At 42.7% G+C, this 111886-nt stretch overlaps 2 protein-coding genes across 4 annotated transcripts; both read right to left on the reverse strand.

The window, feature by feature from the left end:
* Nucleotides 1–25461: 25461 nt before the first annotated feature.
* BNIP3L (BCL2 interacting protein 3 like) lies at nt 25462–39783 on the reverse strand. Its single transcript, XM_065659199.1, has 6 exons — nt 39591–39783; nt 34105–34291; nt 32342–32414; nt 30494–30597; nt 29564–29713; nt 25462–28249 (listed from the first exon to the last, which is right to left on the reverse strand). The coding sequence occupies exons 1-6, from the start codon at nt 39673–39675 to the stop codon at nt 28201–28203; spliced, it is 648 nt and encodes a 215-aa protein (XP_065515271.1). The 5' UTR covers nt 39676–39783; the 3' UTR covers nt 25462–28200.
* Nucleotides 39784–44100: 4317 nt separating this feature from the next.
* PPP2R2A (protein phosphatase 2 regulatory subunit Balpha) lies at nt 44101–88468 on the reverse strand. Of its 3 annotated transcripts, XM_065659426.1 has the most exons (11): nt 88442–88468; nt 85167–85230; nt 81383–81457; nt 54894–54991; nt 51490–51655; nt 50810–50922; nt 50367–50544; nt 49514–49678; nt 48860–49029; nt 47946–48037; nt 44101–47068 (listed from the first exon to the last, which is right to left on the reverse strand). In XM_065659426.1, exons 1-11 carry the CDS (start codon nt 88454–88456, stop codon nt 46789–46791), a joined length of 1416 nt encoding a protein of 471 aa, XP_065515498.1. In that variant the 5' UTR covers nt 88457–88468; the 3' UTR covers nt 44101–46788. The 3 variants fall into 3 exon arrangements, with proteins under 3 accessions (XP_065515498.1, XP_065515500.1, XP_065515499.1); XM_065659428.1 differs by lacking the exons at nt 85167–85230; nt 88442–88468 and adding an exon at nt 83838–84015; XM_065659427.1 differs by lacking the exons at nt 85167–85230; nt 88442–88468 and adding an exon at nt 82068–82119.
* Nucleotides 88469–111886: the final 23418 nt, after the last annotated feature.

Consider the following 111886-nt stretch of genomic DNA (forward strand, 5'->3'; position numbering starts at 1 on the left):
CTCCTCGTGGCTGCGAGAGCTCCTTGTGTCTGGGATCCTTTTTGACTTATTGTTTTGGGTTTGTACCCCAGTGAACTGCTCCAGCAGCGGGTGATGTGGAGCAAGGGTTTCCGAGCCTTCGTGGTTTCTGAACCTTAGTGGTGTCCGAGTCAAAGGGCTTGGTTCAATAGAAGACCCCACGTGGCTCTGCAAGTCCAGCTGAGCCCATGTACGGGGATGGAGAGCCATTTTCATCCCAACGGTGCTGCACACAATAGGTTTGGCTGGGCTGTCTCCACCTGATCCATGTTATTAACACTGCTGATGTGGGTCCTAACGGCTAATCCATATGCAATATTGCTCTGAACTGAACCCAATCACCAAGCTGTTCGTTCCTATGCATTATTCATCAGGGCGCATCTTTGCACACGCATACATTAAATGTTAATTTGGAGGCATCTGTGTCCAAATGGTTACCGAGCACCTTTGCACAATTCAAGAAAACCGCTAGAAGCAAAAATTAAATTAAAAAGGAAAAAAAAAAATATCTCAGCCCTCTCTCCCTGCAAACCACACCCAGATCAATGCATCTGTACCAAAGGGTGGAAAAAACCCCAAACCAAGGTCACAAGCCCTGTAATAAATGCATAGCACAGCAATAAAAGGCTCCAGACTAAAAGGAAAGAAATAAACCCACAGCTTGGCCCTGAAGGATGAAGATGATGTGCTCTGGTAACTAATGAAGGAGGGAGAAATCCAACAACAGAGGCCCTCCAGGGGAAAAGCTCCAGCTCCTTCCCCTTCTGGGACCACAGCAGGGGATCAGCCAGGGTTGTAGGCACACTGATCTCAGGTGCTTTGTTGGGGATTGGAGGCCAACATATGGTCTCTCAGGTACACCAAAGCCCTGTATTATTCAAGGTTTATAAATATTAATAGTCCTAGCACTGCTGATCAGGCAGTTCACAGAAGCTGCAGAGTGCTGACAGGGGCTCCAGCAAGCTGAAAGCCTCCAAGTGATTGTGTTGACACGTCCTGCAGTTTGCTGAAATGTAGGCAGTGGCTTTCAGGGCCAGCCTTAAATAAAGCTCATTCATCGCTTGGCACATCCCTGGGAGATGCTCAGATGGCCACAGCCACAAGCCTCTGCAGAGGGGTGGAAAGAGAATGAGCCAGCCTAGAGGTGGCGAAGTGACCGAAACCAGAGTGAAATCCTGCAAACACTGCAACTTCCAACCATTTCAGACCTGAGAAAGGTCACTCCCAAAAGCTGAAGTTTCTACCACACAGATCTGACTCTTTTCCAATAAACCCTCAAAACACAGACAGCAATCACATGTTGCACAGCCACCTACGAGTATTTCCACTTTCCACAGGCACTTGAGGTCCCAAAATCAGAGTGATGTATTGCCTGCACGAGTCCCATTGAGCCTCTATAATGTCTGACACACAGGTATTGTTTAACATCCCAGAATTCCCAGCCAGATACAGCAGATTCCTCACCAGCTTTAGAAGAAAAGGAGTACAGACTGATGCAACTTAAGATTCCAGTTTGAGTTAGCACAGCACAGCTCCTGAATGGTAGAATATGAAACCAACAACTAGATACACCCATGCCCTAAGCATGGAAATAACCAGATTTTGCTGAAAAATCCCTGGGAGCTGCTGATTTGTTTGCTGATAATCCCATAAGGGTGTCTGTTCTCACTGAGAACCACATAACTTACTTTGAAAACAACACTGACCCTTATCTGAATTCCATCAACCAATCAATAAGAGAAATTCCTCAGATAACAGCTCATACTTAGCCCTATTGACAAACAAGAGTGGAGAAACACTGAAGGTACTTAAACACAACCTAAGCAATGAATCAGGCCACTGAGTTACACTGGCAGCCTTCAGTCACCATGCAGCTGATTTCATATTCTGATCCTGTAATGACTATTAACTGGTTCTTGCAATATCACAGGGATACAGATAGAGTAGAATAACCTGAACACTTGTTTGCAGATAAAACAGTTAACAATACATGACCAATTAGTTCATCAGTTAATGCTACCTACACACCATCTAATAAAAGGGAAACCGAGTGGAATCACACCACCAGGTTTTCTTGACATCTTTTAACATCTTTCCTTAACACTCTGGGCAAGCGACTTCTAGTAGTAATATCTCAACACCACAAAATAGGAGAGTAATGAATAGAGAGCTTGCACAGCCTGCCTGAACCTGCAGAGGAAAGTGGTGGCAGAACTTCATTTAGGATTCTTTTATGCTAGTGCACAAAGTCCTAAACTAGTGAGGACTTAATGTCACTTAAGCACTGCAGTAGCACATGACAAAAGACAATCCCTGCCTGGGGATTTGCCCTGGCAGAGACAAGAAAAAGGGCTGCATGGAGAGCACAAGGATCCTTTAGCAAAAGGAAAAAGACTGACATTGATACAGAGGGGAAAATGGGAGAACAAAACTAAGAAGGAGGCAAGCTCCTTGTCAAGCAAGTGGAAAATTAGGTCTCTACTTACATACTAATACTCTCTCTGTGCTACACTGCTCTAGTATCTGTGGCCTGCCTAGAAAAGCCAAACAACATAGGACTCCTTCACTAACATGTGTTGCATGAATGGCTCTAGTGATTCCTGATCGCCTGTTCCATCTGGCCAAGACATGCCAACTTCTCATGCATAAAGTGATAATAGTGCTTTACTACATTTCATTGCCATAGTTACTTCCATGTGCAGGGTAAGGCTGAACAACCAAAACTGATCTGAAATAGAATCAATGCAATATAAGCTTCATGTTGCTTTACTTGCCTACCATCCTTAGGTGAGGCAATCTAGAATTGTCTTCATTACTTAAAGATTAAAAACCCACCTAGAAATTACAGCAGTATATTCCATCATTAAATTGCCATTATTAAAACACATGACAGCAACTACTTCCAAATCTGGGGCTCTTCCTATTACAAATAATTAATTAGTAACACTTCCAATGGGTGCAAGATTTATAAAGCAAGGCAGGACCCCACTGAAATGGGGATATTTGCAAAAGCAGAACTCTGCAAAACCTACATTCTCCAGTGAAAATGAGCAAAGAGGGAAACTAGTATGAGCCCCGACACATCTTAAGGCATGGCTCACAGAACCTGGACCCCGCTGCTGCAGCAGGACAGGGTCCCTGAGATCTAGGCAGGGCCAGGGATTTTATGACAACTAGATGTTTGTACAGATACCTGGCAGATAATCACAAACATAGTGGAGGCATTCTGCCCAGGGAGATTTACCAGTCAAAAGGTCAAAACCTCATGAAGAAAGCTGCAGTTACCCATACAAATGAAGTAGGTGTCTGTGCCAAAACACAGGCTTAGGCTAGCTGAAGCACAGCTGACACTCAGAAGTGAATTCAAGTGAAACACCAGCCATTGTTAAGTCAACGACAATCCTCCAGTTAAGTTTCACTGGGTCACAACTTCAGAATGCAGTTTTGTCCTCAGACTTAAGTTGATGCTTTGCTTTCAGCTGGGTCCACTGAGAAGAGACTTCAAGGTGAAGTTAACTGCTTTTACTGAATGTAGAGGATAATCTTCATGATGCCTGGGAGCACGAGGCTAAAAGCAGAGATCCAGTGACCACTCATATACATTAGCAAAGGATTTTCAAAGAGAAGCTGAACAAAGCTTGAATATAAATCCACAACCAGATCTCAAGGATGCTCAGAGCAAGGGCTTGGGACTGCCTGTGCTGACCTCTGCAACCATCACTGCTTACAAAATTATCCAGCCCTTAAAAATACCACGTTGTTGCATGTACCACTGTAATAAACAGGTCCCTGGCTGACCACAAGCTGGGAAAGGCATCTTTCCTCTCTGGTCGTTGCCTTACCTATTGCTGATCCCTGTATCTGACCCTGTATTCTCCGTTTTCTAAGGTGCAGGTCCAGTATCAAGAGGTGGCAGGGAATAACTCCATTTCCAGAATATTCGTTGAATATTAAAAATCAAACCAAATCCTAAAATGCTTCACTGGGTTGGAATTCAGCACAAAAACTGAAAGACCAAGTTGTCTACAGAGAAATCATTAACCAACATCCCTTTGGGATATGATAATTGCTGGAGTGGTTGACAGCTTTTCTTGGCATTAGTGCTCGAAGACGAGACACATTATTTCAGAAACATTAAAGACCAGAAGAAGGTCTTTTGATAAATGCATAAAGTCCATTCAAGTGCTGAAACAAAGCTCATTTATTTCCATGGTCCTTTTTACTTCTGCTTATCCTGGACCTCTCTTTTTCCTTTATCATTTTGTCCTCAGCAACCTCAACTAATGTAAACCAGCCCCGGTGAGCTTCTGCCAATCAAGGTTTGTTGCCAGTGGATTTTAGTCCATGGAAACAGATGGTTTGAAAGCCACATTGTGCCACCGTGCCCACAGCCAGTAGTACAAATATTTAGTCAATTAGAAGCGGATTTTCCAAAGGCACAAATAGAAATTAGGCACACAACTCCCACTGACTTCCAGAAGGAGTGGAGAGCCTCACTGCCTTCAACATCTCTCCTTACTAATTCAGTCTCTATAAAATACATGCATGTGAAAGGTACCAGCCTGCTCTGAAATCAGCTGTTTCTCAGCTATTCCCAGGATGATCATCATGGACAGAAGCAAGAGGAATCTCTCTGAAGCATTCAGTATTTAAGACAAAGGTTCCGGTAAAACTGCTAACTTCATTGAGGCCTGTAACTGTCCTGTACACTGTGAACAGGCTGTGTGGATTGATGGGATGCTCAGTGAGGACTGAGCTGTGCTTCTTCCAGACAGTGTCATTAAGAGAACTCACTCACCTAACCACAAAAAGGCATCATTAAATATTAACATTTCCTCTCAACACCTCTCCAAGAATATGACAGCTACTGGCTCCCCAGCACTCCAATCTGTATGGAACTGGGACTCAACAGGAAATAGCTATTGACTTGTGTGTGCACTGGAAATGACTGTAAACTTTGCCAGCATTTCCCCAAAAGGACCCAAAATGGACAACGACAAACTTTATTATTGCAACGTGGCGTAAAATAGAGACCTTCCAGTCACAGAGCTCCAGCCAAAAAGCAAAGGAGGAGAATGGGTGACTGTTACTGTTTATGTCCTGTCACTGGGATCTTGACTGCTCTCGATCTCCCCAGCTAAGACCTCTCCATTGCAAGCATGCCAGAGCTGTGATCCACGTGGCTTCGCACACCTTCTAAGCACTATGTTAATAAATAACGATGACAACAATAATAGTAAGGGTCATAAAGCACATCATGCTCTATGAATGATTCACTCATTTGACTTGGAGTCAATGAGCTCTCTTGTTTCTTTTAAGACACGAAACAATAGCACTAAAAAATACAAGTCAGCAGTAAACTCAGCAGAAGCATCCCAGACTCTGGATAAATGTTCTTGGCTTTACATGCTGCAGCTGTATCACAGATCAAGTCCAGCTTCACCTTCCCTTTCAACTGTTCTAGAATTGCTGTCTCCCATCCCTGGTATTTCATGGCAATTCCTGTAGCACTTCCTATTAAGTGGAAATACTTAACTCTACAGAATATCCTGGGACATCATCTGCTGTTACATTCATAATATAGGATGGTGGACTCAGAAAATACTTCTTGGGCACTGAATCCAGTTTTCTACACTCACAGGTAGTAATGTAATCAACAGTTGGATCAGAACCGTGCTTACAATATTCATCACATGTGTGCACACACTGCACAAGCACAGAATTGTTTCCCTTATCAGAGACTTAAGATCTTTCACTAGAGAGATCCAACCTAAGAAGTTAACAGAAAGGAAAGGGAGAGCTCATCCACGTAAAGAAGGGATGCTGGATGAAAACAACCCACAAAATGTTATTTATGCTGCTGGTTCTGTTCATCAACTTCACTGGATGAAAGCTCTGCCAGCTCACAGCACAAAAGCATTTTTACCCTTAAGCTGTATTAAGCAGCTTCACCTCATGGGCTCTGTGTTTGGTGATGGCTTTAGAGCCTATTTTAAACACACTGCACTAGACTACACAGGCAGGCAGTTAGAAAACAGCTCTGAATGCACTGTTAATCACATTTACACATGTGCAGTGACTGACTTGAACTCAAGGAGAGAGAAAGGGAAAGTATCTCGAGTCCATTCATGAAGGCGAACAGACCGTTATGCTTTACTCTGCAATAAACATGTCAGGGACAAAAATACAGAAGAGAGAATCATTACACTGGAAAGCTAATGAACAGTAGGGCTAAACCAGGCCATCATGCCAGGCTGATACCAACTGCAAAACAAGGGAATAATCCTACTATGGCAAACGTATTTCCAAGTACAGCAACAGTTTCAGGTGAAACAAAGAGAACTAAAGCTTCCCAATACACTCCATATTACTATTGCAGCATGGAATATGCAATACCCCTGCCCATGACAGGGGGATGGAACTGGATGATCTTTAAGGTCTCTTCCAACCCAAACCATTCTATGTCATGCACTACATAATAAACATACACAAAAGAAACCATCTTTCCCAAAGGTCTCAAGCAAAGGTTTTCTTGATGAGCACTGTTTCAAGGGACATGCTGAACTGGGATTTGGTTCAATGGCAGAAAGAACGTGAAGGACAAATAGTCAAACACAAATTTCATACTGAGAATTTTAAAGCAGAAATCAAAGCAAACCCCACAATTTGGAAAGCAATAAAATAAAGAAAGCCTCCGATTTTTTTTCTTGTTTTCTCAAAGTTTTCTCTTCTCTCCAAGTGTGATGTCTGGGAGAAGCAACCCTGCTTGGTAACACACTGGTGTTGCTGAATTTAAATGGTAAGCTAACAAGAAAAAGCTTCAAGCAGAAACGCTCACTGGGCTGTCTCTGTACTGCTCACAGCTTGAGAACCTCAGCAGGCCCCATGACCCAGCAGGAGAGAGCTCAGTCCCTTCTGAAGACGCCTTCAGCTGAGCGCTCATACACGGCACCAAAAATCATTTGTCATTTTTGAACATCTCATCTCATTACATTTTGAATAGACAGGACAGACAAAGGCAGCATTATCGGCCTCACTGTACACATGGGAAATGAGGCATGGAAATTCAAATGGCGCACCTCAAATCGGGGAAGCAGCCTGGGATGTGGAGCAGTAGCAAGACCCTGGTCTAGGCTCTTGTTTGTCTGCAGTCAGCCCTATTTGGGGATCCTCCGAGCCACCACCACTGCTCTGTTCACTCTGCCCTCAGTTTTCAGCCCTTCTTTCTAGGCAAGGGGCAGAATCCAGGAGTAACACTGGTAGTAACAAAGAAGACTAAACCCAGTAACATTAATGCAAAAAAACAGGCCTCTTTGTGCTGCTCTGTAGAATCCATTAAGTCTGGGGACGCTGCAGTTGCTGCTAATGTGAACCAATGTCCTCATGCTGCACTTATTAAATAAATCTAATCTTATTAAGCTGCATTACAAGCTTTTATTTCAGAAATCTGTGTGCTTCTCAGATCACCCAGAAAATTAACTCCTGAATAGACTATGCCTTGCAGAAGGCCATCCTGACACAGCCATCATCCCTGCCGAATGCATGGCTCCCAAGGAGCAGAGCAGGCTCAGAGTACCCTTCCAAAGCCCTAGATGCAGCTTGGTGCTTTGCAACTGCAGCTTTCAGAATGGGCAACCCCAGCAAGGAGTAACGGGTTCCCTTGACTTAGGGAGGGAGGTGACAGCATGGAGGGTGCTCTCATGAGGGGATGGGACAGGCCCTTTGCATCTTGCTGCCCTCTGTAGTGTACTACTCAGAGAGCTGCCAGCTGCTGCTTCTGAAACAACAGTAGTGTGGCACCAGCACATGGAGACCCCTCATCCTCCTCTCCCAGGGTACCCCTGCACAGCCAGAGACATACGCAAGTGTCACACTCCAATTTCCCTGCGCAGAATGAGAAGCAACACACAGGGTGATTGTTTTCCCCACCAGACTCTCAAACAATAAGGGAGAATGGGAGCATCTAAGATGCTCCTTTAACATCCACATCAATTTGGTATTGGCGTTTCAAAACAAGTTGCATACCCTCGAGTATGGGCTGTGTATGTGGAAATCATCCAAAGAGCCTGTTGTAATCCAGTGAAAACACAGGGTATTACCAGCTCTTCCAGAAGAGCAGCACCCAGAGGTCAGGCTCTGTGTCATTCTGTGCAGAACAGCCTTTCCTCTCCCTTGGTTTTTGTAGTTTAATGATCTGAGATCAACATGCAACAATCTGTTAAACTTCAGTGAATCAACATGTAAAATCTCAGACTGACCTGCCATCTGACATGAAACATCTCATCGAGGGACTAAACAAGGTTTTGTTAAGTTTGAGTTGTACATTTCATAGGATCAAAGGAAATGTTTGCATAGAAAGACATTCTGACTTCAATATGCAGAACTGCAGTTTTTCAAAAGCCTGCATCAGTATTTGAACCCTTTAAAGAGAAATTCTCTCTCAAACCTTCTGGCTCAATAGGTATGTTTGATATTCACACATTTGGATAAAGGATATTCATACAGGTATCACACTGTAACCACTACACATCTCCAGCATGTACAATGCCCACACCCACAGCAGTTCAGCTGAGCTGGCATCTGGAAGACACAGTCAGGGAATGCCCCTGGGATCCCAGCATTGCTAACATTGCCCCACTGCAAGTATAAGCAAGCATGGTTTCAGTATCTGACAACAACACTCTGAGGAAGAAACATGCTACTCTTCAGCAGCTTCAATACTGATACACATGGGAAAGTGATCACACCTACATCTCCTGACTGATCTGTGCCTCTCCTTGCAAGAACCCAGTCCAGATTCCAGAAACATGTGATGGCCTCAGCAGTACTGGTAGAGCAATTTGTCCACTGAGATTTCATCTTTTATTCAGGTATTTCGCAGGATTCAATGCCCCTCACTTTGAAGTCCAAACCCCAGAATATGGCAGAATTCTCCCCAGGTCCAATAGTGCCCAATTAGTTTTTAATCTGGATCAGTTTTTCCAATCTTAGAGAATAAAACCAATCAATCTCCCCTGAATTACTCATGAGGTTTCTTCCCCAAACAGAAGCCAAACAAATTAGCATTACAGTGGGAAATATGCACTGGCTGCTGTTTGCTTTGCTAATGTGTGCAAATGCAAGAGTTAGGCAGAGGACTGTAATGTGCAAGGGGTTTTTGGCTAGGTACCACAGCGAAATAAATGCACATACTTGAGTGAGTCTTCACAAGCAAACCAGCCTGCTTTAGCATGCTTACTTCTCTGCTCTGCATACCAAAGCCTGTCAAGAGAAGCAGCATTCCTTCTCTGCTGTACAAGAGGGGGAATGAAAACTCAGGCTCTCTGCTTGGCTCTGCAACTGCATTACTTTATGACCCATGGAATGTCACTTCATTCACCTGTGCCTGTTCATGGCAATACTACTGATTATCTGCACAGATTCATTAATTCTTTAGTGAGTAGAAGTCATTTCAGACGTTGGGATGAAAGAACCACAGTAACAAAATTCAATGACTTATGAGGTCCACTGCATTATACACTGATTAACATCTCCAAAGGCAGGGTTGAGAAATGTTAGTGGTAAAGTAAGTATTTTCTAATAAGAACATATTCATGTATTTAGCACAAACAATATATCCATCATCTGAAACCCACGTCCAGTCAGCTGGGAGGAGCAGGATTTGAAAGCACACCATTTTTCAAAGGACCTTTCTCTCAGCTCAAGATAGGGCCAAAAATATATTTCAAACCTAAAATATATTCATGCCCTACAATGAATATATTCAAGTTAAGGCAAATCCTGAAGAATGTTTCAACGGTACCCTGAGTAGGCCAGGGGGATGTTTTCAGTCATGCAGAAAAGATGCTCTGAGGATAAACTGCAAGGTACTGGAGGAAATGGTTACCACTATCTCTAGGATTAGTAAGCTGGAAAGCTGGGTTTGATTCCTGTATGAGAACACAAGGAACTCTGTCTCTAGAAACCTGATTCCTTATTTAGACAGTGATTTAGTCTCTCTGCTCCATTATCATTTTGGGAGCTACCTGAACATGTACAGGCTCTAGTGACAGGTTCATTCACAAGGTCATGTCATTTTGATACTGTTCTAAACACAAATTGTCAATGTGCAGCAACACCAAACTCTGGAGGCTCCTTCCCAAACTCCGAAGTTCATTCTTTTGACTTGAGCAAGTCACTTCCCTTCTGTGGGATCTATCTATGCTTTTATTAACTGGCAGTGCTAATACTGACCTGCCGCTCACAACTGGTTAAAGAATAGATTCACCCGTGCTTTCTGCTGTTTTCCATGGTAGCAGCAGGTCCCAGAGGGACAACATGCTGGCAGAGGTAAAAGAGCTGCTTTGTGTCTGGAGAGGGGATGCCTGGATCCTGATAAAGGAACACAAAGTCAGCCTTCAGAGCCTAGCACTGGTAGCTGCTGAACCGCGCTGGCTCTTGTCCATCTTGCAAAACCACCACTATAAACTGCCACCTCCCCAAAACTCCTCCTCCAAAGAGCCAGGCCTTTGCCTCTGTAAAGCTGCCTGCTCCAAATTTCTCCTCTTTGTGCACAATGGACATATGGTGCGTTGTTGAATACACAGAGACAAAAGGAAGAAAGAACAGGCTGACAAAGAACCCCCAGCTAAAAAGCACCATCCATTCATGGGTTAAAAAAGAGAGCAAGCCTTGAGGATGTTTGAAACAGCAGGGAATCAGCTGGAGCCTGCATGGAGGCTTTTCCCATTGCCATTCATAACAAAATCAGGAGGCAGAAAGTTACTATAGCAATGGCAAGAGAATGCAGAATGGGTGCTCTTCAGAGGGCAGGAAGAGCTCTTCAAGAAATGCAGGGGTCTGTTTGTCTTCATCCTCTGGGCTGCCAAACACAGATCGGCTCCAGTTCACCAATACATCATCCCCCCTCTACATAATTCTTATTGTAGATCACTCAGTTTTAGCTTCAACAGCTTAAACAACACTGAAATGAAGCCCAGCTGAAAACAAAGGCAACCATCCACCTACTTACTTACTTACCAGGTGCTGAAGCAGCCAAAAAGTAACCCATGGCTGCACAATAAAAAGGCTGGGCTCACTTTCGATGACAAAAAGCACTGGGCAGTAACAGCAGACCCCTCTGCTAATGCCTTTATTCAGACAGTTTATCCTGCATTTAGCTTTGGAACACATCTGTCCACTTCCAACACTTTGAGGTTTTGCTGGTGGATGAATGTGATCACACTGGCCAGCAGTGTGACAAGTGCATTGCAAGGGATTCTGCAGCACAGATGTTGTGGATCAGATCCAAACCTTGCCATAAGGCTTCCTGCCAAGCTGGACTAAGGGACTGACTTAACACCTGCAACAAGATTTGACACAGCTAAGGCTACAGCAGCACATGGAGTCCTGGATGTGTCTGAAATGAATGCAGTATTATTGGTTCAGCTCTAAAGATCAAAGTTGCAGTATGTGCTGAGGCAAAACTAAGCTCATCTCTTAATGGATCCAATTGTCTAGACACAAACGCAGGAAAGTCCTGGGGAATACTGGACCAGAAGGACTGACAGGGACAGAGACCAGCTCCCTGAAACTGCAAGCAATCCCACAACAGAGGTCTGGTTCCGATGTGTCCGTACACCGCAGATCACTTTCTGGAAGACTAAAATACCAACTTAAATTTTGACCAGGAGAGATGCAGAGCACATGGAAGGGCTATTAAGTAAGAAGAAAGAGACTAACAGCCAAAGAACATTACATTATGAATGTAAATTAAAGCAGCCATAATACCTGTTAACCCCTGGGTGTTTTAACAGATGACAGGAGCACAAAAGTGGCTTAAAATGGTCACTTGTGTCTCACTCCCCTTTATCCCTATGTCAAATTGGGCAATTAAAATCAGCCCTGTAGGAATTTTTCCATTCAGTGGAGGCTTTGGGCTACATTTGCACCCTATTACAACAGTTGCAGTCATGAGCTCTGCCACAGATCTGCAGTGTAAAAAAAGAGCACACTGCAGCCACTTGTACACAGAAATGTCTCCTTGCAATCCGTATTTTCATTTCTTGCTTACCAGCATCAGCCTCCTTAAATATTCGCAAGGCAGTGATCAAACCAGCAGTGACCATTCGCCCCCACATGGTACCTGATTTAATTTAGTCAGAGATGGCAGGCACTTCTTGACTGCTGGACAGCTTTGTCTGCCTCATAGATTTTACTTTGTCTTCTCTAAGTTTTAAATGCTGACCAGTTCTCCACACAAAATGGGGGTCTGCAGCAAGCACCTATTTCAAAAGAGGCCTTGTTGCCTTGGTTACCATTCATCAAGCCTAGGCCTTTGCAAGCTCTATCGAAATCTACCTTCACCTTGGTTTTGTCTTGGTTTTTATACTACTGAGAGGTTTCTGCTCTTAGCACAGCAGAAAGATGGAAGTAAAGGAACTGAACACAGAAAACCTGAGGTAAATGCCCTTGGATGTGCATCATTGACAAGGGCCTGTATAAAGCACAAGGTCAGTGAGAAAGAACAAAAGCAGAAGACACACTGATGCATTAGTTTAGCCACAAAGACTACACCAGGAGGTTTCACAGCAAAATATGCTCAGCCCGCATCCCGAGGAGCTGGCACTCGCTCTGCTGTCAATGAGCAGCAGCAGCAAGACAGAACTGAAACTGGGGCATCACTGGTGCTGCGTGTGCCTGAAGTACCCCGCAGTCCCTGCTGCACAAAGCCCACATCTTCGTGGTGCAATGAAGACAAGCAAGGAACAAAATCCTGTTATACCCATTCTACAGAGAAAGAATGGAAGCTCAGAGGCAGGATTTCTGAAGGGTGCAGCAGATGGGGATGCAAAGTTTGCAAAGTGAAGAAGAAAGGCTGCAGCCACCAGATATTGATCCTCAGCAGGTCACTTCACACAGCCTGTACCCCTCACTTGGTCTCTCAAGAGGAGCTGACTTTAGGCCTATGCATTTCAACCTTTAGGCCAACATTGACATAACCTACTCAAAAAAAGCATATAAATCACATGTGAAGGCTACACAGAGGTCCCGGGCAAGGGCTGGGGATGTGGTTTGGCACATATACTCAAACCAGTGCTTCACTCATCAGTGAAGAACAGACCAAGAAGTACACAGAGAGATTAAGCAGTGGCTGCCTTCAATAAACAGATACACTAAGAAAAACTTTCATGTGTCAGTGCATAAACATGTCAGTGGATAAGCCTAAAGAAGAATATGAAGCCAAATCCAATAGAAACAATGGTTACTGCTTCTATTAACTATTCTGTTCCTAGAACCCAGCTATTTTCTGTATCCATTATTTCACCGTTAAGAATAACATCTGATTTTGTTTTTTAGTACTGGCTGGGAGAACTGATCCAGAGCCCACTAAACTGTTAATACATACTGAGCAAGGTCTCTGCATTCTTTTGTGTAGAGAGCAATTTAGATTTGGTTAATCCCACTTTGGGGAAGTACTGGCAACATTCTCAGCACTGTAAATCAATGTGACTCCATTAATCATACAATCTATGTATATGGTATTTCAAATTGTCACATCAAGTGCAAATTCTATAAGAACATGAAATAAGATATCAAGCAGCTCTCATGCCCCACCTATATTGAACTGAAAAGGCCACCTCTAACTCTTTCCCGTCTCTTTGTGCTGCAAGCTTCATTAGGTCTTCTGGACAGAAACAATCCACTCCACACACAGGAGTGCCAGAAAGGAGAAAGAAAAAAGACTAGGAATTTTAATTGCACTGTAATCCTTCCAGCTAGGTTTCTTGCAAACATGACATTTCAGGAGCCTAACAGACTAGAACTCAAAGGGAAATTCCCTATGAACCTTTAAAAAGAAAATACATTAAAATAAATGTGATCTGCAAGATCCATAGGCTGTATTGTATTGATCCCCAGGCAGTTGGCCATGCTGTAGTTTAATGTAAGGAAGTAATATAAATTAAACTATTTGTCATTCCTAACTGAATGGAAAAAAGGAAACAGCCAATTTGTCAACTGACTTTGCCTTAACTGCAACTGCTGAATCCATCTTTCCTGCTTCTCTGTCCCTCACCACCACAGGCTATAGTCCAAGCAGTCAGCAGTTCTCACACAATTCTTTAGACTGCCACCAAGAAAATACTTCATTCTATAGTTCATATATCTCAATGAGAGGCCTATAAATAGACACTATTTTCCACCCTTGTTACTGTACTGTATCCAACACCATAACAGCAAAATTACTTTTGAGCACTAATGTCTTTGAGGCCAGGGTAAGTGATCCACTGAGCCACACTGCATGCTAAAATCAACTACATTTTCTTCATGAGTTCCATTATGGTAAGAGAAGTGGTCCCAGCCTCCACGAAATATTCAAGGTTGACAAGAGACTGCCAACCCAGTTACTGACAATACAGCCCAAGATTTACCAAGAGGATTTAAGATCCAGCTCCCATTTCAGTGTGCAGGTGCATCAGGCAATGAACTCTTCTCACAGCTCTGCTCACATACACAGCTGCCTTCCTTTCGCTACATTCTAAAGCAAAATGTCCAAGCAGCTTTTAGTTTTGACCGTAACAAAAGTCCCAATAACTTCCAAAGGCACAGTACTAGGTGGAGCAGTTCAGCTGTGCTGCTCCTCCAGGTTGCAGGCTGACTTGGGACTTCAAAGGGGTTTTGTGTGTATGTGAGGGTGTTTTGCAGTCCTTGTGAAATCAAATTGCATGTCCTCATTGTGCCTGTCCCTCATTGCCCCAGTTAATGAGTTTTCAGTGCACTGACCCCTACTTAATACATCGCTTAATAAAATGAGAATAATTAATCAATTATCCAAAAGGGCCCAGTTTATGATCATTCTCACACACTTATCCCACAAGCCAGAGTTCTTCCCATCCCCCCAACCCCCGTCCCCCATCACAAATCACCCCTTTTGGATGACTACTGGACCACAGACACAAGGAGGGACTTCTGATCTCCAGAATAGCTGGAGGCTAGTGGTGTAACACGGCTGCTGGCCACACTTTGTTCCCACTGTGTGGATTGTGTGGACAAACACTTGACCACGCTGCTCCCCTGCCACACTGCAATCATGCAGGCACTACAGAAGTCCCAGCCAGGACCATGCTGGAGAAATCAACCATATGACTACACTCCATGACCAAGTTTAGATCTTCTTTACCAAAGCTGAACCCTGTGGAACTGTGTTACTACCAGTTTGGTATTAACATTTTCACTGCAGTTGTTCATATTCTAGTTGTGCAGTACAAACCTATTGCACTGGGTGACCCTTAATGTCAGACTAAGCCTGCTCCAAACTCAGCACCTAGAACTGTCATTTGCTTCATTTTGACCACTGCTGACAGAGCTCCAGGTGTTTCACTGTTTCTACTTGGCTTTTTCTTCAATCTCCTCCTGCTATGCTGACCTTGATGGATGTCAAGTCTCCCCTACTTTAGCCTTCTAAAGCCTTCAACCTTCTTGCACATTCCCTTTTTAACTCAAGCCGCCCCTTCTCTGTCCTACAGCATCACATCAGTAAAACACTTGGAAATCATCATGAAAAAGCAACTACTGTAAATGGCCACATTTTGCCATCTACTCCCCAGAGCTGAGAAAAACCAGTATCTTCCTTTATCACAGAACTAACAAACCAAACTAGTGCTCCTGCAGGAGCCTCTACCTGTGAGGGAGAATGAAAGGATTTCTTCAACCTTAGCAACAAATGTTTGACTTCTAGAGGAAGTGGTGGGGAAGAAGCCCCAAGCAAACCTTTGAAGTCAACTCAGGCCTTAACACTCCTTACAAGGTATTTCCAAAATACTCTGGAGGTCGCTGTTCTTTCCTAACTCCACAGCTTGGGGTAGACCTGGTTTGCCTGGAACAAGACAGCTCCTGCAAGGCCATCTAACCTTAAAACTTAGGGACAGGAAGGGAGCAAGCCTTGCACAGAGAAACAAACAGAAGGGAGCTTGAAATACCAGACTTGCACTAAAAATCCCCACTCTAATTTAGACAAAGATCATCACAGAACTTCAGACCATTACATTTCATTCAGCTATACCTGGATACAGCTGAATACATCAGGGTCAGGTCCTGCCAGAACACTTCATCCAGTCCATGAATCATTTTGTCGTGCCCTCCTTCCCTTTGCTCGCTCAGGCACAGACACAGGAGAGGCTCCCAGCTGGACAAGTCCTGTCAGCTCATCCCTGCCACAAGAGATGGGAAGGCATTGAAACCTGCAGGTCTCAGTAATCCCAGGGGTTCTGTGTAGAGCTGCACAAAAGAATTCCTTCACCCCTGAATTAACACATAAGTGCAAATAAACTCAACAAGAGCACAGCACCAGACACAAGTCTGCTCAAAGGACCGCAGAGCAGAACAAGCCAATGCAAACACCCACATACCAGAATGGGTGGATCTAGTGCAACACTTGAGGAACCCTAGGTCTGACAGCCAGGCTGCAGCGCTGGAGGGCAGCAACTTCCTGCCATGGTGCTTGTTTTTCTTATGGCTTCTGAATCAGGGAAGTCAGGCAGCTGATCCCAGAAATAACAGCTGGGAGCAGCCCAGCACTCAACACCATTGTCATGAACAGCTCTCGTGAAGAGCCTGATGTTAGAGGGAGGGTGCACAAGAGAAACCCACTGACCAGACGCCCATCCTGGCAGGAAAAACCTTCAAGTGTTTACAGCAAGGATTTCAAAAGTGCTTAGCAATTAAGATTCCCAACTTGAGACGTCTTACAAAAGCCTAGACTATTAGTGTGCCTGCCTCTAGCAAACTTGGCACATGGGATGACAAGGAGAGGAGAATCAGGGAAGGACAAAGGTATTGCTTTTTCATTTCTATTTATTTCCCCATCTCCTTCCTTTGTCAGACAGAGACCCTAGAAGAGGAAGGAGACGGGCATTAAACAGGGGCCTCAGCTGCACAGGGAGCTTTAAAGCCCTAGGGACAACCTGAACTGGTGGTGAGAGTCTGTATCGCTTTGCTAATACAGAAAGAAGAGGGAAGCTGTGTGCTGGCAATGCACTGGCAATGCAATCCTAGTTGTGGAACAGCCACCTTAAAGAATTTAGCTTCTTCAGTGAACCCAAGCTGCCTCAAAGTCATTACCCAGGGCATGGCAGGTTCTAACCTATAGGAATCTATGTATATTTCTTCCTGTAAAGTTCTATAAAATTGTCTTTCTGAATCAGGGATATTTTAGTAGTTAACCAGTGACAGAACAGCCAGATCAGCGCATTAACTGACATGGAATAGTTATGAGATGCTGTTCAGGCTGGATACAAGCATCTGTGAAAGCACATAAATGAAGAGCTGCTTATTGCTTAAACCTGGGCAAGTGTGCATCCCTCTTAGAAGGGACAGAACAATGCAGGTGCTTGGAGCAATGGGGCTGAAAGGATAAATACAACTGCAAGTCAGGAAACACAAGCTATTTCTTTTGCAATACAAACACATTGCTTGATTGGTACCTGGCCAAGCAAAAATAAAGGGAGGGCAGTGGCAATACATGTCACTGTATTTAAATGGGTACCAAGAAACTGCCTGAAGAAAACAAAGGCTTTGCAGTGGACAGACAAGCAGGACAGAAACTCCAGTGCATTTGTGCTGTGGTTACCAGCCATTCCCTACAGCAGACTAGGCGGCTCCTAGCTGCTAGCCCTCCCTCTGCAGACTGCTTTGTGAACCTGCTTGGATCCAATTCATCTGACAAACCAGACTGTTTCTAAAGCAAGCCCACCTCTTTTGAAGCCTGCGGTCAGGCTGCCCACTGCTTTCCCTGCAGATAAACTCAAAACCATGCATCTGTCAGTTCTCTGAGAGAGAATATGGCTGTTCCAAGCTTTAGATTCAACTTGTGTATAAATGGCCTTATAAAAATTTGTTATCCCACTCTAATACATTTAGAGAGGAAAAATATACAAACAGAAGAAATACAACCTAACAAGTAAAACATAAGGCTGTGTAGACTTGCTTTACAGAAGCAAATCCTATTCCTATTTCCCTGCAGGATCCTAATTCAATAAATGTGTATCACACCTTCTTTGCTTGTATGACCAATCAGGTACAGATTTTACTCATTTTGTTCCCCTTCATCTTAGGCCAAATCTCCTTGTACTTATCCTTCCAAGTGAAACACGATGTAAGCTAGGCATTCAGATAAGTTTATCTCAAAGAAGCATCCACCTACACTCAAGAGGAAAAAAAGAAGACTGCAGACTTCCTTTTAAACATTCAAAATAGTAACACTGAATTATCTGTAGAGTTGTGAGAAAATACGCTGTCAGTTTTACCTGCCTTACTTTAATATCTTTGTGGCTCTAGCCACAAGCCAGATGTTGGGTTTTCTTCACGTATTACACAGGATCAACACACACAAGGGTCATATGATGAAGAATTGGTGTCCACTGATTTAATTATTTAATGTTTTAAAACTCAAGCTGGAAGGAGAGTGTGGGTTTCTAGGGAAGCTGGTGCTGTTTGCGGAAGGGTAGGCTGCAGGAGTTCATGGTTAATCAAGCTTTGAAAGGTTAATTATCTGTCAGAACACACATGGGGTGGGGAAGAAATCCTTGGGAGTTGCTAGGGAGTAGGGATTTCAGGAACAAAAGGCAAACGGGTGCTTGGGGCAAGGAATCTCCATCCCTCCCTCTGCAAAGCATCACGTGCATCTGCAGCACGGTATTAGGGATGGCTAATAATAAACCCTGGTGCTGGGCACCTGCTGGACTAATTGCAGCACAGCATGTTTGAGTGCTGCGTGGGGAGCATCTGCAGATAGAACTGAACTCAGTGTAGCAGAAGAGTCACCAGAAAAGCACAGTAGCTCCTGCGCATCAGACACAGCACCACTAAACCTCTGCTTTGGGCTGCGGAATGCGGATCACTAACAAGATTACAAAAGGAATAGCTGTCAGGGCAGGCTCCTGGGTTTTGTCCCTCACACTGAAGCCTGCAGCAGCCAGTGGAAAGACTCAGCCTGGCCTTGAATCGGGCTGCGTGGCCATAGCAACCTGAAATTGCCTGGGAGGTCCCAATGCTCAAGAAGGGCTCTGCACTTCCTTCACAAGCAATCCAAGCAATGTTCACTTCTGAGCAGAGATCTGGCACAAGGCCTGACATCCCACAAAAGAAGGCCTGTACATGGGGAACTTGACCCATGTCTCTTATCAGTACAGCTGATGAATTAGAGCTGCTTGCATTTCATACAGTCATCCTTCAGAAAATACGCCTTTGCTTTATCCTGCTGAAATCTGCAACTCCCAGTGAAGGATGAGGCACAGCACAAACTTGGGTTACTGTAACTCTAAGCCTGCCTAGAAGCCCCGGCCTCTCTTCCCAGTACTTTAGACCAGTCCTCTTCTGACAGAGGCAAGGACACTGGGTAGCATCCACTGCTTCTCCAGAACCCTCGCATGAATTCTTTGCCACAGCTTCTCCAGTAGCTCAGGTGTGTCCCAGCTCTAGTACATTACATGTCCTACAGAGCCCTCTGACAGCACAAGTGTCACAGATTCCAGAGAGCAGGTCTTACAGCCAACATGGGACAGTTCATCCTGTGTAGCTGTTGTTCCAGGCTGCTAGCAAATCCAGGCAGAAATGATAAAATCAAATATATTTAGCCAGCTTTTAGAAGCTTGACATAGAAACTTACTTTGAAAAAGGAGCTGATGGCTGAATATAATTACAGTTCTAAGGAAGAAACCAGTGGTGTCAGCATAGTACATTTGAATATTAACCAAGCCCCATTCCTCTTAAAGTCAAAAGAGGATATTTAGTGGTGCACTGGAGAAAAGCCTTCAGAAGGTCTAAATTATTCTGTCCAACCAATCTCCTAATCACTCTCCCTAACCTCTGGAGATAGATCAGCATTAGGTTTCTGGCTCACTGCCCCAGTGCATGTACTAAAAGCATTTCGGGCTTACCAAGGAGGTTTTCATCGCTCTCCACAGGAGGTCTGGGAAGGCCACTGGATTCTGCCTCAGGAACAATGCAGATTTCCTTGCCGACAAAAAATGGTAGGGAATAAGTTATTTAGCAGGCTCTGTGCATGCACTGGAAGAGAAAGGATCTCAACATGACATCCCACTTTGTGTCAGCTACATTCTAATGCACAAGTATGACTGTAGGCTCCAGCCATGCTGCACACAGCATCGGCCACAACCCCCCAGTTTGGGTCACACAAAGAAGTTGATGCCCACAGCCACTGAACAGAGACCCACCGCTCTCTAGTGAGGTTCCATATGTATTCATTCTTTGCAGAAACAAGGCAAGAAATTACCAGATCTTGACCCTCACAAAGCTCATACAGGGATTACATTGCTTGAGCACACTGAACAAATAGTGTTGGACTGTACATCAATGTGAAATATTCACACTACACTATCAAAAGCAGAGATTAAATGCACACTCACTGACTTGGCATGCTAACATGTGAGTCTAGTTCAGTAATTTAAGATTAAAGACCATCATCTCATTACTTCTCTAAGATACAGCTCACTAAAACAGCTCACCACAAATAATTGAGTTCCACACAAATTTGAGTCTCTCAGGAGTATTCTTCTATAGGAATATAACTTCAGTAATTGCTTCACGGGTCATCAAATCTGGCCTTATAAGCAAAGACAGACACACCATGTAATTCAAAAGCTAATCAAGGCAAGACAGGTCAGAGAGCACACATCAGCATACCATTTCCTGGCACTAAAATCATCTGCACTGGCTGAGAATCTGGAAAATGTATCATTGGTTGTTGCGGTTGTTGTTAGAGATCTACACAAAAAGATGACAGAAATTCTTTCCTTCTTTCCTTCTAAATGGTGTCATTAACACCTTTCTATGGTAGGTTAGTATTTCCATTTTACACAGGGGACCTAGTCACAAAAGAGCCAATATTAAGTCAGTGGCACAAAGAAGGTTGCTCCTTTAACTACTTATCCTGGAAAACAAAACACTTCCTATTTCTAGCTCAATTAAAAATAAAAATACTTAATGCTTGGAGAACAAATTCAAAGTAAGCTGCACGTAAAATAAACCCAGTCAAATTGACCAGTGGTAAAGAATAAAATAAACTGGAAAGAAGATGTCAATGGGTAAGTTGCACAGCTTGTGCTGGTTTGGATTGCAGTGGGGCTATCAATTATGCATGCAAATGTGCATGCTCAACTAGGTGTGTACATCAGGAACAACATACAAGCACTTTGGGGCAAAAAAGACATTTCCCATGTTTGTAGAGTTCAGCATCACAAAACAAGTGTCAGACACAGAGACATGGGCTAGGAGAAAATCTTCCATTGTGCCCCTCCCTTGTTCTTATACTCATCCGATTTCCTATTCATAAGTGCTCACAACTAACATAATGCTTTCAGTGCCACTGCATCCATCCTCCACACATTCATCAGTGCATTTCCAGCAGCTCTTTGCCTGCTCGTTGGAAACCCATAACTCCTGAGCAGAAGCACTGATATCCAATTCCCACACACACTAATTTCACATTCACTTTACTCTGACTGCACTCTTAAGAAGAGCAGCAATGATTTACAAGCAACTCTCACTTCTGCAGAAGGAAATGGACCAGAGCATTTTTCAGCACTGTTCTCTCTCTCATATACACATATCTGCTAGGAAATAAAAGCCTCAGCCTGAAAAGTGCCAGAACACAATCTGGTGACATCACTTATCGTACCACCGCAGTACCAGCCAATTGGGGAGGTTTCTTACCCAGCCGTGCTTCCTCACCTAGCAGGGAAGCCTATAGGAAAATGTTACAGCACTGGGAAAGGACTCACGCCTTCATTGTGGATGCTTCTCTTGCCACACCTCCTCTCTCCCCTTCCCCACTCCAGCCTGCATGCACACACACACATGCACATACACAGAGAACACAGCGGAGGCAACATAACCATGCACAGCAAAAATCTGTTTCCGAGTATTAGGCTTTTGGCAGTGATTCACAGAAGAATCCCTGCTGGTCCTGGAGATTCATATTTTTGTTCAGCAGTTTCAGTGGGAGGAAGAAGCTTCCTCTCCTAAGTCACTGATCATTTTAACTCATTGTTATGACTGCGCAGCTAAGTCTTTGTGTTTCTATCCCAAATATGTTAAAAGCAATACATCTCTAGCCAGCCAGCCCAAGCATGCCTGTAAACCTATGAAAAGATAGCAGAGTTTAAGGCCTGGACATGTTCTGCCATTCCCCAGATAGCTGTTAATTTAACTAGACAAGATCCAATTCTTAGCACACAGAGCCAAAGCCCAACATCAGATCCGGGTAAGCTGCAATGCTGCAAACTAAGGCTAGAAAGTACACTAGAGATACTTCACTGCAGCTGCCATCTAAGAGAAGAAATCGGAAATGGGCGCGTAATATTGCTTCCGAGATGAAGCTAGCTATTAAAATAATTGCTAAGAACCCCAGAGATCTCTTCTACCTGTCAGGCTGTGCTCTAAGAAAGGCAGCTGTAATTGTCATTGCTTCTCACTGGGAAATAAAATGACAGTTGGCACATCCAGTAAGCAAGTCTGTATAGTCTTCTGGTAGTGGTTCAGCCTACTCATGCAAGAGGGAAAAACCAAGCCCTCTCTGCGAGAACTGGAGATGTCATCTGTACTCCAGGCACACAGCTTTAAACCCAACTAACTCAGCAGCACCTAAAAAGCTTACAAGGACAAATAGATTTTTATGTCACACTCACTGCAAAACTATTTGAAGGCTGCTCCACCTCCAGACAGCACAGTCCCACAGGCTACAAGGCAAAAACTAAAAATCCAACTGCAGTACCCATCCTGCTTTGACTCCACTCAGAACATTTGTTCCTACCTTATCAGTATTTACAAAAATAGCTGTATTTCTTAAAAGCTGCTTTCTGCAACCAGAGCCAACCAGATAACCCCAGGAAGAAGGAACATTGTTCTTTCCCAGTGGCAGCACAGCCACACCAAACCCTGCCACTGTCCCAGGCCAGTTTCCACAGCTCACTCAGACCTTGGCTGTTCCACTACGCTGCTAGGCACAGGCAGGGATTGCTGCAGACCTCTGCCCACCTGAACCAGCCTGCAGAGCACCAGGGACGTCTGTCAGTGCCTGCCTGACTCACTACCCTCTCACCAACACCTAACCAGTCTTCCTGAAGTTCAAATATTGGCAGCTGCAGGTTCCGCTTTATGTCACCTCCAGCAACAAGCAAAACCACTAGAAGAAATAACATCTGCCTGTGAGCTCCCTTCTGTATCCAATTCAGAGCTGTAAGCAATCATGTTTTATGCAGCAGCACTGGAAATGAACACTCATTACAAAGAATCCTCCAGGTCTTCAGGAGGACTTCTCACACAGAAAAGGGTAGAAAACAATTCAGTTCGGAGCTGATTCCCAATGTAGCTGACTTACCAAGCCTGCATCACACTCTTACCTAGAAACAAGACAAAACACTTCCTTTATAACCTGCTTCCTTTGAGGTGAAAGCAAAAGAGTCTCTTGAACACACAGCCTCTGGGGCTTTACCAGCTACAATTACACAGATCAACTACACACCAACACTGTGAGATCTGAACCCATATAAGTCACCACATACCCTACCTGAAGAAATTGCAGACCTCAAGAAACCAGGAAATACACACCAAAACAAGGCAATATTTTGTCTCAATAACAAACAGTCTTATTTATAAAGTGTTACAAAAGAGTTTAAAACAGAAAATGCCAGTTTCCATACTCTCCATTTTTCTGGCAGCAGCTCAAAGTTCAGTCGTGTTTACTTTCCCTAATGGAAAGCCACCACTCGCCCTCCCCTAATGTCAAGGCTGATCATACTCCAGGTCCTGAAACCAGAAGTTTGGCTGAGTCAGCTGTGCTTAGCCAAGCTGACAAATAGGACAGGACATGAAGTGATTTAATGAAAGAGAAATTAATGGACTTTTTCCTTTTTTCATGGAGATGCTGTTTGCAGCAGAGGATTTTTCCAGGAGTATCTAAAGGTTTCAGCTCAAGAGCCCTAGCATTTTATTTGGATTTCAAGACCCAAAACACAGTCTTCATATATAACTAAGTACAAGGCAAAGATCCTACAAATACTTGCACAGAATCAGGATTTTAAATATATGTACACACACAAATGTATAAATAAATTTTTATATAGAACTTCTTCATAAAACACAGAATTCAAAGTAAACCCTAATCTTTTCATATATATACACGTAAGTTTGAAAACAGCATAAGAAGGACTCACCATCTCCCGTCAGTCTCATGTGAATAGCTAACTTAGCTAAATCTCTAAGTGCACTGTAGTTAAGTAAAGGTAGGAGGTAACTTTCCCAGAATGTAACATGAAACACATTTCTTGGTGCTGATTACAGAGGAAAGCAAGGCACCACGAAGTTCACCTGTCCAGTTCCATTGCATTAAGCTGAAAAGACAAGCAATGTCACTGAGCTGCTCTAAAGTATGAAAACAAATCCCTTAACACTCCTGTACAAGAATGAAAAGAAACTTGAAGACAGTCCTCAAAATGTGATTTATACCAGAATAATCTTAGTGCAAAAATAATGCTGTTTTACATATTATCTTGTATTTATTCTTTTATAAAACATCCCATTAAAACTAGAAGAGTTTTGAAGCACACAATGATTTCTCCCCCCATAACACTTACTAAATAAATGCGTTGAGAAACAAAGGGCTGCAGAGAAACAAAGTGCTCAAATCCCAACAACCATGCTCTCCAAAACAGTTTCAAAATAGTAATAATGCAAAGCTTCAAGCCCAGGTTTCACAGTAACTCCCAGACATCTACACTCTCCAAAAGTAGGATTTCTAATTTTATCTTATGTCTCTGAATAAACAAACAATTTTTCACAAAGTTCTGGAATTTTACATTAAAAATATGGAAAAGAATCACCAGGTAACTAAAATGGGCAGTAACAATATCAGAGTGATGACATTTTACACTTAGAACAAATAACTCTCCACATGGTACTCCCAGAAATGACCAGTGCTCTTGAAGCAAGACTACAGAGACAGATTAACAATCAGGGTTGATCTCCCTTATTCTTTAGTCTGCAACAGAATTAGTAAACAGAAGAGAAATACAAGGTGTACAACAGAGCTGACTAATTACACACACAATCTCATAAATTCTACTTTACATTTCATATGCCACTATATTACTTTGCTTTAGAAGTTCTCCTGGACAACGTGCTGGAGGACTCGGCACAGATGGACAATGCTGACAATGGAAATGTTTGTATGAAGCGCTTCAGGAAAAGAAGCGCATAAGCCCAAGTCACTAAAAACCAACCCCAAGCAATCTTGCAAAAGAAATGAGTACAGCCTATACACAGCAGCTTCAATGTTCATTTAACCCAGAACACAACAGTTCCATAAAGCACTACACAGAACAGTCCTGTAAAACCAAGAAAACAGAAGAAAGAGAGGCGCAGTATGAAGTAATTTCAGACAACCAGTTTTGTGAGAGCTTTAATGGCACAAAATGTTTATAAGCTACAACTTATACATGTACTGTAAACTGTATATAATGTTACAAAGTGCTAACTAATTTATGAAGAATGCATAATCACTTTGGCTCAGTTAACTCCAATAGTTCAACAAACGTCAATTAAAAAAGTCGAATTTCTAACAATCTTCAGCTTGCACTTTTGAAACCAGTAAGTAAAGATGCATTTGCTGCAGTTATGTTTGCCTGCTGCGGTTTTCATGTGCGAGTTTATGCATTTGTTTTTCTTGATACTATTTACAAATATTCTAGGCCAGTTTTCACTGAATGTAAGAAAAATGAAGCTTACGTCTGTGTTTCCAAAACTGTAAACAGGTATAAAGCTTTTTAAACAACACTTGTCTTAACAAAACTTCAACTAGCAATAGTTGAAACCCCTTTTCAAATTATACAGCAATCTGTTTCTGTTCATTGTAAAACTAGAAGTTGTAGACTTTTAGCCGAAGCTTATAGTAGGGTATCAATAAATACTGCATTGTATCATAGCAAGTGTTACAGTGATCATGTATCCATTCCTCACCTGTAGTTTTCACAAATTTGACTTCATGGCTCCTTCAAATAGCATAAGTTGTGTTGATACTCTAGCCACAAGCTTGCAATAGTATTTACTAAATATTCTGAAGAATTACCTTTTAATTTAGAAAGGGGTAAATTTTTCTCTTATTAAAAAGTAGTCCCTACTTGGTAAAAATCTATTTTTCTGTTACTCCAATTTCCATACAAAACAAGGTGCTATAATTAGAACTAAAAGTGTTTCAGCCTTTCTCCCATCCCCTCGGGTTTTAGGTCTGTAAAATTATGTACTCAATGCTAAAACACCCTTCACCACTTCCCCCTTCCCTCCCCCACCTTTGGGTGAAATCCAATATCCACACTTGAAACCAATATGCCACTGTAGGCAACTCAAGTGCCACTTAGAAGAAGAAAAGCAGATGTCTTCAAGAGGATTTGTTGATAGGCTGCCCCTTTCACCCTGAAAGCATTCTGTAACAGCATTCAGAAGAAGAGAATAAAAATAAATATAGAGCTTAGCAGTGGATTTATACTTCACTTTTTTTGCTTTCTGGGAGCTAACTAAAACCCAGATCTCAATGGGGATTTAACTTCTACGCATCAACTGTTTCAAGCTATCACTGCTAGTTCAAATCATCAACTTTTTATAGTCTGATGCAAGCAAATAATTCTATGTAGCTGTTCTCTCCGAACTGGCTGACTATGTTTTCTTATCTTCTACAAGTCAGCCTATTAAAGTTTTTACTTAAATGAGATTTTTGCTAGTCTTAAAATTAGCATTGGTTCCCTAAATACTTAGTATTAAAGTCTATATCATATTTTTTATATATTCATATATATATAAAAAAAAAGAGTATTCTATCCTTCAGAGTCATGCTACATGTTCTGAAATCCAATAAAATCTATTTAAGGACATGACTGTCCCAATGCTTTGTAACAATTTGGTACTAAAGCTTCACATTTTGAAAAGAAGTGTCACTGAAGGAGGACAAGGCTTAATGTTCCCTAAGATAAAAGTTCAACAACATTAGTGAGAAGAGTCTATCTAACATGAGACACCACGAGTGACTTTCAGATTCCATGTATCCCCAAAGGAGATTGTACAGTAAACAATGAGAGAGGAATATTGAAAACTCCTTTGCAGAAGACATTTCAGAGTTTGACAGCTTCTGAATCTTTACACTCTTGCAAGATTGTCCCCCTTAAAGATCAGTCAAATGCTTTGCTTTCTGAAACTGCCCTATCATCCTAATTGTAAATGGTTCCACAACAAACAGAATCATATCCTTTTACACAGTCTAACTACACCTACAGCTCTTGGGTTTTTCCTTAATTTAAAACTACTTTTAAAAGGAAAATTTTCACATTTCAGATTTTCCCTTAAGAAAACAGGTAAGGAAAAGAAAAGCTTCTTCACATGCAAACAATGCAATTTCTCTAATATTTTCTAGGCATCAGATAGGTTCTCCTACAAGGAACAAGGAGCTGACTTCATAGAAAAGACAAGATTACAACAATTACCTAATATTAAAATATGCTGATGGATTTAGGCATCCTACTTTAAAATTTATGCAGTCTTTGCCTCCTGCAAATCAAATGGTGTTAGCCAATACGAAGGGCCAAGTAAATTCCCCCAAAAGCTGATTTAAACTGTTTTTTATTGCCAGTGATTTCTTAGTTTATTTCACAACCATCTTGGGTTCCTCTTCCCAAAGAAAAATTCATTCTTACTCCAATCAATAATTTTCTTTCAAAGAGCCTGTTAATTTTATCACCATTATACAGTCAACATTTATACCATGCACAACTGCAATTTAAGTCAGGTTGCACTAAGGAGGCAACAGCATCACTGATAAAATTAAACTTGCTGGTGGCATTTTGCATTGAGAGAAGCCCTTGCAACATATAGACAGTTGTAAACTCCGTTCAGCAACTCTGACGTGTCTTGCAGGCCAAGAGGCAGGGGAATGGGAGGAGAGAGGGAAAGAATGTAGATAGCGAAACACCTCAACAGAGTTCCAACACAATACTGAATTCCAGAGTTAGCAAAAACCTGGATATGTAAGGAAAGGGTGAAGTCAAGGTCATGCTTAAAATGGTCTCAAGTCAAATGTACTAAATGAGACAGTAACACCTTCACAGGTCACGTGGATTTCCAGGTTTTGCACTCCATCTTTCAATAAGTGCTGGCTGAAGGTGTGGTCAGTCGTTTTCCAATGTAGATGCTGAAATAAAAAGTATAAGGCATATCGTATTTCACAGAGATATTCCCTGTTTTCCAAACAGTTTGCACGCACTCAGCTAGTCTGTCTTTCACTAAGTCTGATGAGATTCTTCCAAGGACGACACTTCATTTCTGTAAAATTACCTAAGGAGTGAGATTTTCAGGTGAGCCTAGAAGCACTGATGCTATCAACATTCAGTAAAAGCAAGTTTCTTCCAGTCCCAAGCTCATTTGAAAACCCCAGTCCAAAAGCTTGTGTTGTGTCTGTGGAGTACCTGACACAGGTACTCCTGAGGAGCCAAGCAACACTCCTGGATTATTACAATAAAACAAATAAAGTACTGCCTATAAAGGGAGGAGGTGAGCTTTACAACACTGAGCACTGAAGATCTACACAATAAACTACTGCTTACAAAGGGAGGGTGTGAGCATTAAAGCACTGAGGAGCTACGCAAACACTGACCTCTAATAAATTCAGGCACAAATTAATTCACTGTGGAAATACACAATGTTGCTGTAGTACAAATATCTTACAATATATTCTCATATATTCTACCCTCCTAACTTATTCAAAGGTTTATAGGAATTTAAAGAGACACTGGAGTTACACTCTGAAAAACAAATATGAAGCTATACAAAACCATATTTTGAGAACATGTCTTTGCCCCATGATAGAAGGGCATAAAATGAACAAACATAACACAAGGATTAAGCAAGCGGAGAGATTATTTTGGATTATGCAGGCAACGAAAGCAGTGCTGAGCAGTCGTAGCTGATCTTGCAGGACACATGCAGTATTTCATGCACCTTTCTTTTAAGTATCCAAACTCTGACTTTCAGTAATATCACACAATTGCAGCATTAGACACTGAAAATAACAGAGTATGTGCCATACACAGAGAACTTCAACATCAGTATTTGTACAATATGGTTTTGCAATGGTTAGTAGAAGTTACAGCAGTTTTCCATTTACTTTTATTCTTACTCTCTCTACATTATGACCTGAAGCATGTAACACATGGATAATCAAACGGCACATGTTATAACTGCAAAGGGTATTTGCAAATTCATGATAATCCATGCATTGTCGACACAAGAAATTTGATCTACTGTGGAAATAAAATGCTTTAATGGCTGAAATGTTTTAATTGCTGCAATGTTTTCCTGCATTTCAAAAAATGTACTACATCTATCTTGAGCAAGGTGCAACAACATAAATATTCTAGCTAAAGCCCTTTTCAGCAGGTACCTGGCGTACAAGTGGCAAAGCAAAGCCAGATGCAAAAGTTAAAGTGGGAATTAGGTTAATACTTACCCTAGTCCCAAAGCCAAAACATGAGATATGAACAGAGATGGAATGAAAACCTTAAGAAATTCTGCAGAGAAAATGCCACCTTTTTTCATTGCTCCACTTTTTCTCATACTTAAAGACACTGAACGTTTGGGATGTCTGAAATGAAATTCCCTGAAAGAAGAGGGAAAAGGGGGGGGGGGGGGGGGGGAGAAATTCAGTAAGACTTCTGTTTCTTTCCTTTTTTTTTTTTTTTTGCACACAAATGCACAGATCTCTGTAGGAACATTTTTTTTTTTAAGTACAACAAGCTAAAGATCCCTTACATGAAGTAAGGGACCAAAGAGAATAGTAGGAGGGATTGTGGAGAGACCACTTACACAGACAGTACAGAGACAAGGGGAGCAGTAGCTGAAGAGAGAGAGGTAGGTCCGAGAATTTCAGGATGTGATTTGTTAGCAAGAGCCTCATTTTTTGTTCCAAACAGACAGAAGTCTGCCAGATTTAGACAGCATCCTCTATTTTAATAAAAATGCTTTGCATTCAAGGATCTCAACGTTTCCCCTTCCGTAGATGAACATTACATATTTTACATAGAAAGAAAAAAAGGTACAAGAATTTAGGAGACTTGCTCAAAACTATTCCATTCAATAAGCCAAACTAAATGCCATGAATACCAACTCCAAGTCCCCAGCTCTTCCAGTAATTATAATTTTGTCAAGAAACCCTAACAAAAGGTTTACTCAGCTTGCTGTGGATTGATACTACTTTTAATAAAAATATAATTCTGTTGCTATTAAGATTTCCACACTTCATTGTTTTGACTTTGTAGCCTCCCAAAAGAGAAATCTTTTTCCAGTATGATCTTATTTGGAGAGCCAGAGTAATTCCATGCAACTTACGATTCTTCTCTCTTTCATGTAAAAACATTCATTAAAATAGTGCTTAACTTACTTGGGAGGAATGTTTTCAGGCCTACTTGACCAGTCTGACACCCAGTCAGCACTCTTCTTCAAAACTTCCAATTCTTTCTCTCCTTCTACTGCTTCTTCTTCAGACTGAAAATACACATGGGACAAGCCTTGTAACATTCAATTAGCTCCTCTTTATGGTGTTAAACCGAGAGCAACAACAACAGTGCTAAAATGATAAGCACCAAATGGTGGCACCTGATAAACAAGAAAGTGTTGTTGGGCTACTGATTATTTAGAAGAGATTTTATTATGCTAACAGGAGAATGTGCACAAGTCAGTATAACACAAACATTATTTCTACATGCAGGACTTCCAAATCATTGCAAGTTACTTGGGTTTTAACAAAAATAAAAATATTCTTTAAATCTTAAATGCAATAAACCAGCATTATGTAAAAAGTATTTATGTTTTCACAAATGGCAAAAACTTGCAGTTGATGGCATTTGATTTAAAGCATACGGAGTGTGGCTAAAGCACAGAAAGACAGCCAAATAAAAGGATTTAGAAACAGTATTTTTACTTTAAATGTGTTACTAGCTGTTTAAAATTTATATTACTTGCAACTAGCAGCTTCTACCAGTTGCATCCCAGGTGGAGCAGGGAAAGGCAAGCACTCACGACACAGCTACTAGTTGTCTTGATCCAAAGATTTAATGTTACATTATTAGATTCAAGTGTTACCACAGGAAAAAATAAAATAGACGAGAAAATGCCACTGACTTTCGTGCAAACTCCTCCTTTGCATTAAAGCAATTTCCTGATCTACCCTTAGTAAAATAGACCACCTAACATTAAAGCAAAAGCCATACCAAACCCAGAAGTCATCAAATATGACAGTCACAAAAGACCACCAACTTCACTCAAATCCTTGTGGCTCTACAGGGCAGAGCTAAAATAGTCCTACTGTTCAGCCAGGTCTTTGACAAAATTAAATGCAAGGTTTCATTCTTCCAGGAATGCTTTTTATTTATACTGCTGAGGACAGCAAATTCTATTAAATGATAAAACTAAGAGCTCAGCATTAGTCTCCTCTCAGTTTGTATTATGGCAATTACTCACTATCATGTGAGCTGAGTATCTGTAGAGCAATAAACTGAACCCTCTAAAATCCTGTGCAGAAATATAAACATTTCAAAGAAAACAGGTTTGATAGATGCACTGCAAACAGTGCTGGACAATAATATGATTGCTACTAAGCAGAGCAATTCTCAGCTTTAGAGACAGAGCCTCATTTTTCCCCTCACTTCAAAGCTATTAATCTCTACAAGTCAATACAAAATGTAAGCCTAAATAAAGTTTACTAACCCTGCCCCATGGCTAAAAATAATCATTCTGAAGTGTGTTTTAATTTCATTTAACTCCTTAAGATAATTTAAACTAACATAACCTTGGCTGCACAGAAATTATTTACTATTCACTAAAAATTACTTTTTACAAAAAGGTACTATATTTCTAATTTCTAATAAAAGGCTGACTTAAAACCTGCAAGAATAAAGTACAAGCCAAGTAAACAGCATAACAGCATTACTCAAATGACTAAGGTACATCTCCAAATTTTGATTAAATAAGGCTTATAAAATTCATTTGCTTGTCCTGCAGCTAACAGCCAAGGTTAGTGTCTCAGAATGAAAAACAAAATTTGCTATCAAACTGTGCAATGAATTTCTTGACACATAAGATAGATAACATTTTAAAACTTTAGACACAATAGAGCTTGCTCTACCCCTCAAGTATTCCCAATGCCGATTTATACAAACACATGATCTGTATACAATATCCACAACTTTTTTTTAAATTCATGTATTTTAAAGGTTAATAAAGAAAATACCTGAGAACTACTGTCTTTACTTGTGTGCATTTCCACATCAAAAGTTATCTGTCCATCTTCTTGAGGTGAAGGGCTAAAGAGAAATTGATTTTGTTATGTCATTTTGTCATAATACACTGTCACCTAAAGAATCGTTAATATAAACAGCATCTCATCTGAATCATTTCCACATGCACTTTTTGCACACGATTCCTGTGAGGTACAGACCACCCTTCAGATCAAACGTATCAGTATTAAAAAGTCTTCTAAACTCTCTCATCTCTTCATTTTCTCCCCCCGTTTATAATCCTACCTTTCTCAACCAGCTCGACCCACCTCCCACTAAAGCAAAGAAAGCATTGACCACAATCTGGCACACAAAATCTTCAGATCCCTTATTTCTTTTAGGTAACACTGCCAGCATTGTGAATTATACCTCTTTTTGTATCACTCCAAGCAGAAATATCACATATGAAAAAAACCTTTTAATGCTTGGCAAGAATATATATTCCTTGTTAGCCTCACTTTGAGTATTAAACATTCAGTACCCTACTTGAGAAATTAATCAACTATTGCACCTCAACTGACCAAACCCCAGAGAACTCAAGTAATGAACAGTACAAAATGCAGCATGATGCACCAGTACAGGTGCCTCATTAAAATGCTAAAGGCACCTTTTTAACCCGACTTAAGCTTTTATAAAAAAAGACGTATTTTAGAAATAAGAAAAAGAGAACCCAAACCACCACATTTCAGAGCAATTTACTCTGTGAACAGAATGCAAAGTGTTCCTTGAACGGTACTTCAACTGTTCAAAGGGGAAAAGAATTACCCAAAAGTTAACAAGTGGAAACGTAAGTTTAAAAGATAAAAAAGAAATCTGCCTTCATTCACTTAATATGTGGGTAATAACTGAAAATCCTCTGCTAGTAAAAGAAGCTATACAACCATCATCTAGCAAACGTTCCTGAACTGGAAAGCAGTCTACTGGTGACAGCTCTGACAGCTTGTTTCTTAGCAACATAGATGTAGCAAATTTTGTTTTCTATAAATGTAACCATTCTATTTTAAATACTCCTATGGATTATTTTCAAACAGTGTACTACATTCAGTCATTAAATCGGGCCTAACTGATTTTAAATAGCTTTTATATCTATCAACTACTTATGTAGGCTACTTAGTAGACATGACAGTTAAACTGCATTCGCCCAGCAAAACCAAGGCAGGCACAAGCAGAAGGACAGTTAAAATTGTATCTAAAAACTGCCCAAGGATTTCCAAACTGCCCCAAAATTTCCTAGAAAAAAGGTCTAATGAACATAGAAGAGTATCATAATGCTCACATATGCCTTGAAGAATTATATTGTTAGGTAAGAAATATTTTGCCTTCAAAGGATAAAAAGCAGAACACTGAAATCAAACAAGTACAAATTCTGAGGATCTCTTTTTCTGTTAAATCCAGTGATACATTTTAGTACGTTTGACTAAACATAAAGCCAATAAAATTAGGTATTTTTTACACCACGTGATTTATGACAACGTGAAATTTAACTGTTGTGTTGAGGTGACTTTCCAGCTCCTGGATTCCTCAGCTTTCTGTGTAGCAACGATCAACTTTCCAAATCAGATGTCTTATTTAATAACCAGTTATCACAAGCCAGCAAGTACTCCAAATCCTGGCGCATAACAAACTTAAGCCTGAGAAAGAGCTTTATGTCCCCGTTAACATCTACAGGATAAAATCCTGCTATAAACTGCAGGCAGGACAGCAAACATTTCTTTACCTGTCACAGTGGGAACTACCTCTCGAACTGCTCTGTCCTGATTCATGCTGGGCGTCCAGGAGAATTTTTTCCATGTCTCCATTGTGGATGGAGGATGATGAAGGGACATGTTCCAGACCTCCGTTTTTCCCATTGCCATTATCGTTGCTATTGCCATTGCCGTTCATCTGTAACTCCACCCAGGAACCTGTTGGGCCAGCCAGACACCACTTCATTAAAAACCCATCTCAAGTTTATCAATTACACACAGAAACAAACATGGTGAATTCTGATAACATACACTGCTAATGGGAGAAAACTAATAAACATGTACTGCAGGCAGCAGCAACATATTTCTTCTTCTTTCATCAGCAAAAACACCCCTAAAAAGTTATACTTTGTTGCTACCTACCTCCAAAGCTAGTCAAATATGCCCCCTCTCTCCTCAAATATTAATACTTCCATAGGCCATGTTTCTCTTTGCAGTTTGAAGCTTCAATTACCTATGTATCACTCCATTACACTAGTCACCCGCTTCCCTGCTCTACATTCCTTTTTGAAACAACATTTTCAAGTGCTAGTGCCCAACTATACAACTCCTCACCTGCCATTTCATAATTCTCCTTCTTCCCTCTACTTCCAAAGGCCTCAAATCAAGCCCTGATTTTCACACACATCAGGTGGGCTGCCATTCTCAACCCTCACTCAACTTTCTCAGCCCTGGCCCTCTAACAAACATCTCCCACCTCTCCTATCCCACCACAACTCAAACCATCAGATGCCTGAAGCAGGCATTATGTTTCCTGACAGAGCTGAAGTACCATGCTGATGTGCATTTCATTAGAGCTGGATTAAAAGATTTCATTGCTAAGAAGCCAAAATGAAGAACTGAGTAGTAGGAGAAATGCAGAGCTCTCACATGTAATAACAGTTAATAATTTCAATGCCATTATTTCAGCCTCTTCTCATCTCCCTTCTTTTAATTTCCTTAGGGACAGCTCTATAGCCTACAAGTTGAGATTTACTGGCATGTCGTTGTCGTCGTCCCCCCCTTTTTTTTCGTAGTTATGGCCATGGGATTTCCACATGTGCACTGTGATTTGACAAAAGAGGAAGAGTGTATCCTGAATGATAAAAGTGGCTGCCAAGAAGTTCACATACTCTGTGGTTAGGTTGAGGATTTTGACTTTTGGTTTTAAATGTCTTTGCTTACATTTTATGTGCATATTAACAAAATGCAAAACAGTATTTACCGGTATGTTCAGTAGTGACACGTTTCAATTGGAAACAAAGAGGTTTCGAAAACATTAATTTGTAAACATGTTATTTAATACCATGAGGTAAAGACAGAGCAGTAGAAGTCTATTCTATCTGTTCCAAATATTTAAATGCACTCCATATCCAACTGTAACTGCAGTCTTCTCATCAAGACATGTATCAAGAATCATTTGGCCATACAGCCACTCTACTAGCCATTATTATGGAAGGAAAGATCTCCAACTTCTCAAAAGCATACTGTTTTCAATGCAACATGATTTCCCACTGTCAGTCAGATGTACTGTCATCACAATTCCTGTGTAATTTAATTTACGCCCCATGAAGTTTTCAGTTTGTGTTGGGTTGGTTTATTTTCTGGTGTTCTGACATCCTCATCAGAGAGGTAAAAATATTCAACAAAAAAAAGAAAGCCTAAAGACACAAAAGCAAATGTTGAAACTACTTCATAAACATTATTTGCACAGATTCTAAATTGTAACACTGATTTCTTGACTTCCGACATGCACTTTAGAGTGCCTGCACTTTTTTTTTTTTTTTTTTTTATAGCAAAGTTTTGGCTCTGGGAACATAGAGACACAGGAAGGGATGTATGTCACAACAAGTTCACCTACTTCCAACTTGATTTTGTGAAGCTGAAACAGAAATAGAGTTAGTACCAACTATTAACTACACCATTATACTGATGACCAGGGAAGCATCATACTCTTTAAGAGTACAGGTGGTTTAAAAGTCTGGTTTCCCCAAGCTATATTCACAAACAAGGTATTTAGGGTGTGCACAATCACACGATGTACACAAACTCTGTACTATGTATCTTCTCAGATAATCAAGTGTTAACTGGGAGAAGGCAGCCTTTGCTCAGAACAGTCAGCACAAGTCACAGACTGTATTATTTCAGATTTATCATAAGTGCTGGTGTCTAATTTCTAAATAAAAAACTGCTGCAAGAACTACATCAGGAAGACAGATCTGCCTTGTGGTAACACCTTCACATCAAGAGGCCACACCTGCAGAAAATCATGTGGCAAGCGCAGTTAGAAGACAGACCAGAATGCTTCCACTTTGGAAAGTGTAAGCATCTCCTGGGAGAATTAAAATGCTCAGGATCTACAAAGACACCTATTACAAAAAAAAAAAAAAAAAATCAGCAGTGAGTGACAAACAATGTGAAAAGAACAGAGGGCAAAGTTGCAGGGGGATGTCCTCCTCTGACATCACAATGGAAACCCAGCAGAAGATTATCAAAACTGGTTGCTCTAGTATGCAGCTACTAAAGACACCTCCACAGCACCTAAGATTATGCACAAATAAAATCTTTATTAATGTTTATCTGGTCTGACAAAACTTAGCATTTATCTAAAACGTGTTGTGGCCATACTAGGAAGCACACTCAAACTGTGAGTAAAGAGTCCCAACAAGTTGAGCAGCAGTTTACATGGCAAGAGGCACGTTCTCCATCTGACCTCACTTTTAATGAGTCAAAATACATCCAATGAAACACAATCTGACATCAAGCTAAAACATGCTACATACTCCCACAGGCAGTCACAACCGGTTTGGAAGAAGGAGCCAGAGAGCCCATGCAGTTTCAAAGACTGATTAGAGGGACAGAAATCTCTGCTTCTTTGAAAAGACAACACAGGAATATAAAATGCACAGGAATGCATGTGAGAATAAACTACCCAAGTAATAGAGAGTGGTTTTTACCCGAAGGTTTTTCTACAACTAAGGAACTTACATTAACCACCCACATGAGAAATTTTGAGTATATTAAATATAATTATATTTCTACTTGACAGTAAAATGGGAAATATAGTAGAATTAAGAGTGGGAAAATTTAGATATGTGGAGGCATTTTCCTCGCTTCACGAATGACATCACACACACTTCGGCAGAACAAACAAACCAACCCCACAACTGTTTATATGAATGGTATTTTTCTCCAAAATTGTTTCAATTTTGGCCATCCTCCAAGGCTAATTATTTCACTATGAACTGATACACAATGATTCTAATTACATGTTTTTCCATAACTGATGGACTGTTTAAACAACAGTAGCTAAATGGGGGGGTGGGGGGGGTGTGTGGAGGCAGGGTGGAAGAAGAGCCGTCTCATTTTGTTTATTCATTCTGTGATTTCACTTGGGTGGTAGGGGTGAAGATATCAAGGACGATACATAAATTCTATATACACATTTTTAATATATATATAAAAATATTCAAACTAGTAGCTCACACGAAGTCTAAGCCATGGTCAACTTGAATAAACTAAGAAATATCATTTTGACAATGAAGTACACCATTAAAAAATAATGAAAGAACAGAAAGCTGTTTGGATTCCCATAATAGTAATTGTTAAACACATTTTCCATGACAGAGCTAGATGGGTTCCTGCCTAAGGTGGGATTTCTTCTTTTTGTCAATATATAACAGAGCTTTGTAATAATTAAATTACAGGAAGCATCTAGAATTCCCACAGCAAACATGCCTTTTTTTAAGGACCCAACCAAGCACAGGTTCAGTTACCAGTTTTATTCCCAGTCTCCTGACCTTTGATTCAAGCACTTTGAATCTTTGAATGAAAGGCCCTAAACACACACAAATGTCATACAGAACCAAGTCAGTAAGTGTCTAAGCTCATCAGCTTGAAAAAAGTTCACTGAAAAGTTTATGTAATGGCAGAAAATATACCTGTAAACACCAAAGCACTGTGGAGCAGCTAAGCATCTGAAAGCGGCACTAAGCCTATGTGGAGCTGATAGGTTGCATTTGTTTTGTTCTCAGAGCACAGACTATCGAGTATTTCCTCTCATACCTTGCACTCATCACCTTCAGTAATCACATCGATTTAGCTAAGCCTCTACGCGCTGATCCAGCAGTAAGACTTATGTGAGCAGATCCAGCACAGGCTTAGAGTAACGCTCATCTCTTGTTGCTCCTGTCTTACAGCAGACTAACACATCTCACTGAGTAAGTTAACAGAAAACAAAAAGGAAATACTAGAACATAGAAGCATCAAAGCTCACGATTTCTAAAGTACTGAGTTAGGCACTGGGCATGTCGCAACTTTAAGCATAATTGGTATTTCAGTATGCTAACAGCCCTGAATAATTTACTAAAATATCTATTTGACTCAGGCTAACATTGCTGTAAGCTGCTGTCCTTATCACAAGGTGTTGCATTACCATAACACAAAAGCAATGTTACGAAATCGGCACACTTTATTCTTCTTCAATACAATTCCCATTGAGTTACAGGAGATCAACCAGCCAATATATTTCGTGGTCAGTTAAACTGCATTGTAAACCACGAAGGTAACAGTTAATCATTAATGCAATTTATTCACCTCTCCAACTGCAGTATCCTTAATAATTACAAACAAATGAAAGGACACACTGAAGTAGCTGTTTAAATCGAGGGAAAAGCATCTGCCAAGTAAGTATGAGAGCCTACATAAAAACCAGCCCTACCAGTGTTATCCTAGGAACAAAAGGATGCAGCAGAGCAGCTGACATAGATGCCGGATATAGAGGAAAATAGCTCACGTCAGTGGTATTGACTCAGCCACTGAATAAACTCATTCCCACAGTCACGCTCCTCCCCCTACCCTGCTGTATCCCCATCTTAGCTGTTAACACCAGCCACCGAATAAACTCAGTTTAACCACGAAACAAACCTGCTCCTGCTCCCCTCGGCTCGCAGCGAGCCACAGCGCTAGCTCCTTCCTAAGGCTGCGCTGCCTTGGCCATTTCGCCTCAGCCATACCGGCTGCCGCCTCAGTCGCCAGCCCTCCTGCGAGGAGCGGCGCGGCCAAGGGGTCCGACAGCCACGGTCCTCGCCTCATCTGTGGCGCGCAGCCCCCTCCACCGAGCTCCCTCCACTTTCCAGGCCCGCACCCGGCGGTCCCGCTGCCTCCGCGCTCGGAGCTCCGCGGACACCCCGCTCCCAGCCCCGCTTCCCTCCGGGCCACCTCAGGCAGTGCCGCCCGCCCCGGGCTCCCTCAGGCCGCGCAGCCCGCCTTTTCCTCACAGCCCCCCGGGCGGGGGCAGCCGCACCAGTTACACCCGTCCCGCCGCCGCCGATTGGCCCCGGCGGCTCTCGAGGCCCCGTCCTCCGCCAATCGCGGCCCCGGAAAGGGGGCAAGTGGAAGAAGGGGTCTCGGCCCGCGAGCTGCCCCTCCCGGCCACGGCCCCCACCCCACCCCTGAGGCGAGCGGCGGCAGCACTCACTGTTGAGGCCCGGCTCGGTGTGCGTGCCCTCAGCCGGCGGGTTGTTGTTGTTGTTGTGCTGCGGTGGCTCCTGAGGGCTGGACATGGCGGCGCGGGAGCGGTGGCTGAGGTGACTGAGGAGCCGCTGGGGCTGGGACAACAACAACAACCCCGGACTCCGCTCCGGGCCCGGCCACCCCCCCTCCCTCCCCTCCCCGCCTCTCCCGCACTGCGCACGCGCGAAGCACCCCGCTCCCGCCTTCCGCCTTCTGCGCACGCGCCGCCCACCATGGCGCTCGCCGTACCTGCGCACGTCCCGCCGCCGCCGCCGCGCGTGCGCCGGCCGGCCATGAGGGGAGAGGCGGGAGCGCCGCAGGGGCCGTGAGGTGCCGTGAGGTGCCGTGAGGTGCCGTGAGGTGCCGTGAGGTGCCGTGAGGTGCCGTGAGGTGCCGTGAGGTGCCGTGAGGTGCCGTGAGGTGCCGTGAGGTGCCGTGAGGTGCCGTGAGGTGCCGTGAGGTGCCGGGTGTCCCCGCCTCACGCACCCGAGGTCCCCGGGGCACGGGCGCTGGAGGCGCCGGCCCTCCCCACAGTGCTCTGTAGAACTGTCAGCCAGCGCTGTCCTCTCAGGAGAGACGGCCGCTTCCCTCGCCTCCTCTATAAGCTGAGCCCCAGGGCTCCGGTCCTTTCCCAGAGGGGACGAGATCCGTTCGCACAGCTCCGCGCTGTCAAACCTCTGTTGCGGTACCCATCGAGCCTCCAGCTCAGACATGCTTCCACACGAAAGACCGCAGCGAATCCCCCTCCCTCAGCGCAGTGGGTGTGAGGTAACCTGTCAGACCTGCATGGCACAATGGTACGAGTCTCCAAACGCTTCTTACCTCTCCCATCAGTCTTGCTTGTGCTTCAGGAGAGTTTTAAGCCAACTAGTAGGTCCAGGAACTGCAGTTGTTTGCAGAAGAGAAGGCTCGGGGTGTCCTTACCAGTCTCTACAAGTGCCTGCCAGGAGGATGGAGCCAGGAGGGGCTGGGCTCTGCTCCCAAGGAACAAGGGATGGGACAAGAGGAACCGGCCTCAGCTGCACCAGGGCAGGTTTAGATGGAGCTGAGGAACAATTCCTGCCCCAGAGGGTGCTCAGGCATTGGAACAGGCTGCCCAGGGCAGGGCTGCAGGCACCGGCCCTGCAGGTGTCCACACACCGTGTAGAGGAGGCCTCAGTGCCACAGGTTAGTGGTGGCCTTGGCAGGCAGGTTGGACTTAATGACCTTAAAGGTCTTTTCCAACCTGGCTGATTCTATGGCATACATATGAAATACAGTTATGATGCTCTGAAAGAACTAATGGTCTTTAACACCCATCTGAAATGATAGGTTTAGCAGACAACCCACCCTTTTGCATGGCAGGTTTTTTAATTCTTGGCAGACATTTAAGAGAAGATGGCATCTGTAACAAAACGGGACTTGTTCCGGGATGCAAAAGTAGCTACAAAAGTGAAATTATTATTGTGTGCCACAGTTTCCTTTCAGCATGAAAATGAAGAGGTAACCTCGAGGTGTTTATGCACATGCTGCTGTTCTGAGGCTGGGAATAACACTGAATTTCCACGGAAGAGACTTTCAAATGCAGTGGGAGATGCAAACATCTCTCATCATGCACCTTACCGTGCTGAGGTTTCTTCAATCACAGCATGAGTAACTTCTGCACCAATTACGTATTCTAAGTCGCTTTCATGAAATGATCATATATAGAAAACAAGGTTCTTCTAAATTATTAATTTCAGTGAGTCAGTTCCTCAAGCAACTTCATGTAGATACTTGGTATGGCAGTTAGCACAACCTTTACTGGAATTCTCGTGTTTCCAACCTCCTTTTCCACACACATCCTCTAACAAAACGAACAACAAGACTAACTTTCTCACAGATGATTATTTAATTCACCTTCACAGCTTGAGAAATCATCTTTAGTAACCTCATTCCGTTTGACATCACTTAAACTTCAAGGTTCATTTTGCCTATAGTGGTTTTGGTAGTGTACCTTCAGTCCCATCTCACACACACATACGTAAGTGTTTTGCTTCCCAGCAGCAGTAAAGGAGCCTTTTATATCATAAACCCCTCCCATCAGCAGCCATGAAAATACAAATTGTAGGATTTTACTGCACCATGCTTACCAAATGGACTGTGTGACTGTACGGAATGTGTGACCTTGTGGAAAATCTGTGTGTCTCTGGGATACCACTGGTAGGGAATTGGCTGTGTGTAATAAAGCCAAAGCAGTAATTTAAATAATTTCATAAATCATGAAGGCCACAGATAACTTCCAGATTGGAATCAGAACAATAAGGTGCTTACAATTTTGAATAGAAAACCTGCCCAGGTAACCCTATCCTACTTTGCAACCCGGACAATCAGGCCAGCATCATGACTATTTGTCACCTCCAGCATTCAGGAAACATTTGCTGTAATACCTGTGGCATGAATATTTATCAGTAAAGTGGGACTATTAAAACTTCTGAGTCAGAAATAAATTGATCAAGATTATAGAGTGAGTCAATGCAGAGCCAGAAATAGCATTCAGAAGTCCTGACTTTCAGCCCTGTGCTCTAACCACTACACAGATTCCTGAAGGCAGTTGGGTGATGTAATTAATGTTTGTAAAGTAATTTGAATCCTTGGATGGAAAATGCTATGACAATAGCAAGGTTGGAGGAACAGAAAACCGCATGTTAATAGAAGAGAAACAATGGCCATAAATTCCTGGGAAAGGCCATGTGCACCGAAGCGCAGTCAGGTTTTTCTTCTGGAAAGTTAGAAAAAGCCTTTAAGTTGATAAAAATCAAACAAGTACCAAGCCACATCATTTATCTTGAAGAGCAGAGCCAACCTAATCCCACCCCTCTATTCTCACAGTTCCAAGGTGGTGTAAACATTTGAAGCAATATAAGTAAGGAACAATTTAAACATGCTGCAATTACTTTTATTTTCTTCATGTTGTACTTCTATGCCCCAAATCTGAAAAAAATACTAAGCTGTTGCTAAAATGGATGCCAGCATCCACCAGCCAGCAAACAGTCTTTTCCCTCCACACCTTGGTTGGTATCTTCATGCCAGAGGTAGTGATGATGCATCCTGGAAATGCCTTGCTTGTTTTTTATATCTAACAACAACTGATCAAACATATAGTCCTTGCAGATGACTGGCAATTCTGAAGACGGCTTCGAGGGACAGTCACAGCATCTAACCATGATCCCTTGCATTTCTGAAGCATCCACCTCTCTTTAGTAACATTTTGCCTCCTAGTGGAGAGCACCGACAGAATTGAAAGGGCTCTTGTGGAGGAGAAACAATAGATGGATTATTTGCAAAAGGTTGAGGTTATTAAAATACAAAAGTAGATTTGGTATAGAAATGGAACTCACAGTTTTTTAGTGTCTCAGTTGTATCAGTGTAGAAAGAAATGCTCACTCTTTCTATTCCAGCCACTATCGCTTTCTTCCACCACTCATTTTTACAAGCCCAAACCTTCCTGTATCAGGTTAAATAAATGTTTGCTAAACGCAAACACAAGTCACGTAACACACCACTAGTCATTAAACAGCAACCTTACTTCAGCACACCTCACACATCTCGATCCAGTACATCCATCCTTGGACTTAATGACATGGGAAAGGGCAAAAGGAAACAGCTTTTGTTCAATTTATGTCAGAAGGGTATCTTGTGAACTGGGAGGCTGTACACCTTCTCTGCAGCCTGAGGTGAAGAGCTGAAGACCAGTGCAAAGGAGATTATGTTATGCCTATGAACAACTAATTCCAGAGCCAACAATAAAATAATTACAAAAGTATTAGCATTCCATCATCCAGCGGCTCCTCCCTAAGAGAGGGAAGTACAGGTTTCTGCTTATCAGCACCATGGCTTTTCCAGTTTGGCTGAGAGTTAAAGAATATGTAGTTAAATAATAAATGCTGGAGTAGGAGTTAGTCCTGCCTCAACAGGAAGGGAAAGCAGGGTGTTGCTGCATATTCAACTGCATCAGGCACCTCTCAACAGGAAAATAGTGAAGACACAACAGCCACAGAACTCTGACCCCCCAGCATTGTACCAGTTGGATAACCAGCTTACAATGAACGTTAACTGTTGACAGCAGGATCGCTGAGGTTCAGAGTATGCCTGTAATTTTACAGATACTAACTGCTTAAGTAGCGGTTCTTGGCATTCTGCTTCCAGATGAGACAGCAGGGAACACAACTTGTCTGTATTTCATCTGGTATTAAAGGATAGAGAACTGAGATTCATACTATTTCATGGGGCACTGGAGGAGACCTCTAGAGCAGAGCAGCTGCTGTTGGGCACCCCAGCACCACCTGCCTGGGAAGTGCTCCAGTAGACACCCAGAAATCACAATGCAGGAGTAGTGTAATGGGGCACCAGGCAATGTGCTGGAGGGAAGAGATCTATAATTTCAAAACCACCTGCAAATAAGAGAAAAAGGAGAGGGCCAGGACAGAGGATAATAAGCAACCTGACAAGATGTATTCTATGCATACTTTTATTAATAAAATATAAGTTTTACAGCATATGTCAATGGACAGTGTGCTTAGAGAATTCTCTAGTTGGATAGTATGACACCGAAGTCAGTAGCTGGTTTTGGTGAGGATAAATTAAACCTCAGATGACATGCCAGGGATCGCTGCTACTGCCAAAAGCAAAACTCCTGCCCAAGACTAGCGTTAGAACCCCCGATTCCATCCCGACATGCACAGCTGAGGTCTGAGGTGGTTTCGCTTGACTGTAGTATTGCTTGGAGGCTGCACTTTGTCCTCTGGGAAATCTACCTGTTCCCTTCTGTGTCATCTTCACATCCTCACTTCCTTCTGTCTCTGTGCTAAGCAACTTCTCAGGTATTCAGTGCATCATTCGGGATAGATACAAGTGTGGCAGTCTTAATACCATGACCCTCCAACTTCCCAAAATAGCAGTCATTAAACCTACACCCTTCTTCACAAAACGGAGATGAATTTTACCAGCTCTGATGCAAAAGAAGCATCTATTTACCTCTTCACCCTTGTGATAAGAGAAAGAATAAACCTTGGCCCTGATCCTGTAAACACCTATACACATGATTAATGTTACTCAACAAGTTGTTTCCATAACTATTAGCAAGTATAGTCATGAGTAAAATTAGTCACATGCTATGCAAGCAGGAATAGGGCCTATTAGTTTATTCACCCATTGGAGAACAGTTGCTGTCTCTGGGGCAGTTCAATTCTTTACAAGGCTAACAGGTGAAAAAAAATTAAGGTAAACCCCTTACAAAGGCTCATGGTCAGGCATGCATGTTACAAGACAAATACTGTATTTAAGAGAACCAGATCTAATAAATATTAGAATTTTTACATTTTCAAACCACTGCACAAGGAGTTAGACTGCAATAGTAGTCTTGTTAGCCTCTAACCCAGCCATAATTTTACAGCAGAAACAGTATCTTAGTTGATCAAATAATAAAGGCATCATAATAACTACCTATAACTAAGCCACAGAAATAATTTAAATATAGGTAACTGAAAAGTGAAAATTCTCCCAGTCAGGGTAAGTTCACTACGACTTTCAAACTTCATTCTGAACATTTCTTTGAAGGAGGAAGAAACCTAAAAGCACAATTAGCAAAAATATCTGGAGGTAAAAACTCATGAGCCTTATAAAGCATCGATATCTAGTTCATCTTTGGATAAGCCTTATTTGCTGAAGAGTTTAAATCTCTCAAATAACTATGAACACTTATTTCATGCAGCTTCTGTACTCCACGTATTTTCTGATCGTTGCACCATTTAACATTTCTGTTAGTGCAGTAACTTTGCAAAGCCAAAAGCAACACTTGCATGGTAAAACTACATTTCCACTCAGTTACTGATAGCAATAAAATACAGAAAATAGAGCATCTCAGAATGCAGTGTAGTCATTATCTATGTAATCACGTGGTATTGTGCACTACAGAACATCATACTGCCAGACAAGAGTTCAGACAACAGTTTATAAAGCCACAGGGGACTTTGTACTCTAAACAAGGCATTAAAGGTATTGTATCCTAAAACAAGGCATTGAAGAAACCAGGACAAAACCAAACATTAAGACGTTAGTCCCGTAAAACAGATTTTAAAACCTGAAAATTCTATTCCTCTTCCAATTTAAGCAATAGGATTTTTAAAAAAGAGCCTTCAAGGATACTGGAACAGTATCTGACCTGTTCAGATTGTGGCAAAATCTGACAGCAGTTCATGGACTTGAAATGGAAGTGGTGTTCTGGTCATTCATGAACGAATGCAGCTACTTGTGAAATCCCTCCCTCTCTTCGTTCCCATGAAAAATAATTAATACTGGTTAAAATCATTACAAAAAACATCATTTTATTTTCATGCATCTAAGGTAAAACACAGAGTATTTGTATAAAGAGGTAGATTAAAAAAAAAAAAAACAAAAAAAAAAAAAACCCAGATTCTCCATTCTTTGTCACTTTTATTCAGTAGTTTGTTTTTTTCCTTATTTTCTTTTTTTTTTTTTTTTTTTTTTTGGTGCCAGACATGGCAAGGAGTGATTACAGTCAACTGTTTATTAAAACATTGGTTGCAACACAGACCCCCTTTACCACTGACCCCAAACGGACCCATTTCATGTGCTTTATTTTGTTGGGTTTTTTCTACACCACCACCAAGGCGAGGTGGAGGGGGGTGAAAAGGAAAGGGGGAGTCCAGGAGGCCAGAAGGAGGAGGAATGCTACAAGCCACAGCAAGAATGAGCTGTATTTAATAAAAAAAGGGGGCCACGAATGATACAGTAATGAGGTTACACAATTAAATCCCATAGCATGACTGAAGGCTTTCCCTGTGTTGGACGTCATCACAATGGAAGGCATAAAAAGTGGAGTAAACCGATGTTGATACAGTCCAATCTAGTCCATTAGGCAAGATGGTGCAAGTAGTCATTTAAATTAAAAAGTGCCCTATCCTCACCTAAATGGCTAGCAGACATGGAGAAGAATGCAGTAACACATCAACAGAGCTTTCTCCATGTAGCTATAAAAGTGTGTTGTCATATGGCACATTTTTAAACACTGGAAAGGGGGTGCCATAATGGACCTCTCATTCTCTTTCGTTTACAGGTACAAATGCTAGATTCAACTATTTCAACTATGCAGGAAGTGGACTCTTCAGGTAGGAATGCCAACCCTAATTCATTTTGTCTTGAAATATATACAAGTTGTTTGTAGTAGCTACGGCAATGATGTTTTCCTTAGGATGCCAGGCTGTGTGTAGAATCTTCTTGTTGAAGTCTAGGCTGTCAACACTGATTTCATCCTTCTTTCGCTTACCACTTGCACATACTTTACGGGGCTTCAACACGGTACGGGGCTTGTTGTTTTCCCGGGATGCCTCTAAGGTGATGTCTCGCTTTGTGTTCCTGTCAAACATTCTGAAGAAGTTGTTGTAAGATCCTGTCATGACAATGCTGCAGAGAGGGAAAAAGAAGAAAGGAACAGTTCAGTTGAAAATAACCTCTCCTTGCATGAAGCCTGAGGGTCCCAATGAAGATCATGCCTTATTGTATAATCAGAAAGTAGGCATCCTTGCCATTACCTTCTACACACTAAAGTGAAACTAAGGTATTGGAACGTTTTATAGATTAAAAAAAATAACATCTTTCTCCTTAAAGCAGGTACCTTAAAAGGTCCAGTTACCTAAGCACTTTAATTTGTCATCACTCAGTTTGCTTCTCACACACGTGAGGAAGCAAGCTAACAAAAGCAAAATACATCATATTTTTAGCCACGTAATTTTAGTTACATGAAAGTTGCATGAATTCAGGTACTAACAAACATACGGAGTTCGGTTTGATACCTTACAGGAGGTTCTTACAAGACAAATACACTTACAAGTTTCCCTGCCCTTCCTTTGCCTCAAAGAATACTTAAAGTTAAAAATACCCCAACAACCTCTATCTGACAATACTGGTAGGGCTACAATGAACTGATTTAGATCTAGCAATAAGCAGTTAATGACATGATTAACACAAAAGCAATAGTTGTCTTAAATGGTATTATTCGCTAGTCAGCCATGCCCAAGCAAGGCAAACTTAACAACTTGTTGTAACAAAGAGAATCCCTAGAAGGTTTTTCGTAAGTGTCCTACTTGCTGACAAGGCAGCTTAATCAGAACATGCTTTGCTACATCAAGGATTAAGAGCTAATATACATCCATGTAAATTTATTAAAGTACTAAAATATTATCCAAGCCAGTCCTTGAATAAAAACCAGACAGATAGGAGGCCATGCTTCAAGTTGCCCATTTTAATAACTTAAGTGCATAGAGAGAAGAATTAAACTTGCCTGTCTGATCCATTCCAACAGCATTCAAATTTGTCAAAAATGCAATCATTCTCATAGAGTGAGCAAAGTTTACTTCTGAGGTATTCATGCACCTGCAAAAAGAAAAAAACTGAGGTAGATAAACTGAAGGAATATTGAACCTGCACGCCTATAAAACAACCTGCACAGACTCTGTTCCAAACATAATGAAGTACGTGACTGCTCACACCCTCTCCACTGGAGCACACACAGCACCCTCCTCTGGATGGATGAGGAGCACAATGAACAGAGGCCTGAATTAACATGTTCTGCTCTACAAAGACTTCACATGAACTCAAATAGTAGCAAATCATTCAGGGAAGGAAAGAGCTGTCTCCCAGAACTGGGCAGCCCTTCAGAACGCTTTCCCTCTCCAAGCAGCAATCATACCCTCACTACCCTTTCAGATACCTGAAAGACTTTGCTTATTTCTAAAAATCATGCTTTGGCGACTGATGTCTTGATGACATGATTTTCCTATGTCAGATGAGAAGATCCCTTCCCAAATTTCCTTATACAGGAAACACCACAGCAATTTTCAGTGCTGGCTAAAAACATCTTCTGCAAAGGAAATGTTTTACCTCCTCCCACTTTTCCCAGGAAGGAACACAAGAATATAAAGTCATCTGAAGACTTATGCTATCTTACTGCTGAAGATAACCTTTATTGGGCAAGAGGGAGGCTTTTTCATACCCAAACATGGGTTTGGGTTCTGCAGTCAGCCTGCAACTAGCAAGATCCTTAAGCACACGTGTGAAACACACAAATCCCACCAATGCTTTCCCTGGATATAGTCATCTGTAGACAAAAGTCTAACTGCTACATCAAGACTATTAGTAAGACTCAGTATCCTTCACGGTTTATAATTTCTAGCCTACATCATCTTTACCAAATACCTGGTATGTTTCCACAGGTCTGTTTTCCATATTTAAATCCCAGATCTTCACTGACAGATAATCTCTAGTCATCATGTATCGACCACTATGGCTAAATTTGACATCAGATATGGAAGAGATTATTTCAGAGAAAAATGATCTGTTGCTAGGATCTTCTGGTTCTTCAAACACTGTAGGAAAATAAGACAGGCATTTCAAGAAGTAAGCTTGTGTCCATCCAATACAATACACCCACATTAGGTTAACAACCTCTCAATAACCTTGCCACAATCCACTTCTAAGTAAGTGAACTACTCACTAATACTTGGAGTCTTCATTCATACATGTAAGATTTCTAGCATCAAGTACACACCAAGCAACTAGTATTTGGCCTCCTGAAGCCTGCAGAAGGCCATTCCTAGCTCATTGTCTAGGCAGACTCCCCAGCTTAAGCTGCTAATAATTTTATTCATTACTTTGGCAAAACATGAACCTAACTTTAAGATTTATTTAGAATATAGGCTTTAGATCTATCTAGTCAATACACTTCAGAAATCCAACACAAATACACACAGGTCAATGCTTAATCTATTCCTAATCAGTGCCTTGTTTCATCTAGCAGCAAGATAATCATATTCCAGAAAATGACAACAAACAGTGCAAGACAGAACTTACATTTTGAATGTCGGTCACAGAGTGCTGATGCTCTCATATCACAGAGACGAATCGTTCCTTTACTGCTGCTGTACACAAATGTGTTACAGCTGTTTGGGTGGAACTCTGCCGCTGTTATCACCTCTGTAAGCTCCTCCATGTTGGCAGGCTTAATATCTACAATATCTACAGCATTTTGTTAAGAAATGGTCTCCAGTTTTCACAACCCATCTTTCAGCTTTAAAAGCATCCAGCAATGCTTTTTCAGGACTGTGGGACCCAGTCACAAACTGGATAAAAGTGAGAGTCAAGTCTCAGTTTGTCTAGAAAACAAAACTATAACAATGCATTCTATAGCAGTTTGAAGTTAATGCTTCTAACAGCAAAAGACTGCTTAGTATATGTCAAAGATTTTTCACACAGAACTTTATTTTGTTTCAGTTTTAAGTACTACATTATAAAGAAGGCATCTGCAAACATATTCCTGTCATCCTACTGCCTACAACATCTGCAGGTGCACATGAGAGGGGTTGATGGTTAGGCCAGAAGGCAAAAAGGCATAAGCACTGTTAAGAGAAGGATGTTACTTCTGACTTGCTTCTTACTGCAAGTCAAGAATATGTTCACAAGATAGTTTACTGTGATCCTGCCTTCCAGAACTGCTCATCTCACTTGAAACCTTCAGCTTTTTTTCCTCTTCTAAGATTGTTTTGCACCATGCAAATGACAACTACTCCTTATACAGCTCATGCTGAGCCACCTCTTCAGCAGGAACAGGGAGAAATACCCAGGATGTGGAGAGACACACTACACAAAAAGCTTTTCAGGAAAGGAAAGAAAATCCAACAGCTTTGTTGTAACCAAAAAAAGATACTAAAACTTCTGTCTGTAATTTCTAGGTGCCACAGGTTAATCCGCAAGTCATCTGCAGATAAGTACGTTTCATAATCGCTATTAATGGAGATGGAATTGATGTGATACGTGTGAGCATTGGCAAATATTCTTCGTGGACTAGCTTCAACCATGAGGTCCATGGGCCTGAATACTGGCACCTGCAAAATACAAAGCAACAGAAGTTTGAGATGCAAGTGTACTACAAACACAGTAGCACTCAAACACACTGCTCGCATACATCAAGTCAATTAAAATATCAGTATCACCTCAGAAGTAAATGTCTGCCAGCTAGCATGACAGAAAATGTAACCTTAATAATGTGATGGGACAGTTACTCACTAAGCCACAGGCTAATCTGTGGTGCCAGGGGAGGGAGTGGAGAAATCACTTGAGTGTAGCTAATCCACCAAGTGAACTACTCACCCGTAGTGTTGTAACTGTAGTAGGATCCCTATACCGTCCATCTTCCTCCTTTAAATTATAACCCTCTGGTCTTTTGTCCCTTTCACTGATTTTCCATAACTTTATGGTTTTATCTGAAATAAAGCAGCCACAGTTTAAAAAAAAAATAAAATCAAAGCTGTAGGAAAGATACTCATCTTCACAGTTGATGCACTTTAACACGAAGCCTTCAAGCAAGACCACCTACGTGTACCGAAAGAGACAAAAATACTGCTTGGAGAAAACAAGAAAAGATAAAAAGCATTTGAAAGACCTCCTCCGCGGTTTGTTCTTTATAAAGTTACAGCGAGTTTCAATTAGAATGGGGACTGTTATGAATGATTAATGTCAGCTCGCTCACAGTTAGTGATACACAGGTGAAGGTACTCAATGACACCTTCACCAAGCCCCACTGCTCTAAAACAACCATATCAGAAAAGGCTAATACACCACCCCATGCTATGGAACTCCTGCATCCAGGTGAGCCAGAAGAACAGGACAGTTCAAACAGTAACTCGTGCACAGCCACATCCCTAGAAACATGGACTAAAAACCAACTTGCTTCTGGCCTTTTGGAAGTGGAGAGAATCAGAGAAAAAGCCTAATAGCAAACGTATGCAATGAGGTTACCACGCAAAATGAACTGTGAAGTCATAACTTACCATTTGTAGACAATAAAAACTGAGCAGCATTTTTCTGGGGTAACCACCTAATTTTGTTGATCTTCTCTTCAATTTCTAAACTTTTCAAGTAGTCAAACTCTGGTTCATGGCTTTGAAAGGTACTGTAAACATTGTATTCTCCTCTACTGTGAGACTGGGTTTTGTTCTAAAAAGAGAATTAAATGATCAAGATATGTATGCAATGTGCAGAATGCTTTTCAAGGCTGCAGGCAGAAGCCAGAACTAGATATTTATGCAGCAAGATACACAGGCAGACTGCTAGTTAGCATAAAAAAATAGCATAAAAATAGGTTAAGACTACACTCTCTGGTTGCCTATGCCAGACCTGCCATGAGTACCCTTTGGTGTACAACTTGCCTTACTGCAATGAGCCTGTGGAACAGGCAAAAATGAGGATCGTCTCTTTTGCAAGGTTTTGATTACAGTTCCTATCATTCTGGCTAAGAAAACGTCAGAGACAGTTATGGCAGCAACTCTGGATTCCTAGACCTTCCAGAAACTCCCCTCAGCCACATGAATATCATCTCCAACAAGTTCTCATATTAATTCCAAGCAGATCGGCTTACAGACTAACATTTTACCTAAACATCGTAGGCATGGTAAGGTTTCTTTTCTTAAAAAACAAAAAACCCCTCAAAAATCTTCATCATTCTCTCATCTTTAATACTTCCACCTTTGTCTTTTAAGAAGAACGTTCCCCAAGAGAACTACACAGCCACACATATGTCAGATCTACTCTGTGGGCAAGTTCAGCTTGCTAGGCACACTATCGAAATCCCACATGTCACCTCTAAATTTATACAAGCAGCTCCACATTCCCCAAGACCTTCTAAACTGCTTAAGCAGCTTTTTCTTCCTCATTTGGAGATGGGGGTGGGAAGGAAAAAAACCCCACCTCTGCTGTAATACACCTCTGACATGAAAAGTCACACCTGCAGTCAGCCTGCGCAAGATGGAACTGTCTGGAAAACCGAAAAGCCTCCAAACCTGCACAATTCCTCTTCCTACAAGCTATGTTTTAGGCAGTGGCTTCTTAACAGCAATACTGCACTGGGTGAACTGAACCTTAAATTCCCATTTTGGAAGCACTGCTTACTTGGGGTACCTGAAATTAATTTAAGCTTAATTTTGCAATATATTCCTGTCCCACCTCCCTCATGAGATTGCCTTTCCTGGGATATGTTCTTGACTACGGACTTTGCTCCTTCCTTCCCTTGTGTGTCCCATGTCCATCTATTCATTTCATCCCTTAGTACCTCATGAGAACGTATTTCTTGATATGATCCTTGCAAGCCCACATGTATCACATTCCTCACATCATTTTCTCTTGCTTCCTACCCTTACATTAATAGCTGGCAGGAGTTCTTACACTTTACAATAAGCTGTGGGGGAGGGAAATGTGGACAAAATGCTTAGAAATACAATTTGGCACTAGGATGTTGTACCACACCTATCAATTGCACTGGCTTTCCCACCCTAGAGAATGGAAGAACCTTTGTTCCAAGTTTCAGTTAGACCTAGCAAGTTAAAGCAGGGTCACTGCCCAGAACAGGCAACTTCAAAAGGAAATCTATTGTGCTTTAGGAAATGCTGGTCATGCATGATTCAGGGAACTTTCCTTCAATTCCATACTTACCATAGCGACTGAGTCTTAAATATACTTCTTGTGGAGTCTAGCAAAGCTCTATTAGAGTAGTAGAGTAGTAAAGGACTAGAGTAATGTATGAAGAGATGAAATCCACCCTTGGGATAAAGGCAAAATTTAAACCATCAGACTATCGCATGGCACTCAAAAAAATCCACCCAAGAAGAGGTGTTGGCCCAAGTGCCTCATGTTAAATTCCAATTTAGGTAATTACAGGCTGCCTACGCAAATTCCTCCTTCAGTTTCAATTAGATACAGTATTCATTTCCTGCCTGCTCCTTGTGTAATGTCACTTGCTTCTCCTTGCAGAAGGGCCATCATGTTCCAGCCCAGAGGTAGCAGCCTTCTGGTAGTGGGTGAAGTTGCACAAGCTTGTATATTAAGCTTATTGTGCTTATGGGTTAGTGGTTTTCTTCCTGTACATACCGTCTGAAAAGCACTCAAATGCAGTGTGATAGGAAGTGGTACCTAAATCCAACTTGAATAGTTCATAGTTCATACTCCTAACACATAAAACTTGCTCTAGACAGTTGTGCCTGTAGCATAACTCACTACTAACGCACTAGGGAATCAAGTCCCCGTTGCTCATTCCCTAAACACTGAGAAGTCAAATTATGCCAAAAACAACACTGTGCAACTCAATCTGATAACCCAGGTGGTTCCCACTGTACCAAGCTTCATAGATCGTAAGGATATGAGCCATAGGTTACACATCAAAACCAAATGTAGGCATTTAAAGACAACTCATTTGCAAGGAAGCAAATAGCTATTTAAGCTTCATTAAAGGATCCTTAAAGGATGCAAGCAAAGCTCAGAGTGACAAAACACAAGGGTTTGTGCCCCCCAAAACTAAAGCCAGATTACAGGAGGGACTATGTCCACCCCAGACTCTGGCCAAAGCAACCCAGGCAGAGGCAGGCCAGCCGGGAACACCCCACTAGATGGCTCCCCCTGACCACGATGACTTGTCAAGAGAAGGCCCTGTCCTGGAGTTGCCTCGTACCAGCAGAAAGGAGCTTGCTCTCGGGAACTGTAGGATTTTTAAAGTTGAGGACTTTTAGAGTTGAAATTGAATGAAACACTAAGGAAAGAAGTACCAGCACGACCATTCTAGGCAGTGACAGAAGTGCCTTTCATCCTCTCCTTGAAATAAGTTCTAACCTAGTCAACTTCTAACTACAGCTTCAGTTAAAAAACCAAGCACTCCATCTCACTTCTCCTCTCAACACTAAGGTAGAGGCCCTTTCCTAGCATCAGAAGATTTGTCTGTAGAATTCTGCAAAGACCAAAAGAACAAGTATAAGATGAAGAGATAACCTTTGCTACTATTATTCTAGGATTTTACCTGTTTGATATCAGAATGGACAAGGACATCTTAGGTCAGTTGCAAACTCACTTAGGGACAACTTTGATTTCCCCCACTACAGTGAAATCTGAAATAATCATCACAGCCAAGCAGTCATTACAAACCAACCAGCTTCAGCTTCCCCAAGGTCTTTCTGTGTCCTAGCCCCCTGCTTTGTTTTCACCTTAAGCACTCTTTAGGCCACAATCAAAGTGTTTTAAGACATTAATTTCCAACAGCATCACTAAAGTTCTCAATAATTTCTTCACTCTTAAGTTTAATTATTTTAATCACTGATTACACATCATGCACTTTGTGTAACCTCCTCTTTAAAAAGAGAATGAATGAGAACAGAGCAGAGTATTAAATATACCTCACATAGTTAGCACTCACCTCCTGCTCCTGTTGAAAGATGACAACTCTACCTCCTTTGTCTCCTGTTGCTAACAACTCTCCAGAATGGTTAAATTCTACTGTAGAAATTATATCCGCTGCATGGGAACAGAAATAAACCCATTAAGTTCATAATTCTCCTAAATATGAAGTGTTCGAGAAAGCTACGATTATAAGTAAAAAAGAAAATGCACACTTTGATTCAGTTTAAGTACCTTTATGTTGAAGTAAAGTGCAAGTAGGGAGTTCTTAAAAAATACAGAAGTAATTTTTTCAAGCTATACATTTCACACTAGTACATACAGTTCACCATGCCAGAGTTCCAAGTTCAGCGTTGTGCACTGAGTTGGTTTTAAAGGTTTTACATCATCACCTCTTAGAGGTGTTTCTCTGTTGTGACTCCAGTATAGTATAGAAATGGATTTTATGTGTACTCTAAGAGCAGAGAGATTATGTATATACATACCCCTACCTGTATTTTCTCCATTCTTTCTGGTAAGAGATTTAGATACAATCATTACCCATACAATTTCAAAGCTTTTTTATTTTGTAAGGACTATGAACACATGTAATAACTCAAGGGCAAAACATCTTAGGGTGGAGATGGTCAGACATCAGTGTCTAAGGAATGCAAGGAAGTGGAACAAAAACAGCTACAGAAAATTAGGAAATCAATTCAACAGACTCTCTAAAAAACTTGAGTATCTCTTCTGGATGAGGACAGTTTCCATTGCCACGCACACTTTTATATGGAGTGCTAAAATTAAATGGGGAATATACATTGACAATGACCTAGTATCAAAGTGATCTGCTTGTAGAGCAAAACGGACGAATTATGAGTTAAGCTCACACACACTGATTCATGTTCTCGAATGCACACACGCCCCTCGTACTTTCAAACAGCAGAATCAGGAGCCAAATCATTCTTCAAACACTTCAAGCTGCAAAACAAACATATAAATCTAGTTTTCTGCAGAAGAAAATACCTGCAAGTTTTGACACATGCAAGTCTTCGGGCTAGTCTGCTCTCATGTCAGTCTAATGGAGATAAAACAGTGTATCCACATTTTTGATTGGATGGGTTCTACATGTTTTAGAGTTATGAAAGGGCTGGTGGTACCTGCTCTACAGACCAGAAGCTACTGCTGGATTTAAACCAGCACTATCATGCAGCATAGCACAGACGCTATCTTATCACGAACAGCAACAGGGGTATTTCATTGTGAAGCAGTGAAACACACAGGACTTTCCTCTTATTCATCTTAATACCAAAAAGAAACTTACATCATCCTTGGGTTGTCCCAAACACATGGGCGGTGGCCTCCGAGGACATGAGCAAGCTGTTCTTCCATAACTGCATTACACAGCAGCCAGGAGCATGCAGTCTGTATGTCTGAGCACAGCACAATGCAAAGACAGCCCAGACACACCAGCCAAAAGATGCAGAGTCAGATTCTTGGCATGAACAGGTCCATACAGCTCAGTTGTGTTTTCACATATCCAGCACAAACTGCCACCTAACTATGGCTAAACACAAGATTATTTCTATGGACCTCCCTCGCCACAATAACCTGACACTACTGAAACACAAACCGGCTGCTATTTCCCAAGAACACTGGTTAAGGACATAAATGTGATGTAAACCTGTGCGTAGTTAAACCAGGATCCAGATCACACATAGGAAAACCTTGATTTGAAAGCACATCGTTTTTTTTCCTGGAGGTTTATGGTTACTTTAGCCATTCATTCACGTGTTTGTGAACAAGATTAAGCGATTCCTCTCACATCTGTAAGACCTAAGACCACATACTATTCAGATGAAGATATGGCACATTCAGTATGTACCTATCACAGGTGAACGGGGCATAAAGATAACACACAATCAAATCCAGTCTGCAGAAAGAGCCAAGAGCAAACTGAGCAATCTAATTCCAACTACTCCTTACAATGCAAACCACATTGTTGTAATCCTCTGATAGGGTAAGACCTTAAGGAAGTTATCAATTCATTGAAGAAAACTAAGATAACTCACTTATTGATAGTGAGAACTATACAGAATAATTACTGTTCTGAAAACCATTGCAAGCTATGCCAGTCTTAGAGAAGACAATACACAAGTTAGCAGCAGATCTAAAAGTGCCCATGTATGTGGAAGGGGAACAGCAAAGAAAAAATTGCCTTAAAAATCTTAAATATCCATCTAAGCATAGATGGGTAATTTCATCCTAGTGCTTACTTGGTGAAGTCACTGAAAAGTTTTACAAGGTCAAAAGACTTAAGATTAGATCAGGCAACAACAACAGCTAGAAAAACCTTAAAGGGATAAACCCTCCATTTTCTGATATAATATATATTTAATTATGTAGATACCTAGAATTAATAATTCTACAAATCTCAAATATAGCAGAAAGCTAACCACTTGTCTGGAACCATTCTAGGCATTCTTTCTGCATTTACTTTAACTTTCACTATTATCCACGCCCAATGTCAGTGATCTCCAAGGTGATCCAAGTCCTGCTTTGTCTTGATACTCAAACGCATGAATGAATTTCCAGTACTAACATCCCCACACTGTCAAAAAGTCCAGCAGGCTCGGTCAGTGGTAACAAGGGTCTGAAAACTCCCTGGTGCAGACCAACCCTATGCAAAAGACCTTTTCAAGTACTTGGATCAATTTTACATTAGAAACAGGATACATTCTTCAGCAGCAATCACAACAACAAATTAAATAGTTTCTAAACTCAAGATACATCTCTAGAACCCAACATGCCTTTTACATTGTGATCCTGGACCGTTCCCTTTCCAAGGACAAAACAAATGGGCTAAAAAAAGTAGGCAGAAAACAGATTTCTTCTTAACCAGCCCCAAACTAGGGCTGAGATGCATAGTTCATACCAAACAATCAGTACTGGAGAGCAAAGCAACCAGTCACGCATTTTAAATCCAGTAACTCACCGTTAAGGATATTGTATTCCCATACCTTGGTCAAAGAAAGAGACAGACATCAAGGCACTGGTGTTGAACTGGGTGGATTTAATAGTGTTTGAGAATTGACAGGGGAAGCATTTCATCTTCCGCAGTGCACTGATTCACTTGGGTATTTTCATCTGTATTAACACCCTCGTTGCCAAAATAAAAAGCACCAACGTTATCCTTTCCTTTTCAAATGGTAACTACAATTCCCATGACAGTTACATGGAGGGTTATTTTAGTCCTTCAGCACCGCAACGGGCAAAAGAGCATCTTTAGAACGCGCTGCCTTCCCTCAGCCTCCTCCCTTTTGTGCATGCTATTTTTGCTACAGTCTCTAGGTGGGAGTCTTGCAAACACCGAGGGCTGCTCTCACTGCCCAGAAGCTTGTAAATGATCCCTTCTACGCAAAGAGCACCAGGGAGGAATATTTAAGGGAGAAGCATATGTAGAGCCCCCCTCAGTTGTCACCAGCACCACTGGCTTTTGGGAACTGCTGCATTCTGTTGTTTACTGCTAAATTCATTTCAATGCCCTCTTCTTCAAGTACCAGTATCAGAGACAAATAACCACCAGAACCTTATCTGATAACCATACCCCTCACAGGATACAGTTAGATAGCATTATCTGTTAACAGCTTCCACCAAGCTAGCTGTGACTTGGAGATCAGCCTTGTCTCTCTCCTCTGCCCAAACATCTTGAGGCATCTTTGACACCAAGATGAAACATTTAAATGCTGAAGACATTTCAAATGCTGAGATTGTTGTAAAACACTACAGGGCAACACCAGACACAGGTGGTGAATACATCATTCTGACAAAAGCAAAACCAGGACAGAAATTTAGATCTACATTCCTGCAGCTTACCTGCAATACCTGTACTAAGCTCCTCCCTCTTATATAACTTGGGATAGACAGCTTAGGGGTTACTAGAGTGTTTAGAAGTACTTACTTGCACAGATGTATTTAGTTCCACCTAAATATCCCTTCATTAACATTTCTGGCCAATACTAGAAACACTTCAGAGACTAAATACCTCCAAATAACAGGTTTCAGTGATCCGAAAGTAAGGGAGGATCAGAGGGAGGGCATCCCCTACACAGCCTAAGATCTCTTTACTCTTGTTGCACATGTACGTTGCCGAGGGATGCTATGAATTAAACAAAACTACAGTACTGTTTGTTGTAACCCTACTTCAAAGGACCAAAACACACTATAGCCAAACCAAGGCTCCCACTGAACTGATGGGTCCCTGACCCATCAGCACCTGCAAAGGGTGCAGAGCCTGTGCTCCCAGAAGTCCTCAAAGCCTCCTCACAGCTCTCCAAATACAACAGCTACACTTGACTTCCTGGCAACTGCGTCAACATTGCTTCTCCTTTGCAGTGACCTTTTACTTTCTCAACCTGCTCTAAGGTTTTTATGTATTGCTTCAATGATACACCTTCACTTTAAGTGCGCCCACCAGCAAGGTCTGGGCACTTACCTTCACTACCTTCAAATGAGACTTGCTTTTCTTATGGTAGAAGGAGACAGGAACCAGACAAACCCAAGGAATCAAAACAAGGTTTCTAGAACAAGGAAGGGGGAATGACTGGGCCACATTTATCTCAAGCACCTGATAATGCTTTAGGAAATGCTTGAGGCATTTGCAGTTCACCATGTGAAAAGGAAAGGTACCAGAAGCTCCCAAGCAATCTTAACCAGTGACAGCCACACACTTCTGATATATCATGTAGTAAGAGAACAGTGACTCACCACAAACCTGACCCGTTTCCCAGCAGGCTTCCAAAGAGAACAATCCCAATTTCAGAATTCACAGTCAATATTTATTACAACTGTTGCTGGTGCAGTTCACCTGCTCTGTCAGGCAGGATACAGCTGGCCTGAAAATCTGAGGCACTGGGCCAGTACACATATGGAAGATGACCAGTTCAAGTGAAAATACATTGTTCAAAGACAGAAGAATAAAGGAATCCAACACATCTCTCCAACAACAATGCTTTACTCCCCCTTTAAAGGAAAGCAGTGTTTGAAATAAGGAAAATTCCATGACAGAGGCTAAAAACCACTTTCATACTCTGGGGGCCTTCAGTGAATGCTGAACAAGAACCACACATGCACTATCACAAGCAGCTTTGCTGAAATGCGAAGAGAAAAAGTTGTGCTGAAGTTTGAGCACTGTTACAGGTCGATGGAATAAAAGAAAAAAACAGCTTTAGGCATCCAAACAAGCGGAAAAAAAAAAATAATGCAACCCAATTACTTAGTTCCAAGAGGCCCATTGTGAGCCTGAAAAGCAATTCTGTATTAAATTTGTTCCCAATAATAGAATAAAAGCTATTTTATTAGTACAGAAGAAGCTATCTATTTTAATGTACCATGAACTTTATATACACTCTGCTTATAAAACATGCTTGGTAGGCAAAACATGTCACCTACTCCACAGCAGCAAGTCAATCACAGCCGTGAACAAAGAGCGTCTTTATTTCACCAGACCCAAAAGGTTTCTGGGCAAGTTGTTGGACTCACGTTGATCTGCTGCCTAAGCAGAGAGCAAGTCAATCGGTCTGTTTGCACAAGTGGAGCAATCTCCTGATGTTCCCAAGGCCTAACAAAGAATTGCAGTATTTTAAAAACCATTTTGATCCTTAGTCCTTGTTTCTGCACCTTCCCGTGGCTCAAAATACTATTTCTGGAATTTTCCAAAGCAGCAACTGAAACCAATCTTGTCTGTTATGCAGAGCAGATTACTTCTAGCCCGGTGTTCTGTCCTAAGGAGTAAAAAGACAATTCACTGGCCAAACGTGGAGCCCACTACCTCAGTTTGCCAGCCTTAAGCATAGAAGAAACCCTTTTGATCAAACTAAGCATTAAGTGATCATTCCAAGGATACTTTGGAAACTTTGGAACAGAAATCCCAGAGAAACCAACTTTTAGGATTATTGTTAAAATCCCAGGAAGCTCAAAAAGCCTCAGACTGAAGTAGCAGCAGGACTGGATGAACCTCATGAGGAATAAAGACAGTGAAGTATTTGAGTTCAACACACAATTACTGTGCATACCAGCGCCATTCTTCCCACACTATCTCTGAAGATCAAGTCAACACTCTCAAAGCTGAGCAGAAGTATCTGTCCAGGAGAACTTGGGGACCATAAGTACGTGCAAATCACTTGAGAATGTGTTTGGTCCTTTCTGATCCAAGGTGAGGCAAAACCTTCCTCTTCAGAGTACTGAACAGATGCAACTTCCAAAAACTCAGACTCAAGTCGCAGCCAATCACAGCAATATAGGACTTGTTATTGACTTTCTTATTTCCAGTACCTTTATTCTGGTTTGTAGTCATGTACTTCATTGTGAGAGGGGAACAAAAGAAACAACCAAAAACACTACAGACAAAACAAAAGCTCTTCCAAGGCTTTGAGTATTTTTAAGCTACACAATGCACTCATTGTTTGAGCCATCCCAACATCACACCACACTTACCAAGAGTCCCAATATATTGTGTATTAAGGCTGTGAAGCTAAAGAAAGGAGTGTTAACCTCAACGTGATCAGAAAGGCTGCTTAAATACATGTCTGTTGCAGAAAGGAGAGCTCCCAACAGAGGATACCGCAACTCTAAGCACAAGAGAAAGAGTGAGGAAAATGACAGGAGCTATTTAGTACTGGTGGTATAAAAGAAAACACCCTTTGCATTCCAGCCTCATCCCTAATTTACGTATGTAGAGGGGGAGGAAGGGAACACAAGGATACTTTCAAGTTACCATGACCAGTTTTACTATTGACTTCATTTCCCTTCATTCACTTTCAAGAGTGATTCTTCGCATTCATTCCATTTCTCAGAAGTGACCAGGCAACAAAACCAAAGGCAGCTGGGATAAAGCATTCCTACTGTTCAATTTACTTCTCAAGAGTCATTCCAGGAGTCCTTTAAATACATCTCTACTAGGAGAGGCCATTAAAATATTTATTAATCCCTCAGAAGCATGGAGACAGGATGAAAACGGTGTAACAGCAGTAAAGAAAGGGGTTACCTTGTGGCAAAAATCCCCACTCCTGCGCCCTGCAGCACTGCAGGAGCCAGCTGGTTACTTGTTCTCTCCCAAGTACCAGGCCTGCAATCCTGCTGCACACAAAGAGCGCACAAAGCTCCCTGCTTACCAGGGAGGGGAGTGGAATTTGTATGAGGGCCAGCTAAGCTTCACACTGCCGCTGGCCCTGCCAGGGGGAGAGCACAAACACGCCGGAGCCCAAGCCGCGGTTCAAGCAGCAGACAGTAATTGAGCTGGTTTTGTTGGCTTGGGCAAGTCTGGGAAATCTGCACTCAGGGAGAAGGATTTCCAGAGAGTTCCCGAGCATCCATGTTCATTCCAAGCGCTGCAGCCTTGTGACGCTGGAAGAAGCATGCTATGGCCCTGAACTCAGCACCTTCCCCACCGGTTCTGGAAGCACTCTGGTCCTGTTTGGTAAAGGTGTATTTAACTGTTGGGACTCTCCCAGTCCTGTTTACATATGTATCTATGTGTAACATACACACACAAGATACCAGTCTCCAAACAGGGAATACATGTAGCACTTCACATCTTCAATTTCCTGCACAAGCTACTCACCCTAAGTAAATTAACCAAATCTACACCTTCTCAAGCAGTCCTAACCCCCCTATTTCCCACCTATTTCTTGGATGATCCTGTATTTCCATTTTCTCTTTTATTGCCTCTTTGTTCTCCCCTTCTCTCTCCAACTTTGCCAATCTTTGAAGAAAAAAGTCATGTTCTGAGCAGGCAAGCCCTAGACTCAACTGGAGTTCAACTTTGGGTTTGACAGCCTGAGTGATTTACTCATTGCTATTATTATTACACATCTCATTTTTAACTTTCTGTTCAGCTCCCTAAAATAAAGGTTGGACCCATCTCCTGACCGAGCTTTGTCATGTACCTTCCCAAGTCACATTAACATGACCAGTGCCTACCTTGCAGCTCTGCATCAGTTCACTGTGTGCTGAGAAGCAGGGCTCTGCTCTTCCATAGCAGAGTGTGGCTCAGACAGTATCCTTAAGTTTGCCACATCCTCCTGATACTACTCTTCATGCTGCCAAATCTACAAATGGGCAATGGCAGCAAGAACCCTTATCACCAAGCTTCAGAAGTAGGAGCTTGAATTAAGTCACTTTTTTTAATGGAAGCAGGAACAATACAAGCTAAGAGCAGGAAGCAGCACTGCAAGAAGCGTGTCACAGGATGTATGCATCTTAAGATGGCTTAGAATTTACAGATGCATTTATAACATGTTCTTAGATAGCCTAGAGATAATGCAACTTAAGTCATATGGTCAAAATAATGTGGTTCTGTGGTTTTGTGAATTTATACAAACGACCATTTTTGTTAAACCTCAGCACTTAGCCAAAAAAAACAACAGCAAACTTCCATTCCCTCCCACTGAAATGATACAGTGATACGTTAATCTTGTTGCCATTGGCTTTAGGTAAGGCTAGTAATTCTCCTAAAGAGCTTTACTAGGCTCAATGCTCAAAGAATACAACTCCAAATCCATCTGCCCTATGCAACAGAAGCTGCTCCTGGCTGCAGAGCAATAGTGAGAGGATGGCATTAGAACTGCAGAGAGCAGAACTGAAATAGAAGTGACTCTCAAAACCCTTTACAAGTTGGAATAGTAACAAATGCAGATGAAGTGTAACAGTAAAGCAGGGAACAGGCTCACCATCTACCACAATGCAGTACCTCTCGCCTGGAAAAGCAGCTCCTTACACAGAAGTCTTTAAGTGATCTTAACTGTGATATTAAAGCAACTTCCTCATTTAGACACAACTCACAGACTGTACTATTGAACACGGAGTGCACTTTTTAGGTTGTACAGGTAGCAGCATACTTAACAGTTTAATTCTTGTGTTTGGTAAACAATTACTGTGCCTCTCTGGGCAACTGCTGTTTGTTGTAAGCTCCAACATCCCCATTCAGGTCAAGTTTCCACCAGCAAATTCATATCCCCAGCTGCCCCCATGGTCCATTTTTGGACCAAGGCAGGAGGCCAACGAACAAGTGTGCTAAAACAACAGCCACTTTCAGAAGCAGCAGAAGTCACTACAGGGAACACTGTAATCACCTCCTTTGACCACCGCCTCAAACTCTAGTGAATGATCCCTAAAACACTTCACTTACATGGAGCAGTTTGTTTTTTCCTAAGCTGACAGAGTTCATTAAGACTGAACTGAGGGTATTATAAAAATAATCTGCTGGGGGGGACAATACAGGCAACATGCTGAGGAGCAACCCCATCTCCAGACAGCAGAGCTGTACTTGCAGAAGGCTACGGAGCCCACAACTGAAATGCCAGTTAACTGCATCTCTGTCTCTATGTGCAGTCTCCACAAGCTTACACTTACGGCAGCTCCCTAAACAAGGTCAGCATTTGGCACTGCTAGAACAGAAAGGAAACTGAATTAAACCTCAGACCACTGGCTTCCTGCCTCCATCTATAGTAGGAAATTCAAAGTCTTCAGCACACAGACTCAAAGACACCTGTGGTGGCACAGAGAAAAGCAGAGACAACAAAATAGGAGCAGGTCAAAGCGCTTTGAAAACAGATGTGACCTACACTAACCTGAACAGATTAGTCCCAACTTCCTACCACTTAAAATGACATTAGATTGCTTTAAAGTTTCATCTTTGTGATAGCAGTTAAAGCAGTCACATTAAAAATTAGTGTGAGCTTTGGGAAAGAACTTTTACACCTTAAATTGACTTAGAACTGTGCTCCATCGTGGGACTGGTGAGACAATACCTGTACCACAATTACTATAACCACTAAATTACTGTACCTCTCTGTAGAGGTTTTATTTCTCCTCACCAAATCTGGCACCACATCCTAAAACTCCTTTTATGCAAACTTCATTGTAAAGCTACAGAAGAAACCAACCTGTAGAGCTGAAAACTATCCTGAACTGCTGCCTCGAAACCACTCCATCTGAGAATTAAACAGATTCAGGTTTTTAACCCCAAATTAGTTACAAATAAAGTGCTTCAAGAATTACAGTGAAAAATCCTCTCATATTAAACTCGCACCAGCAGCAGGTAGAAGAATGTTCTCGCTATATAAACAAAAGCAAAGCTGTTTGCTTTCTGGATAGAAATCATTAACCCTCATCACCCTGATTAATTACTTGCTATTTTTAAACCTGCAGACATTCCTGCAGTTCCTTCCAGAACACATGCATGGGAAACCAACAGGCCAATTCCCTTCTTCCACTGGCTGACAGAGAATAAACCGACCACAGCAGTACCTTTAGTTCATGACAGGCTGCAAACCAACAGCATTCCCAGTACCTTGTCCTGCCCCTAAGCTGGACACCATCTAGTGGGAGACCAGAGCAGAGAGTCTAACCATATTCAGAGAAGCAGGGCATTGAATGTATTTACATCAGTCAAGACGCAACAACCAGAAAATGCTCCTGCTGACCTGGCTGCCCACACCGAGGAAGTGTGTGTGTAACTGGGAAGGTTAACTCAGCACCAGCATCAGAGATGTAAAGAACATCACACTCTGAGAATAGTAGGACATTAGTTGGAGCCCTTATGGCTGCAGTCCCCTGGGAGCTGCCCTCACCTACGCATTACTAGGACCTCTGAGGGTATATTTTACACACAGACCTAAGCTCATGTATCCTATGATCCTTCTCACCCCTGGCACTGAGAGGGGCGTGTGTATGAAGCTTCTTATAGCCCTCCACAGCTCTGTTAGACTGCCACTATCCAAATAAAACTTTGCATATTACTGCAAAGTGCAAACAGCATTTGTTCAAGACACCAATTTTTCAACTCAACACAAGCTAGATCAGCCTGAAAATTCTTCAAACTCAGTAACAAAGCATTATTTAATACCTAATACGAATTCCCTTGAGTCTCTATAGGCATCCTCTGCCTTGAAACCGCAAACAGCATTGTTCTGGCTTTTACAATACCCTGTGAAAGGCAACTGAACCTCAAGGTGGTCTGAAGCACCACCCGGATATTTTTATTCAAATAGTTTACAGTCTCTGCAAGAGGCCCCCAAGTTCTAGTATGGAAGCAAACCCGATTAGGAAAGCAACAACTAAGACAATTGCCCTCCTTAGCTCTTCATTACACGAGTTTACAGTTTTTCCCCTGAAGAATATCCTAAAAAAGAGTCAAACATATGATGATGTTATTATTGTATTAGTACTGCAATCCTATTTAGAAAGACGAATACATGTGCATATACACACAGGGAACATTTTACTAGGGACAAAAAGCAAATGATGAGCATTTAGTTTCAATCTCTTAATAGCATACTGCCCCAAACTCAAGTGTTCCTTAAAATATGACAGGAAGTGCCTATTTGCTTTTCCTATTCACACTAATTCAGGTCTATTGTTGGCTGAAACAAAGGTCTTTCAACCTGCATCACCCGTTCCCAGGACATTTGACACCAGTTTATTAATATCATAAACATAAGAGGCAGAAGTGGCAGAAATCCAGACCCACTCCTGGTACCCGTCCTAAATAACCTTAGAAAGGCGGGTGAATAATCTCACAGGTTGTGGAACTACAACACTTATTCACAAGGAGGAACAAGCAGTTAGAGGTCACAGCTTCTCCTTGAGCCTGTTCTTTGCAGCCACTGCAAAAATCAAATACAAAAATATCGTCTAAAATAATACATAATAATCATTTTAAAATCTGTCCACAACCTTTCCTCCCTCCAACCAGCAGAACTGCTCTGGCTCTTGAACAAAACGGAATCATCAGCAAGTCCAACACTTGTGCATTTTCCAATACCAGCCAGCTGTACAATAGGAAAGCTACTGGGGGGCTCAGTTTTCTGAACATCACAAAATTCAGCTGCTGAGAGCTTCCAACCTGTAAAGCTTCAGCCTGTTTTCAGCTGAGGAAAGAAGAACAGCCTTCCTACTGAGAATGTGTCACACAGGTTTGCAACAATCCCCCTTCAATCACAGTGTGCACTCCTCCTCACTCAAGGTAGGATTATAATATTAAAAACCCAGACTGGGAACAGTTGTTTCCACCCTCTGGATAACAGAACTGTCAAGGACTGTGCACCCCTGAATTTAATTGCTATCTAACACTCCATCAGAAAGGATGTTTTTGATGTGAAATATAAACAAGAACACTAGCAATATCAAGTAAATGAAGTACTTAAGCAACACCTATGTTTAAGAACCTAAATGCATTTTAACTATTAACTTACTCATTCTGAAAGCATCATGTACTAAATAAAATCCATCTGATGATTAGATACCTGGCCTAGGTATGCTTGTGCCCCGCTCATCACAGCACTCGGCAGTTACACTTAACCTGGCAGAATTAAGTGTCCCTGTTTAGGTGCAAGCAAAGAAGCCCCAAACCTTTGGCTTCGATCACATGCCACAGAATTCTGGAAGCTAAGGCAATTTCTAACGTGATCCACACAAGTTGTACTCTCATTTACAGCAGCACTGTTCGGCCTGCAAACCCTACACTCATTTATGACAGATCTTCCAGAACAAAGATGACAAAAAGGTTAAGTTATGCTTGTATTGTGGAGAATTTAGTCATGGAGTTACTCACCATTTCTGTCCTTCTGTCTGTAAAATCACATACAGGTCCCACGTATCTCATTATAGGGAACAAAACTAACTGTAGTAGGAACTAACTTCATGCCCACAAATATTTCATATAAGATCCCTTTAGGTGCCTGAATGTTCTATCACTCTCAAAACTGAGGGACTTGCTGAGCAATATGAGAGTCAAGACAAAAAGGCTTATAAATAACAGATTTGATTATTTCTGCTCTAACACAGCATTTGTCTGGCTTTAGGCCTCTGGTACACAACTTGTTCCAACGTATTTTCTGCCTGCAGAGCTTTACTTTACAACATAGTATTAATAAAGTTACAACGAACTGTTCCTGCATAGCCAGTTTCCAAGAAACTAACATCTCAATTTTAGCACTGCCGAGGCCAAAAATCCATGTTTACCGATTTTCCAGAATTAACTTTATACTGGAACAGAGAAATTAAACCTCCTCCATTCAGAGGAGAAGAGTGCCACTGTTCCCCACCTCTCTGAAAACACTCCTGCTGACCCGCAGGTGAAGGACATCCCACTAACCATACGCAGAGGGAAGACTGAGGAGATCACAACTCTGTCTCAAGCCTGGAAAACCTGTATTCTTAGGGTTCAGTCACAGCTCTACACACTCACCAGGCTCCTTCAGGACTTAAATACAATGCTTACAGAAGTGCTCATAACACTCCTAAGACATGCTATGACAAGTTATACACAGCATGAGGCTTCCCAAAATGCACTAGAAAAATTGGACTGCGGTTGATTTAAGCTTCATTTCTTCTCACTGTGAGAAACACGTCAGCAATGTATCTATTTTCCAGAAACCAGGCTCATTACCCTTGGTAGCAGAAGTGCTTTGCTGTATTGCCTCTTTTATTCATACTTCCATTTTCTTCGGGAGCTGTTCTCAATATGCCCAGGAGCAATGACAACGAATGTTCAGGGAGGGGGGAAAGAATCTCAAGAAGCTCAGAAATACCATCTAGGCCTTAAAAAAAGAAAGTGTCAGCAGTTAAGCTGTTCTTCCCACTAGGTTCTATCTCGTTAATAGCAGGAAGTCACTGCCTTCTATGGGTATCAGGAGTAATTTCCATTCAAGACCAGAGTGCAATCCCCACACAGGAATTTCAGGTGCTCCTTCAAAGGTGACTTAAAACATTATGAAAGAAGTCATTCAAGGCTATGGGTAGCTAAGATCTCAGGTATGTGCTTCTGAGACTCTAGAATCTCCACAGATAAAGGTTTTGTAGCACATATCCAACAGGACTAACTGTTATAACTGAAAGATGTGCATTGAGAGACTATACTAACAAGCTCCCAAGGTCCTGTCAGCCCGTTCTCTGCGATGCCATCCCCATTCCATTGTGACAGATGAGAAACACACTTGCTCGATAAGCAGGGGCTGAGCAGGACCCAGAAGTGTCTCTGCCACTCAGCACAGGTTCCACAAGTACCAGTTATTCTCATGCACTTTGAGTCCCTTTAAAAGGGGCTTTGTTAAAAAATACTTCCAAGCAGCAGGCCTAGCAGAAATCAGCCCTGCGACCCACGCAGAACACGGATGGATTCATTCATCTCTCCTAATGCACAGGATGTTTGCAAGCTTCTCCTCAAGACAACAAATTACCTTAAGTCAAGGTAGCTTACACCAATTATAGCTGAACAGATCTACACTTAAGTTGACCTTGTATTACTTATTCAGGAGGGTATTTCACCTATATAGTACCTAAAAAACCTGCACTACCAAAATTAGTTCTCAATTCACATAAGCAAACATCCAATCGGCAAAAACTTTAAAAGGATGCTTTAATTTGGACGTCTGTTCATTGAAAAATTAAATCATTTCTGGTTGTATTTATTTGAACTCCTACCTAAAGTCATTACCTAATGGCTGTTATTGAAAAAACACAAACTTCAATACTAAAGGAAAACATACCTGCTGCTGCTTGTATCTGTTCATTTGTATTAATGCTTTTCCTATGCTCAAACCAGGTAATATATGAGTCCTTGAAACCAACTTCAATCAGTAGCTACTTCTCAAATCCTGCTGACAGGCCCCCCACCCTACAGAAACAGTCCACATCCACCATAGTATCTACCCCCAAGCACACACTAACAACACCAGCTCAACAGTCCCCTCAGCAGACCTTACTTTAGATGTTTTCAGAGGCTTGTTTGTGTTCCCAAGTAGTACAGAGCTATTTATGGAGAAATCTCTGCTGGAATCACAGCCAGGGTTTCAATAGGATGCAGAGCACAGAAAAGCCAGCGGTTGGTTTTCTGTTTGCAAATAACAATATATTTGGAAATAACATACTGTGCCATTGTTTTGCATGTACATAACAGAAGCCTTCAGGCAGTGCCTTTCTTGTCACTGAGAATGCTACAGACTCAGAGCACTGGAATATCTTGATTTTCTCTTTTGCTGAAGCCATTGTAATACATACACTGCAGGTGGAAAATTAGCTGCAGTATTTTAGAAGAGTATCTATTGCTTGGCAATGCCTTTCAGAAGCAGCTACTGGAATTCTGTGACTTGGTGATGTAAAAACAGCTCCTAGAAGCCATATGGCTGTTTCAGACTTCTTACGCAGTCTTTGACCAAAGCTTTTATTTCAGGGGCGAAAGCTAAGGCCAAAGACTTCCAAGGCTTTTAATCTTCCTGTGTAGAATGCAAGGGACCATTGTACCGCAGACAACAGGTAAATTGCCTCCTTCTAAGGCAAATGAAAGCAAAAATCATTCTTACCTACACTAACAGAAGGGGAAGGCAAGGAAGAAGGGAGGGAGGCATATTCACTCCATGGGCTTCAGGCAGCTTGCTGGAAAGTACAGTGCCTGTGAAGGTCACAAGTACAACTGAAGTTTCCAGCAGAGATGAATGCACAGTCCTAAGTGACTGTGGAATATAAATTTCTGATCTCTTCGCTCTCCATGGGTATTCACTCCTTTAGCAATTCATTTTAATACTTAATGTGCTTCTTCCTGGCACTTGGAACCTGAAAAAAGAGTCTTCTTTTTTTGTTAACTCACTTGGCAAGTACTTCCCTGTGTTTCTATTCTGGCCCAAGCACGCAGGCCTCAGCTTCTTAAAACACACTTTTATTAAGCAGAGGCCAACACTAGTTTCTGGCCTGGACTTTCAGAGATCCTTAACACTCGCTTCTAGATGCAAAATGCAATCTACAGATCTTGACAACTTTAAGGCAGGCTCTTTATAACACATCTTAGAAGTATATATATAGAGTCTACTAATCTGAGCAAAACACCTACCTTGATTTTTAAGTTAATTATTTTACATATCTTACTTTTTCTACTTATAGGTTAGGACCTTTTCTTTGGATTTTAGAAGAGTTGTAAAACAAAACAAACAGAAACAAACAAAACAGAGACTGTTTTGTATTAGTGTACTGCAAGGACGGTCCTTGCAGTAACTTAGAAAAGTTTCAGAACTCTGTTTTGTGGAAGTAGCACATTTGTCTCCAGACAGGGAAAACAAAGCACAGAGGGATTAAAATGACCACTGACCTTCCAGATGGAACAACTCAGGGTGATTACTTTCCATTATCTCCATTTCTACTCTTCCTTTTTGTCCACACAGATAATTAAGTTTAAATCTAAACCTAAAACTTGGTAACAAGTTCAAGACTAATAACAGCTCTCTAAGAAACCTGAGCCTCAGTCGAAAGCCTGGTTAGAAAGTACATGGATGGGAAGGTGCCAAACAAGCTCACAAGACCAAATAGGCTCCATGGCTGCTCCACCACCTTCTCTTGACTTCTTCCAAAGGACAGCAACCAGTAAGAAGCAAAGACTGAGCCAGAAACGCTCCTTCATAGGATGCAATCACTTGGGTCATGGCACCTTTTCTAACACCACACATGCTTAATAACCCTTGTGCAGGCACAGAACCCCAGAACACAGAGGTGCCCTAGTGGCACAGTTGTAGAAGACAAGTTAGAACATACTTCCTTGATTTTCAGAAACAGCAGAAAGATGAGAATGCTGCAGAAACAAGTGGATGTCTGTTATTCCTAAGGTTTGGTACAAGCTTGTTCAGGTCAAGTCAAGGAGGAGAATCCACAGGCTCCAGGGAGCCAACAACCTGATGTGCAGAATCTCTGAGTGTTCTGTTTTGTTTAAATGCTCTTCCTGCTGCACTTCCCTCTGAGGCATCCAAATATTGTTACAGACAAAATTGCTGGGTTAAGCACAGCATGTGTTCTGCTCCAGTAACACAACTGGTACATTACCAGCCCCCACCACTTTCAGTAGTGGGTTATCACTTCCAGAAGGGTCTGGAGCAAAAGGAAAGATCCTGGGCAGTTCTTGAAAACAAAAAAAGAAATAAAGATTCAGAAAAAAAAAACAGGTAAAACCAGAGCTGTGATAAGAACAGACTGAGAAAAGGCAGAAGCATACACAGAAAGGTTTAACAGGTTTGTCTAAAAGCCATTCCTGCCAGTTTCACATCCTGCTAAAACAGCTTATGAATGTTTCACTATTACCTCTCTAAAGCAGTGCCATTTTCACATTGCCAGACTATGGAATGAAAATGTTTGTGGGCTTCAATAGCTGTTTGTTCACGTTATCTTTTAGAAGTGATGTCCTCAAACACAAATCTCATTTCACCCAAAGTGCAGTTTTTTCCATAGGAAACCTTGCACAAGGATCTATCTCCTATAGGTACAAAAAGGCTGAGGAATAGGCTGAGCCAAGTTTTCCACAACACCAGTGTCATATGTTGCCTTAAAACCATCACTGTATCTCCAAGAGAAGCAACCATCCATTTACCTCTCACATCCCTTGTCCCATCCTTGCAGCACCACTACCTATTGCACAAGCATGTTACAGTTTGACTAATCATAATGGGGAAGCTAACTCGGGATACAATTAAACTGATAGCAAATAATCCAAGCCTTTTTTCATCCAGGACAGTCTCCCCAAGTGATCACTAAGCTAAGGGAGCATCTGGGTCAGCTCAAAGCCAAGGCTAAGGGAAGGACCATATCTCTTGCAGAAGCAGCAGCAGTTAGCTGAAGTGACAATGAACCTATAGTCAAGACAGGAGGCAACGTGAATTTTACTTCCTCTCTCCATACCAAGACCACACTCCAGAACAAGCTGAACAGGAGGATTATTAAAAGACAAACCAAGGCTTTATTTTTTAATGATCTCCACCATTTGTATGAATTAATCCTTACACAATGCACCAAGAACATGACCTAACAAGTTACTTTGTTCTGTAATTCCACTGGAAAAAAGTCCAGTAACTCTTACACAAGTGTGTTAGGGAACCATTATATATTTATGAGCGTTGAAGCTCAAGGTTCAGTTCAGCGTGTTGGTCTGTCTGCTGGACAAACTGACTTTGAAATTTGGAGTTATACGAAACACGTCCTTCACACTCCATTTATGAGCACTACACACACACACAGGGCAGAATTTCTGTGCATCATCTTCCAACAGGAGAAAGATCAGCTGACGTGACTACTTTTCAGAATCAAACAATGGTCCCTGGAATACTTTTTCTATTCATTAAGGTAAAAGAAAACAGCTCCTAGCGTTTAACAGACAAGAATGTATTAGAAATTACTCCACAGTTTAAATAAGCAGCTATAGTTTGAAGTCTCGGTTACCTCAACTGCTCCTCAATATATGCAATTATCTGTTCTCAAGGTCTCAAACCCAGAGTGCCAACTGTGTGTGCTTGGAGACTGCATTATTCCCAGAGCATTAATGTAAGAACTACAATAGAAAATGCAAAGAGAAACATTTCCACATAAAATGCATTCTATAGACCCGGGAAATCAATCTCTCTTACAACACAGCTCGTTTAAAACCCTCTTTTCCTGACCCTAAAATTGTAATTCTTCCAAAATTAGACTCAAGCATAACTGCCTAAGGGGTTTAACATGTGGCCTGAACAGGCTGGTTTTAATGGTGCTGCCACTTGTGGGTTGCTAAGAGGAAAATACATTTTTATAAAGACTGGCTGACCAAATTAATAATTTCTCCTCCAGTGCCCAACAAAAGCACAATAAGTTAGAAGGCAGAAGCTCACAGCCCCTCCTGGTTCTGTAACTCACAGGCATGCACAGAGGCCTCAATTATTTTCAGTAATATTACAGAATCATAGAATCCCAAACCGGTTTGGGTTGGAAGGGACCCTTAAAGCTCCTCCACTTCCAACCCCTGCCACAGGCAGGGACCCCTTCCACTGGAGCAGCTTGCTCCAAGCCCGTGTCCAACCTGGCCTTGAGCACTGCCAGGGATGGGGCAGCCACAGCTTCTCTGGGCACCCTGTGCCAGCGCCTCAGCACCCTCACAGGGAAGAGCTTCTGCCTAAGAGCTCATCTCAGTCTCCCCTCAGGCAGGTTAAAGCCATTCCCCTTGGCCTGTCCCTACAGGCCCTTGTCCAAAGGCCCTCTCCAGGTTTCCTGTAGTTGGATTTTTATCAATTTGCACGAGTAGCACATGATGCCTGGTTCACCAGCATCTTAATGTAGGGCAAATGTAGCAACCCAAAACCTTCCACGTGCAGAAAGGAAGATGGCAAGACCACCCATTGTGTAACACTACCTGCTGCCCAGAGCAGTGTCCTCAAGCAGGACACTGGGGAGCCAGAAAGCGAGCAGGAGCATAAAGGAAGCCCTGCTATATAATGAAATCATTACCAAGTGCATACACACACAAAGCATCAATACTTTGCCTCTGAACACAAGACACCTTTTTAAGCTTCCCTCATTTTCACAAAGGCTCATGTAACAGCATTAAAGAATGACAACATCCTTTCTATTTCCAGCTCACTTACATACTAACCTTACAAAAGCAGCATTTAGCTAGTACATGCTGTAAGAGCATAACTGAGCCATAAAACAATATAACAAAGCTGTAATTCCATCTATTCCACTCAAGTTTAAAACCTAGAGGACTAACGAGCTGTAGTTATTTTGACTATAAGATCTACTGCTGCATCTTGAGCTTATTCTGAATTGGTTTGGATCAAGTAGCATGCTTCCTGTATTTCTCTCCTTTTATCCTCATAGGAACACAGTAACTGTTGTCTCTATTCACATTCGCAAGTGCCAGCCTATGCCAAGACTTTGCATTTATCTCAGTTATTCTCATTTCAATCATTTGAGAGGGTAAACCTCAGTCTCACATGAACCCTGAACTCTGACTTACTCCACAATGCTCCATGCTAAAGGTATTACAGACATAGTTATGGTACTGCATGTTATAAAGCATTGAAAATATATGGAAAATACCCTTCAGGCAGTTATAAAAGCATCTGGTACTAATGAAATGGCTTTGGGAACATGGTGTGTCCTCTAAAGAGGGAAGAACAAATAGTAGCCTTAACTTGGTACCATCAGTGATTGAGGTATATTCAAGAGGTATAGTACATTGCAGATTTAACTGGCTGTACAATTAAACAGCATCTACAGCAAGGCAGGCATGATTCTACAGCATTTAAATGCAAGACAAGACATTAGTTTAGGTGAAGACAAAACCCAAACAAGGGATCAGTTTTGCAAATCATATTAAGAGTGCCAAAACACAGTAAGAGCAGATTACCATTTGTCAGATTCTCTTTTAAGTGCTTTACAGTAAAGCAATCAGTCAGTAATCCAGCTCCCATTTAAGCAGTATACTTTTCTACAACTGCTCCCTGGTAGTAGCACAGTTCTTACTAAGAGCTAGCAACAATGCTAAACAAACATCATTTCCACATACTGCCCATGTGGACACTGAAGAAAGAAAACCTACTCTACGAGTATTAGTTTTGCTGCAAAACACACATCAGTAGGATTATTTACGCCAGTGATAAATGCCATGGGATGTGCACCTGCACACATGTACACGCCATCCCATTTCAAAAGCATCTGGAACTGTCACACAGCATTTTGACAACTGCCTTAGACCTACCTAAACTCATGCTGCTACCAGATGAGGGAGTTCTGCATCCCCCACCTGCCCGCAGGTCCATGTTTTGTCACCCCTTCTTTACACATCCACACAGCCTGAATGAAGTTCAGGGATCTGATCTGACCACAACATAACCCAGCAGAAATCTCCAGGTTCATCTGCTTTCAGCAGCAGCATAGACTTGGACCAGCTTCAGTCTTCACATCTAAAAGATGATGACCAGTGATGCAGGACCTCTGTGCACCATGCCAAAGCTTCCACTATTTTGTTTGGCCAGTACTGTAATTCAGTCTCTTAAGGTTACAGTACCAGGACTGGATATATTCTGTTGCTGGCCTCCAGACTGCACATGTTCCAAGTATATACCTTGAAGGGCAAAGGTTTAAAGTCCTTTCCACCATTTGTAATAGCAGGGTCTTGTGCTGACTGTATGTAAAGCCCTATAAGGAGACCAGCCATCTTTCAGAGTTCATAGTGTTCCTCTGAGCTACCTGATCACCCCTCGACAATGCTGGCACAAGTGCACACACAGAGCACTGAGAACCAGATCAGGGTTCAATTCAGCTGAAAACTAATCCAGTCACAACCACAATTTTCAGTATTTTTCAGCTGGATCAGCTTCCCCAACAACTTGATTGTGCAGCTACATGAGCACTTGTGCCAGCAAAGTGGGAAGGAGTGCCTCTTTAAGCAGAAATGCTGCCAAAAATGTAGCCATGGCCTAAATAGGCGAGTCAGAAGAGAACAGAAAGACGACGGGGAGGTGGGGGGAAGGCAGACAGTACAGCTAGCAACACCCAGCTCTTAACTCTTACTTCAGCACTGCCTCCACTAGGAGTTTTATTCTTCATTTCAGTTCTTCCAAAGCATCCTATGAAGCTACAGCTACCCAAGAAACCCATTTGTAGGGTAGGTAGGCCCAAACCTAAATGGTTTAGGCAGCATGAAGTTTCACAACGCTGATAGAGAGCTGTAATCACCAGCACTGGCACTGAGAGCCAAGCTGCTCCCTTTTGTACTGCTGGAGTCTTATGGTTTCATCACTGGAACCACCATACTGACAACACAGAACACTCACTCCTTTTTCCAACTCATTTTTAATTTAAGCCAGAAAGATTCCAAGAACAGCAAAGCATTAGAGAAGTAACAGAACAATACCGGTCAGCATGACTGACAAGCTGAAGTGTCCCAGCTAGCAAACCCATGTCAAGAGTGAGCACTGAATAACTTTAGGGAGCTCAACAGCCACTTACTATTTAGCTGTTTGCTAAATGCTCTTTGTTGTGGGGGACTCTGCACTTTAGCTGAACACTTTAGTCAATCCACAGCAGCAGTTCCTGCAACACAGCAGCCTATTTCTCTCTCTCGATACAGTCAGTCATTCTGCAAACAGCTGAAGACAGAAGAGCTGAAACACAGAAGCAGACTTAGGAACACAGAATGGGGCCATAACCTTCTGGCTTTTTACTTACCTACAGCATACTTTAAACTACTCCTTATAACCAAACCCATTACTAGTCCTTGCTCCTTCTAACTGATGTTACCTTATGAGAACATAACCACAGCCTTCCAAACCCCAAATTAAGCTCCCTCCCACAACTATACCTCAGTCTTTCTTCGGCATTATGACTGCAACCTCTCATACCTTTGCTACTTTTCTCTGCTAATTTTTGCTCCCCTCCTACTCCATCAATTCCCATTAAAAAACCACCCATCAGTGACTTCTATACCACCACCATTTCTCTTCTGTGACTCCTGCCCACAAACATAGCTTGGTAGAAGCCCTTCTTCCCAAATGATGCCAGCAACATCCCTCCATCTACAAGGCACAGGCCCCTACTCATCAGTTGCTGTAAGCCTACAGAACCAGATGTGCCCCTAGGAACAACAGACTGGTAGGACAGAGCTAACCAACCTTCTGAAGCAGACTCAGCAGCTCTAATCCACTATTACAGATACGTGTTATTTGACAAAGAGAAACCTTTCTGGTAAGGCAAGAGATGGTGATCTCCAGATCGTGGTAAACTGCTTTTTACAGCAGTCCCCATTCCTGGCTTCAGTTTTCCTTACTCCGAGATAACTATTTTTGTGCACTGAAGACAAACTCCCATCACTGAAGCAACAACAGTTCCCATAGCTGCTCTGCAGCTTTGGAGTCAGCCAAAAATAAACACAAAACTACACTCGAAAGATATAACATACCCGGAATCAAATAGGGAAAGCATTCCTGAATGAGGGAGAAGTCAGATCTTGTTTGTGTCTCTGACCACACACAAAAGAGGGGGCTGGGGAAAAAACAACAAGAGAGTTCATCTCTTCATCATCCACACAAACCGAACCAGACTACAGCAATGTTTTGAGTATGAAACAACTCACAGATTATTAATTCAGAGACTATTTGGGCATGAAATAGTTAAACAACTTGTCAAACTCAGGGTTAAAGCTTAGGACTTAAGCTCCTGGCACCCCTCCTCGGATCAAGACTATCAGACTTTTACATATCTTTGGATTATACTTGAAAGAACATTTAGAAGCTTGATTCTTTTCCTTTTGCCAAGTAATTAAACAAATTTGACTTTATTTGTTCTGAAGCACAACCTCATTCCATTAAGCAAGGGTCTAGCTTTCAGAGACAGTTTAACTCACAAGTCTTAGCTGTTTCCAACTGAAGCTGCCATTATGCCACATCTTGGAGAACACAAGAGCAGAGGAGTAAAAACAAGTCCCAAACCAACAATTATGTTGTAGGAATAGGCTCCAGCAAGACAAATATAAAATTAAGGGAGAAAAATACCCTTTCCCTTATGCACCGGGCCATTAAATCACAAAAAGGCAAACTCTGGCCGTCAGTTAAAATGAAGGACCCTAAGCTAACACTAACAGCATTTCCATACTTAACTCTGTGATCCAAAAGGGCCAGGCCACAGTTTACAACCAAGGATAAATTCCATATAGACCAGGAGAAGAGAGGCTAGTCCTCTGCCCCCCACACATCCATATTCCTCAAGTTAGAGGAGCTTTGCCACAGCAGAACCACACAGGCAGGTCCCCAACACAAACCCTCTGCCATCACCTTTCCTCAAGCTTTAGTTACAGCTTTCCCCCTTCTTTTGCTTCCACCCTCACTAGATCTAACAGAAAGCATCACATCTATTACAGAGTACTTATAAAGCCAGAAAATTAAGAACCATATGTATCAGAGTTCATGTTTCAGCCATCAAAGCCACCAAGTATTGACTTTGCAATAGACAATCATTCTAGCCTAAGGATCTAAAGAACTACAGGTTACACATATTATGTGCAGGTTCCACCATCACGTCCGACCTCAGGTGCTCTGGGAGCTGTGTACTAGTGTTTGTAGCAAGCTTTTTAGTGTTGCTGCCACTATCACTGTATTAAAAACACTACCCTCCATTGGTCTGGTTTATAGGCAATTGGAGAGGCCACTGGGTTTGCATTCTACTGAGTAATGCAGTAAAACAGATACAGTTTTCTTGGTTAACACTTTATTAGGTTAGTTAAAGCCAGCTTTCCAGCATCAACACCACATTAAGAGCAGGAAGAAAACAGAAAGCAAAACCTCCCATTTCCTTCAGGCTTGTTTTGTTCCCTTTGTTATTAGTGAAGTTTCAGCTTTCCACAACAAAAGTTACTTTAAGTTTTAGCTCTAACGCCATTAAAAACCCCAATGATCCACAGCCTGGGTGCTACAGCACACACGTGGCACTGTCCATGGCACTGTCCCCAGTCCCAGACGTGATGCGAGTCCGTACTCATTAGCGCAGACCACAGCAGTTAATTAAAGTTTCAGACAGCCAGATTTTCTTTAGCTTTCACCATGGTGCCTGCCACAAGAAAGAAGACACACGGACAGGGAGGCAAAAAGGTCCTCAGACTACACTGAGAGCCACCTCCGCTCATCCTCAGGAGTTCTGAAGGAGGACCAGAAGCATGCAGAGCTGCTGCTCCAATTTTTGCAGGAATCACACAAGGCTGTTTCATTCAAGTGAAGCTTGGAGCTAGAAATACAGCTAATAAAAGGAAAAATGCAACCAGCTTGATACACTATTAACCTGTCCAAGAATATCACAGGGAGGCATTACAAAGCATAACAAGAACTCAAAGGATTGCATGGAAGCTGCACTTGCACTCTGATTAGACAGTTGGCTTTCAACCGTTTCCAGCATGAATTGTGAGAGCTGAACACACAGGAAGAGAATTGCAGCTCAACAAATTCATTACAACCACGAGTAGCACCAACCTCGGGACCTCTCTCCAGGATCCAGGCACCAAAATTTCACCATGTGTTGCATTACATCAAAGGGCTCGCATGTTAAGACTCATCCCAAGTCTGCTATAGCTGACAATGGAATTAAACTCCTCTTTGCTCTCTGGGCCGCAAAAATCAGAAGGTGCTTCCTCCATAAAACCAAAACTGGACATTCTTAAGAATTCTGGAAGCGTCCTGACTGCCTGAACAGAGGCTGGTCAGTTCACTGGCAGTGAAAGCTCCCCTGAACTCCAGCACTGCACAGTACAGTGCTAACCTGTCCGGAAGCGTCAGGCTGGCAAGTCATCTCTTGCAGCACCAAATACAATACTACGGAAGTTAAGGACTGAGTATTTCCTGACTCCTGCATTTCCAGATCCCTGTAAAAGCCACGTTTACTCTACACAGAGAAGCTCATAACTATTACATACTTGTCAATGTGTCTATTCTAATGAAGAATTATTTGCACGCACCAGCCAGATGACCACGACTTCCTCAGTATTTGTTCTAATTAGGGATTTGGTTTGGTACGCCATGAAAGGTCACAGAACTTAAAGTCTGCCATGGATAAAAAAATTGTACTGCACTTCAGAGTAGTTTTGAGTTCAAGCTTTGAAAGAGACTCCCCGAAGGACTGAAAATTCAACTTAAAGAATTGCTACAGCTTTCTTGTTTCCAAAAGGCAGCTTATATATGACAGGAGCCTGTGAAAGTGCATCATTTGCCACATGCTGCAGCTACTAAATAAAACCAAGTCACTTGTGTTTATACTGATTGTTCTAGCCTTTGGGAGTTTAATTTGAGCACATGTCTAATGGAGAAATAATGGAAACTGGAGTTACTGCTTTTCTAAATACAGCATTAATCTCACTTGTAACTCAGAGCACCTACGATACATAAAATCCACTTTTTTTATGGAAATTCTGTAAGTGCCAAGGCCAACTGCTTGCAAAAGAACAAATCTAACTCGTGATCCATGGGCTTTGTGGTGCAAACAGGACTTTATGGCAAGGAAATGATCCTTTTCCCTCAAAAACGATCGCAGAGGAAATGTTGTTCTTTAGCACAGTGATGGTACAATCCCCCTCATGATCCCCAGTCCAAGGAAACGAAAACAAGCACAGTTCTTGCTGTCACAGTCAGAGGCAGCCATCTTAGTGTAAGGTGACATTTGTCACTGCCAGCTTGGAAAAGTTTTAGGCAATTCCCAGTATTATTTCAAACACACGATACATAATAAGCACACACAAATATTCAGCTTTCTTCTTCTCCTGGCTAACAGAAGCTGGGAAGATTGGGAAAATTACTTGATCTTTATCTAGCAGTTAGATCTTCAAAGAGCACAAGCATTAATTAATTCTCCCAACACCTCCCTGTGGAATGCAAGTACCACATTCCCCATTCTGCAGATTAGGAAAAAACACAGCCCAAAAGCTGAGTGACAGGAAAATCTTAACCTTGGAAAACTAGCACTTATTTCAGCAAAATATTTCAGGAGCCTGCATTCAGCCCTCGTAAGAAGTGCGCTGAAGAGTACACTCAAACCACAGTTTGATACTGAATGGAGGTATCTCGATGCACATTAAATGTCTCTTCGCTCTGCTCGATTGCATGCAGGAACACCAAGGTATTTCAGGAAGGTTGCATTCGCATCTCCCCCCCTGAGTGGTAGAAAAAAGTCAAGAATAAACAGTAAAAGAAACATTGCTCTTACCTTCTGCTACATCATCATCTACAGCGCCTTTCACCTGAGAAAAACACCACTGAATGTCATTGCCTCCTCCAGCTCCTAGAAGACACAATCACAGACATGAGACCCCCCAGCAGCACAAAGAGCTCTCAGCACTCCCGAGCTGACAGTTTGAGGCAGCGCTGTGCACGCCGCCTACTTCCGCAGCAGCACAATCCCCAGCTGCCCCTCCCCACCTTTTCCTTTACAGATACTGTTTTTGTCAGGAGCCCGTTGCCAGCGTCCAGCACGGCTTTAGCAAAGCCCCTGTAAGCAGCAGCAGCGAGAAGAGCCTCCATCGCCAAAAGCTCGCTGGACTCAGTAGCGTTGCCAGTGCCAACTTTAACTGCGCATTTAAAATGAGAGTGCAGGAAAATCCTGCTTCCCACCAGCTTCTTCCTACTTCAGAAGTCAAAACTCTACCAAAAAGCTGTGCGTTTTGGCACGTTCCAACCTTCCCTTCGCTATAAACCAAGCGTCCATTCGATCCCCTCTTCTCCGAAAGCACCGAGCTCGACCTCCATACTAAAGGCTAAAGAAAACAGATTTTACCACGCTTTTAAGAGTGTCTTCGCAGAAGTACCGAAAGCAACTACCAGCCTGCAAACAAAAAGCAGCAAATCCGAGCAGCAAAGCAAACAAGCAATCAGATGTGAACAAGTTCTACTACCATAGAACACGGAGCGAAGAGAAAACTTGAGGAACATTACTGCCTGGGCGGAAGGCAGTGATTCATTTGAACCCTGCCACCAAAACACACACCAAAATCACCACCCAGTTCTTTTGCATTTCATTCTGAGCAAATCACTGCCGGGCTGAGGCCGTACAGGAAGGGACTGAAATGGGCTTTGCCGCTCTCTGCTTTGCTTTTTTTTTTTCCCCTCTAAAGCCACTGTCAAAATGGAACTTTTCCTCCACACAATTCAACCAGGCTGAGCAACAGATGGCAGCTACACATTAATCCAGAGCTCTGTACGGCTTTGGGGATCACAAAGAATACAGAAGGGGCTTCTTCCCTCTTTCACTCTAAGTTAAGGGGGGAAAAGAAGTCAAAAAACAAGGAAATCGGAAGCCCCCAAATAATCTTTCCAGCATGGACCAGGTCTAAGGGGGTCAGGAAGTGCTGGAACACATCAGAGCCCAATCTGCAGTTTTTACTTCCCTTGGCTTCTTCTCTCAAGGATTACAGACATTCAAGCTGCATCACCTGAGAAGGTGAAGGCGAGTGCAAGTATCTATGCGAGAGATGTCAAGATGCCTTCTGCAGCTGCAGTGGAAGGTTTACCACGCACACCTCTCCCCCAAATCCCATACAAGCTATTTGCCTGCCTCTCTCCAACCTCTTCATTTGTCAGACAGCAGCTGGCACCATGGAAGCGTTTGAAGGGGGCAGCTTTAAGGAAAATCACTGCTCTTTCCACACAAGGCCAAAATTCTCTTTTTCATACAATTTACTTGAACCGAGTTGGCACTTCCCCCCCTCCCGAAACAAAAAGAGGAGGAGGGTGGAGCATGGGCATATGGTGTAGGGGGAAAAGGCAAAGCACAAACCTACCCGAGCCTCCCCTGCTCGCTCCTCCAAGCGCAAAGCGCTGAAAAGACAATTCATTTGCAGAGGAGGGGGATGAATACATCTCCAAGCGAAGAAATCGCAAGGAGAAGTAAGAAGGAAGAGATGCCTTATGCAGACACACTTCCAGCCTAGCGAGAAGAGCACTCCAGGATGCAAAATGGGGAGCAGGCACAGGAAGGAATGAGACAGAGAACACAGCAAGACCTGTGTTATTTAATTACATCCTGTGCCCAATTTGAGTCTCGTTTGCAGGCGCTCAGAAGCTGCTCCCTACGGAAGGGTGCAGCCCCGCTCTGGACACAGGCACGTCTGCACCCCCAGCACCTCGCCGTGCACAGCAGCACCTCTGCACGCTCCTTCCTAACTCCACCTGAGAATGAATGCAGCGAACGAGCACAATACAAACCGAAAGAGGCAGAGACCCCCCCCGCCTGAACCCTCCTGCACACCCAACTTCCACACACCCGCTGCCCCCAGCCCAGCCCCTCCGCCTTGCTGCTGCCATGCCTGCCTTTTCCCCCCCGCTGAAGCAGGGAAGGAGGAAGCGGTGGGTGGGAGGAAAGCTCCATTTCCCAGAACGGGGAAAAATAAAGGAATGAAACCCAGGAAGGCGCAGGCGGAACGGGGGCAGCGGGGCCGGGAGCCAGCACAGGCGCCGGCAGCGCGGCTCGGCGGAGGCAGGGGCAGGCGGCTCGGCGTTCCGGAGCGGGGGACGCAGCCCCGGCGGGCCGGGCCGGAGGCGCCCGATGCCCATCTCCCGTCTCCCGGGCGCAGGCCGCTGCCGCAGCCTCACCTGAGCCCCCCCTCCCCTCCCCGCCCGGCGGCGGCGGCCGGGGCCGGTGCACGGCGGGGGCAGCCTCCCCTTACCTGCCATGTTGGGCTCGCGATAGCGGCCGCGGCGGGTCGGGCGGGCTCGGCGCTGCGCGGCGGAGCCGCCGTTGCCGAGCGGGGGGCGGCGGCGGGGGGCGGATGGCGGCGGATGGCGGCGGGGGTGCGGCCGGCTCCGCTCCGGGGCTGCCCCCGCTCCGCGCCTCGCTCCGGCCCCCCCCCGAACGCTACACTTTCAAAATGGCGCCGGCCGAGCTGGGGGTGACGTCACCCGGGGCGGGCGGGGCGGCGCTCCGCGGAGGGCGGGGCCGAGGGTCCCTCGCCGCCCCCCGTAGGGCCGGGTGTCATGGCGGGTGCCGCGGCCGGCCCGCGCCCCGGGCAGCACCCCCGCGGTGGGGCGGGGGCAGCCGCGGCGCCGGGGGCTCACCCGGGGGGGGAGGGGGCGGGCACCTTCCTGCCGGGTCCCCATCCCCCCGGTGCTCCCCCCCGCTGCACCCCCGCCCTGCCGCCGGGGTTCGGTTTTGGCCTCCCCTTTCCTCCGCTCCCGCACTTCCTCCTCTGCCATTGCCTCCCGCGGCCGCAGAACCTGCTTGATGCGCGTTTTCCGCCCTCTTGGACGCTCTCCATAACGTCTGCAGGCTCGGGCTCCGGTTTCACTGGAGAGCCCAGGCGCGGCTTTGCCGCTCTCATTGCTATTCCCCGCATACACCCGGCCGTGCCCCGAGCCATTTTTAGCCTCCGCCACCTCTCACGCTGACAGCCAGCGAGATCTACAAAGGAAGGCTTCCAGCAGAGCCCAGCTTGGCTCCGCTCCTGCTGGCTCGGAAGGGATGAAGGCTCCCTCTTAGCTCGCTGGGTCCCAGTCGAAGCCTCAGCTGTGGTTCACACACAGGACTCGGATAATTGATTCAGTACAATCTATTTAAGATCTTGTGAAAGTCATCAGTTTCCCTGCACAGATGTTTGTGCAAACGTCTTCTTTCTCCTCAGGCTGGGTAGAGCTTGTTAATCCAGATTTCACTGGGACATTCATGAGCTCATCCTGCAAACCCAGCGCTGCCACAACCTCGCCGTGTGCCCTGGAACAAGTCTCCCAAGTCATCACCTGCACCAGCTGCATTTCCAGCTCAACACACCAAAGAGCCGAAGGAGCACGGAGTTACACTCAAGTGCAGCCCAAACCACGGAACTGCAGGAGTTGAACACCTCCACTCACGCACACAAACAGGCGCCAGCAATCCCCACGTTGAAAAGTGCTGTGGACAAACGCAGATTTACCTCTACACCTGCAAATACAATCAATCTCGGAAACAAGAGCAATGGTTGAAAAAGGACTTGGCATAGAGAGGGCATTCCAGGGCAACTCACCCAAGTTTGGGAATCTCAGGAACCAAGTGCTTTGCTCAGTCCGTTTTGCGAGCAGTCCAAAGATCTGAAACCAGGCACAGCACAAGTTGGGAAGCAGTCACAACCGAGACGGGATCTTCTGGGATCACGCCAGCACTAACACCCAGGTCCACGGTTCCCAGAGGTCAAGAGCAAATTCACTCAGTTCTACATGTTTGTGGCTATGTTTAGGCAACACCAGACTGGGAAGGAAAGCTGCATTCCTCATTTGTCAGGATTCCTCAAAAACATCCTTTTCAACCCCAACAGAATTGGCCTGCCACCATGTAAAGTCAAGTCCAATTCATCCATTGCCTCTGTACAATTACTGCAGAATTTGGCCTTCAGAGTAGGATGAGCATCATTTCAAGGACTTGTTGCTTAAAAAAACAAAAGGCAATCAGACCTGCAATTAGCTCTGTAATAGAAATTAATGAAGCTTTAGTATATACCTTATAATTAAAACAAAATCCCTCTTAGAAAAGATTTAATATCATGGTGCCAGAAGGATGGATCCTAATTCCAGCATTTCAGGGTTTTATTTTGAACTAACTGAGCTACAGAGTATAATGAAGTATAATAAATAACACTAAATCACAGCCTGGGTAATTAGTAAGACATCTGGGGAATCACAATCACCGTGTGGGTGTTCACTTGTTAATTCACACAACACAAGTCCTCCACAGAAAAGCCTCTCAGGTTGCATTTGTTAAAGGGCAGCGCAGAACACAGAGAGTGGCCAGTTCACAGCAGCATCAATCAGGAGCTCAGTTAGAACAGCTTAAACCTCAACATGGAAAATGTGACTGGCAGCCAATAAAACATCTATTAATGTCAGATCACTGATCAACCAACCAAGGCCTCAAAGAACTCTGTCAGCAGCTCACTTTGTACCTGCTTCAGTTTCCCAGTGATTTGACCCGTTAGACAAGGCTATCATGAATTACAACAATTCAGTTTAGAAATAAAGGGAGTAATTATCACCAAAATTATCACTGGTATTTAGTAGTAGCTGAGCAATCTGGGGTCACCTCCAGCTTAATTCAGGGCAACGCAATTCCCTGCAGCCTTCTCCTCTGTGCTTCACTGTCCAGCTTGAAGAGCCTCACTGAGAGTTTTCCACTGCTTTTTGGCAGAGCGTTTCACAGCCTTTGCTCCTAGAAAATGTTCACTCATATTCACCCCGTGTTTCCCCATTCCTCATTCCAGGTAATTGTCTCTTCATTAGCCGTCATTATCAAAACAGTGCTGACTCACACCTTAATGCTGCCACATTGAGTTCATGCTGAACGCAAGGTCAGGCAGCCCCCGCCTCTGCAATGAGCTTCCGGCAGGCTCCCAGGCTGAGCCCCTCTGACCTAAGGTCACATCCACACCAGCCTCACTCAGGCAGGTCCTTCACACTTGCTGCAGAGCCAGGAGCACACTGTGGCCACAAGCAGCTCTCATTTGAGTTTTCTGACAGTATTTACTCAACCTGCATTCATTTTCACCCACCTGTAAAGCCCCAGTGGCCAGAGATGTTCAGCTAAAACCAAGGTTTAAACAAAGGCTTAAGCAGTTCCAGTTCCTGCCTTGCTATCCTAAACTTGAACACTGCAAAGACAAACACTGCACCCTACGTCACTAGAGCAGTTCCACCAAAGTCACTGGTCTTCATTTTTGGAAAGGGGAGAAAGTTTCTGGCAGTTGTGAGTATCTGTGCTGTTGGGGCAATAATACTCAGAAGGGGCACAAAACATCATCCTCCCCTCATCAGTCGAGTATGAGCAGTGATCAAAAGCAGAAGAGGATGGTTCATGACTTTCAGTTCACTTTGCAACTGGCAGTGATTTTCTAAAGAACCATTTCCCAAAGCAAACAACGTCACAGGCCTGTGCAATGGTTCTGTAACCACTGAGCAAACCTGTGACACAACACCTCACTGATTCTGGTAAAGAAGTAGCTTGTGTCATCTCAGAAACGCGAAGTTCACTGGGTTAAAGCTCTGTTATTACAAGGGGAAGCCTCAGAATCTTCTCATAGAAATTACTAAGGCTTTTTCTCAACCTTAGCCTGCTGCAAGCAAACAGAAGAGCCAATTAGACTTGGGAAGAATTCCTTATGTTCATTACAGAAGTAGTTTGCAAGACAGGTTTAAAACCAGCTCTGAAGCTGATTTGGTTAGAGCACGTCTGAATTACAACAATTGAAACCCCAGTTTGCAATATATTAGTCTAATGGATTCTTTAAGCACAATTTGTACAGGATTCATGGACCTGAATCTTGGCAGGTTTACTTTAAAGCAAGTGCAAAAATACGTGCAAGGATACAGGGAAAACAAGACCTGGGGAAAAGAAGGAAAAAGGCCTTAGAGGTAGAGAGGAATCACCTGTTTGGAGGGAGGAAACCAAGTATTTTTCATCTAGACGATATCCTATTATTTTGGGGTTAAAAACTAAGAAAAAGGGGTAACTTGAGGTGTATAGAAAAATTACATTTTTCTTATTTTAAACTTCTTAACTATGTTTTTTACAAACTCTGGTTAGTTCTACTTGAGGGTGAGGCCAAAGAAAGCCCAAGAGAAGCCACCAATCCCACTGACATTAAAACTGCAGCCATGAGACAGGGGATTCACAAGACTTAGATTTAGCTCTTCCTGTAACATAGAAGCTGCAGTTAACAAAACACATCCTTCAGGATAACCTGGCACTGTGAGTCTTCCACCTCAGGATAATTTGGAACTCTGGAACCTACCAGCAGTAGGAAATAAACCAAAAATGAAACAAAATGAGAACAGTCATCCTGAACTAAGCACCATGAACGCAAGGCACTCACAAAGTCTTTTTATTCTAGCAAGAAAGATTAAACACTGAACTACATTGCCACAGAACTCAGCAGCACATCCACTAACAGGCAGTTTTAAGAGCAGATTAGATAACCTCCTACTGGGAATAGTCTAAGTAGAGCTGCTCCCTGCCTAAGGGTAAGAGATGCCTTAGTCCTTTCCAGCCCCACTTTTCACCATTCTAAAGAAAAAACCCAGGTTCTTTGCAGCAGTGACAACAGCAAGATAGAGCAAAACCAGTAATTCCATGCCCAGAGAACACTTTCACAAGTATTAAGATTCCCTTCTCCTATTAGCCTTTAGAAAGGGAATAATTAATAACCTTCTGTCTCTCTGAATAAATTGAGCTCAATGAAAGGAACATAACAGCAACAATTACAATAAAAAGCTATCTTGGGAGGCAAGAAAGCACTTCATGCATAGACTTAACTGATACATGCTGCATCTCTAAGAAGCACAGAGGAACTCACAGGTGAGAAGACCTCCTTTGGTCCTCACCACCTTTATGGGTACACTGAAGGAAGGGGAGGAGCCAAGATACATAACTGCAAAGGGCCTTGTATGGGTTTGGTTTGGGGTATTTTGAAATCTCCAAACTCTTATGGCCTCTATACACAAACATTTCTTTCTGGGGAAGGGTTGCAGTGTTATTGAGGGAACAGAAGGCTTCATTTTTCCTTCCTAACAAACCTCTATAGGTGATCTAAATAAGTGAAAGAGTAGCCTCAGTCTTCTGCGATACAATTTCGCTTCACAAAAGCAGGAAGTTGAAAGCAAGTGTGTTAAGAGCACTGCCTTCTGTAGGATTTCCCTGTTATTTTTCACAGTGGGGATTAGCATCTTCTGGTTTAGATTTACTAAGACAAAGTACTGCTATGCATTAATGAAACGAATGAGCTATTATCTGTCACTATGAGCTGGAAGAATTATACCTGCACAGGTTTATGTCAGAAGGGATGTGTAATTGTAAGGCTTAGCTCAAGCCCTGTAGTTATCTTGTATGTATCACTGAAGCCATTGTTACTGAAACAGAGATAAAAAGCCAGCTGATCCAAAGAGATTACCATCAGCTCCTTGGAATCATGTTTTTGTACTTTGAAGAAGCCTGTAATTTTACTAGCCTTTTGCACTAAGAAGTTAATTGCCAGCTCTGTATGGTGCTAACAGCATGTAGAAACTTAGCACATCAGTGATCTGACTTTGCCAGGAGAAATGTTCCTCAAAAAACATGGATTGTGGGAAGCGATGATTAAATACATAATGTGGAATAAAATGCCACTGTAGGCTTTGAACGCAAGCATTCTTCCTGCTGCTCTAGGTGAGTCTTGTTCTTTCAGTCAGCTTGGGGTTGCTGACTTCTCCTGGTACATAAAGGGTGTGAAGAGGCTGATGTCCTAAGACCTGGAATCAGAAAAAGACATAAGGAATTCAGCTTATTTTTCCAAGGAGATTTTAGCTTTTGATCCCAGAGGGAAATGTTGAAAAGTGACTTCTAAAATGAAACAAAAACAGAAAAGGAAAGCAAATGCAAGGAGCCTAGAAATATTCTCTCTTTAAAATGCACTTAAGGTAAACTACAAGTGGAAGTATTAGTAGTAACTTACTCTGAGCAGTAACACTATCACTCTGGTATTGCTTGAGTCCTGTGCAAAACATGACGTGTGCAGGTAACTGGCATGATTTGCTTTAGTAATTCATTAACATACTCCTTCATGTTCAAGCTCATTTATCTTTTGGTTTCATTTTTCCTTAACGAAAGCATGTATTTCTCAGCTATTTTTGATGTGTTTCAAACTGTCTCTCCTTTCACAAACACGATTCAAGTATTCGCACCTGAAACTGTTCTAAAACATTCTTTGCTTGCTTTGTCACACAGTTCTGCTGGTAACGGGCTTGGAAGGCAAGGCCAGGAATGAACTGAGAAGGGAAGGAAGGGAGGCTGAAATAGCAGAATGAATTGTTCCATTCACATGGCTTTTCTGCTAGGGAATAAGTTCACATTGTAAACAGGAGAGAGGTGTGGTTTGCAGATCGGACAGGAAATCCTTAGTTCTAATCCTTGCTGTGTTGTTGATTCCCTTGGAGACCTTGAGCAAATGCTTTCTGTTCCTATTTTTTAATTGGAAATAAAGTGGGGATGATAGCACTGAACTAGTTCCTAGCAGCAGCCTTGCAGTTAAAACATTTATAACATGCTTTAAAAACAGCTCATAGCACACAGGCTTGGAATCAACTTGGCTACTTGTCTGAGGTGATTTCCTCACCCTGCTTTGAGGACCAGGGACCTTTGGGGGCCCAAGGCAGCAGTGCACATGCAGAGCCTTTGTTTTCCTCATTGTAACAATGCAAAGCAGATGCTTGAGCAGGGATAGAAGGAAATGTAGCCTCACAAGCAGTAGCCATTGTCTGGTGTGATTTGTGGCCAGGCGGTCTGCTCTGCCACCCTTCACACACACTGTGGCCGCATTTAGCCCGGTTGTGAACAGGTTTCTTAGGTTCTTTTTTCCCCTTGGGAAGCAGGGAGCACACCTGCAAGCGAAGAGTCTGAGAAGATTACGGCTGAGGAGGACGTGTTCCTTAGGAGGGCTCTTCTGTGTGCTGGGCCCGCAGTAGAAGCCACTGTTGAGCAGTATGGCAGCCTCTTGTGCCCTGAGACCCCACGTACCAGATGCAGGTGCCTGGCAAAGTTGTGTCTGATGTGAAGAGTCCTGGAACCAGCAGATGATGGTGTTGGGCTGGGAATACTGAGGAAGCACAGAGACTGGAGGTGTGACAGCCCTGCCTGCAGTCATGGTAGAGATCCTGAGGTTTTTAGGGCGCATTCTTTGTATCGATGTAAATGACTGTGTAGGTGATGAATCCCATTTGCTATCTCACCATCCTACTTTAATCAGGGAGAACCTGCAGTAACGTGGCCTGCTAACAGCAGCATGGAAAGGTGAAAGTCCAGGCTCCTAAGAAGTATGACTTCACCTCAGGTTTCTCACCCTCTCCTTTACCTAGAGTTTACAGATAGAGTCTGAGAGTTAGCACACGCGAGGATCCATGGAAATGTTTCTAGAACTCAGTTTTCTTCCAACACGTAATTACAAAATGAAAACTCATGAAACCATTGCCTGTTACCAAACCTCCCTTAAGCAGCTTAAATGGCAAGAAGGGAAAAAAAGTGGAAAAGTGGATTTCCACTCCCCCTCCCATGAGGCACTGCTATTTTTTCTAGTTTCATCAAAATCTCTTCTTTGTGTGGGTTACCCCAGCTGCACAAACACAGGAGATACTGTGCTCCATTCCCTCCTGGAGGTCAAGTCTCCGAGAGGGAACATTCACAACCCGAAGACGTTTTGGCATTGGAGCACCTCAGCCACTTAGGATCTATAATTACACTCTCACCTTCTCATCGTTCTATCATCAAACACTGATTTCAGAGTCCTGGAGGGGGGAGCTGGTGCCTTCTCCGACACAGGCAAAGAGCGGGCATGCAAACCTGAACTGTCCTTGCTACAAGCACTGCTGCAGTGTTCCTTTCGATGGGGATATGCAATAACGTTCATTTCAGGACTAGGAATGTTATCACTGGCCTAGCACAAAGATGAATTAGGTTTGAGTATGTTGTGCATTTTGCCTGCTCTCACAGAAGTCGGGACAGACAGATCTTCATTAGTTGCAGTGACATTTAGATCAGGCTTTCCATACAGACCCTGCCAACACCTTTAGAATGGGGTGTTGACAGGTGAGCAGGATGTGTTGCTGAAATACAAAGAGGGAAATCTTGGTCGTGATTTGTACACAGGTGTAAGTATCAGCATTTATCTTCGAGTAAGAACTGCAGAGGTTTTAATACTCACGTAGCGTATCTATGTAATGATGCAATGCACAGTAAACAGGGACAGACAGATCCAAAAGGCATCCAGATATCTTCATAAAGAGCCACCCATGTAAACTGTGAGGAATTTCGAGCATGGTCACACGAGGACACAGGACCCAGTTGATACGTCTGACAAGTCACTGCACCGAGGTGCAATGATTAGTCACATACCGATTGCCTGGTGTGTTGCATGCAAAGTGAAATGAGTTCATCTGAGCCACTAGTGCAGGGCTTAACTGTTCAAACGGGGTTCAGGTTGACTCCTTTTACTTTGCTTAACAGCACATTGAGAGCTTGCATGGCGCTAGGTGTGTTATTCCTGGCAGTACCACTGGGTAAAACTGTTTCTGCAGTTCCATTATTTTTCCTTTATGGTCACTAAAGTAAAAAGTAGGAAAAAAAATAAAACAGTGAAGAGAAATTTCATCTTTCCAAAACTTTGTCCAGTCCAAACTGGACATCAACGAGAAATCTTTCCCACAAAGTGGAAGTTCCCTGGACTCTACAGGGGCTCTATAAAATCAACAAGCTTATCAGTTGTGTTTCCAATAGGAGACAGGAAATTACCGAGAACATCCATTCACTGAGCAGCTACGGGGGGTTCCCAGGATATCTGACTTCCCACAAAACTGCCAGGATAACTCTCTTGCTGCTAAACACCGTAAGCCTTTATAATCCACATCTCTGTATCATGCTAAGCAAGGTACTGGCTTCCATGCCAAAGGAATCAGACACTTCTTCCTCCACAGCCCCTGCAGAAACAACACTCTGGTTGTTCTGATCAGTGCTGGGCAGTCCAGATGCAGCAGAAGGGGGGCTGTGATTGCATCGATGCTTCTCACAGTAGCACAGTTCAGTGCTCTGGTTCACTAAACAGTGCTGCAGTTACATATACTCACAAGAAGGAAAGGGGCAGAACAATACACCCGGGACAGCAAAGGGTGAAAGTTCATGGAGCTGCAGCCTGCAGTGATTCTAATGGAACATTTGGGCCTCAGCAAAACAGTGCTTGGTTTCTCAGAGCATGCTCGAGCAGCTTTTATCAATACTGAACACGACAGTGAGTTTATTCAAACACTTTATGGCAGTTATGTGGTACCATACCTGGAGACAAAATTAAGGATAACATTTTACTCAAAGGATGTGATTTCCGTGAAATTACCTCAGATAAGAAGGCAAAGTGCAATGTTTTCATTTGATTTTTTCCCTCATAAACGTTTCTCCCAAAAGACTCAATTTAAGTTCTTGTTCTGCTTGATTCTCTCCAAGATCTTGAACTTGGCCTGTCACATTGCAAACCAGTGCCCTAATTAAAGTTGTTGCTGGCCACCATCAGCAAAGACTCAGTCTTTCTTTCTCTGTCCTTTGCCAAACAAGAACAAAAGGGTTTTGAAAGGCCTTAGTTTTTCACTACACTGTAAAAAAGTGCATTTCAAAGCTTGGAAAGCTTTGCTTTCCACAGAACACACGAGCAAAATGTAAAACTCAAATCTTTTCTGCCAGCTCCCACCCAACACTATGGAGGCAGGTAGATTCCTTAGGGATCCTCAGCAGAATGATGACACAACAAAGTTGTTATCAAATCTGTGCAAAAAGATCCTTTTACTTTTTAGGTCACCTCTGTACTCACTTTCATTTCCCTGTTTTCTCATTTCTTGGCCATGTCTCTGCTCAGTGTTCCTCTGCTTGTGTCAGATGGAACATTGTACAAGGAGGCAATTGTTTGCTTAAAGCACTATCTCTCTATTGTCCTTTTAGAACAATAATGACAATGAGACAACTGGACTTCGGATCTGCCACAAGAAATTAACACCAGCCATCGCAGGCAATGAGGCTGCAGTGCTGATTTGCAGAGGTGTTTCCTGCAGCAGCTTGAAATAGATTCCTTCTCTGCTTGCCGTTTCTTCTGATTCCCCTGCGTAGTGCCAGCATCAGCACAACTGCTGGAAGCAGCCTGGGTGTAGCACTGGTTTCATCCAGGGTTGCCAAATTTGCAGTTCCACAGAGCCTGGCCACTCCTTCCCTCCCAAGTCGTAGGAAGCTGCTGACTCCAGAGTGGTGCTTGCCATCCACACAGCAGGGATGATGTGATGCACAGTGCTCCAAATCAAATGGGGCTCCCATGGAATAAGTGCCTTGCTTCTGTTGTGACTGTGATGGTTTATTTATGAGGATAGCGCTGTTGTTGTGAGTGAATTCAGAAATGTATCCATTCTGGATGCACCACCTAAATCCTCTGCAACTGATGTGCCATTGGTCTGGAAGAGGAGGCTGGAGAAGCAATAAAGGGTGGGTTGGAAAATGCCATCCACAGGGCCCAACCTGACTGCTGTAACTTTGCTGAACCAGAAGGATGTTTATCCAGTGTTACTCCCTGCATTTAGAAATGTGGGTTTGGCCATGAGACAACTCAAACCGAGATCTCCACGAGGAGCATTCCAACATGCCTAGGACGTCTGTTGACAGCAGTAATAAACCATCAGACCTTTGTTTTTTCCCAGTGTCTAATGTTTCTAGGCCTCCTAAAAAGGGTTCAGCTGTGTGCATTGGTAAACAGTGGTGTTCTTCATTGGGTTCTGATGCGTGTCAAGAGGTTTTGAAATTCCTTAGTGAAAAAGATTACAGCACAGATCAAAAAGGGATTGGCCCCATAGTCTTTCTTTATAAGAATCAAGGGTAAGTTCTTCACTAGAAGACTGAGAAGGAACTTCAGGGATCTGGGTTTTCGTCTCTCTTCTGTTTCCCATTTATGCATGAGCTCAGCAAATCCTCCCATTTCTTCCTTCCTTTTTTCTAAGAGCAGGAACAACAATGGCTTCTTCAGCGAGGTTCATGCAGTTGGGTTATCTCACTGCACTTAACCTTAAGGAGCCCGACTTCTCTTTGCTCCGTGAATGACTTTATAATTGCTATTTACTAAATAAAACCTGAAGTTCCTTTGGATCTCCATCTAAAAACATGTGCTGGGTAGGATTTTATGTGCTGTTAGACTGTGAAAGGAAACCAAATGAAACCATCATCTAAAACTGGCACATTCAAGGTAGGGAGTAATTACCCTTTGTGGAATTTGGCCAAGAACAAAGAAAAGTACTCTTTGAACAATTTTTGCTAAGAAATGCAGGTACCAAAAGCTCTTCCGAAATAGTCAATGTGTGAAGGAAATGTCCCTTTAAATGTGTGCAAGGAGTCAGGATCTTGGGTTTTAATTCCCATCTGAGAAGGTGTAGAATTTCCAGGGATGTGCCAAGCCGGAGGCCATGCTGCTGGATGGCGCCAAAGAGAGTGGACACTTGCTTGGTTATTTTTGGACGCATGAGCACTCCAGTCAATGACGCCAGTGTTGCAGCTGTAACAAAGCGAGGCTTCTGTGTTGTTGTGGAGATAAAACTTGAGTGGTTGCATGGAGGAGGGGAGGAGAAGAGGAGGAATGGATGGCATGCCCCAGAGCACGTTTTGCTAGCAGCATGAATTCATTGTTCAGTTAAATAGTTAATGAAGTTCAGTGTGTGGATGCAGACAACAATGAATTGTGTCCTCCCTGTGTTTTGCAATTTCTGTTAAGAAAACAAAAATCAATTTGTCATCATTCCCTGAATTTTGCTTACCTCAGAGCGCTGATCTAATCGATGTGACAGATACGAGCTGCCCTTTGGAGTATTAATGGGTCATGGGAGAAGAGATTCCCGGCCTTTAGAAAAGACTGGGAAAATGCGCTAAAATAGGAAAGGCAATTTGTTTCAGGTCAGTTTTTAAAAGAGGGGATTTCAGTGTAATCAGTAAAGTGGGGAGGAGACTGAGAAGAAGACTGGCAAGAAGATGATATGGTCTAGTGTGAGGTGTCCCTGCCGATGGCAGGGGGGTGGAACTGGATGATCTTAAGGTCCTTTCCAGCCCAAACCAGGCTATGATTCTATGATGTTATGTTGGAGAGTCATGAAAACAAAACAATCAGCATTTTTTTTCCCCCTAATTTTTAGGGGAATTGACAGGAAAAATGCAAACATCCCCTTATTGATAGTGGGAATGTGGGCTGTTTGTTCAAATGCTGTGAAACAGGAGGGAAGCCTAGAGAAGTTATAACAAACTTTCAGACCTGTATAGTAAAAACATAAACCAGTCATTGTCAAAATGGGAATCTGTGGGAGGTTTCCTGTTGATGTTGAGCTGTGATTGTCTGAGATAGGGCCTGACAAATTTCTCAGTGCTTCAAAGGAAAATCCAAGTGGAAAAATTCCCATTCTTTCCCCTTTGAAATCTGTTTCGGGTCCCCCCCAAATAAATACAAATAAACCAGGCTTGGTCAGGTCTCTCCCATTCATATGTTCCAAAAGGTGTGCGGCATTTCAGTTAATACTGTCCCTCAGGAATACTTCCAAGCTCTTCAGAGCAACTCAGGATATTTGTCCTTGATGTACCTAAGGTTAACATTTGGAATGTGGACAGTGTTGGCTGTAGCAGGATGGCAAGGAGGTTTGAGACGGGAGTTCACAAGTTCTGGGTAATTTCTATTGTAAGTCTCAGTTGTCAAATGATGAGCCAATATGGCTTGTAGAAGAGGGAGTGTCTTTTCCATAGCCTTCTCTAAAAGTATTTTACTTTTACACTTTGCATTTTTCTCCTTATTTCTAACGATGACATCAGCCAAGAGAGGGAAGCAAAAGCATAACCAGAGGAGGCAGATCTGGAGCAGCAGCAGTAAGGTAAAAGGCAGCTTCCTTTGGGACATTTTTATACCCGTATCCAAAAACACAGTGCAAAAGGGTGAGCAGGAATTCCAAATCACATGCACCTATGAAGGTGATTAAGCAATGGCCTGGGTAGCTGAGGAAAATCAGTTTCTAGAGTCTTTGACTGCTGCGTGATTGCACTGGCAGCGATGATAAGCTTCAGAGCACTCCAATGCCTGTTATATGGATGTTGGGGGCACATAACTGCTGTTTGCAAGGCTGAAACTCAAAATGAGTATTTAATTGCTTTAGAATACTGCAAGTAGTGGTCTTCATTCCAGTGAGGTTTTCACAGTCCAGGATTCTTCTCCAGTGCTGTGAAAAGACTGACTTCAGAAATCCGTATGTGATAATGCATAAAACGGGAAAGAAATTGGCTGCAAGAGGTGAGCTGAAGAGTAGAAAAAGCATTTTATCACTTTTCACTTGCCTTTACAGAGGTCTTCCATAACAGCGCCGGTTTAACTTCTAAATCAAAGCTAGACGCATGAGTCACTGCTGGTTCATTGCTACCCCTTCAGTTCTGGGTGCAAGATGTTTTACACAGCTCTACTGTGTCATGTTTTCAACTGAGAAAAGACACATTACTTTGCTCCTCCATTATCCCAAGAGAGCTTCTGATCCATATAAATGATAAAGCTACATTTTACTCTCATAGTAGACATGCAGTGAAATATATCCACTGATTGTTTATCTTCCAAGCACCTGAAAGGTGATGATTGAAATTATATACTCCTTCCCCTCCTCATCACCTCTATCCGCCCTGTATACATCCTTTTATTCATAGGGACAGCAGAAAAAGTAAAGAATGAGCCCTGGAAATCTTTGCTGGGTGATGACCCCCAGAAAGGGCTGCTCATAAGTCAAATCCAACCCGCTATGTACAGGTTTATTTGGCTGTAAGAATATACACTAGCTGTTGGAGCAGTATTTTCAGAGTATTGGTGTACTCTAGTGAAGTGTCAATCTTTCTGCTTCAGGGAAGGCTTATTTACATGTGAAACAGCTGTAAAAAGAGAAGAGTGGCTGTGTTGATCTCTTCCTTTCCCCCAACATCAGCAAGTAAGTGATTCCCAAGCACACAGAAGATGCTATGTTTTCCTCAGAGCATGGTATGGGATGTGCTAGCAGTGCAGTCAGAGGCAGCCTGCTGTTGCCACTTGCACTATGGGTATAAGCAGGGAGCTTCAGGCTGTGGTTAAGCCAGTGCTTTACATGAACCCTAATTTGATGGTGGCTGCTAATAGCTTCTCAGAGGGATTACACCAACTGTTAAACAGTCCATAGGATAAAATACAGGCATATAATGGAGGGATGTGAGAATTACCACATTCTGTCCAACCTGAGAGCTATTTCATGCAGCACATTTCTTGTAACACAGCAGTGCTTCGAAAGAACTGAATCCTTCAAAAGAAAGACACCCAAAGATGACACTTATGGCAAAAATATGCCCTTTGACTCTCACAATAAAGCTCTGAAAGTAAAGGCTGACTTTGCTGGTAATAACAGGCCTATAAAAACTGTAAGTTAGCAATACACATATCCAGTTCATCATTAAGCCTTGTTTGGATGCAATTACAGCCTTTCTACTGGACTTCTCTTTAGCGCATCCTCCAGGGTTGCGTGGCTGCCTGTGCTGGGTGGCAGCGCTGGAGGGAAGCAACGACTTCCTCGAGGGTTTTCCCCATAAAGGAGCTTTCCATGGATGCTGAAGGGATCCGCTCGGCTCTGTCGCTCATTGAAACTCTGCAGTAATGCTGCCACCTACGGAAGATTTCACAAACCTGACCTCTGCAGCCTGGCCGATGCGCTTGCAGCTGTGGAAACAGGGTTCGAACGTGCCCCTCTGAGCTGCTGCTGCGAGTCCAGCTTTTCCACGGGGTCTCAGTGAGCGCAGACACGAGGTGGCTCGAATTCTCTTCCTTCCAAATAAATCAGGTTTGAAATTGAAATCGCTCCCGGAAATTGGCCCTTAAGACAATATTTGTGCTTGGCAGCGGCACCTCCAGGCCCTCCTGTGTCAGATCTCATTGCCCCGTTACGCGAAGCGCTGCGATAACGGCAGAAAGAGCTGGGCACCGCTTCCAGCCCCCCGCTTCCTTGGTACTGCTGAGGAAGCTGTCATGGAAAGTCGGCTCTGCAGGGAACACCTCACTTGCTGCGTGCATGCACCATGTGTGTATGTGCACCATGGGGCAGTTCGTGCGGCACTGCAGGCCGTGCACCCCGTAACCTGCCGCCATTGCGCGCCTCACGGTAGAGACCTGACACGGATGCTGGGTGTTAGATGGGAGGAGAGGCTACAGGAGGCTGGCACTGCAGGCTCCATGGCACGTTTTGCTTTTACCTTTCTGCCCCACGCTGGGACCCACAGGGAGGATGAAAACGTGCAAGAAGCACGCGGTGAAAACCAAAGGCTTGAGGTGAGGCTGTGCCTGCGAGCGCCGCTCCCTCAGAGGAGCGCACAGCTCCCCCCGCTGCCGGCCTTGCGGATAGCGCTGGGACGGGGAATCTGGGGGGAAAAGCGAGCAGTGCGTCCCCGTTACTCGTCCTGCGCTGGGCGGGGGACAAGAGGTAGCCTGAAAGGTTTGAAAGGGAGAAAACCTCCCTCAGGTGCGAGTTGCCTCAGGTGCCTCCATTGAGCTGCTGATTGCTGAGGGCAGCGCTGAGGGGCCGCGGAACCTTCCAGAACCGGGCAGGGCAGCCCGGGGTGCTGAGGTAAAATGGTCTCCTCGGTGCTAAAAGTGTGTGTTCTGCCTTTTTAGGGCGTTTTTCTTTATCAAAACTCAACCGCTTGAGGTTCTTTTCCAGGTAAGAGATGATTTGGTTGCTTGTAGTAGGGAGGTGCGAAGGGATTCGCTTTTTGTGATGTTTAAAGTTGTTTTCTGTTCTTGCCTGGGTTGCAGCCTGTGACCCTGCCTTTGTGTAGTGCTTTCTGCTGGGCTTTTGTACTGGTGTGTCGAAGGCTGTGTTACGGGCTGGGCTGCCTTGTCTTTGTTGTAATAATACTTCTTTTGCCCTTTTTTTTTGTGGTGGTCTGCAAAGCGGGGTTGTAAATTCGGTTGTGTTCGCTGTAACTGGTGTAATGGTGAAGTAAGGAGCAGTGAAAGCTTCTCCAGGGTGTAGGTACAGGAGCCTTGTGCTGAGGTACCAAGGCCTGCGGAAAGGCGAGTTGATAACAACTCACAAGTGTTCTGGTTTAGCTTGGGCTTTTTCTTAGTAAATACGTTAAATGTACAATTTGGGTTTGGTTTTTATTACAGGAAGTGTCTGCAGGCGGGGTTGTAGCCACTTTGTTCTGATTGATAAATGTTCTGTTGTGTATAAATCATCGCTTCTACAAGTGTTTTTTGGTGGGTTTTTCTTTTTGTGTGTTCTTGTTTGCTTTTTCTCCCTCATTTCCAGCTAATGGGATGGTGCTAGGAGGGTGTTGTGTTGGAGTGGCTTTGGGACTTAAACCAGCATGGCTGTGTCATGTCTCTTGCTTTGTGCCAACGGAAGGAAGGGTGCCGTTGCACAGAGAACTAAGGCATAAAGGTATCACAGGTATAGTGTTCTCTGCTGGATACAAGACTTCAGCTGCTCTGTGGGGATGTAACGGACAAGTGGGCTGCAGGATGTGGAATACTGCATTTTCTTTTAACCTAATTCTCACTTTCTCAAACAAATCTGGTCTGCTTCTGTAGGGATTTTTAGATCGGTTTTGCTGTTTTTTCTTTTTGTGAACAGTCTCAACACTCCAGTCCTTGCTTTCCCATCTGAGCATGCCCCCGTGATGGGGGGTAAGAAGAAAATGGAGATGCAGAAATTCTTGCTTTTCATATGTAATGAGAATAGAGGAGGAGTATTTATTGGGGCCATAATCCTGTAAGCAGTGTCGTGTTTCCTGGATTAGATACTCAACAGTTCGTGCTTTGACATCAGTTCATCTCATCTCTGGAGGGCAGGCACTTTAAGCACAGGTGGCAAAGTGAGGAGGAACACAGGGAAGTCCAATCTGGTGTAAATGAGGGCATGGCTATTGCACTGACTCGTAGCAAGGAGCAAGGGTTCAAGTACTCAGGTAGTGCTTGTAAGATAAGGTTTTAACAATCGCCATCGTGGGCTTCTGTGTCAGCTTAAAATCTGGTACTCCGCTGATTCATATAAGATTGGGCTTGTAGCAGTGTGGTTTACATCCTTGTTCTTATTAGGTGACTTGCACAACTCATTTCAAACTTTTTTATTTTTCTCCATCCTTTAGAAAACAGAACAAAGCCTTAGATACTTCCAGCCTTTGTAGGCACCTAAAAACTGCAGGATAAAAGCTATAGAGACTGTACTTAATTGAATATGCTGCACTATGGCTCTGACCTAATTATATCTGACTCTTAAGTGTGTTTAAAGGAGGGTGGTTGTTCCATATGTTACGCTTTTGCATGTTGAAATATCTTAAGTAAGTTGTTTATTGAGACAAGTATCTGAAAATCTGATGTGTTACACAGAAATGTTAGAATAACTCATCTTTTCTTCTTACACAGGAGTGTAACAAGTTGGTTTGCTTGGCCTTTTATTAGAGTTTTGAGTACACTTTACATTGAAAATGTAAATCTATAGTAAAAGTCAGACATACTGCTACCTGCGTTGCATCCAATAAAACATTTCCTTCTGACTACTTGTTCTGTCAGGTATTCACAATATTTGCAGATGAAATTCAAGGCCTGTATTATAAGGTTAATTTTTTTGCCCAGAAATGTTTTTGTGTTGATAATCGTGCAAATATGTGTTGGTAAAGAGGATCCTATTGTGTTAAGTCTACCGTGAGTGCTGTAAAGAGGCTGTAGTGTTTGTAATTGAGATCTAAATATGGTGTGTAAGTAGCAAAGGCTGGTGAGAATTGGGGAAAGACTTTACAGGCTAAAACTTTCCAAATTGAGGCTCTAAATCTGTTTCCGAGGAGGATACTGCAAGCTGTCAATGTCTGTTTCAGGAAGGTGTATTCTTGGCTCCAGTATTACCCTGAACCAGTTGTGTTGGTCACTGCTGTGCAGGAAAAAATTGCTGTTGCTGCTTGCATGCACTAGTATTCTGGAAAGCAGCCTAGGTTTTCATCACAGGGGGGTGTCTTGATTATATTGGTGGCAGATATCCAAGTATTTGTCTTTAAGGCAGTTTCAGATATGATTTTTCCTAGTTAGGGTGGAATAGAATTGTGCAATAAATAGCCATGTGGCCAAACAGAACTTTGATGTTTTGTCACCTGGGGATCTTTAGTCACACTGCAAAGACATGGTACACTGATTTAAGATAGGGCAAAGGAGAGGGACATGCTTTCAGGTTGTGGAATGCTTCATTAGCAAAGCCTGGGATTGTGGATCCCGCATTATTTGCTCCAGGTTGTTACTGATGAGGTTATCGAGCAACTCTGAAGTTCGGTGAGTGTTCAGTCAGTTTTGCATGGGTAGGAGGTGCTGTGCTCATTCTCTGTGTTGAGAACTGGTGTCAGCTTCGAAATAACGGTGACTGCAAACTCGTACATCATTAAATGCAGTCAGTGCATGCCAGACGGAGCTATTAAGGTCGTTCATGAGTGAAGCCCAAGAATGTGCTCTCAAAAGGTAACAGCAGGACAGCTTTAGGGTTATTTACTATTGAAGACAGTAGGACTTTGGTGGTGGTTTCACTGTACAGACCACAAGGTGGTGGCATTGCCCAGGTAAACGGAACTCGCAAGGCCCTGATTTTAATTGTTTTTTATTTTGGTTTGAGCTGCAGGTTCTTCTTTTCTGCCACTTTTGTTCTCTGGAAAGGAAATAACGTGTTTAATATTTTAATATGTTGCATAATCAGCAATTTAAAGTACACTTCTTGATACGAGGGACTTTTCACTTTTAGAACACTTCCTCAATCCCGGTTATTAAGCAGTCTGAATAAGATTTTACTGTCCTATAAGGGGGCTGAATGTGGTTGTGCTCTGGGAATTTGGAGAGTAGGGCTGAGTTCCTGGCTTCCTGTGTCATATCAGGCAAGTGGCACAAATTTTGTGGACCTCTGTTTCTGATATATAGGTTGGGAATATACCATTCCAGCTTCTGTTCGCCTCTTGTTTACTGTGCAGCCTCTTCAGGCGTGGCCCCATAAATACCTAACTCACTCACGTCCTGTCTCTCCTTGAGTATTTAAATTACTCTTGTAACCTTTGCCAGGCTAAGAGGTACACCACGTACTTAATTTCCTTGTTAATAAACTTGTACACATGAGTTGAGTGAGAGGAGCTTAGTGGAGATGTGCACCAATGGGCAGCCTGTATTGAGATGGTGCTGAGCCGTGTTCCTTGACCTGTAGACTTGAATCGATGAGCCTCCATAATCACAACTTAATAGTGTTTTAAAGGTCTGTCTTTTGTCTTTCTAGCTGAGCTGCTAAGGCTCCTGTTCTAGGACAGGGATCTCCTGCCTCAGTGGGCATGCTGACAGGTGCTCTGAGCTTCCTGAAAGTGGGATCAATTTAGGTCATGAGTTCAACTACACTGCCTCCTTCTTCTGTTCCTTCATCAGTCTTCCTTTTCCAAGGTCTTTCCTTGGCCTCTTTAAGGGCCTTTTTCCAGTGCTATAAGAGCTGCTGTCTTATTAGCCTGTTTACCATTGCCTTGACCCCTACAGTGGTGTAGGCTTAGATCAGCTATCCTCTACCCTAAACACACCCTTCCTTCTGGATCATCTATCAGTGTCTGAGGAGAAAGTTGCCTGCCAAACTGTTCAGATTTTGGAAAGCTTAAAACAAGGTTGGTAACCTTTTCCCTTTCCTAGGAATTCTCTTTATTGGAAGATGGACTTCATGGGAGGGTGGGGAGGAAATGCAGGGCAGAATTCATTTGCTTTGTTTTGAAGAGCTTTAAACCATGTGATATAAATCATAGAACTGTGATTTTAATTCTTAGGTTTAGCATCAACTGAATGGTCACTAAAGACTTCTTTCCTACTATCTGCTGCTTTTATGTTTAACCTACAGGTACATGACTTTTTATTTCCTCTAGCATTTATATCTTGATTTGCACACAGATACTGAATTCATGGGTACTCAGAATTTCTTTCTGGACCTTGCTGCATAGCACAAGTGAAATTTGGTCTTATGCTTGGGGTTCTACCATGACAAAGTATAAGGCTGGTGTCTGTCATGAAGTCAGTGATCAGATGTCCAAGTGCAGCTTCATTTCAGCTGAAACTGATGGCAAAACTTTCACAGCTCTTCCAGTTCCCTAATTCTCTCTCTTGTACTTAACGAGCAACAAATGTACCTCAGATACTGGGGGACAGGAAATCACTGCAGGTGTTAAAACATGTCAGATGATCAAATATTTAGTTCCTATCTTACAAAATAATAAGACCAGGTGTAAAACAATGGTTCTATTAACTATTAGGACTTGTAAATGATATTCCTCATTTTACAGAAAGTGTGGAAGTGGAAACTTTCCAACTGTTGAGTAGAACTCTTAACATTTTATCTCGAGTTTTACCTCTGGTGGCAAGCTGAATGTATCGAATTTTATATCTGTTATAAATGTATACATGTTTATGTGTACTGCATGCATGTTAGGGTATGGAAGTGTAGTGATTCAAGGGTTTTTAGACAATACTGTAAATACAAGTGAATGGACTTGGCTCATTTATTCAATACTTGGTGCAAAGGCAAAGGTTGTCTTGTCCCCAGCCCACAGCATGTTCCTTAAAACAGATGTTTTGTGTCTTGGCTGTTGATGGCTTACTTCTTAAATGTTGTTATTTTGCAGGGTACGTGGCAAATGTGCCAATAATTGAGCCTTGGGGGAATATTTTCACATATTCACGGATAGCATTGTCCCAGAATCCAGGAGCTCCTGAGATCCAACTCCATCCCTGCAGCTGATGTGCTGCAACTTTGACTTCTATGTGCTCCCACTTCCTCTGGTACTGAATAGGAATGACACAATAGTATTTACCTAATGCAGGTGCTGAGAGACTTGCCCTGTTGCCCCTGTTTAAAAAGGGAAAAAGAAACAACAGAAAGCATGTCAAACAGCCCACTTTGTATGGCTTGAGACTTTGACTGAAAGTATTTGATATAGGTACTAATGTAACCCTAAGGAAAAGTTGTGGGGGTGTTGGATAAATGTGTGTTAATACTTGGATATTCATTGAAAAGGATTTTGTCAACTTGTGTGCGAATAATGAAGAAACAACCCATTTGACAATTGTTGAATTGTACTTTTATGGAAACTAGCTCACAGTGATCAACAAAAACAAGGGGGGAATTAAAACCTTACGGGAAAACATAAGGTAAAAGAAACTATTAAATAATTGATTAGGTAAGTAACCTAATTAGTTAAGTTACCTAATATATATTAGGTAAGTATTGTAAGGTAAAAGAAATTAACTGGATCAGTCATTAAAAAAGCATTCTTCCAAAATGGACTGATCACTGAAGAAGACTCGAGTCTGTCTTTTATGATTTTGGGAATGTGAAATTAGGAGTGTTTATTAGATGACTTGCTGGTTTATACAAAGTAATTTGCCTAACTGGTAGACTTTTATGCCTGATAAAAAAATAATAGCAGTGGAAGCAGTGGGATGTGGGGTTTTTTTTTTTTTTTGCTTTGAAAAGTAGGTCCTTACCACTGGGCCAAATTGGCTTAAGCTGCATGCTGTGCAAGATTACCACTGTGAAGAAAACTTCTTGTTTCTTATTTCGTCTTGCCACACTCAAGTTCTCTTTGGAGCTCCTTTCCAAATTGCTATGAACAGCTTAGCACAGGGGAGCCCTGGATTCCTGGTTTGAGCTTTCACATGCTGTTTGAACAAGGGATGATAATAAAAGTAGAAATTTTTCATTGTCTGGCTTTCCAACCTATGTTCTTGTTTTGAGCCTTGGCAGCTGATTATGGGAATAACAATTTCCTTATTCATTAGAAATAGATATTTAAAAGTGGCAGGTGCACATGAAACCCAAATTTCTTCCTTTCTGGTTTTCATATGAATTAAAAGAAAAGGTTTTCTATCTGTTCTCTCACTGGAAACCAGTAAGGCTGTGTAATTACAGAATGGACACTGGTCCTAGCCTTCAATAGGAAGTGCTGCCTGACTGCAGCAGCTGGCAGAGAGCCAAAGCAAAGTTTGAAGCTGTTTGATACCTGCAAAGGCCTTTTATTGCCTGTAGGCTCTGTCACCATTAACATTATTCATATTCTACATGGGGAAAAATAAGATGCCATAAACCATCTTGTAAAATGGTTTTTCTCTCTGGAGGTTGTACATGCTGTGCTGCTTTGCCATTTGGCCTTCCATGCAGTGTGTGTTCCAGTTGCTGGCCCCCTGCCCCGCACTCTCAGTGCAGTCAAGCCAAGGTCAGCATAGCAAATCCTGGGTGTAAGGGTGCCTGCACGCAGCTCAGGGCAAAAGCTAGTTTTAAGCCTCCACTGGAAGATTATCATCTTAAGTGATAACCTAGACTACTCTATGTCAGAGGTTCAGGAGTCTCAAATCTGGTAGCCATTAAGGCACAAGCCTGTAGGGCACCAGGTACTTGCCAGGCTCTTGGCTAAGTTTGAGATAGGGCCATGTTTAAGGAGCTGCAGGTTAGTGTTCCCTTTCCCTCTGTCCTATGGGTACTTGGAGAATGCTTTGACCAAATGGGGGATGGTAGTGAAGGGGAAAGTAAAGAGCAAGTCTTTGAAAGCAAGTGGCTGTCCTTCAGTTAGTTAATAGTTATGCTGTGTGGTCTTCAGTGTTCTGGCCTGAAGTTATATTTTCTTCTCCTGGCTTTCCTGTCTGTTTCTCTGTTTTCTCCTCTCTCCCCTCATTGTTTCTTCTGATGTTAACAGTGCCGTGAAGAAGCTTTATCTCATCCGGGTTAGACCTTAGTTACTAGGATGGTATACAAGCACAGTAAGTTGATAGTACCATCATATCATGTTTGTATTTCCACCATGACATATCAGTGGCAGTAACAAACAGACCAAGTCTTAAAGATGTATGATGTACTTGCTGTAAGCAAATGGCTTAGCCCATCCACAGCAATGCTAACTTAATTGCTTTTCTAATATTCACCTCATCAGTATGTCTAAATAGGCTTTCTGGGAGGGCACAGCTATGGAAATATTGCTGGAGCTTGTTCTTACTAGAACTGATCTTGCTGCAGATTATGAATGAAAGAAATGAAATTATATGCCATATGCTTCAACATATTCTAGTCTTCAGATGCTCTGAACACATGCTTTTGAAAACAACAGAGGGTGTTTTCCTTCCCTAAAGCCAAAGAATACATGTGGACCACAAAGCTGTGTCTGCTCAGGGTGGTGTTCTGAAACCCCCTGAACCTCCTCATCTGTTTTGTTGTCATTGATACCCTACAGACTTGGAATCAGCAAAGGCTTATTTTTTGTCTTTAGCAAGTAGCTGAAGGGAAGACTGCATGCAGAGAGCTGGTTTTCTTCCACTCCCCTTCCCCCTTGTCCTGTATTAGTGAACTGGTACACAATGAATCTAAAAAGCTGGTGTTTCTTGTCATGAAAGAACAGTCCTGAACAGAGACATCTTCTGATGAATCGCAGCTAATGTGGCAGTTCTTCCATCTACAGGAGAAATGCTGAGTAACATCTCAGCTGATTTAATGATTTACTGTAGCTCTTGCTAAGATTTAAAATATCTTGTTTGTAATGAAGTTTACACTGGGTGATGCTACCCACTGCACAGCCTGGCCCTGGCTGGGCACCATAAAGGTGCCTTTTTGTGTTAACAGTTCTTCACCAGTGTGGGTTTATCCCAGCTTCTGTACTTGTCTGTTAGCAGCTAATTCTCATCTGATGCCCTTAAGCTGATTCCTTAAATTTAAGCTGATTTGAATCTTCAAGCTTGTAGAAACATACCTGCTTCTTATGCTATGTATTACTGGTGCTTGGAGTTTTCTTCTGCACGCTATTAGAAGAGACTTAACTGCTTGCCCAGCTGTAATACTGCCTATCAGTTTTGGGCCCATCATCTTGCACAGGCGTGTACAAGACAAGGTTCTTTCTTCAAATTCAGGTTCCAGCTTTGCTCCTCCTAGTTTTTATTTCTGGAAAATGTACTTGAGCAGCCATATCTAACATTGTTTTATACAGGTTTACTGTAAAACCTACTAAATACTTAAACTTACACTATATCTGTCAGAGCCACAAAGCTAGCAAAAAAGAAAAGAAAGTAGCGATGCTCTCTAAATGTTTTAATAGTATTTGGTTTAGTGAAATCTATTACTTTCCCTTACCTAACTGATACTGCTGATGGAAATGTGATGCTAGCCAACCAGGTTGATCAAATCCTTTTAAGTATCAGAACCATTTAGGTGTGTGTAAGTTTCAAAGCATTGATGTTTAGCCTGCCTATGAATACTTAAACTCAGTGATGAAAGAAACAGTTCAAATGGTAAGCTATAATTAAGGCACAAAACTCTGGGTAGATTTCTTATCTCCTAGAAGATAATGTTTAGACTAAACTGGATCTTAACAACTTAAACTCTCAGTAACAAGAGCTCAGAGTTGTATTAGTTATGGGACCCTATCCTGGGAAAGATCTGTTGAGAGCACTTGGTAGATGCCATCAGGCTTCACTGTGGATAATACCAGTGCAGAGGTTTGCAGGATCAGAATCTGGTAGTATAATTGGGTGGCTTTTGAAGTGGCATGTTCTGAGGTAGGAGTCCAGTTGGCCTTGAGAAGTCTGGTGTGTTAATAGTTCTGTTTCACCAAATTAAAAAAAGTATAAAAAATTCTTCAGGTTATTTGATGCACTTCAGAGAAGAACTGATCTGTCTCTCTAAGGTTGTAAAGCTCTAATTAGGATTTATTGAGCTTTTAACTACCTCTTTCTTGCCTTATGGAAAGAATGTTGGAATAGTCAGATTAGATTAGGCTGCTTGTATATTATATCTTAGCTTCCACTACCAAACGCTTTAGAAGAAACTTTTGTGGGAGGCAGATGTTTTGATTATTAACCATCCCCAAGAGAGATTCTCCTAATCCTAATAATTTGTATTGTGGTTGTACCAATAAACTCCAGTCAGGGATTCAGAATGTGATAGAAGTGAGCTTCTGTGTTATACAGAATGGTTAAAACTAGTTCTTTGTTGACGCCTGTGATTGTGGCCCCAAATAATCTGGGTTTATTTTTAAATCCCAGACCTCAATGCCACTTTCAGAACTGGTTTGCACTAATTTACGTAGCTTCAGGTTGGAAGTAGCCTGCATCAACAATATATCCATGTCCTTGAGCAGCCTCAAGTAGGCTGTCTGTAGGCTTCCTCGAGTCCATGCTAGCCAAAGTGCTTGCTGCACCTGCGATATGTGACCTGGGTATTCCTCTAGTTGTTATGGACTCCTGTGTATTTGGAAAATGGTTCAATGTGGTGTCTTTGTAGGTGGTGAGCGTGGTGGACCCTTAACTCCTGTGTGCCTTTTTGATGCCTCAACTTCTCAGCCTATCAAACAATAATGCTGCAGAGATTATGGGAGTTTGTCTCTTCAAGAACCTTGAAAGCTTCATGAACACTGAACATAGGAAAATCAAATGCTATAATCAAGCTTAAAATGGCCCCTCTGCAACATAAAATTGATCTGATTCAAACCCTATTGAAGTAAAAATGTTTCCAACAATGTACTAGGCTTGAATGAAACCCTGTAATTTCCTGTATTTTTGTGGATGGTAAAGTTCTGGATCTGCTGGTCTGAGTTATGTGAGGATGGAAATCAATATACTTTCTTTTTGAAAACAAATGTTTCTTTGAGAAGGCTCTGGGGGGGGTGTGTACACATATAAGCATACATATGTATGTATATGCCTGGAAAATGACAGAACTTTGGAAGCTGGCTTTTCTAGGTAGCTAGCCCTAGCCAGAGGCTGTTCTTTCAGCCAGTCAAAACTGTGCAGCAAGATATACATCAGATATGTGTCCCCCTTCTACCAGAGGCAAAACTGGCAGACGTGGAATTGCGCACAATTCACATATTCCTACTACGCTACCAGTTTGCATCCCAGTAGTTTTGTGGTAACTAGAGAGTATCTAAATTTCATGTCAGGCTGTGCTATACGAAGGAACTAAAGCAATTTTCCAGGTGTTTGCAATTCTTATATTTTAAACATTTGAAAAATCAAGATTTATCTAGCAAGTTGCTTAAGGTGGGCTGACTCTTCAGTGTCCCTGTGGCAGCAATTAAGAGTGACTATTCCTGTAATTAAAGTTAGGCACTTGTTTAAGGCAGCTGCATTGAGCTGAGTCAAGAAATAGGATCAGGCCCTTGCTTGTTTAAGCATGAGGTTCAGCATGTGTATGTTGTCAAATAATTTCTTGTAAGACCACTTGAGTGACTAATATGGGGATAGTATAAGAATGTTTATAATACTGGGGACCATTTTTTATTTGGTTCATATGTTAATTAATGAATTTAATTCTGCTCTCTGGTATGTCTGCATTTTACCCAGTTGCTTGTGGAGATGCTCTTTGACAGCTGGAGCTGGGTCATAAGTACCTGGAACTAGAAAGGCTCTGATAACCTAAACTTCCTGGTGAATATTTTAGATAGTTTATGTACAAAGACATACTGAAAAGCTGACCCTGATTGCTTTCCATAAACTGCAAAATGAGAGAGAGGATCCCAGCACAAATATCCGCCCACTTGAAGTATTTTTCCTGAATGTGCTTGTTGCTTCAAACCTCCATGTGGTTAGAAAAACAAACTTCAGCACTAAGGCTTCGCAAATCTGCATTATAAAATAAAATGGAACATACACTCCCGATGGTAAAATATTATTTGCTAACATGTTCCAAAACCCATTTGAGGCAAAAGGCAGTATCTTAAAGTTGGATAAAACCCCAGCAGATGTGTTTTCCTGTTCTAGTGAAAAAAAGCACCCACTTATTGGAGTGAACGGAAGTCTATGAAGAGGATGTGCTGGATACAATATTTTCTCCCTTTTGGGAAAGATGAGGTGGAGAAGAAGTTATTAAATGTTTGTTTATGCATTTGTAAGTTTGAAAGCGTTCCTTTGTTCACTGCTTCTAACCGTGAGCAGTACAATGTCTGGAACTTGTGCATTTCGTAAGCACTGATCAGTGCGGAGAGCTGACTCCAGTAAATAGTGAAAGAGGGAGAGAGCGTACAGCCCATGGTTTTACAGCTAAACCCCGCGGGTTTGGGTGTTTGCTACTGGCGGGGGGGGGTGGGGGGTGGAGGAGACCGTGTGTCTGTGGAGGGGATTGATTATTTTAGACTTGGGGGTTAAACTTTGTCCAGCAATCAGCTGGGGGTGTTCCTTTCTGCGAGTACCTGTATTTTGAGGACATAAACCCAGGCTTCTAATTAATATAACCAAAAGCTCTTCAGTGCTGAAGTCCTTGGTTTGCATTTTCCATTCACAGTTAAGAGCTCGATTTGCTTTCACGACTTAGTTGCATGCCCCTGAACTGCTTTAAACCTCTCGTATTAAAAACGTTTTAAGCACCATTTTTTCCCCCTTAAGCTTCGGTTAAATCGAGGCTTTTGTAAATCCAGAGCAGTCTTGCAGGAGTCGGAGCAGGCTCATATGGTTTTGTATGTGGTGCCCTGACCACGCTCCGTGCACCTCTCGGTACCCGTGTTCACAGCACAGCCTGTGCTGGTGCGTGTAGCCCCGGTTCTGTGCAGGGCATCCCCTTCAAGTGAATGTGGTGGTTATGCTCCTGTCAGGCTCCTGAAAGTTATTTTCGAGCACTTGTTTGTTTGTCAAATATCGTTATATTGCCAAAAATGCGTTTGGTGTGTGCTTGAACATGAATGACTTAAAACTTGAAGCTGTTGACAGCTTAAAAGAAACACTTGGAACAGGCACATTTCTTTTTTTCTGGTACACCTCTACCAGAAGAATGAACCTTCTATTGAGAATACTGGATAAAGAGGAAAAGATTTGTTATCATCCTCTGTCTGATAATTTTAACCTACGATTCTTTCCCTTGAGACACCTGAAGGATGGTGAATTCTCCCAAATGAATAGGACAGGGAGGATATGCTTCCTTTCAAGTGTCGTCTTTAGGTGTAGTTTAACTTTCTTATTGGCATTTTCTCCTTAAAGTTGGGAGGAAACAATAGTAGTTTAAGGTTACGCTTTTAGAGGGTTGAAGTATTATCTTCAGTATATACGTTTCTTCCTGCTGGGAGTTAACTAAGACATGTCGGGTGGCTAAAGTTGGCTCTGGTGCCTGAAATGACGATGTTAAAACCCTGCTAACAAAGGCGCATCTCGCTTCACGCCAGACCCGCCTC

The sequence above is a fragment of the Lathamus discolor genome, chromosome 22 (assembly GCF_037157495.1).
Source record: "Lathamus discolor isolate bLatDis1 chromosome 22, bLatDis1.hap1, whole genome shotgun sequence".
NCBI lineage: Eukaryota > Metazoa > Chordata > Aves > Psittaciformes > Psittacidae > Lathamus > Lathamus discolor.

What these genes read in the sequence shown, in the direction of transcription:
- PPP2R2A (XM_065659426.1), bottom strand. An exon ending in CTACAGTTACAACACTACGG is followed by an intron (nt 50,545 to 50,809) that starts GTGAGTAGTTCA and finishes TGTATTTTGCAG; the next exon opens with GTGCCAGTATTCAGGCCCAT. An exon ending in GACCTGTGGAAACATACCAG is followed by an intron (nt 48,038 to 48,859) that starts GTATTTGGTAAA and finishes TTCTTTTTGCAG; the next exon opens with GTGCATGAATACCTCAGAAG.
- BNIP3L (XM_065659199.1), bottom strand. Translation starts at nt 39,675, where the DNA reads ATGTCCAGCCCTCAGGAGCCACCGCAGCACAACAACAACAACAACCCG. An exon ending in GGTAGTTCCCACTGTGACAG is followed by an intron (nt 32,415 to 34,104) that starts GTAAAGAAATGT and finishes ATTTCTCTTTAG; the next exon opens with CCCTTCACCTCAAGAAGATG. An exon ending in GTTTTGGCTTTGGGACTAGG is followed by an intron (nt 28,250 to 29,563) that starts GTAAGTATTAAC and finishes TTTTTATTTCAG; the next exon opens with CATCTACATTGGAAAACGAC.